This window comes from Schistocerca cancellata, chromosome 5 (assembly GCF_023864275.1).
Source record: "Schistocerca cancellata isolate TAMUIC-IGC-003103 chromosome 5, iqSchCanc2.1, whole genome shotgun sequence".
In the NCBI taxonomy this organism is placed as follows: domain Eukaryota; kingdom Metazoa; phylum Arthropoda; class Insecta; order Orthoptera; family Acrididae; genus Schistocerca; species Schistocerca cancellata.
Window position 1 is genome coordinate 613914058 of NC_064630.1, and position 144179 is coordinate 614058236.

The 144179-nt window shown below is 41.5% G+C and overlaps 1 protein-coding gene across 1 annotated transcript; it reads left to right on the forward strand.

Annotated features, from left to right (window-relative positions):
* The first annotated feature begins 26253 nt into the window (after positions 1–26253).
* LOC126188061 (alpha-tocopherol transfer protein-like) lies at positions 26254–104916 on the forward strand. Its single transcript, XM_049929504.1, has 7 exons — positions 26254–26285; positions 32108–32248; positions 33971–34130; positions 74452–74701; positions 74833–74943; positions 83504–83609; positions 103771–104916. The coding sequence occupies exons 2-7, from the start codon at positions 32110–32112 to the stop codon at positions 103920–103922; spliced, it is 918 nt and encodes a 305-aa protein (XP_049785461.1). The 5' UTR covers positions 26254–26285; positions 32108–32109; the 3' UTR covers positions 103923–104916.
* Positions 104917–144179: the final 39263 nt, after the last annotated feature.

Here is a 144179-nt window from a genome sequence, read left to right on the forward strand (position 1 = left end):
CAAACAAGGGACAAACAAAACTTGTGTCATTTTACGTCCTTCGTTCTTCTTCTGCAGTGAACTTGTTTGGTTTCGATTTATTTCAGTTGTTTACCTTGTCTATAGTAAATCAGGTCCTGTCAGTGAGCCAGACTGTGCCTTCAGCCAGTGTTTCTCGTCTATGTGAAGAATTTGCAGACATTTTTGCACTGGGCCTCGGTTGCGCTAAGAACTATAAAGCACATTTGGAACTGAAAGTCAACGCGCAACCGAAATTTTTCAGAGCGCGCAATGTTCCCCACGCATTGCGTGATGAGGTCGCAAGAACATTAGACGATTTGGAATCACAAGGTGTATTTGAACGTGTGCAGGCTTCTCTCTGGGCTTCACCCTCAGTAATTTTGCGAAAACCTTCCGGAAAATTGAGACTTTGTGTGGACTTCAAGGCAACAGTGAATCCACAACTAGTGACTGCAACTTTTCCTTTACCCCGCCCGGAAGATCTTTTTGACAAACTGTGCCCGGATAAATATTTTTCGAAGTTGGACCTAGCAGATGCGTACTTGCAAATACCGATGGACGAAGAATCCCAGCGCGTTTTGGAAGTTAACACGCATCTTGGTTTGTACCGATTCAAACGACTGCCATTCGGGTGTGCATCCGCCCCTGCATTGTTTCAGCAATATTTACAAACTGTTTGTGCGTCGGTCCCTACTGCAGCAAACTATCTGGACGATATTGTGATCTCCGGAAAGACGGAAGAAGAACATTTAGCCCATCTCAGGACATTATTTCAGGTCTTGCGACAAAATGGTCTTCGCTTGCGGAAGGACAAATGTGTGTTTTTTGCTCATGATTTGCCATATCTGGGACATATACTCAATTCACAAGCCATACATCCCAGTCCAGAGCACCTCCGTGCCATACAGGACTTGCCTTCGCCGCAGAATTTGAAGCAGCTACAGAGTGTGCTGGGTAAAATAAATTACTATCATCGCTATGTGCGCCACGCCTCTTCCATTTCAGCTCCGCTTCATCGCTTACGCCGTAAAGGTGTTCAGTTCGTCTGGACGACGGAATGCGAACGCGCCTTTCGCCAGTTGAAATCGGCGTTGCTTTCCAATACTTGCCTTACGCCATTCGATCCCCGGAAGCCCCTTTTGTTGATGGTGGATGCATCGGATTTCGGGATCGGTGCTGTGCTTGCGCACAAAGATGAATCGCACGATCGCCCTATTGCCTTTGCGTCCAAATTGCTCTCGTCTGCGCAACGAAATTATTCACAGATCGAGAAAGAAGCATTGGCTCTCGTATTTGGTGTTACAGAGTTTCATGATTTCTTGTATGGTCGTCACTTTACCATCATCACAGACCACAAACCTTTGACATCGCTTTTTCATCCGACCAAGCCTGTACCTCCACGTACAGCGCAGAAGTTCATTCGCTGGTCTATTTTCCTCTCGCGGTACCGCTACGATAACTTGTATCGGTCCACTGCTAAGCACGGTAACGCCGATGCGTTGTCCCGTTTGCCTGTTGCTGAGGATAGAGCATTCGATTCCTCCTAACTTGTTTGCATTTTCATTGATTCGGAAACCGATGACGAAGTCGAATCGTTTCCGATTGATTTTCGTCGTGTAGCTACAGCCACAGCAGCCGATCCTGTCCTTGCTACCGTTTTGCGTTTTGTTGCTACGCAATGGCCCTTGTCCAAGTCACGGATCGGGGATCCATTGGTTCGTAGATTTTTTGCTCACAAGGAGAGGCTTATTGCACGACGTGGTGTTTTGTTGTTGCGTTCAGATAATGATCAGTCCAGGGTCGTGGTAGCACGTTCGTTACAGTCCTCTGTCTTAAAGCTTCTCCACCAAGGACATTGGGGTATAGTGAGAACGAAACACCTTGCTCGTCAGCACTGTACTTGGTTCGGAATCAATGCCGCGATTACGAATATGTGCTCTTCTTGCATGGTGTGTGCCGAACAACAATCAGGCATGGCCAAAAGCCACTTCCCCTTGGCAACGCTTACACATCGATTTTGCTGGTCCATTCTGGAATGCTCGATGGTTGGTTCTGGTAGATTCATTCAGTAATTTTCCTTTTGTTGTCCGGATGTCTTCCACGACGTCTTCTGCCACCATCCAAGCGTTATCCGCTATCTTTTGCATTGAAGGTCTTCCACAGACTATTGTTTCCGACAATGACCCACAATTCATGTCCGCAGAATTTCAGTCATTCTGCAAGGCCAATGATATTCAACATCTGACGTCCGCGCCGTTTTCGCCACAGTCCAACGGTGCCGCTGAACGTTTGGTTAGGGCTTTCAAGTCACAGAAGTTGAAGTTGAAAGAGTCGCTTTCTCTGGAAGACGCGTTATTGCTCTTTTTGTCCTCGTATCGCTCTCAGCCCCGAGATGGTCGCTCGCCGGCTGAATTGCTTCATTGTCGCTCTCATCGCACCTTGATGTCTTTGCTACATCCACCGCATCAGGTTCCTCTGCAGCGGCAGACACTTGCTTTTGCCCCAAGCGACGTTGTATACTATCGCAACTATCGAGGTTAACGGCGTTGGCTCGAAGGGTGTATTCTTCGCTGCCTCGGCCGAGCGATGTATTTGGTTTTTGGGACCTCTGGTGAGGTGCGTCGGCATCTCAATCAGCTATGACTCTGTCGTCGCACGGGATCTGCCGCTGCCCGTCTGCTTTCAGCGACGGTGCCGTCCGGTCAGCGCCCTGGGGACCCATTTAATGGCTCGCCTCAGCCCCAGGTGTTACCGACGATGCCTTCCATTTTGCCCCATGGCGACGCGCCGCCGCCGCTGCCGCCGCCGCCACCTGTTCTCCCGCCGGCGACGCCCGCAGTGGACGCGTCGCTGCAACCGCCGGGCGCCTCCTTGGGTCACGCGCCGCCGATCGCTTCCCGTGACCAGTTGTCCTCCGACATGGAACTCTTGCCCGCTCCGGACCATAGGACGGCTTCGCCCGTCGGGTGCCCCGCCCCAATGGAGATCGACCCTTCGGCCCCTCCTGTCTCTCTACGGGCGCATACACCGCATGTTGGCGTGCACCCTGGACTAGGTTTTCAGGCGTTTCCTAGCTCCCCTCGGGCCGAATGGCAGGGTGCGGGTGGCACAGCCTCGCCTGTTGTTAGGCTCCCCACCTCGTCTCATACGTCAACATGGGGTCCTCCCCACGGCGGGCGGAAGCCTTATAATACAACCGTACGCCGATTTGCGGGGGAGGAATGTGGTGTCACCGCCAGACACCACACTTGCTAGGTGGTAGCCTTTAAATCGGCCGCGGACCCGCGTGTCGCCACTGTCAGTGATTGCAGACCGATCGCCGCCTCACGGCAGGTCTAGAGAGACGTTCTAGCACTGGCCCCAGTTGTACAGCCGACTTTGCTAGAGATGGTTCACTGACAAATTACGCTCTCATTTGCCGAGACGATAGTTAGCATAGCCTTCAGCTACGTCATTTGCTACGACCTGGCAAGGCGCCTTTATCATTTGCTATTTATCTTGTGATGCCTGTGCCGTCGGACCGATGTTCACCAATTGTGGATTAAAGTTAAGTATTCCAGAAGCTCCGTACTTTTTTTACTAGACTCAACTCCTTTAACTGTTCCAGACCTCACGCCAGCCTGCGTTAGCTTAAACACGTGCCTTTCGGCTTCCTCCTAGTGGCTTGGCTGTCTTGCCAAGTCACAACAATTTCTCTCAATGGAACCATGTGTGGAAGTGAAACAGGAACGATAAAAAGTTTACACAAAGAATAGAGGCTTTAGAAATGTGGAGCTACAGAAGAATGATGAAAACTGGATGCATAGATCACGTAATTAGTGTAGAGATACTGAACAGAATTAGGGAGACGAGACAACTTGACTAAAAGAAGGGATCGTTTGAAAGGACGCATTCTGAAAAATCGATGCATTATCAGTTTAGTTCAGAGGGAACAGTGGGGAATTAAAGTCGTAGAGGGACACAAAGAGACGAATACAGTAAGCTGATTCAGAAGGATGTAGATTGCAGTAGTTATTCGGAGACGAAGAGGCTCGCACATGGTAGAGTAGCATGGAGAGCTGCATCAAACGAGTTTTATGATTGCAGACCACAACAACAACGGGTTGTAATATTCGACACGTGCCGCAAGTTCCTGTATCATCAAAATTAAATATGAGCTGATTAGCGACTATGAAATTCTGTCTACCAAAGACGATCACGAAACTGCACATAGAATTTGCGTGTATACGATTTTTCAGTTATCCGTGTCTTGTCTTAAATATTTCAGTACGGAGGATAAGTAAATTATTCACACGATTATTAAATAACAGTTATGTTTCGTTTTATTCACAGAAATTCTTAGTTCAGCTTAGACTGTGTTCGGAATAGCTACATCGCGAAGATAAATTAAGGTTTTGTCTTGAAACAATTTTCCGTATACGTATTGAAACGACCCCTTTGAACATTTGTACATAACTGTGCGTAAACGGACGCACAATAATTTTAGCGCAACGCAATCTGCCTTTCAAAAATCCCTACAAAAGAATGGCCCTGACTAACATTAACCTATACGTTTCACAAATCACTTACCTCACCAAAAATCTTCCTTACTCGAACTACTGCAATACAGCGAGCGCCACTACTGCCAGCTAAATAAAAGATTCAAACTACGGAAGGCACTAACTACTGATAGGGATAGTTAGCAAATGAAAGATTTTAATAGAGAACAAACACTGTATTTACCTTAATATCATCATATATATAGCAGTTCATGACAAATTACAAAACTCCGCCATCTCTCTCCCCACATCCACCACTGCTGGCGGCTCACCTCCAACTGCGCAACGCTACGCGCTGTTCACATCCAGCTGCCGCTGCCTAACACTACAATGGCAGACAACAATGCAAACTAGCCACAGACTGCACACAGCACAGCCAGTGATTTTCATATAGAGCGCTACGTAACGTTGCCAATAAGAAAACATAAACAGCCTACTTACATAAAGAAAACATAAACAGCCTACTTACGTCCTACTTACATAAAGAAAACATAAACAGCCTACTTACAGTATTATCTAATCAATTCAGTAGACTCTGAAACACAAGTAAAGCATAAGCGAAATCTGTTGCAGAAGCGAGGTTCCTAAAATGGCGGCTGTGCATTTTATGGTTTCTAATTGTCAACGAACAGGACAAAAATGGTTATAGCAATGCTTGAATTACGAGTGGGAACTTCTGTGGAATCTATCTCACTAATCGTCTAAAATGTGGAAAACGCTTTAAGTTACTCGAAATAAAATACTACATTATACAGCCCCTAATAGTAACAGACGTTATTTGCTGGATAAGCAAGTATGTTGCCATTCTTGTTCTATACGCCTTTCATTTCATTTTTCTGCAGTTATTTAATTTCATTTCTTATATGGTCTTGATAATACCAAATATATTGTCAGTTCTTATTTTTCATTATCATTTTAGTTGCAACTTTGTTTTTCTTTCTTTGGACTTGAATACTAATTTTGGCTAACATACGTTTACATGCTTCTCTGTACATACACACGAAGGCAGCTTGAAGTAAAATCATGATGCTATTGCGTTACAATGTGTTGTTACAAAATATCAAATAATAATATTTCATATTAATTTTTCTATTCACGTTTACAGCATTTCAGCATGTGAATACGGTATATGCAGTTTGGTTTTGATAATACATACACCAACGTGATAGCTAATATTTTTCAGTTATAATGTGATTTGGTTTTAATTAAACCTGAGATCGAATTTACTAATGTGCTAATTCCCCCCTTCCCTGCCCCCCGTTCACCTCCATTTAGGAATGGTCTGAGGAAAACCTAACGAGGAGGGGGATGTTAACCTCAAACAACATTTGTTAACCATCTAAGTTCGTGCTTCTTGACAGTTAACAGTATAGATTTCACGAATTATGAATTTTGCAGTACAGTCGATTTTTTTGTGGTCCACTGAACATCAGTTATTTTCTGCATTTGTCGATGCAAATGTTCAGAGAAGGTTTAGCGTAGACGATTCTTTTGCTTTACTTGCTTTATGAAAACCAGTTATACTTGTAGTTGTTGCAGAACAGCGTTGATTGGTTTTACGTAGACACATTTCTTGATTTAGAAGTATGGCGAGCAGCTGTACTTGCAGTGCAGAATAGTGTTGATACAAAGGTTTTACTAAGTTAAGTTTCTTGCTTTATAGTTACAACGAATAGCTACATGTATGACAATTTGTTCATCAATGGAACAGTTATTCACTGCCGTAGTCAAGGGAGTAGCTCTCCCCACGAAATTGATCCTCGGTACGATCGGATAGGCAGTGTTAGACTTGCCATCCAGATGGCAGGGTTGACAATTGTACTTGAAACTGTCGGTCAAAAGTCTCAGAAATACAAATAACCCTAATACCTTACTTTAGGAAAACGCATAAATAATCAGTTGAACAACTGAGAAACGAGATATGCCAATAATAAATGAAATATCTTATCACAACTATAATCATATGGGTTGGGGAGGAGTTGCCATAGTTAGACGTTTATTTGTTAGAATCAACCACAACTTTTCTTCTGTATCGATCCGTCGATTACTTGTTTGTTATTTCCAACACATGTTCATTGTAACAGCTTTTACTGTTCATATTACCATTGCCCTTGTTTATTTTCAACGAAGTGAGTGAGTCATCAAGTATTCCTAATTTGGAGTATCATAATTTAAAATAATGTCTTAAGATGCTTCTAGCATACAGTTCGTCGTCAGCAGCACAAGTCCGCAAGTTTAATAGTTGCTTACTCGGTGATTACCCAGTCTTCATAGTCACGGCTTGTACATGGAATACAGTGTCCGTGCACCCATGGTGCACGCACATAGGCACGCAGATGTTCGCGACTTGGAAATCTGGACTGCTGTGTGAAAGTAAGTGATTCACACAATTTGTTAATCAGCTACTTAAAGCTGTCTTGCTTTCCCTTGATCACACTGTAATTTCACTTCACACACACACACACACACACACACACATACACACACACACACACACACACACACACACATGATTCTCTTATTTAATGTTTTGAATGCTCATATTGTCAGTTTGAGAATGCGAATCTGTCTGACTTACATTAGATCCTCACAATACAACACGTTGACTGCTTTCCCACACCTTTCAAGATTAGAATACCTTTGCAACTTAAGACTATTTGGTTTAAACCAAAGAACTCAAATAAATCTGCAGTAAAGAACTTCTAAAACCTCCATGGCAGCGCTGTCCCTTTGCTACTCCTCTTCTTACTTCCTTGCCCGTTATTTCAAGCTCAAGTGGTTGTTAAGTAGCAGTTTCCCAAACAGAGTGCTGGAAGTGTTATAATTCCTTGTTCCTTACAAAATTAAGTTGGGCCATACATACAAATTGTACAAGTCACAGCAAATCTAAGCGAGACCTTGAACTCCTAGACACTAGACAGAAAGTACTGTCTCTACTTAGGATACCTCAAACCAGCTAGCATAAGCCTAAAATTCACTAAATCTATGAAGTACAACATGTTTCACTTGAGGCTGTTTAAGAAGTGCAATAATTCCATAGTCCCTTTTAGAGATGAATACTAGTTATGCTGTTGTTCCTTGTGGATAAAAATCACATATTAACTTATTGTCTATATCACTTACTCTACTGTTTTGTGGTTGTCTTGTGGGCTTATGTTTTCACAAGTAGGTTTGGGAAAACTTGTCCAAGTTACAAAAAGCTAGTTTTTTCTTGTTTCCTTTGGATTTTCACCTTTCTTATCATTACCTTTATAACTATGAGAGGTTACTCTCTTCGCCTTCGATCTGTATACGTAAAAAAAAAAAAAAACAATTCCCTTGGTGGAAAAAATGTACGCAGAGCTTAGTTCACACATCTACCCTCAAATATTATATTATACTTTGCTGTCACTTACTGTCTAGCATGTACAGTACTGTTGTTTTGCACCCCTGTGTTTTATGTATGGTTTTGTCCATAAGTGATTTAAAGACCTTTATATACCTTTCCTCTGCCAACATACATGCATGACAACTGGTGTTTATATTGCATTAGGGTGTCCCAGCTATCTTGTGCACCCAAAATATCTCTGGAACAATAACAGCTATTGGAAAACGACTTTCACCGGTATCAGTGTAGGGCTGGGGCCCATGAATGTACATATTTGGAAACATTCTAAAACGAAAGCATATGTGTTTTTTAACACAAACTTATGTTTTTTTAAATGGACCTCCTATATTTTTTCTTCAGCAATCCATAGCATCACAAAGCACATACACAATGGCGTTGATTGCATCACAATATTCCCATTACATCCCGAGATATTGAGACGCGAAGTTGACGCTTGAAACACCCGACATGCGCTGCTAACGCACGTCCTGAGGCTCAGGCGTGAAGCCCATGCTGCCCGTAATCGCGATGTGATTGATATGTGTAATCACACCTCCATACTTATCAAGAGGTCCGAAACGAATAATACGGTCTGCTGCCATCAACTCTCATAAGCACATAATGGTTTCCCTCTTGCACGTTTTACGTATCTACGTACACAATATGAACCAGTACCGATCGGTGTACACCCTTCAGGTTGCTTTATTTATCCTGCACACCAAAAATAAGGTTTATCTAATGCTTTATATGACCCATTGTGCCTGTCGCGCAGGGCCTGGCTCTAACTAGTCAAGTGTCCAACGCAGTTCCCACTACTGCCACAGTTACCACTTCGCCTTGTTTATGATTTGTGACCCATGCAAACTCCTGTACTCCACCACCCTCCGAGCATCCCATTTGTTGTTGCTTTGGCGTGCAGTACACCGCTTGCCAGTGTAGTCGTGCATCAGAGTAATCTAGTGACGGCACGGAGGTAGTACACATTGTGAATAAACGTTGTGTTGTGGAACTTATACTGTACAGTATAATGTACACACATGAAGATATGCTAGAAATGCTGCTGATCTATGGAGAATTTACGTTGACGGGAAATACGTTATGAGATTGCTTGTTTGTTGATAGTACTGTTAGCGAACGTTATGATTATTAAATTAATATGTCTGTTTTCTACCCTACTCTATATACCTGTACTGTACCCTGTTGTAGGTGGACGAAATGCTGTACAGGCAGAACGACTGTACAGAAGACGATTCACTGACAAGTCATCGCCTTCGCGCCGGATGTTTGGTCGTCTCACATCTCGTCTACGTGAAACGGGAAGCTCAAATCCAATACCTCGACATCGTCCTAGAACACGCACAGATGAACGTGCTGAAGTTGCTGTGTTCGCTACAATAGCTGTGAATCCTCAAATCAGCACAAGTCAAATTGAACGTGAAGTTGGTGTGTCGAAATAAAGTGCACAGCGTATTCTTAAACGTCATAAATTTCATCCTTACCATGTTCATTTACACCAGGATCTTCATGGAAATGACTTCCGCAATAGGGTAACATTTTGTCGGTGTGCTCAGCAAAAACTTCTGACTAATCCAAATTTTTTTGCAATGTTCTCTTTACCGACGAGGCATTATTCTGCAACAAAGGAATTGTCAATATGAGGAATATGCATTATTGGTCCGCAGACAATCCAAAATGGCTCCGTCAGGTAGAGAATCAACGTCTGTGGAAAGTTAATGTTTGGTGTGGGATTATTGGAGATACCATTATCAGACCTTTCTTTATAAATGGCATACAAAATGGCAGACAGTACTCCAGATTTATACGACACAATCTTCCTGTTCTCTTGGACACCGTACCTCTGAACCGGAGAATGGTCATGTGGTATCAGCATGACGGATTCCCTGCACATAACGCCTTACGAGTACGACGACTTCTGAACCGTAAGTTCCCTGGTAGGTGTTTTGGACGAGTTGGACCAGTTAGGTGGCCTGCCCGATCTCCGGACCTTACTGGATTATTTTCTTTGGGGAGCAGAGAAGGATGCTGTTTACCAACATGAACCAACAACACCAGAGCACATGAAGCAACGCATTATTGATGCTTGTACAGCCATCAAAGAGAAAACAGTAGCACGAAGTAGGGCATCCTTCATCCGCAGAGTGATCCTATGTATGCCAGCCAATGGGCATTACTTTGAGCATGAGATGTGAACGCTATGTTTAGTACGTAATGCTGGTATCACAGTGGAAGTTTCTACAAAGGGCCATTTTACCCAGTGATTTTAGGAAACATTTGTTTGCAACAATTTGTCGTTTAACGCATTAGATAAACATAACATTTATAATTATGTGATAATAAAACTAATTGGTTAAACATGTTTACATTGATCTTCTATGTCCTACCTGAACTTCTCAAATCAAAACATTTTTACCTAAACAACGGTAAAACATTTAGTCCACTTGCTCGTTTCACTAAAACCATCAACATGAATTTTACTATTACGAGAGAACGATTAACTGTCACCTGCGCTAGATCTACACTAAAGTAAAGTTTTAACTTTGAACGGCATTACCTTTTTAGTAGCGAATTAAAGATAAACGAAGTTAACTTTGTGACTAACGTTGCGGTACACAGATATGTTACAGAACCGCATCACCCCTAGCCTATGGGATAAATAACTGCTGGAATGTTCGTCGTTAATGCAGGATGGCATCAGACCGTATTATTCGTTTCGGACCTCTTGATAAGTATGGAAGTGTGAATACGCATGTCACTCACATCGCGATTACGGGCAGCATGGGGTTCACGCCTCGATTACGGGCAGCATGGGGTTCACGCCTGAGCCTCAGGACGTGCGCTAGCAGCGCATGTCGGGTGTTTCAAGCGTCAACTTCGCGTTTTAATACCTCGGGATGTAATGGGAATATTGCGATGCAATCAACGCCATTGTGTATGTGCTTTGCGATGCTATGGATTGCTGAAGAAAAAATATGGGAGGTCCATTTAAAAAAACATAAGTTTGTCGAATGAGATTTTCACTCTGCAGTGGAGTGTGCGCTGATATGAAACTTCCTGGCAGATTAAAACTGTGTGCCCGACCGAGACTCGAACTCGGGACCTTTGCCTTTCGCGGGCAAGTGCTCCACCATCTGAGCTACCGAAGCGCGACCCACGCCCGGTACTCACAGCTTTACTTCTGCCAGTATCTCGTCTCCTACCTTCCAAACTTACCAGAAGCTCTTCTGCGAAACTTGCAGAACTAGCACTCCTGAAAGAAAGGATATAGCGGAGACATGGCTCATTCTAGAAACATCCCCCAGGCTGTGGCTAATCCATGTCTCCGCTATATCCTTTCTTTCAGGAGTGCTAGTTCTGCAAGTTTCGCAGGAGAGCTTCTGTTAAGTCTGGAAGGTAGGAGACGAGATACTGGCAGAAGTAAAGCTGTGAGTACCGGGCGTGAGTCGTGCTTCGTTAGCTCAGATGGTAGAGCACTTGCCCGCGAAAGGCAAAGGTCCCGAGTTCGAGTCTCGGTCGGGCACACAGTTTTAATCTGCCAGGAAGTAACATAAGTTTGTGTTAAAAAACACATATGCTTTAGTTTGAGAATGTTTCCAAATATGTACATGCATGGGCCCCAGTCCTACATTGATACCGGTAAAGTCGTTTTCCAATAGCTGTTGTTGTTCCAGAGATATTTTGGGTGGATAATATAGCTGGGACACCCTGTATATACAGGGTGTTTCAAAAATGACCGGTATATTTGAAACGGCAATAAAAACTAAACGAGCAGCGATAGAAATACACCGTTTGTTGCAATATGCTTGGGACAACAGTACATTTTCAGGCGGACATACTTTCGAAATTACAGTAGTTACAATTTTCAACAACAGATGGCGCTGCAAGTGATGTGAAAGATATAGAAGACAACGCAGTCTGTGGGTGCGCCATTCTGTACGTCGTCTTTCTGCTGTAAGCGTGTGCTGTTCACAACGTGCAAGTGTGCTGTAGACAACATGGTTTATTCCTTAGAACAGAGGATTTTTCTGGTGTTGGAATTCTACCGCCTAGAACACAGTGTTGTTGCAACAAGACGAAGTTTTCAACGGAGGTTTAATGTAACCAAAGGACCGAAAAGCGATACAATAAAGGATCTGTTTGAAAAATTTCAACGGACCGGGAACGTGACGGATGAACGTGCTGGAAATGTAGGGCGACCGCGTACGGCAACCACAGAGGGCAACGCGCAGCTAGTGCAGCAGGTGATCCAACAGCGGCCTCGGGTTTCCGTTCGCCGTGTTGCAGCTGCGGTCCAAATGACGCCAACGTCCACGTATCGTCTCATGCGCCAGAGTTTACACCTCTATCCATACAAAATTCAAACGCGGCAACCCCTCAGCGCCGCTACCATTGCTGCTCGAGAGACATTCGCTAACGATATAGTGCACAGGATTGATGACGGCGATATGCATGTGGGCAGCATTTGGTTTACTGACGAAGCTTATTTTTACCTGGACGGCTTCGTCAATAAACAGAACTGGCGCATATGGGGAACCGAAAAGCCCCATGTTGCAGTCCCATCGTCCCTGCATCCTCAAAAAGTACTGGTCTGGGCCGCCATTTCTTCCAAAGGAATCTTTGGCCCATTTTTCAGATCCGAAACGATTACTGCATCACGCTATCTGGACATTCTTCGTGAATTTGTGGCGGTACAAACTGCCTTAGACGACACTGCGAACACCTCGTGGTTTATGCAAGATGGTGCCCGGCCTCATCGCACGGCCGACGTCTTTAATTTCCTGAATGAATATTTCGATGATCGTGTGATTGCTTTGCGCTATCCGAAACATACAGGAGGCGGCGTGGATTGGCCTCCCTATTCGCCAGACATGAACCCCTGTGACTTCTTTCTGTGGGGACACTTGAAAGACCAGGTGTACCGCCAGAATCCAGAAACAATTGAACAGCTGAAGCAGTATATCTCATCTGCATGTGAAGCCATTCCGCCAGACACGTTGTCGAAGGTTTCGGGTAATTTCATTCAGAGACTAAGCCATATTATTGCTACGCATGGTGGATATGTGGAAAATATTGTACTATAGAGTTGCCCAGACCGCAGCGCCATCTGTTGTTGACAATTGTAACTACTGAAATTTCGAAAGTTTGTCTGCCTGAAAATGTACTGTTGTCCCAAGCATATTGCAACAAACGGTGTATTTCTATCGCTGCTCGTTTAGTTTTTATTGCCGTTTCAAATATACCGGTCATTTTTGAAACACCCTGTATATATATATATATATATATATATATATATATATATATATAATGAAGTTCAGTCTACTTTTAATGGAAGACAGCTATATACACATATACTCTACTGTGTTTTCGTCATGTTAATCGCATTTTTTTGAGATCCTTGTAAGGATACAGTCCTGTCACTTTGTCTGACACACCATAACCCAATACAAATGCGCTGATCGGGCACGCTGCTTATTAAGCAAAAGATAAGAAAAGGGGATTTGGGTCGGTTTCGTAGTAGTACTTCTCTCCTACCCCATTGCTTTGTAGCTTTCCTGGTCTCCATTCAACGCATATCTTCATTTGAGTTACTTTGATCACCTTTTCTTCTCCTGAAATGTTAAGTTTGGATGTTTTGGATAAAGAGCTGATCTATTCGTTTCTTCTAACTCTGTAAACATTAATTCACTGGTTGTGCACCCTGTAGATGTATGTGGTAAATTACTGACTTTTCCTGAAATTATCCATTTAGATTGTTCTGTGGATCAGTAACTTCTAATACGAGGAATGGAATAGAAATAATAGCATCAGATGTAATATGGTATACATTTAGGTAACGTTTGGATATTCTAAAAGCCCTTGGCGTCACTTCAAATACCTTGGCGTATTTTAGCAATATACTTGATAAGCTTTTGGTTTGTTCATAGTTTAAGTATGAAAATTGCTATACCTTTTCTACTATCTGCTCTTTTATATCGTTCATTGTAGTGAATACCAGTAGCTGAACAACTGCTCAAGGGGTCCTGTTACTTACCATTCTCACCCTGGGGCTCAGAGAATGTTTACTATGCCCTACTTCAAATTTTGTGGCAATCGCCTTGCCGCAGTCGATTCCCCGGTTCCTGTGAGATCACCGAAGTTAAGCGCTGTCGGGCATGGTCGGCACTTGGATGGGTGACCATCCAGGCCACCACGCGCTGTTGCCATTTTTCTTTGTTCACTCAGCCTCGTGATGCCAATTGAGGAGCTACTCGACCGAATAGTAGCGGCTTCGGTCAAGAACACCATCACAACGACCGAGAGAGTGGTGTGCTGACCCCACGCTCCTTCTATCCGCATCCTCCTCTGAGGATGACACGGCGGTCGAATGGTTCCGGTAGGCCACTCGTGGCCAGAAGACGGAGTGCTCTCTCTCTCTCCTACCTCAAATTTTGGTACATGTATCTGTTTCCTGCTTCCGTTAATAATGAAGTTACTTTGCCCCTTAGAAAGGTCAATTATTGAGTGCATTTCTGAGAGAAATACTAGCCTATGATGCAGTTAGCAATTAAAAATTGTACCTCTAAAAATATGAATAGTATATATCTCCTAGTGTGATGGATATGTAAACCTGCCTTTACTTTATTGGCCTTTACCCTCCGATGATTTTACAGTTACTCACTGGGAAACCTAGTACATGCATCTTCCCACCCAGTTTCTTATTGAATGTATTTCAGATCAGATTTAAGGACAGTCCCTGTGTCCAGAACCACTGCGGTTAGGAAATTACCTACATACATTTTGAGTGATGACTGTGCACTGTCACACAGCGACACATCGATTACTGCACTTTTTTGCCGACAGAATACTACTCATTCCTAATATCATTACCACGACCTTGTTGGTTCAGTTGGATACAATAACCACTGCCCCCATTCCAATCCTCGACCACTACATCAGGGTTTATTGCGGTCATTGTTCGTTTTCCTCATTCTATCAAGACGAATGGCTAATCGTGTGTGTCACATACTTAGTCTGAACTGTTCTATGCCAGTTCTGATAGCCAGATTAGTATCTGAACATTGTTCCATTGACTATCCCCATTGATGTTATCGTATCCAGGTTAGATGTGTTGCCATGAAACCTTGGTTGCATCTGTTCACGAAGCCATTGTCCCCTGTTACCGAGGTTTCTGTCCAATTGAGAAGCACGTTGAGAACAGAAACCCCACTGTGTACAACCCTGATGATTTGATTACAGTCATTAGAGAATCGAGCAAGAAGAAGCCGTTTTCAGTCGTTAAAATGAAGCAAGTAGAATTTATACATCTGAGTGAAACAAAGGAAGAAAATCACGAGATTGACACAGAGGTTGATAGATATTGAATATATTGCTTGAAATATTATAGTCGCTATCATTGTAAGTTATATTGTATGTTGAAGTTCAAATTATTGAAAACCTTGTATTCATTTAGTATGAGACAGGCCAAAGTCGAAAGTTATGTGACCCAGAGATAAAATATTTTTTATTAATGTTTCATATTGTTCACAATATAACTCTACACATATGTATACTAACGCATTGGAGAAATAAACTACTTTATCGGATACCCAAAAAAGTTGAAATATGATTTATGGATTTATTCAAAGGTTTAAAACGCTCTCCCTAAAACCTGCATTTTGTGGCTTTGGATTATATCATTCTCACCCCTTAAAATAATTCACACGAATATTCAATAACAATATATGGTTTTATTCACAGTAAAACTAACATCACCTTAGAATTAAAAGGAAGTTCAGCGTTGGCCGTAATATTGATGTTTTATAGATATCAGAATCGATTTTCGGTCACAGGGTGATCATCTTCAGTGCTGTGGTGTACAAATTAAACTCAGACACTTGTATCAAGTTATCAATAACCAAAACCGAGAAGCGATCACAATAACTGAAGCCGCTGAGTTTAATTTGTACACCACAGCACTGAACTGATCACTCTGTGATCTAAAATCGATTCTATCAATAAAACATCAATATTACGGCCAACGCTGAACTTCCTTTTAATTTAACATATATAGTCGTTGTGCACACAGCACTTCATGGAGTCGCCTATCAATAAATCACCTTAGAAAGCAATCTCTGTATCTACAGTGCAAAGATAAATTAAGGTTTCATCTTGAAATACATAAACATGATCAATCCAAAAAGCTTCGATACTCATGTGAGGCCTAAGAAAATTCTATCTCGGAAGTGAGTTACATAAAATGGCACCCGTACCTTTCATAGTTCCTAATAGCCAGCAAGTAGAGCGAAAATACTACAGCAATTTTTGATTTACCTGCAGAAACATCTCTGGAATTTAAGTCGACGAATAGTCAAAGATAGAAAATGGGTGAAAGGACTCGAAATAAAATAATATCTTTTACTACTGCCTGGGAGAGGATGGTGGGCAGATGGAGGTCAGGGACGGGGGGCACTTACCACGAGAAGAAGATGGAACAACCAACGAAATGAAGGTGACATTCTACGTGTTGGAGCGTGGAATATCAGGAGTCAGAACGTGGTATATTGACCAGAATTCTGAAAAGGGGATGCACAGACAGTCTAGAAGTGGTCAGTGAAGTGAAATAGGAAGGCGATAAGGATTTTTAGTAAGACGAATACAGGGTATGATCAGTAGCATTTGAAATGATATAACGGGAGTAGAATTCGTTGTGCGTAGGCTGGTAGAACAGAAAGGAGTTAACGTAAGCAGTCATTGATAAGGTTCTTCTCACTATAATATACTGCAGGCCCACTCCAACAACAATAGTTCACGTATAAAAGGTGGTTATAGTTGAACTTTCGTACTTGAGCCAGTATAGAAGGAAAACTATTAGCAGTATGGGTAAGGGACTTTACGGGGATGATATTCGGACTGAGCGCTACAGGATTTTCCTTGTTAGTGCTGTTATTGTAATGACTTGCCGTTAAGTGCCGGTGTTGGTACGGTGACATAGGGTTAAAAGACAAGCCTCAGGTTGCATTAAAGTTGCAGACAGTCAACATGGGCTTCTGTTTTATCAAAACAACAATCGTGCTGCTGCTGCTCTTCGGGAGTATCGGCGTATTAAAGAAATATGGAGAGGTCTTCATCCCACGTCGGGTTGAAGAACATGATTCAGAACTAACTGGCGATTTGGGAATTGCTACAGGCAGAGGCACACGGCCTACTGCGCCATAAACTGTTGAAGAAATTAACGTTGCCATGGCTGACAATGATGGACGAAATGTGCGATCTTCACGCAGTACACTGTTTTACGGAACTAAGTGTGTGATGTTACAGCTACTTTCGTTAAAAGATTGTAGATCGGTAGTAAGTATCTATATTCACTGCATTTGCATAAGAGATATTCTACACCACTGGCCATTAAAATTGCTACACCAGGAAGATGACGTGCTTCAGTCGCGAAATTTAACCGAGAGGAAGAAGATGCTGTTATATGCAAATGATTAGCTTTTTAGAGCATTCACATAAGGTTGGCGCCGGTGGCGACACCTACAACGTGCTGACATGAGGAAAGTTTCCAGCCTATTTATAATACACAAGTAGCAATCGACCAGCGTTGCCTGGTGAAACGTTGTTGTGATGCCTCTTGTAAGGAGGAAAAAAGCGTACCATCACGTTTACGACTTTGATAAAGGTCGGATTGTAGACTATCGCGATTGTGGTTTATCGTATCGCGAGATTGCTGCTCGCGGTGGTCGAGATCCAGTGACTGTTAGCAGAATATGGAATCGGTGGGTTCAGGAGGGTAGTACGGAACGCCGTGCTGGATCCCTACGGCCTCGTATCACTAGCAGTCGAGATGACAGGCATTTATCCGCATGGCTGTAACGGATCGTGCAGCCACGTCTCGATCCCTGAGTCAACAGATGGGGACGTTTGCAAGACAACAACCATCTGCACGAACAGTTCGACGGCGTTTGCAGCAGCATGGACTATCAGCTCGGAGACCGTGGCTGCAGTTACCCTTGACGCTGAATCACAGACAGGAGTGTCTGCGATGGAGTTCTCAACGACGAACCTTGATGCACGAATTGCAAAACGTCATTTTTTCGGATGAATCCAGGTTATGTTTACAGCATCATGATGGTCGTATTCGTGTTTGGCGACATCGCAGTGAACGCTGGAAGCGTGTATTCGTCTTCGCCATACTGGCGTGCCACCCGGCGTGATGGTTTTGGGGTGCCATTGGTAACACGTCTCGGTCACCTCTTGTACGCATTGACGGAACTTTTAACAGTGGACGTTATATTTCAGATGTTTTACCACCCGTGGTCCAACCCTTCATTCGATCCCTGCAAAACCCTACATTTCAGCAGTATAATGCACGACCGTATGTTGCAGGTCCTGTACGGGCCTTTCTGGATACAGAAAATGTTCGACTGCTGCCTTGGCCAGCACATTCTCCAGATCTCTCAGCAACTGAAAACGTCTGGTCAATGGTGACCGAGCAAATGGCTCGTCACAATACGCCAGTCACTACTCGTGATGAACTGTGGTATTGTGTTGAAGCTGCGTGGGCAGCTGTACCTGTACACGCCATCCAAGCTCTCTTTGACTCAATGCCCAGGCGAATCAAGGACGTTATTACGGCCAGAGGTGTTGTTATGGGTACTGATTTCTCAGGATCTATGCACCGAAATTGCCTAAAAATGTAATCACATGTCAGTTATAATATAATATATTAGTCCAATGAATTATCATCTGCATTCCTTCTTGGTGTAGCAATTTTAATGGCCAATAGTGTATTTGTCAAGCCAGTGGTAATTTTATGGAATGGCATAACGTTGTCGAACTGGCATCTGGAATGGAAAAATCAGGATGACATGAAAATCCACCGATAGATCTGCTGACGTTTGTTAAGCAAAAAAGTGAAGTTATATCATTAATTATCTGACTTGCCAAAACTGTACAACACAGGAGACAATGTCATCCAATTTGACAAAATTGTCACAAGCAGTGCACGAGCTGTGGCACGACAACAGAACAATCAAAGATCCATCGTTCGAAAAGCGCTTTGAGCAACTATGAAGTAGCATCTGTCCAAACTACACATTACTCACGAACGTTCCCCACGTGACGAAGACATTCGAGTACATTTTTCTCTTACGTTTCTTGCAAGGGTTGAAGTTGACGGCATGTGGCCTTTAAACATTTCATGGAGTGATGAAGCACACTTTATCCGTTATTCCTCTTGCGCACATCCTTCCAAATGTTCTCAGTTTCATTGTTTTACAATCACTTTTCAGGGGGACCCTCCGAGTAGCGTAAGTTTAATTATTATAAGCACCCTCTACATCCCATCTTGACTGGTAGAAGATGAATATTAAAGTACAGGAGGATATAGAAACTAGAAGAATAAATCGTTATACAAATGTAGGTGACAACTTAGTAATCATGGGGATATGGAATACGGTTGTGGGGATACGAATAGAAGAAAGGGCAAAATGTGGGCTTGGTTGTACAGCTGAAAGAGGAGTAATATTGAATTCTTCTACAAATTTTAGCTGATAATAGTAAATACACAGTTCTAAAATCACAAGAGAAGGATGAGGAAAAGTTGTGGGCACACAGAAGATTACATCTATATTAAATCCTGGCAGACAGAGATTCCGAAATCAGGTATCAGATTGTACCGCAAAACAAGGAAAGATATACTCAAATCACAATTTAGTAATTTTGAAGAATAGGATGAAGTTTCAGAGAATCGTCCGGAATATTCATTACAGAAATAAGTGGGGTACAGAACTACTGAGTATTAACGATATGCGTTTGAATTTCTTCAAGACTTTCGATACATTGGTAATGTATACCTGGCAGTTCACTGAAGATGACACATATTCAGACGGCAGTCACAGAAGCTGAACAGACAAAAGAACAAGAAAGGTAACGGCGAGAATCTTTGGATAGTAGAAGACATAATTTTCTGGTCGACGATGAAAGGTAGTACAAAACCGAAAGACGGGTATAAAGAACCCAAGGCCAAAAGCCAATAGGAAAAATTCTAAGGAATGTAAAAGAAATGGTTGTCAGAAGGACTGATTTAACATACAGAAAAATCCAAATAGATGATCTTGTGTTAGAGTGTTAGTTTATCATAGATGAAACGATTCGAAATTTATGGAATCATTGGGGAACTAGGAACCAAGCTGGTCAGTAGAACCTATGGGACATGCCACTGGCATTTCAGGAAAAAAATCATCATCACAAATCCCGGGAATAGCTATGGCATGTAAGTACGAGAACTATCACACAATCAGCGTAACAGGTCATGCATCGAAGTTGTTGACAATAGTCATGAACAGACGAATGGGAAACAAAACTGAGAATCTGGTAGATGAAAAAGTATGGCCTTTGGGAAGGTAAAGGCACCAGGGACGAAGTTCAGATTTTGCGCTTGATAATGGAAGGAAGCCCTATGAAAAATCAAGAAACCTGAACAGGAACTGTCGACCCGGAAAAAAATTAGACAGTGTGAAATGGTGCAAGATTATCGAAATTCTCAGGAAAATAGGTGTAGGTTATAGGGGAAGACACGTAATGCACGGTACGCACTACAGAAATTAAAAATGGAAGCCGGAGAACGAAGAGCTCGGATTAAAAAGGATAAACTCAGGGTTGCAGATTTTCGCCTCTACTGTTCAATCTATACATCGAAGATGCATGGAAATAAGTGAAAGGTTCTAGACTGGGATTAAAATTCTACATGAAAGAATATGAGTGACTAGATTCGCAGATAATATAGCTATCTTCAGTGGAAGCGAAGAAGATTTACATGACCTGTAGAATGAAATGCACAGTCCGTAAACGGGAGCTTCATATGAACGGTAAACCGCTTCGATTCCTACTGTAAGACAAAATTCTTATCTTCATAATTTAAAGTGAGTATCTGTGTGAGACTGTCAAGATGCACAAAAATAAATTAATTTTAATGGTGCTGCATCTCGTAAAATAAATTGATTTCACTGTGATTCCGAAATATTACGAAGTACATACTGAATATTGCGTTCATAGTGATAAGACTCTTTGCCATAATTTATAATGCATTTCTGGAATAGCTTTTATCTCTGAAAGTTCTGTACATTGTATCTCGATCCATTTTTCGACACGATAACTCACTGCCTGGAAATGCAGGTGTATCTGCGGGTACAAGACAATAAAACTTGTTTTTCCATGGTACTGACTTTGTATGTTTTAGATCTTCTAGACAGCTACTGGTCATTCGTCACCAAAGACATAAGCAAAGACAAATTTATTTAAGTCACTGATCAAAGGTATGAGCAGTGAACGTAAGGAAAACAATTATTAAACTTCCTGGCAGATTAAAACTGTGTGCCCGGCCGAGACTCGAACTCGGGACCTTTGCCTTTCGCGGGCAAGTGCTCTACCATCTGAGCTACCGAAGCACGCCCGGTACTCACAGCTTTACTTCTGCCAGTATCTCGTCTCCTACCTTCCAAACTTTACAGAAGGTCTCCTGCGAACCTTGCAGAACTAGCACTACTGAAAGAAGGATGAAATGAAATGTCGTGTGGCTAGGGCCTCCCGTCGGGTAGACCGTTCGCCTGGTGCAGGTCTTTCGATTTGACGCCACTTCGGCGACCTGCGCGTCGATGGGGATGAAATGATGATGATTAGGACAACACAACACCCTGTCCCTGAGCGGAGAAAATCTCCGACCCAGCCGGGAATCGAACCCGGGCCCTTAGGATTGACAGTCTGTCACGCTGACCACTCAGCTACCGGGGCGGACTGAAAGAAGGATGGTAGAGCACTTGCCCGCGAAAGGCAAAGGTCCCGAGTTCGAGTCTCGGTCGGGCACACAGTTTTAATCTGCCAGGAAGTTTTATATCAGCGCACACTCCGCTGCAGAGTGAAAATCTCATTCTGAAAACAATTATTATCTTTATAACATTCTGCATAACAGGCTATGTCACTGCAACGTGGCCAGCAACTATGCTAGAATTCAGTTTTACGGTTAATGAAATTGGTATCGCTGTCTGTGAGTAATGTTCCGTTGCCACTAAGGAATGGTATGTTGTTTACTTATTTTCCTGAGCTTGGTGCCACTAAGGAATGGTCACGTTGTTCGTTTATTTTCCTGAGCTTAGTCCCGACCTACAAGTTTGTGAAGATTTCTCATAATGCAGTGGAACAGCATAGCTTCGACGTAAGTTGAAAACGTAGAAGTGTTAGCGTTCGCATATGTAAAATTTTGATGGAAATAAAGTAGGTGCCAGATGTTGTTATGTTATTTCTGCACGTGTTTTCTCTCTGTACGTATGATCGAAATATCTTTGACTGACAAAAATTGCTCCTACACCTAAAAGAGAAGAAATAGGTGTAAGTGTTATTGAAAAATATATATTTGTTTTTTCTTTGTTAAAGTGTTGTCAACGGTAAATGATGAGCCGTCAGAAAAAATGGAGTAAGTCACATTGTGTTTATTTATCAAGAGAGAAAATTTAAACTTTCAAGATTACAAAAAATACTTAAAACGCTCCAACAGAGTGTAACCATCATAGGATGCTGGATTTAATGACTGTAAAGGAGATACATTTGAAAAACTTACAACTGAAATTACATGATAGAAAAGACGAAACATGCGAAAAAAGAATGTGTGTAATGGCATAACATTTTGGTAGGTTTTCGTTCCTTGTTTGTGTTGTTTGGCTTTAGATGTTTCTTTTTGTTACTCTTAGATTTTCGTTCTTTATGCGGTACAATGGAATAGAAATTCCCTGGTTCTTGACCACAAAAGTGTTGAAGTTCTTGAAGGCCAGCGTATTTTTCATAAATGCAGGAGCTCTGAAAGTATTCTCCTGGAATTAGTTATTTGCAGAAAGTTTCATATTGCAAAACCCTCGTTGTTGCCGTAAAAATTGGTCAGGTACCTAAGCTTGATGCTCAGGGTCGACGACTCCTTCTATCCGCAGAACGTTCGAAATCGATTGGTTTCCAGGCTCCATTGTAAGTACTGCTGCATATGAACAGCTTATCGTCCTTCACAATAATAGCTTCTCTGAGTGGTTTTGCGCTGAAAGAACATTTCGGTTTATAACATACATCTAAAAAGGTCGTCCAATCTAGTGTAATTTATTGTTGTACAGGAATGACTCTGTAAAGCCTTGGATTTATTCTTGCGGTTTGCAAATCATTAACCGAGTCTTCTGGTAGTTGTGCAACAGTTTTATTTTTTATCAGGCCAAAGTTTTTATTTGCATTCCACATAAGAGAGTACTGTTATTGGAAATATTATTTTGACGCTACCTAATGGCATGAACGACAAACTGAAGGTATAAGAGCGCTGCATAATTCTTATTCTGTCCTAAGCACAGAATCACAGGGTATTACAAGAACTTTTGGATAAAAGCTTTCACTCACAAAACTATGCAAAAAGCTAAAAGCTTTATTTACTTCTTTATCCTCTACACCTTTAGCGTAAGTATAAAACACTGTGTCAGTGATGTACAGCTGATGAATGTCGAAACTGTAAAACGATAAATGACGCTTGCAATAAATGTCATTCGTGCTGATATTTGACTAGGGTAGGTTCTTTGAAAGTCCACGGATATTGCTTGATTTTTTGCTATCTATTTACTTTCTTGCCTCGCTTTTAGCTTTCGTGAATAAAATCTAACAGCCTTCAGTTAGTGAACCTGGTCTCCCATACTAAGTACTTTAAATTTATTTGTAATTTCTAATCCTTTTTTTTCAGAGATTTTTTCCGAAAACTTTGCATTAAGACATTTTAATTCTGCTCGAAATTTTGTTATATGTTGAGCAGGTATCTGTACGTGGATATCCTCATGATAAACTCAATTTGTTGTTAAATATTTTCCGGTAGGTCTCATATGCAACAGGTAGTACAGGGTATTTTTCTTTATACAACTCATGGCAGGTTTTTTACTGATAGGTCGTCTGGAAGATAATTTCTGTCTGTATTTACCTTAATATAGTGGTTCTTTCTTCCCTTAACTGCATCTGTGTGATTTATAACTGCCGCCCCCTTTCCTTTGGATAGTTTCCAAGGCCGGTTAGCATGCATGCCTCTTTCGTCTTTGGAGGATAATCCTTGATCCTTCATATTCGACTGTATAGTGTGCAGTCTGCCCGTTGTTATTCCATGCAATGCAATGAAGGTCTTTTAGCAAACAGGAATTTCACTCAAGCTACCATTTCGTTTGATTCTGACAATGCATCGGAAAAAGTAATTTCTGACATTCGCATCGTAATGCCTATGCCGTCTTCGAGCAATTAATGCTACATAAATTAACCTGGTTAAATAGGAGGATTGATTAATCCAGCTACCCAAGAAACGAAAATTTTTTAACAGCTGTTACCTTTCGGAGCGTTTGATTTGTTTGAAATTCTCGAAAAATGAACATTCGTCGTCACTACCTAATTCATGAGACATCGCCCTGAGGTATTTATTCTGCCACAATTTCTTCTCTTTTTAGCTGATCGATTAACTGATGGCTTCTTACCTTCATCTTGTGATGATCCACAAATTTTAAAGATCATAAGACCACCAGACTACTATCACCAAGCTAAACGTTACGACTGTAAGAAAGCGACACAGAATAAGATACTCTACGCATCACGTCTGCAGTCTGAACTCAACTGACCTAACAGGTGTGACGTAAACTGAAGAAGCACAGCCTGAACTCGCCCCATTCTGTCCGACTGTTCGAAGATCGACTTAGAACTTTATTTGCGTCACCACTAAAAGTAAGGCTCTATGTATCTCGGTAATTCACAATGTTACTCGAAAGTCATTTTAATTGCGTTGTAGTACCGACGGCTCGCAGTGAGATTGTGCGATAAATTTACTTTTTATTAAAAAGACTTCCCAGTTTTTTCTATGGTCTCCAACTAATACTTGAGGAGTAGGACCCGTTTTGAATTAACAATGAGCTCGAAGTCTTTGGTAACAATCGTTTGTGTGAAAATATCTCATCAGCTCCGGCAATTATCATGGGAACCAACGAAAAGAATAGAATTAAGCAAAAGTGTCCAGGTCTGTATGAGAATCATCTTGCTTCGACACGCAAGCACAGGAGGTCGTTTGATTGGGGAGATAACGATAGCTACTTTATGCCCTAAGAATCCTATCGTCAGCTTGTAACTTGCAGTGTCTTTTAGTTATATACTATTCATATACACACTCAATTCTTAGCTATGGCATATTTTTTTTTTGGGGGGGGGGGGAGGGGGGAACAAATGCACAAAATACGAACACAGCTTTCAAACTCCAGGAAAGAGCCATAAGAATCATAACCAAAAATGGTAATCGAGCTCATTGGAAAGATCTGTTCAAAACACTGGGGATTTTAAATGTTCAGTGTGAATACATTTCCCAGTCACTTGTACACATCAAAAATAACGTTGGAAATTACAGCACAAACAGTTCTCTCCATGACTGTGGAACAGGAGCTGGACTCAACTTCATTTGCCAAGAAAAAATAAACATAAGACTCAAAACAGCGTTTTCTACCAAGGAATAAAACTGTTCAATAAATTACCAAAAGAGATAAAAGAAATGGCAAATATACACTTATTTAAAAAGGTAGCTAAAAAGCACAAGTTATGCAATATATTTTATACATTGAAGGATTACTTTGATAAAACAGAGTAAGGGTTTGGTAAAAACAATGTTACACAAATAGATAATAATAATGATTACAAAATATCCAACGTTCCACATAACACCTTCACACTATGTTCTTTTTCCTTCCTTTTCTTTTTCTAGAAAAACTTACCCGCAAGCTATGCATTGCACAATACTAACACCTCTCCCTCTTTCTGAGATGAACATCTCACTCACTATAGAGGGATGCTGAATCAGTTTCTAAGGATAGCAAGTGGGGAACTGTGGTACAGAAAATGGCCCAGAGATCACCAGTGTGTGTGGGTTTTGTGCGTAGAGAGTGAAGTGTTACAAAACGATGTATGTATAATGCGTGCAGTGGCTGATTGTGAGTTATGAGTGGACAGCGTCGCATTACATTATTTCATAATTTATTTGTAAAAAAATATTGTGTACCAGGAATAAATCTAACGATTGTCTCCTACTAGAAGTCTGTAAATGTATGTGTATACGAAATAGCTTATTTTAAATTGGTCTGAACTTGTAAATACTTTGACATGTCCCGTTTCTTTGCAAAAAGAGATCTACTGAAGAATAAAGCTGCTGCTGCTACAGGAGCGAAGGTGCAGCAGGTGCTGTGGACGTCCTTGACTGCTCCCAGGTTTAGGACCAGCCAGCCGTCTCTTGTGGTGTCAGTAGCAGGGCATTCGCCCCAGAATCAAGACACGCGGAGGAAGGAGCTCTCGTTGCACAGGTACTGCCCATAAGCAGTTATTCTCTACTTCACATGTCTATATGCTATTTTGTCCTGCAGAAATATATCGTAGAATATTTCCCTAATAACATGAATCCATTTCCGGAGTTCCGCTGGATTCCGTAGCACTCCGTAGGTGACGTGTTAAAAAGCTGACAGCATTACGAAACATGCTTCTGTGGAGTTTCGGAATTTTCTGTGTAGAACTGGTATTTCTGTTCTGAGCCTAAATCAGTACTTCGTAAGCTAGGCATTCATATAATTTTGTCTTTTGGATGAATAGTACGTATAGCAATAGCCTAGCTACCTTTCCTCTACCATTTAATTTCGATATGAGTGTTGAACGGATTCTTGAGAAACGAGGACGGAACGGAGATGTCTTAAGTGCCTGGTACTATTCAGAATTTTATGAGCTCATGACTATCTCGGACAGTAGTAGCACTCAGTTTGTTACTTCAAGGATGTAAAGCAGTACGGGGTGTTATTCGTAGATTTTCTTTAACAAAGGTCGTAATTGTCAGCATCGCAGTTACAATTCATGAGAGCGTCCTTCTGCAGTCCGGAACCGCGGGACTGCTACGGTCGCAGGTTCGAATCCTGCCTCGGGCATGGTTGTGTGTGATGTCCTTAGGTTAGTTAGGTTTAAGTAGTTCTAAGTTCTAGGGGACTTATGACCTAAGATGTTGAGTCCCATAGTGCTCCGAGCCATTTGAACCATTTTTTTTAGAGCGTCCTGTTATTAAGTAAGTGCAGTTTCGCTTTGAGCGGGAAGGTTACTGTTTTTCTCACTTGCCGCAGCGTCGCTTAAGTGAAATATTCCTCGTTACTGTTGTTCTGTCTCCCGAGTGAGTCGTAGCGCTTCCGCTCAGCCTTACTCTCTGTTTGTGTCCGTCCACTTGCAGCGTGGTCGACCTCTCCGCTACGTCTGCCATCGTTTCCACGTGTATTCCACGGAAAGGTGCTGTGAGCTTTACTTTCGATAAAACAACGCGACACTTGCAGCCAGGGTCTCTAGAAATCCACGACTGGCTTGTCGATGCAATTCATGTGAACTCCGATCACGCCCACACCGCTTATTTTGAAGCAGACGAGTACACATTTTACATGAAATTTATGGATCCCCTTCACGTTGAAAGATTTCTGTCGCGACATGGCCTCAAGTCTCGTTAGAGCATCGTTAGTATGGTGTCAGTCGTAGATGCTGAAATTGATGATACCAATTTACGAGTGTTCAACGTCCCGCCGGAGGTAGATGGCCGCTTTCTAAAGGACATATTGACTCCTTATAGTAAGGTGAAAAACATCCGTCTTAACCGCTGATCTACTCGACATATATTATAGTGCTATAGTGGATTCCGTTCACTGGAAATGCATGTTAAACGCAGTATTCCATCACATTTACAAATGTACCGTTACCGCGTCCGTGTTATGTATACTGGTCAAGAAGGAACCTGCTTCCTATGTAATGAAAGTGGACACGTTCGGTCTAATTGCCCGCGAGGTATTGTTCACCATGTTCTAGAGAAGTATGTGCCTAGCAAAAGTATAGGGGAGGGAAAGGATCCACCTTGGTACAACAAACATATTGGGAAGTTACTGAGAAAGTAGAAAATTTTGAACAGTCATTTTAAACGTAGTCACTGCCCCGCTGACAAACAGAAATTATGCGAAATGAAAACAGCTGTCAGAAGGACAATGAAGGATTCTTTTAATGAATTTGAAAGCAATATTTTATCTGCAGATTCTAAAAATAACCCCCAAAAATTTTGGTCGTACGTAAAATCTATGAACACTACAAATAACAACACCTTCTCTTGCTGACAGTACGGGTAATGTAAATGATGATGATAAACACAAGGCCGGAATTCTAAACCTAGCTTTCAAAAACTCGTTTACGGTAGAGGACTGCAGCACCATTCCCCCTTTTAATCATCGAACTAACGAAAGGATGGCTGACATAGTGTTCAGTGTATCTGGGATTGTAAAACAGTTAAGATCGTTAGAGGCCAGGAAGGCATCTGGCCCAGACAGTATCCCCGTAAGATTTTATGTTGACTATGCTACTGATATAGCACCACACTTATCCATCAGTGATCATTGGAACACAGGAAAGTTCCACGGGACTGGAAGAAGGTCCTGGTCATAGCAATCTATAAAAAAGGTAGAAAATTGGATGCACATAATTACCGGCCAATTTCACTGACATCTATTTGTTTTAGAATCATGGAACATATTTTGTGTTCAGGCATAATGGCCTTTCTAGACTCTGAGAAGTTCATCTGCAGAAACCAGCACGGTTTTAGGAAACAGCGGTCATGCGAGACACAGGTGGCCCTCTTTGTGCATGATATGCAGCAGGGTCTAGATACCGGCTCCCAGGATGATGCCATATTTCTCGACTTTCGAAAGGCGTTCGACTCAGTTCCGCACTGTCGCTTGCTACAAAAAGTGCGCGCTTACGGTCTGTCCAATGACATTTGCGGTTGGATAGAAAGTTTTCTAACAGACAGGGAGCAGTATGTCGTCCTCAACGGGGCAACTTCAACAGATACAAGCGTAACTTCAGGTGTGCCCCAGGGAAGCGTAATAGGTCCTTTACTTTTTACGATTTACATAAACGATCTGGTTGATGGTATTGGCAGCGGCCAGACGCTGTTTGCCGATGATGCTGTGGTCTGCAGGAAAGTAGTATCACACGAAAGTTGTGAACAAATCAATGACGATTTGCAGAAAATCAATGCGTGGTGTAATGACTGGCAGGTATCTCTCAATATTAGTAAGTGTAACCTACTGCGCATAACTAGGCGAAAATCCCCATTGTACGATTACAAAATAAATGCCCCGTCTTTGGAAGCGGTAACGTCCGTCAAGTATCTGGGTGTGACATTTCGAAATGATCTCAAATAGATTGATCAGATTACACAAGTAACGGGTAATGCAAACTCCCGATTTCGGTTTATTGGTAGAATCCTAAGCGATGCAGTACTTCGACAAAGGATAGAATATACTCTTGGAGTATTGTTCGTCTGTATGGGTTGGTTCAAATGGCTCTGAGCACTATGGGACTTAACTTCTGCGGTCATCAGTCCCCTAGAACTTAGAACTACTTAAACCTAACTAACCTAAGGACATCACACACATCCATGCCTGAGGCACGATTCAAACCTGCGACCGTAGCAGTCGCGCGGTTCCAGACTGTAGCGCCTAGAACCGCTCGGCCACTTCTGCCGGCGTCTGTATGGGACCCTTACCAGTTGGGTCTGAGTCAAGAGATAGAGAAGGTCCAAACAAGAGCGGCAAGATTTGTGACTGATACATTTAGCCATCGCGAGAGCGTTACAAATCTCATTGGAAGTTTGAATTGGGCCACACTTGCAGACAGACGGCACGCTAAACGGAAGGGGCTGCACACTTAATTCTGAAATCCGATCTACACCGAGGATCCCTCCGCGATCCGCGAGTGGAACAGTGGGGGGGGGGAATATGACTTTGGCACGAATTGTGCCCTGCACCACACACCTATTGGTGGCTAGCGGAATATATATGTAGGTGTATGATCGTATTAAGGCCGTCATTAGTGCAGTGTGGCAAATTGAGGTTAGCCGATCTTTTTCTATCCACTCCCAAAGTCGGACTTACTTCCGTTTCGGATCACAGGAAAGAAACCACCGATGTGATAATCGGGTAAATTTAACTAACGTTGGGTATTAGGTTAGGTACCTCCGCAACTGTATCAGAATCCCATTCCCCCAGGATAGAGCCTGCAACACTGACAAACAAGGGACGTCCTACTCACAATGGTTAGGATCAAGATTTGGCTGCGCCTTCTTCTACCCTAACCTCCTCCGCATCGATTTTGTCCACTGCTTTTCTCGGTGATGCGATGCCTCCCGTCCGTGATACGATGAGGGGCGAGAAAGTTACCTCAGCATCTCTCCTGCACGCGAAGTGGTTCCTTCTGAGTTGCCTAAGTGTGGAGAGGGAGCTGGGTTGCTCCCTTCCTCTTTGTGTCCCCCGTTACGGTCTGAGATACGTGCCAATGTTTTCTTGCTCCTTCGTTTTCAACCGTTTCTCTGAATTTGACGCTTACAGCAACTCCAGAGGAGAATAAAATTAGCGACGAAGTATTATCTGATAGAGTGGTGGTTCCACAGACTGATTCCACCTTGGTGACTGGACCTGCATTACATGACACTTTTCTGAGGGGAACTAAGCTGCGACTATGACCCCTCCCACACCTCCCCCTGCAGTGGCCGCCACAGCACGTAGAGGACAGCAACGGCGTATACAACTGACCGTGCGGTGACACGTAAGAAATCTAAGAAGAAAGGTTGCGATGACTGGGGTCTTTGTTCCCGATGTCTGATTCATCTGTGGATTCCGCAATGGACGTTGACGCTCAGCTGTCCACCTAAATCTGCGGTTCGTTCCTTACACCCCTGTATGGCTGTGGTCAGTGACCCAAGCCCACATGTTCCTTTCCTTAAATGTTAATCGTGTACAATCACAATTGCGATTCGATTGTCTTAAACTTCAGCCTATTCTTCATCACTACTATATTGTGATCTGTGTCTATATCTGCTCCTGGGTACGCCCCACAATCCAGTATCTGATTTCGGAATCTCTGTCTGACCATGATGCAATCTAACTGAAATCTTCCCTTATCACCCGGCTTTTTCCGACTACACCTCCTCCACTTGTGATTCTTGAACAGGGTATTCGTTATTAATTGCTGAAACTTGTTACGGAACTCAATTAATCTTTCTCCTCGCTCAATCCTTGTCCCAAGCCCATATTTTCCTCTAACCTTTTCTTTTACTCCTTCCCCTACAACTTCATTCCAGTCCCCCATGACTACTAGATTTTCATCCCCCTTTCAAAATCCTCACACACTTTCTCTATCTCTTCATCTTCAGCTTGCGACGTCGGCATAGTTGTCGGTGTTGGTTTTCCGTCGATTCTGATAAGAACAACCCTCACTGAACTGTTCACAGTAACACACTCTCTGCCCTACCTTCCAATTCATAACAAATCCTATACCCGTTACATCATTTTCTGCTGCTGTTGATATAACCCTATACTCATCTGACCAGAACTCCTTGTCTTCTTTCCACTTCACTCACTGACCCCTACTATATCTAGATTGAGCCTCTGCATTTCCCTTTCCAGATGTTCTAGTTTCCGTACCACGTTCAACCTTCTGACATTCCGCGCCCCGACTCGTAGAACGTTATCCTTTCGTTGATTATTCAATCTTTTTCTCATGGTAACCTCCCTCTTGGCAGTCCCTTCCCGCAGATCCAAATGGGGGCTATTTCGGAATCTTTTACCAATGGAGAGATCATCATGACACTTGTTCAGTTACAGGTCACACTTCCTGTGGATACACATTACGTGTCTTTAGTGCAGTGGTTTCCATTGCCTTATGACTTGTAATGGCTATAATTATAAGACTTAACGTAAAGACTGATGTAATGTTGTGCAGTATAACTTCTTAATCACCAACAGAAATATTTGCACTTATACCCATTACCCTCTGCATATTTAAAAACTTGTTCCTAGGGGATACCGTCATGCAGTATATACTACATGACGTTATTAATGAAATGTATCTATGACAGAACACACACACACTTCACTAATCTTACCACGTGAGGCTCATATTACGTGGATGGTATCTATCAAAACGTATTAAAATTATCGAAACTCCTTATCCAAATATTCATTTTATACGGAATACATTTACATTAATCTTTATGAACTGTCAACATCATTTTTAGGAGGTCATAAAGATAATGTTATGGTTCTCCTCTCTGTGGCAGGTATGGCGTTCAAGTTCCCAACAGAAGAGGAGAAGGCGCTTGTGCGGCAGCAGCTGGGGACCAGCGAGGAAGATATCCGGCAGGCACTCGCCAACATTCGCAACTGGCTGCAAGTACAGCCACACTTGCCCGATGTCATAGGTCAGCATGTCACCACCATCTCACTGTCTTCTGCCGTTATGCTTTTGATTAGCGCTCCACGAAGCTACAGAAATGTGCTACTGAACAGTGAACTTATCACTACATTGCTACCATCGCATACAAAAAGTTCTCTGTGCCTTGCTGATATTTACAAGAGGCTGGAATCTGAAGAAACAAGTAATGTTTTGTATCCCCAAAACACTGCTTTCTAACAAGCATGGGGACTGTTGTGCACCATTTGTCGAAATTGTCCGGAATACATTATTTCATTTTCAAGTTGTAGTGCCGAAATGTAACAAACCACATGTTTTCTGTAACTGGAACGTAACAATCTCCACGGGCGGCGTTTCGGTGTCATTTGACCTTTGTAAATAAGTTAAAATATGGCTCGGTTAGAAATCCCAAAATATTTGTGGCCAACCACCCTTACACCAACTAAAACTGAAATTTCGACGCGTTTTGAACATCACTTGGGGCATTATTGAAATTTGTACCTCATGCCTGTTTCGAATCTTAATTTTTGTGAGACTGTGAGTTGAAACTTCACATTTGTTGCAAGTTAAATATTAGAAATTTTGCTAAGTATTAAAAATTTTGCTTTCGAAAGCAAACAAAACGGGCAATATTTCGTAGTATTTTCATAGCAAATGTGATGCGACGCGGAAATGCAGAAACATCCATTTCTAATCAATGTTTACCGCTAATCACAGAAGAAACCTTTTTCATTTTACTGATCAGTTTTCGACTTAAGGAATGATAAGTTTGAAATAATCAACAAAACGGGAAAAATTCAACCTTTTTCCGTAACTGCAAATGAAACCCAACTTGTTTAAAGGAACTGAGAAAGACCTAGTAGAGTTAAAGATTTCAGAAAATTCACTTATCGATCGAACAGCTTAATTAATTACTGAAGCTGAAGACATAAGGTTCCTAGACAAATCTACACAAAAGTCCAAACCCTTCAACTCGGAAGAAGAGAGGAAAAAAAGATTAGAAAGAATGAAAAAATACTACGCCCTGAGAAAAGAACAACGCACAAATAAATGTCTGATCCAGCATACCCCAAAGAGGGTGAAACAAATGAAGAAGAAGAAGAAGAAGAAGAAAATTAAGAATAGATCTTTCAGCTGATTTGAGGAATTGTAGTGGCCTAAACCGTTGATTTTTGGAGGAAATTAAATTAAACCTATTTTATTACGCCGTGGGAAGCTAGCTCTGCAGTTAGGACTTGCCGCAATAACGTTGTAACTCCGAATTTTCGACGCCCGATGTCATTTTCATTAAATTATGCAATAGACAACTTTATATTTCACTGTCTTCTGAGTAAACAAAATTCAGATACCTTCTCAGTTATGTGATTGGCCCTTAGCTTTCAGTAGTAATTCTGTCAGCAAATATAATGAAACGCTCGATAAAACACCAACTGTGTTGCCAATATTTAACGTTGCGTTGTGGCTTCCCTTCAAGAGGTTGCGCTACTAATAATTTCGAATTCTTTATCTCAAGTTTCCCACCTCTCGTTGTTACTCATTGCCCACATGTGTGAACCACTTGCCTGAGGTGCGGCTTTACATCACGTCTGATGTTTTCCACAGTTAATTTGTTCATTCATAACGTGGGGTAGCAGTAGACGTGTTGGAATTGTTGTAGTGATCCATCTGAGTTCTCTGTGGAACCCGTTTACTGCTTGAGTCTCACCTTATTTGTCTCGTTTCGACACAGATGACGAGCGGCTGGAACGCCTGTACATCAGCTGTAAATGCAGGACCGAGAGAGTGAAGCAGATACTGGATGCCACTTACACGCTGAAGAACAAGTTCCCCGAATTCATGCTCAACAGAGACCCGCTAGGGGAAGACATTATCAAAGCTCTGAAATGCTGGTAAGTAGAACTCACGAGTGATATCATTCACGCTTTTATCGTTAAAACTTCAGAATGCCAAATGTTTTCGCAGAAATCTGCCTCCACTGTATGGTTCACTGATAAAATTATTAGCTTCACACAGAAATCACACGTCCAAACCAGTAAATTTTATTATTGATATTCATATTGTTTGCCACACCTTGAAAGGTCTTAACGTGTGTGAACCGTGAATTTAAACTTTCAAAATCTTTTCTTAAAGTATTTACTTTATTTACTAGCGATTCACCAAGAACATTAGCACATTTTATCACACTAGGTGAGCGTGGAAGCAGTTGCCAGGAAGTAACTGATGGAAAATAAAATTACCTTTAACAACTGTGAATTTTATTCCTAAAAGCCTTTTCAAAAACAGATTTAAAATTACAATCAGAAAGCACCATCTAAATATCAAGTTACAATTATTCAGAGGCAGAATAACAATTTTTTTCTTTGTACAGTAGGAGCCTTCGGGCTGAGAAGTTCCCGCTAACTTTCAACACGGCCGTAGTCACGACCGCTCACAACGACCTTTGAAAAACTACACTGGTGCAAATCTGCAACACACCAGATTACTTTAAACTAAAAATTTTAACAACTCACACAAACATATTAACTATGCTCCCCGTAAGAGGGATGGAAATGGCACAAACACTCACAAAAAATTATTTGCCACCAAAAGTGCAATTTGCTTTTAAAAGGGCTCTTACAGTGGAAGGGTGAGAACTTTATAAAAATGGCTATTTAAATAAAACCCATGTAATTCAGACTTATATAAAGTGTACAACATGCTCTACATTACACATATACTGCCTCGCACGATAATAGGCAAGATAAAAACATATTTCAGGAATTCGGCCTTTACCTTAATTTTATCGATTCAGTAACACCAAATCCGACAAACATGGCAGAGGCAGCTATTAACGTACGGCAGACCGACAGACAGACACTAACTGCCTAACTGTTGTGTACACAGTTTCGCGTAGTCAGCACGTACACAACTTTCCCACTAGAGCGCGCCCCGCTAAGCACAACAGCGCAGGCGCAGCGCTCGTCCGTCTCCACTCTACAAGATGGCGCTGCCATAGCGACGGACCAAATTCTGCTTCCGCCGATCCGCGTATTAATATGTAATGCAGCCAATGAGATTGCTGCTAACGTAGAACCTTTACTCCTCACGGATCACAATCGCGCAGTGATACCTAAACACACGAGGTATTATAACGAATGTACAGATCTCCGATTAGTCAGTCTGAATTTGTCTGCACCAGTCTGTACCAGTCTATAGTGAAGTTTCAGTATGCACCTAAGAAGATTATCATATTCCTGTACATAGCCATGAAGATAAATGTATAGACACTTTGTCAAGTATCAGAGATATGTGAGAATAAGATTAACGTATCAAGACCAAAGGACCTTCAGATTGTCAATTGTAAACAGCATCCAAGATCAAGTTACGTAATGTGTACGCTTTTTATTATTTTAATAAGTGTGTGTGAAAATTAATCAAGTTCTGTTTAAAATTGGTCACCGTCAATCTGCTACTCTAAGCGTGCAAGTGGCATTTCAATCGTCTGACCTAACGGCAGAAGATAAACACGCCACGATAAGACCACGAGACATATTGCTGACACTCGCCTACTTCGTTAGAGCGACAAGTCAAATAATCTGATGGTGTGTGTACCGAAGGTCTTACAGTATGCACACCACACTAACAAATGCGGACGAATTATAGGCGAGCAAGCTGGGGACGAGAGACTGACCAAGAAAACAAGTAGAATTTAACAACTAAATGACACAACATATCTCCAGTCACTTAACGTCTAATATGCGCGTCAGTGCGCGACCGACCAACCGATCGATCCAACCGCCAATGCCCATTGCCTGAGCAAACTCGAGCAGACTGGCGGCCTAACACATACTAGCACTTAGGACGACAGACAGACACTGACCGGCCCACACTTGCCCCCTCCTGCCGGCTTTAATGTTTGATCCAAACGACAGACACACTAGAACTCCGAACGATGGACAGACACTAACTGCCCCACACTGACCCGGCTGACCAACTGGCCAGACTCGCCAAGACTGACAAACTGCCCCCAGACTCACTCCGATTGACCGACACAGGCTGGAAGACTGCCCCTTGGCTCCAACTAACTTCTTGGTGAGCTTACAGCGGCCCTTAAATACACGTGAACTGCCAACCTTTTCCCCTTTCCCACCAGAGGGAGGCACCAAAGCTGCGATAGCCACAGCAGCGCCACCGCCAGAAACGGAGGTCGACTGCTTTACTCTACATGCTGCGGCGCGCTCTTCAAAACAGCAAATTTTACTACGGCTCAGTGTGATAGAACGAACGGTCGAGTCCGCAGACCATACCGTTTTATTTTACGTCATGCGTAGTTAATCATTGGGGGAAGTGGCAACAAAACGACTATTCGCGCTGGTGTGTAGAATATATGAGTCTGGCGATATACCATCTGACTTTCGGAAAAGCATCATCCACACAATTCCGAAGACGGCAAGAGCTGACAAGTGCGAGAATTATCACACAATCAGCTTAACAGGTCATGCATCGAAGCTGCTTACAAGAATAATATACAGAAGAATGGAAAAGAAAATTGAGAAAGCGCTAGGTGACGATCAGTTTGGCTTTAGGAAAAGTAAAGGGACGGGAGAGGCGATTCTGACGTTACGGCTAATAATGGAAGCAAGGCTAAAGAAAAATCAAGGCACTTTCATAGGATTTGTCGAGCTGGAAAAAGCGTTCGACAATATAAAATGGTGCAAGCTGTTCGAGATTCTGAAAAAAGTAGGGGTAAGCTATAGGGAGAGGCGGGTCATATACAATATGTACAACAACCAAGAGGGAATAATAAGAGTGGACGATCAAGAACGAAGTGCTCGTATTAAGAAGGGTGTAAGACGAGGCTGTAGCATTTCGCCCCTACTCTTCAATCTGTACATCGAGGAAGCAATGATGGAAATAAAAGAAAGGTTCAGGAGTGGAATTAAAATACAAGGTGAAAGGATATCAATGATACGATTCGCTGATGACATTGCTAACCTGAGTGAAAGTGAAGAAGAATTACACGATCTGCCAAACGGAATGAACAGTCTAATGAGTACAAAGCATGGTTTGAGAGTAAATCTGAGAAAGACGAAGGTAATGAGAAGTAGTAGAGATGAGAACAGCGAGAAACTTAACATCAGGATTGATGGTCACGAAGTCAATGAAGTTAAGGAATTCTTCTACCTAGGCAGTAAAATAACCAATGACGGACGGAGCAAGGAGGACATCAAAAGCAGACTCGCTATGGCAAAAAAGGCATTTCTGGCCAAGACAAGTCTACTAATATCAAATACCGGCCTTATTTTGAGGAAGAAATTTCTGAGGATGCACGTCTGGAGTACAGCATTGTATGGTAGTGAAACATGGACTGTGGGAAAACCGGAACAGAAGAGAATCGAAGCATTTGAGATGTGGTGCTATAGACGAATTTTGAAAATTGGGTGGACTGATAAGGTAAGGAATGAGGAGGTTCTACGCAGAAACGGAGAGGAACGGAATATGTGGAAAACACTGATAAGGAGAAGGGACAGGATGATTGGACATCTGCTAAGACATGAGGGAATGACTTCCATGGTACTAGAGGGAGCTGTAGAGGGCAAAAACTGTAGAGGAAGACAGAGGTTGGAATACGTCAAGAAAATAATTGAGGACGTAGGTTGCAAGTGCTGCTCTGAGATGAAAAAGGTTAGCACAGGAAAGGAATTCGTGGCGGGCCGCATCAAACCAGTCTGTAGACTGATGACAAAAAAAAAGTTGATTACTGACGGTGGAAATCTAAAACAGGGTTAAATGCCTTTCTACACTTCAGAATTAATGGCCATGTTTTCCTTATGTCTGTGGTAATTGCAAAGTTACAGTATCTATTTCATCCAGACTTTTTGGGCATTAACACGGTAACGCTTTCTCGTATTCAAAGATTCATTAGTATATATTTCAAGTGTTTTTCAAATTACACTTTATTTTTAACTGTACAACCATCACAAAAGGATAAAGAGTGTACATGTGTGTACAAATGTACTAGTAAAAATTGTTTCTACTGTGCCGCTAGACTGCTAATGCCTTCAGCTACCGATGGTTGGCACATGAGAATCTTAGTTGGTCAGCCTTAGATTCTAATACAGATAGGAAAACTTGTGGTGGAACAGGGTACTTGACCTTCACCTGGGATTTTGAGGTGCAAAAAAATTTTACTAAGCCGTTATATTGGTTCAGACCACTATATTATAATATCAGCTTCCAAAACATTGCACCATACCACTATTTAATCACCTAACGTCGTATTATTATTGAAAAATTTGAGAAATGTTTGTTTTCTCCGTTATGCCACATTGGTGGGGCAAAAAGGGGAATAATATTTCACATACAAAAAATGGACGTTAATGAAAATCCTAGAAAATTATACATATTTCACATTCGTAAATTAGTTGTAAACGGAATATAAATTAGAAACGTTATTACCTCAAATGAAGTGTATTCGTGGATAGCCCCTTCCACGCTGTTGACCCACATATATTAATTTGGAGCCAAATGCAGCATTCATTGGCATCTTCTAATACAGCGCTATCATTGGGCAAATTCGGCTGCTTTATTTTTGAGGATGTTTTGGAGTTTGGACCATTTCTCTCAGTGATTTTCAATCCAGTTGTAGTTTTATGTTTTTGGCATAATTTTATACTTATACATGTCTCATTCGACTAATTCAAGGTGACTTTATGCAGACTTGGGACTATGTGGTTAGGTTTCCTTTTCTGTTTTTTCTTCCTCTGTGTTAATTGACTCCGTGTTGTAAGGAGAAGAGATCAAAGTAGCTGTTTTTCATCTGTTTTTTGAGATACATTTGATTTTCTATGCTACTTATGGATTTGGTGATATGTACTCGGGACTGGAAACATGGGAACTACACTTTGGACACGTCGCTACTTTACAAGGAGGCATCTTCGGTGAGTGTGGTGTAAGAGTTGTCCTCTGTGATGTAGATTGCAGTCCTGCTGTGCAGTTTGTTTGTCAATATCAGGTGTTATTGATGATAGGAAATCTTCAGTTCTAAAGACATTCTGGTCAACAAATTACATTACTGGTTTTCGAAAGCCATTAACAGCATGTAACATCGTTGAGAACTGCAAATATGCATTGCCATGCAAGGATTTGAGCTCGGCCCTTTACTAATTGTATCCCTGTAATATCTGCTAAAGGGTTTCGTGTAGGCTACATGCAATGCATGTAGGCCACGAGAGGTGCATGGTAGCAAACACAAAAGTATAAACCCATTATGCCTTGTTAGATAGATCAGTTCCAAAATTTTGTATGAGCTGAATGTCTGTCTAGAACGATATGAACTCGATATTTGTTTACTCACCCCTGTGAAAGATACAAAGTTTGCACCATTCTCCAAAGACACTCTGATCATCCAGCCTGATTCGCAAACCTCTGATATTGCACCAGCTACGAGAGCAGTTCGAAACTAATGTCTCATCCGTTTCCCGGGGAAGGTTAACAGTGGAATGACGTATATACCAGATGCGGAAAGCAAATTTCCACTGTCACAATATCTTCTCTTTCAGGAAAGGTGAGAGTTCCTACTTGATTTTAGAGTTTACTGGTATTCTCATCTCATCACATTTATATATTGTGTCCCCAGTAAGCCTGTATTCATCGACAACATTACCGAGCTAGTCAAACAATTTATTAACTGCTGTTTTATTAAAGCCCATAGCTCGAGCCACTGAAGCAGCTTGCGGCTTCCGTAAACTGTTTGAGGCCCCCTAAAAAGTCATCTTGCTCACTCTACTCCTGGTTTTCTATAGTTGGTAAATGGATACAGCAAATTGTTACCATCAGCTATTTCGTAGGCTAATTCTCAGTGTTCACTAGTTGATAACCCCAATAATACAGCTTCCATTTCAGTCAAATATCGGATTGATTCGCCCCCTAGCTGTTCAGTAAACACGTAATTAAAATGACTCACTGGTTTTTTAACACGTCAGTCTTTGTTTCCACTTTTTTTCCTTGACATGACGCTCTAAAGTGTTTGGAGAGAGATGAACTGAGCTGCCGCTTTCTTATAACTCACTCTTCCAGTTCGTACAGCTTCTACAGCCTCTTGCGTGGATATGGTAGATCAAATTTACCTGTTATTTTTTCTTTTACAGACTCGCAGCATCCAGTAGAGAAAACTGGAAGTCTTGAGTGTACAAAATCTAAAAAACGAAGAAAGACTTAACTCAGATTATGGGTAGCAGTGGGGCGTAATGGGGCATTACCTCATTCTGCCTACCCCATTCCGCTACAAGACCACACTTTCCAATTACGTAACATTCATTGACTAACATGAAAGATAAATAACATTTAAAAGACGAGAAAATCAAGCAAAGAATGCAATCAAGATAGCGGTAACGGTTTAGGTTAACTGCTAAAACATACAGACTGACAGGTATTCAACTATGAGGGTCACTCCAAAAGAAATGCACACTATTTTCGTAAAAATTAAGTTTTCATTCTGAATGTGTGAAAGTTTTACAGTGTGCAGATACACCCTTCCTCCTTTTTTTCAAACTTAGTTCAACCTGTTCCCGTGAATGGCGCCGTCACTGCATGTCTTGAAGATGGCTGCTACACTTGACGTTCGCAGAGGCAACGTGCTGTCATAGAATTCCTGTGCTGTGAAAACGAGACAGTGTGAAACATCAAGAGGTTGTAAAAGGTGTATGGAGCTGCTGCTGTCGTTCGCACTACAGTTAGTCGGTGGCCAAGCAGGTTACTTGCTGAGAGCTGGCATGGCAATATTGTGGATTGTACTCGCAGCGGCAGGCTTCGTACTGCACACACTCCAGACAATATGTAGAGAGTTAACGAATTGGCGACTGCTGACAGACGCATCATAGTGAACGAATTGTCAAGCTACCTTGGGATAGGGGAAAGAAGTGTTTGCTGAATACTGAAAGTGTTGGTGTTAAAAAGATTTGTGCCAGGTGGGTTCCCAGGAGCTTGACAGTGGCTCACAAAGAAACAAGAAAAACGGTATGAAGCGAACTTTTGAAACAATATGAGAATGGTGAAGATAAATTTCTTGGAAGAATTGTGACAGGTGAAGAAACATAGCTTCATCATTTTTCACCAGAGACGAAGAGGCAATCACTGGAGTGGCATCACGCAAGAAAAAAAAATTCAAAACCACACCTTCTGCTGGAAAAGTTATGGCTACGGTGTTTTACGATTCCGAGGGACTCTAGCTTGTGGACATCATGCCAAGTGGAACCACCATAAATTCTGATGCATGTTTGACGACACTGAAGAAACTTTAAGCTCGACTGACTCGTGTTCGACCACACTGGCAAAAGCAGGATGATTTGCTGTTGCACGACAATGCACAGCCACATGTCAGTCAAAAAACCATGGAAGCTATCACAAAACTCGGATGGACAACACTGAAACACCTGCCTTACAGTCCTGACCTGGCTGCATGTGGCTATCATCGCTTTGGGAAACTGAAATACTCTCTTCGTGAATCAAGGCTTAGAGATGATGACTTCCTTGTGCACGCTGCCAAACAGAGGATCCAACCGGTTTGTCCAAAATTTTACCATGTGGGTATACAGGCGCTGGTTCCAAGATGGCGTAAGGCAGTTGAGAGAGATGGAAATTATGTGGAGAAATGAAAATATTGTTTCTAAAGGATGTATCTACACACTGTAAAACTTTCAAACATGTAGAATAATAGATGGATTAAAAAAAATAGTGTGAATTTCATTTGGAGTGACCCTCGTATAATGAAAAAATGAACGTATATTAGTTACAAACTACGGCATGAACACGTTATTCAACAAGTAACGTCACTACAGAGATTTGGATTTAGGTTATGACATGTTCGATATACCTGTCAGCATTGTCGTTGATGTGGCGCAGACGAATAACGAAATTCTCTATGACCCGCTTAAGTGTCGATGCCGTCGATGGCCCCCTGAATGACTGTTTTCAGCTCATCAATGGTTTTGGGATTATTGTTGTACGCCTTGAATTTAATGCAGACCCACAAAAGAGAGTCGCATGTGTTCAGATCCGAAGAATATGGTGGCCAATCGAGGCCCATGCCAGAGTGCTCCTCCAGGACATAAACACTTCCAGGGATCGAGCTCTGTCTTGCATGAACTCCATCTTGCCGATATCAGGGTCATTTTGGATAATAGAGCTGAAATCATCTTAAAAGACCCTCACGTACCGTTCGGTAGTCACCGTGCCATCAAAGGAATATCGCACCGATTATTCTGTCACAGCATATTGCACACCACACAGGCACCCGTTGAGAGTGACGAGATTTCTTGACCGTAAAATGCGGATTCTCAGTCCCCGAAATTTTGCTTAATGACGAACCCACCCACATGAAAGTGGGCTCCGTCCGCTAAACCAAACCATACAGCGCATAGTAATTCCAATCATGTGCAGTTTGAACGCTCTTACGCAAACTGTAGTAGTAGCAGTAGTTTTATTCATCCATAGATTTCTTCTTACAAGGATACGGGATATGTCAAAGTATTTACAAGTTTAGTCATCATCATCATCATCATCATCATCATTTAAGACTGATTATGCCTTTCAGCGTTCAGTCTGGAGCATAGCCCCGTTATAAAATTCCCCCATGATCCCCTATCCAGTGCTAACATTGGTGCCTCTTCTGATGTTAAACCTATTACTTCAAAATCATTCTTAACCGAATACAGGTACCTTCTCCTTGGTCTGCCCCGACTCCTCCTACCCTCTACTGCTGAACCCATGACTCTCTAGGGTAACGTGCTTCTCCCATGCGTGTAACATGACCCCACCATCTGAGCCTGTTCGCCGTGACTGCTACATCTATAGAGTTCATTCCCAGTTTTTCTTTGATTTCCTCATTGTGGACACCCTCCTGCCATTGTTCCCATTTACTAGTACCTGCAATCATCCTAGCTACTTTCATATCCGTAACCTCAACCTTGTTGATAAGGTAACCTGAATCCACCCAGCTTTCGCTCCCATACAACAAAGTTGGTCGAAAGATTGAACGGTGTACAGATAACCTAGTCTTGGTACTGACTTCCTTCTTGCAGGAGAGAGTAGATCGTAGCTGAGCGCTCACTGCATTAGCTTTGCTACACCTCGCTTCCAGTTCTTTCACTATGTTGCCATCCTGTGAGAATATGCATCCTAAGTACTTGAAACCGTCCACCTGTTCTAACTTTGTTCCTCCTATTTGGCACTCAATCCGTTTATATTTCTTTCCCACTGACATTACTATCGTTTTGGAGATGCTAATCTTCATACCATAGTCCTTACATTTCTGATCTAGCTCTGAAATATTACTTTGCAAACTTTCAATCGAATTTGCCATCACAACTAAGTCATCCGCATATGCAAGACTGCTTATTTTGTGTTCACATATCTTAATCTCACCCAGCCAGGCTATTGCTTTCAACATATGGTCCATAAATAATATGAACAACAGTGGAGACAGGTTGCAGCCTTGTCTTACTCCTGAAACTACTCTGAACCATGAACTCAATTTACTGTCAACTGTAACTGCTGCATGATTATCCATGTATAGACCTTTAATTGCTTGCAAAAGTTTGTCTCCTATTCCATAATTTCGTAGAACAGACAATAACTTCATCCTAGGAACCCGGTCATATGCTTTTTCTAGATCTATAAAGCATAGATACAATTCCCTGTTCCACTCATAACACTTCTCCACTTTCCCACTGACATTACTATCGTTTTGGAGATGCTAATCTTCATACCATAGTCCTTACATTTCTGATCTAGCTCTGAAATATTACTTTGCAAACTTTCAATCGAATTTGCCATCACAACTAAGTCATCCGCATATGCAAGACTGTTTATTTTGTGTTCACATATCTTAATCTCACCCAGCCAGTCTATTGCTTTCAACATATGATCCATAAATAATATGAACAACAGTGGAGACAGGTTGCAGCCTTGTCTTACTCCTGAAACTACTCTGAACCATGAACTCAATTTACTGTCAACTGTAACTGCTGCATGATTATCCATGTATAGACCTTTAATTGCTTGCAAAAGTTTGTCTCCTATTCCATAATTTCGTAGAACAGACAATAACTTCATCCTAGGAACCCGGTCATATGCTTTTTCGAGATCTATAAAGCATAGATACAATTCCCTGTTCCACTCATAACACTTCTCCATTATTTGCCGTAATCTAAAGATCTGGTCCTGACAACCTCTAAGAGGCCTAAACCCACACTGATTTTCATCCAATTGGTCCTCAACTAGTACTCGCACTTTCCTTTCAACAATATCTGAGAAGATTTTACCCACAACGCTGATTAAAGAGATACCTCTGTAGTTGTTACAATCTTTTTTGTTTCCATGTTTAAAGACTGGTGTGATTACTGCTTTTGTCCAGTCTGATGGAACCTGTCCCGACTCTCAGGCCATTTCAATTATCCTGTGTAGCCATTTAAGACCGATTACTACTTTTGTCCAGTCTGATGGAACCTGTCCCGACTCCCAGGCCATTTCAATTATCCTGTGTAGCCATTTAAGACCTGACATTCCACTGTATTTGATGAGTTCCCACTTAATTTCATCCACCCCAGCTGCTTTATTGCACTGCAATCTACTGACCATTTTCTCCACTTCCTCAAATGTGATCCTACTTCCATCATTATTTCTATCCCATTGTACCTCGAAATCTGAAACATTACTGATCGTATTTTCACCTACATTGAGCAAATCTTTAAAATATTCCCTCCCTCTGCCCAAGGTATCCACAGGATTCACCAGCAGTTTTCCTGACCTGTCCAAAACACTTGTCATTTCCTTCTTACCTCCCTTTCGAAGACTGCTAATTACGCTCCAGAATGGTTTTCTAGCAACTTGACCCATAGTCTCCAATCTGTTTCCAAAGTCTTCCCAAGATTTCTTCTTGGTTGCTGTAATTATCTGTTTGGCTTTGTTTCTTTCTTCAACATAACTTTCTCTGTCTACCTGAGTTCTAGTATGTAGCCATTTTTGATACGCCTTCTTTTTCCTTTTACAGGCTGCCTTGACTGTGTCATTCCACCAAGCTGTTTGCTTCATCCTACTTTTACATACTACTGTTCCTAGACATTCTTTAGCCACTTCTAGTACTGCGTCCCTGTACCTTGTCCATTCATTTTCCAATGACTGTAATTGACTACATTCAACTAACTGGTACCTTTCTGAGATCGCTGTCATGTACTTGTGCCTGATTTCCTTATCCTGAAGTTTCTCCACTCTTATCCTCCTACATATGGACCTGACCTCCTGCACTTTCGGCCTCACAATCCCAATTTCACTGCAGATTAAATAATGATCAGTGTCATCAAAGAATCCCCTGAATACACGTGTGTCCCTTACAGCCTTCCTGAATTCCTGATCTGTTATTGTATAGCCAATGACAGATCTGGTTCCCCTGCCTTCCCAAGTATACCGGTGAATGTTCTTATGTTTAAAAAAGGAGTTTGTGATTACTAAGCCCATACTGGCACAGAAATCCAAGAGTTGTTTCCCATTCCTGTTGGCCTCCATATCCTCTCCCAATTTACCCATAACCTTTTCAATACCCTTCTGTTCGATTTCCAATGCTGGCATTAAAATCACCCATGAGCAGAACACTGTCCTTGTCCTTTACTCTAACAACTACATCACCGAGTGCCTCATAAAAACTATCCATCTTATCTTGATCTGTCCCTTCACAATGCGAATATACTGACACAATCCTAATTTTCTTGCTAGTTTAGACCAATTTAAAATAAGTGAATTCGTATACACATAGATTTACAAACTTCAAGTGACGGACAATGGTTAGATTTACTCCTGATATGCAAAACATTTTTTACAAATAACTTATTAAGTAATGTAACGCCACATTGTTCACTTGTATCTCACTAACACTTCACTCACTACACACACACACACTTCACTCACTCACTACACACACACACACACACACACACACACACACACTGGTGATCTCTGGGCCATTTTCTCTACTACAACTTCCTATTTGCTATCCTGAAAAACTGAGACAACATCCCTCTATAATGAGTGAGATGTTGAGCTCAGAAAGTGGTGTTCGTATTGTACAATGAATAGCTTGGGGTAAGTCTTTCTAGAAGAGGAAAAAAAGAAAAAAACATAGTGTGAATGTTGAATGTTTTAATATCATTATTTATTTGTATAACATTTTTTTTGCCAAATCCCTACTCTGTTTTATCTAATTAATCCTTCAATGCATAAAATGTATTGCACAACAGGTACTTATTAGCCGTCTTTTTAAATAAGAGTAGTTTTGTAATTTCTTTAATGTTTTTTCATTATTTATTGTACAGTTTTATTCCTTGGTAGAAAATGCTGTTTTGAGTTTTATATTTATTTTTTCTCGGCAAATGTAAGTTGAGTCTAGCTCTTGTTTGATGGTCAAAATGGTTCAAATGGCTCTGAGCACTATGGGACTCAACTGCTGAGGTCATTAGTCCCCTAGAACTTAGAACTAGTTAAACCTAACTAACCTAACGACATCACAAACATCCATGCCCGAGGCAGGATTCGAACCTGCGACCGTAGCGGTCTTGCGGTTCCAGACTGCAGCGCCTTTAACCGCATGGCCACTTCGGCCGGCTTCGATGGTCATGGACAGAACTATTTGTACAGTAATTACCAATGTTAATTTTGATGTTTGCAACTGGCCAGTAAATGTATTCACATGGAGCAGTTAATTCCCAGTGTTTTCAACAGATCTTTACAATGAGTTCGACTACCAGTTTTGGTTATGATTCTTATGGCTCTTTTCTGGAGTTAGAAAACTGAGTTTATATTTTGTGCATTTGTTCCCCAAAAAAGAATGTCATAGCTAAGAAGTGAGTGTATATATGAATAGTATGTAACTAAAAGACACTGCATGTTACATACTCATGATAGTATTCGAAGGGCACAACATATTGATGACATTCTGTTTGCAAGTACCTTTGTGTGTTCACACCACTTCAACTGAGAATCAGTATTTGTTACTAAAAATTTGTATTTGTTACATAGTTTATACAGGTGCCACCTACATTTAATTTAACATTGTAATTTTCTCTCTTCAAACTGAAATTCATGCACTGGTTTTCTTTATGTTCAATGTCACTTTACTGCTTATTGAACAGTTGTAAACTTCCTTGAGAGCTTCATCTCATGTCTATGCAAAGAGTTCTCTGGTTTTCTCAGTCACTATAATATTGCTGTCATTAGGGAAAAGTATTTTTTCACCTTCAGTAACGCTACTGGGAAAATCATTGATGTTCATCATTAATAGTATTGTTCCTGGTATGCTACCTTGCAGAACCCCTATATTAATGTATTTTGGTCCTGATAAGTGTGTTACCAAATGTTTAGATCTATTTGAAGTATGTGTTATGTCTACTCTTCGTACCCTATCTGCTAGGTATGATCGAAACCAATCATTAGCTACCCCTCTTATTCCCAATGCTTCTAATTTATTTAATAGAATCTTGTGGTTAACCGTATCAATGGCCTTAGAAAGATCCAAAAATATGCCTGCGACACACTCATCTTTGCCAAGAGCATCGCTTACAACCTTTGTGAATTCCACTATGGCTGACTCCTTATTTTTGCCACTTCAGAAACCAAACTGTGAATCACTTCAAAGATTCTATTTATTCAGGTAATTCATTAATCTGTCTTTCATAATTGCTTCTATTGTTTTTGAGAATGGTGACAGCAGGGAAATGGGCCAGTAATTCTATGTCTTCTGCATTATCGTTTTTAAGAAGAGGTACTACTTTTGGCGGTTTTAACTGCTCTGGAAAGGTCCCTGATGTGAGGCATTCATTTATTATATTTGTTAAGGGGCCTTGTATAATCTCTATTCATTGTTTCAGTACACATATTTGTACTTCATCTAATCCTACTGACTTTTTATTTTTTAGGTTTGGAACAGTTTTATTGACTTCATTCTCTTGGAAGTAACATCATTGTATTTAGTGCAACATTACTTACAGGTGTTATATTATTTGTTTTGGGGAATTTTTGCTGCGACTTCTCTGTAATACTTGAAAAATACTCATTTACATCGTTTGCTATATGTTGTGGATCATTTATTACGTTATCCCCCTCCCTTAGCGGTATGTTATTCTGGGTTTGTTTGCCTCTCCCTGTTTCCTGCTTTGCTTCTATTCTCTGCATTATATAGTACTTTGTCATTAATTGACTTTTTTGCAGCAGTCAGCACCTACCTACAGATCTTTTTGTATCTATGATAAAAATATAAGAATTATGGATCATTGCAACTCTTTTCCATGGAACTGAGGTATTTAAGGGTTTGGGGGGGGGGGGGGGGGCTTCTTATACCTGTTGTTATCCATGTGTTTCTGTGCGATGTTGATTCAGACATGAATACTTTTGGAAACGCCTTTCCAAAGTTCAATATAAATAATGCGGAGAATTTCATATTCGCATTGGTTTCCTTATACACTACATCCCAGCTTTGTTTTGCTAGTTCCTTTGAAAAATCTTCTATTTTGGTTTCTGATAGATGTAGTTTGTAGGCTTGCAGTTTAGGGAATAATTCCAGGCCTGATTTTACTGTTATTATTTGACAGATATTGTCTGATAGTACGTGATCTTATACAGCTACGTCACATTTTTCCCTGTCCATATTTGTGGCCACATGTTCAGTTACTGATGCAGTCATTGTAGTAACACTTGTTGCACTATTGACCAACAGGGACATGCCAAAACTTTGAAGGATATTTATGAGGATACTGCTGGATTCGTTTATGATATTAGTGTTGATGTTAATGTCCCCACACATAATTATGTTGACCTTTGTACTTGAGACTTTATCTAGAAATTCCGTTAATTTTTTGAAAAAAGTGTCCACACTACCACTGGGAGATCTATACACACATAAAATGATTAATTTCTTAGCGATATCAAGCCCTGTTAATTCAATAGCAGATATTTCAAAGTGTTTATCTTCACTTGCTGTCCTGATGTCCTGTCTTGATTTGAAATGTGTTCCTTTTCTGATCTAAATGCATGATCCTCCACCCCTTGAAGCAGTTCTGCAGTAAGAGTTTGCCCTTTCATAAGACGATAACACTACATGTTGAATTTCTGTCTCTCTACACCAGTGCTCAGTAACACAAACTATTATGCAGTTCAAAGTTTGGAGCTCAGTTTCTAATAGTGACATTTTATTTTATATTCCTTGCATGTGTTGATGAAGGATTGTTAAATCTGCGAAATTCCCCGTGTTACTTTTTCCAATTGTTTGTTATTCTGTGTGACATCTGGTACATGTGGTATTTGGAAAGTTAAAATCTGTCTTGTGAGTGACTGTTTCAGTATTTTTTAATGTGTTGGAGATATTCATTAGGCAGAGGAACATTTTGTCCTGATTGATTCTAAAAAAAGACTAACTATTCCAACCTATGACAACAGGTATTTGACCATGTGTGGCCTGAGATCCACCCTCTATACTTTCATGACTCAGCTGTACACTCTTTGACATAAAACTCGACCGGCGGCCGGCCGCTTCAGAGGCTAAGTCCGCGCCGATCGCGACATGGGACAAAAAAACTGGCCAACTCGCTAATTCTCTAAGTCCGGTTATCTGTACAATCTGGCAACACTGTAGTCTGCGGCACTTCCTGGAGGAAAACTTGTCCCAAGATAGAGAGACTCTAGGCTGATTATGCCTGTGGTCTAGCGGTAGCGTGCGTTGTTTCTGTTCATAATGTCAGTGGATCGAGAGCAGCTGGCATAAAATATTTCTATAGCCTCTTCTGTCTGAATGCTGAAGACGTTAATGTAATGGTAGCGGAGATTCAATCTATTTCGCTTTGTGACACACCGATATCAAAATTTTATCTAGTAACGATTTTGCGGCAGATTTCCTGCAGACTGTCCTCCTCTGGACGCCGTATGCGGCAAAGCTCCGGGATCCATTTGCTGGCTACTGGCAGCGGCCGTGGCGACAGCAGCGGCGCTGCACTCCCCCGTTCTTTATCGAAAGCGCCTGCTACCGCTCATCGCTTTTGATGATTTAAAACGCTTTATTATTAAATGTTGCTCCACAGAAAATTTCTACAATTTCCATTCACGCTCAAAAGCAACGGAGACAGACGCCCTGACTAGTAGGCGGGTAATCGGCAAGAGCTGAGTATGGCCCGAAATTAATTTTATAGACTGGGACGAAATTAAACCACCTCACTACATTCGATGAATTTATAAATGCTTCATACTTCGTTTCTTTTCCTTTCAAACTTAATTATTTGTGCAACTTTTGGTCAATGTTTGGATGTTTTCGTCAAGCCAGAGTGAGCGTCTGTGGTGTAAAGTGTATTATAGTTCTTGTTTCATTCCTTATGGTAAGTCTATGCGATAAACTGTGTGAATACCTTGCAATGCATGCTCTGTAGCAGTGCAGGCACACTGCACATTTGGAGTTCCATGTAGTTCATGAAGTATTTATTGTTGATCGGAAGTGATAGTTAAGGTCATCAGATTTAAACCAGAAAAATTTGTCGTTTTGAAGGTTTCAGAGAACGGAAAGGAATTGCTAACGCCGGTGTTAGAAAACGTCTACAGTTAAATGCTATTGCAAAAATTTAGAAGATGGGAACTATATTAATGAACATGTGCACTTCATAAACAACCTTCTGACATGTTAGACCTATATGACGAACAAAGCTCAAATTTATATCGTTGACAGTCGGTTTGAATCTTTTCAGGACCTATTTTACAGTGAAGCACCTTGGAATTTGCAAAGCAGAAATCCATGATATTAACTTAATTTACTAAGTCGAAATCGGACGAAGATTGATGTTTAAAGGCATTCTTCAGATTTCGCATAAGAAATTTTTACTAGCAGTTTGCAACTCCATTAATTAAAATGGAAAATAAAAGGTTGTAGTCAGCGGCTTCTACCGTGATTCGAACTTATAGTACAAGCACTGCAACGCACAAGGGAACCTCTGAGCTAACGACACACTGGCGGCCAGAGGCGGACTATAGTCACTGCGATGTTGCCTGAGCCTCAAAACACAACCTTAAACACACAAACAGAGGAGGTGGAGATTACTGTTTTAACGTCCCGTCGACAACGATGTCATTAGAGACGGAGCACAAGCTCGGATTAGGGAAGGATGGGGAAGGAAATCGGCCGTGCCCTTCCTAAGGAACCATCCCGGCATTTGCCTGAAGCGATTTAGGGAAATCATTGAAAACCTAAAGCAGGATGGCCGGGCGCGGGATTGCACCGTCGTCCTCCCGAAAGCACACACAAACAGGTGTTACTTATGTGAAGAACGCCGTTCTTGGAGTCCAGAAATTAAATATACTTTCTAATTGTGTCATCTTGCAGTGGATTATATCGTACGAGTCTTCGATGTGGAAAACGAATGTCAAGTGAATTTAGCGAGGTAACGCCGACCTACACCCGGAAGTAAATGCTCTATCAGAGTGTTGACAAATACTTGCTACGACGCTGCCATTTCTCGGCTCTCTGACGAGGCAGCTCTTCAGCGAAATGCTTGCCGTGATTCTCCGATACGGTTCTTCAGAGTGGAGACGCGCGCGCACATTTGGTTTTTATGCGGCGTTCTCCCCTGATGGTTTCTGACGTCGCCTTGTGGGCTATGAATACATATGAGACATTCAATTATCATTAATCCAGAATGATACAAGTTTCAGCTTCCGGCGTGGAAGAAGGCTGTTGACGCCGACATTATATCATTTCAACGTAGAGAAAGCAAAACGGATCATTCAATGTTTCTCATTCAACATAAAGCATGTGAGATAAATTTCCGTAACGTTCATAATCATCTAAAAATACAAACGAAGTAAAAATACACCGGAAGCTTATTCGAATTGAATATAATGTAAGATACCAAACGCATTGCACTTCGATGTCGAATTTGTCCACTTGCAATCGTTTGCAGCATGCACATAGAATGTCATGATTACCACGAGAATGAAGAAATATGTTGGTAAGGATGGAAGCAAGAAGAGACGCAGTGAACAAATATTCTATTCCTCATGGCATTCATTTCATTTGACACGTAAGAAGAGGTAAAGCGGGAATTTACTTTCGTTAACACGAAAGATATGCCGCACATATTGATAACGAGGAAGTCTGCGTCTTCATACGTTTCCTCCTTGAAATCTGTATGCTCTATTATATATTAAGTAGCCCGATCATTGTTTCAGTAATGTTACCCTCTTGTTTGACCCCGTAACGATGAACAGATTCCAAATGCATGTCTCTGCGTGAAAGTAGCTTTTCGAACCCTTCCTGGGTTGTTTTTTGTGTTTTATTGCTTGGAATTCCTGAAGCAGACCACTGTGCCTTCCCCCCTCGTGGGTTAGGTCTCAAAACTAAACCGCTTTGTATCCAATGACATAATTTATTCATACAGCATCAGCATAAGACTCTTGCGAGTGAGAGAATGACAATAACAATCGTAACAAGAACAAGCAAATAATGAATGATGTTTATTCCAACGCAGAACGAGAATGGCTTTAAATATAAAAATCTATATCTATATCCATGTCTATTGATTTATGAGTTGGCACAATACAAATATATTCTTAGCATTTAGTTACTGAATTTAGTTCTGGATGTTTGCAGAGAAAAGGAAAAGTCGGTACTTCTCGCTAGTGTAATATGTGAACCAGCAACTACCCTTTCCTTAGAACACGACTCAAGCAGGTCCTCAAGTAGGCACTGCTGCATTCTGTTCCCTGACATTGCTCTGATGTTTATTCAGATAGTTCCGATTATGAAATACAAAACGTATTACAGGTTAGTTCCTAGGATAGTAACATTAAATTTGCGTTGTAGACGGCACATGAACGTGACAACTATCCATATTACTCATCAATATAAAAAGACAATATTTTGGGAATTCAACAGGATTACTCAAAATGAATTCTGAAATTGGGTGACTGACCGCACAGGTGCTAAACGTCGTCAAGAGTATACGATGTCCTAATCGCATTAGGAATATGAAGATCGTCGTCGACAGCTCGCAACTTTCACATTGCTATCTCCACCCTACTCCAGACAGCTCTCGGTGGAGTAGCACTACGTTGCCGATGTTATGGAAAACCTTCAAACCGACAACAGACCACATATTGAAAAATACAAGCGAATTCTCTTGCAGCGTAAGCTTACTGTAACTAATCTAAAAATTATTGGAGAGGAACATTGTCCTACTCAAAAAAAGTAAAATGTTACACACTGTTGACGTCAAACGGACATTATCTATGTCCTGTCTTGTGTCCTACTCATCTATAATATCAAGTGTACTATGAAAATGATTACATATAATGGATTATAAGCTAATGCATTGATACCAGATGGTGGGGGCCGGCCGATGTGGCCGTGCGGTTCTAGGCGCTTCAGTCTGGAACCGCGTGACCGCTACGGTCGCAGGTTCGAATCCTGCCTCGGGCATGGATGTGTGTGATGTCCTTAGGTTAGTTAGGTTTAAGTAGTTCTAAGTTCTAGGGGACTGATGACCTTAGAAGTTGTCCCATAGTGCTCAGAGCCATTTGAACCATTTGAACTATTTAACACAAAGTGACTTTAAAAATTTAAGTTATTCACGAGCAGCTAGTTGAGAATATGTATGAACATTAAATGACACGACGAACCGTCTTGTTCTGCATATGGATTCAAACCCAGCTCATGCAGACTAAGCAAAGATTTCGTGACTGACGGAAACTAACAGTCATTCCTGATTAGGCATACAGAGAGTGATATACCTCGATTTTAGACAGTATCAGTTAGCAAATATCAACTTTAAATTGCATAACGCAAACATTTTTAACAGACGCGAATTCCTACCCAACATCTATTGTCCCTGTTAACAAACTACGAGAGATGTTAAATATTGCTTCTTCACAAGTAACTTACTTGAAATGCCGTGAGGTAAAGTTATGTGTTGGACACGGATTCTTACCCGGAACCTAATCGGATTGCAATCGAAGCACAGTCAAATGTGACATATCGGAATTTCGCGGCAGTAACTATATGTTTTAACTGAAATGACGAGACGAACATTAATTTTTTCCTTCCCAGGACTCCAACCCGGCACCTATCGCTGTTATATTCTAGAGAAAACTAACGTTAAATATGGGTTTGTTGCACCAGCAGTGACATGTGAGCATGTTTGAGCTGAAATAATATGACGAAGAGTTCAGCGCTCACTGGGAATAGAGCCCCACACATATCGTTGTTGACTACACACAAAGAGACGTCAGCTACCGAAGTTTTCTCCACCAGCTGCTCAGAATAGCATCTTGAACTTACAGTCATCTCGCAAATAGTTCTGTGTCTCACTGGGAGTTAAAAACGTCGGATATCGTTAGAAGGGATCAAATTCCGCGTTAAGGGCGGTCTGAGTTGCATTCCCAGTTCAGAACCAATTTTATCGACATAAAGAAGCTCAAATAAAAGATGGAATAAGTGTCCTGTGACCATACATAGCGTTTGTGTCGTCACTTGAAATAAATAACTAGTATAAGAAAGGTTACTGGTGATAGAGTTTCTACATGTCGCCACTCCAGACTTTATTGTGATTCAACCTACCGTCTAATTGGTAAAGAAGGAATATCACCTTTAATGTGAATTTTCAGACCACGCAGCCATTATATCTCCTTCACTTGGTGTAGCCAGGAGAGAATGGAATCTTTCTCTCCCTATCTAAAATCATTGACGGAAGTGGGAATCGAGCCCAGACCATAGGTATAACAACCTATCATCCGTCCAACAGACCACGAAATCCTCTTCTCTGCGAGTCATTTTTCTATCGTAACGCAGTTGCCCCACGCTGGATGAGAATTCTGACACACAGGCTCCCTGTAGTAATTTGCAGCATGTTCAGTAAATTCATTCACTTGGTTGACCGAATCACCATGAACTAGCTGCCTCGGCTACCCAGTGCATACATTCGACTATTTTGTAATCACAGAAATAAAATCACGTTACTGCCACCCACACAAAAGCCAACATTGTAGGATGCAGAAGTTTAAATAGGAAGTGTTCCTTTCCACTTGAGCTATTCTATTGCGCTATCTGTTACTAGAAAACGTCGTTCAGTCCAAAAGAAAAGCACTACTTGAAACAGGTCATGTCGACCAAATCATGTGGAAGAACTAACAGCAACGTATATCGGAAGGCAGTAAGATCTCTTGCCTTTTGGTTTGTCAGTACTCGATAGCCATTTCTAGGCGAAAGTAAATGAAGAAAGGCAGTGCGTTTTTGTTACCAAGTAACGTCTTCGTCAATTACTTTAGTTTTAATGTAATCTACGAGTAATTGCTGGTGTTTGATATTAACATGAAAAGGATTCCGTAGACAGGGAAAGAACCTGTTCTTAGGAAACTACTTACATAGTGACCAAAAGGCACTAAATGATGTTCAAGCACTTGTGTTACAGCAGCAGTATGAATAAAATGATATTAATAATAACAGTAATAATCGAATTATCCGGCAACTTCACCCTTCACAGTGGATTTTCTCGAACTAAGAAATTTGCTGAATTTGTGAAAAATCAAAATGGCTTCACATCCAGCCTATGATGCCTAGAAGAGTCTTTACATCCTGCTGACATGAGAATAGCATAATCTCTGCGTCAGAAGCTTGCTTCTACTTGACCATTTAATAGACTCGCATTTTTTCCACCGTTACTAATTTTGTAAGCTAAGCACATCATCCGTTACAGCACACTCCTGGGGCTGGGTAATGTGGCCACAATGGTCTGGTGGAATGAGCTATCACAGGTGCAATGCGTGGGTTCAGGCATTTACTTTTAAGATGCACAAACAGATTTATTTTACCTCTGGTAACCTCAAGAGAAAGACGTTATAATCCAGAATCCGCATTAAACATCACGTTCCTTCATTACCAACTGGGCAGAGCCGGTTTACGTTGGGAAATGACACAGCAGAAGTCATGGTAAAAAGAAATACAGTCGCCAGTAAGCTTACTTACATTAGAAAATTTTATTTTATTTGATGAACCGATAGCCATTTAAAGGGACACGGCTCTTATTTTACTTGTACTTGATTGAACTAGAGACGTTTAAAAATTTGGTGCTGGACTGTGATTCGAATTCGTATCTCCTCTTTCGAGGATCTGAATCTCTCGGAACAGTATAGTTCAGTCATTTCGTTCCTTTTCCCAAGACTGCAATCTTCTCTAGGTCTCCTCCAAAGGTAAGTATGTGGGTCTGAAACCTGATCCAGTACAAAAATATTCATAATTTCATTTCTAGCTTTATCAAGTGCACACCCACCTGCTAGTGAAAATTAACGCGCAATTTCAATGTCTGTTCATGTGTTGCCAACAATCGCAACAGGTGTCGTTATTTATGGTCAAACACGCACACATCTTACTGTTCATGACTAAGCAACTGATACTTAAGCTATATTCGTGGATGCACGGTAGGTGTGCAGTTCGATTGTCGCTTAGGCACAAAAGTTTGTATCCTTATTTTAGATTCAGACACCTAGCGGCTCGTAAGAAAAACCGATACGTAACATTTGATTTTTCTTAGTTAACAATCGGATTACGTGTTGGGTTCGTATCTCCGTCACAGAACTTCACATCATGCACTTCATCTTTAAATGCATGCACACTTTGTTACTTCAGAATGGAGGTATATCAGACATCTTTCGTGGTTAGATAACAGGGATGAAAGGGTCTTGATAGGAGTCACGGTTTATTACAAAAATTGTCGTCTTTTATTTTCAAGTTTAGATTTGGTTACTGGTATTGGCAAAACTTTCGGTAATTCATGACTCTTCATGGCTAATCATCAATATGATGTGATTAGATTAGATTAGATTACATTAGATTAACTCTTGTTCCATAGATCATGAATACGACATTTCGTAATGATGTGGAACGTGTCATTTTAATGAAAGATTTCATTAAATACCATGATTCAATTTCTTTACAACAATTTTTTACACTCTCTCTCATTGCTATTTATTTCTCTCTCTCTCTCTCTCTCTCTCTTTCACACACACACACACACACACACACACACACACACACACATTCTTTTTTATTTTTATTTGTATGTTGTGCTCGTTTATCGGCGAGGCACGAAAACGCCTGTGAATGACTTTCTTAGTTTTGAGTGCACTTACGAAAGAAATATAAAAACAACAATGAGAGTTACTGATTTATGATGCTCAGTTTGCAGTCAGTTCTGAGTATTATTAGTAACTACGCTCCAGTCCCTAAACCTAGTTACAGAAAGCGAATCAGACGCATTACGTATTCCAGGCCGTAGCAGCCGCGACTTGGAGACACCAGCTATGGTCACTTCCCAGACCGCTGTAGGATCACATCGGTTCGTCTTCTTCCTGCTGGTACTGTAACTGAGATTTGGCAACAAGGCAACGTATGTTTGGCAACTCTGTGATCGACGAGTTACTTCCTGGTGTGCACGGAATTAAGCCCCAAAGTTCACTTGATTTTACCTGTCATTTCCATTGAATAATCTGAGTTATTATAGCTTGAAGGGTAACAAAAGATTGAAAATTTACGGTTTTCAGCCCAGGAAAGTCGTTGCAGGTGGAAGTCGCAACTAATCTCGACCTTTAAATAGCGGTTTACGAGTTCTAGTTACTATTGCCGTCGTAATAGGAAGTTGAGACCCATACCTCCTCGCCAGCTCTGTGATAACGTGCTGACCTGTGAAACAGCGTCTGTTACGGTTCGCAGTTCCAGTCTCACTGACTGAAACGTTTCTATCCCTTCTGTGAAAGAGCTACAAGCAGTCAGATCAAACATCAATAAGGAAATCGCAAGAAAATGCTTTCAGCTCATAGTGCAATGTTGAAAAACTTACAATGCTGCACAACAGGTAACGCCTGTTTCCGCTGCTGACAAGCGAATTTTGGGTTCCTAGGAATACGTAACTATATTTATGAAATGCCACATTTGCATACCTCTTGAGTATGACACAGCATACCAATTAAACACAGACCCAATCAAAATCTAAGTGAGTAGTATTTTACTAATTCGTGTCGATAGAGGCATGCTTGTGTACAGATACTTTCGTCGTAAGGTTACCATGGTTAGTTTTATTTCATTTCTTATAATACAGTGCACAATTTTCGTAAGGTTTCCTTTAGTGTTGTTAAAACAATAGTAAAAGAAATTAATCATCAATGATATATGCGAATTCTCTGATGTTACCTATGACAGTCTGACAATGCACATGCAGTTTATTGATTACATGCATGTAGAAAATTTGTTCTGAGTTAAAGCTGTCAATCAAAGTTTGAAGAAGAATAAAATATCACTACCACACGACGGCTAATGTAGAAAATACTTTTCTGACATATTATGGCACTACGCGCTCTCCCTGCACATCTTCGAGATGCATCTGCTGCCTGCTGTCTATTAAACCTGAATAGAACAAAATGTCACAGTAGTTAGTCCTTTTTGCACATGCGACTACTTTGGGTTGAGAAGTGAAGGGAATTATGTTCAAAGTTCCATTAGATTGATAACTTCAGCAGAGAGCAGAATTGCGTTTTAAAAAATGTAGCACTGAATGTATTCGAACTCGTGACATCTTATCTATGCTACAAGCTGACACGTAGCTACAACAGCTCCAGAGCTCGGCAACTATTCCTCCAGAACTTTTGGATTCCACAGCACTGTGAGATTATGCATATGACCAGGTCTTGACTTCTGAGAGACAAACAGTTACAGCTTTTCTTTTGGACTGAACGACGTTTTCTAGTAACAGATAGCGCAATAGAATAGCTCAAGTGGAAAGGAACACTTCCTATTTAAACTTCTGCATCCTACAATGTTGGCTTTTGTGTGGGTGGCAGTAACGTGATTTTATTTCTGTGATTACAAAATAGTCGAATGTATGCACTGGGTAGCCGAGGCAGCTAGTTCATGGTGATTCGGTCAACCAAGTGAATGAATTTACTGAACATGCTGCAAATTACTACAGGGAGCCTGTGTGTCAGAATTCTCATCCAGCGTGGGGCAACTGCGTTACGATAGAAAAATGACTCGCAGAGAAGAGGATTTCGTGGTCTGTTGGACGGATGATAGGTTGTTATACCTATGGTCTGGGCTCGATTCCCACTTCCGTCAATGATTTTAGATAGGGAGAGACAGATTCCATTCTCTCCTGGCTACACCAAGTGAAGGAGATATAATAGCTGCGTGGTCTGAAAATTCACATTAAAGGTGATATTCCTTCTTTACCAATTAGACGGTAGGTTGAATCACAATAAAGTCTGGAGTGGCGACATGTAGAAACTCTATCACCAGTAACCTTTCTTATACTAGTTATTTATTTCAAGTGACGACACAAACGCTATGTATGGTCACAGGACACTTATTCCATCTTTTATTTGAGCTTCTTTATGTCGATAAAATTGGTTCTGAACTGGGAATGCAACTCAGACCGCCCTTAACGCGGAATTTGATCCCTTCGTGGCAATACAGCTCGGCTACAATTTGTTGTTTGTTCAAAACTGCAGATTCCTCAACACCTTCACATATTATGCGTGAATGGGATCGAATCCTGGCCCGGCACTAAATATTTTATTATGTATTATCAAGCTCTAGCATGAGAACACCTATCTGCTGGTGGATAATAATTTTGATTTTTAATGTATTTTCATTCGCTGTCAACACTAACGATATCCGACGTTTTTAACTCCCAGTGAGACACAGAACTATTTGCGAGATGACTGTAAGTACAAGATGCTATTCTGAGCAGCTGGTGGAGAAAACTTCGGTAGCTGACGTCTCTTCGTGTGTAGTCAACAACGATATGTGTGGGGCTCTATTCCCAGTGAGCGCTGAACTCTTCGTCATATTATTTCAGTTCAAACATGCTCACATGTCACTGCTGGTGCAACAAACCCATATTTAACGTTAGTTTTCTCTAGAATATAACAGCGATAGGTGCCGGGTTGGAGTCCTGGGAAGGAAAAAATTAATGTTCGTCTCGTCATTTCAGTTAAAACATATAGTTACTGCCGCGAAATTCCGATATGTCACATTTGACTGTGCTTCGATAGCAATCCGATTAGGTTCCGGGTTCGAATCCGTGTGCAACACACAGCTTTACCTCACGGCATTTCAAGTAAGTTACTTGTGAAGAAGCAATATTTAACATCTCTCGTAGTTTGTTAACAGGGGCAATAGATGCTGGGTAGGAATTCGCGTCTGTTAAAAATGTTTGCGTTATGCAATTTAAAGTTGATATTTGCTAACTGATACTGTCTAAAATCGAGGTATATCACTCTCTGTATGCCTAATCAGGAATGACTGTTAGTTTCCGTCAGTCACGAAATCTTTGCTTAGTCTGCATGAGCTGGGTTTGAATCCATATGCCGAACAAGACGGTTCGTCGTGTCATTTAATGTTCATACATATTCTCAACTAGCTGCTCGTGAATAACTTAAATTTTTAATGTCATTTTGTGTTAAATAGTTCAAATGGGTCAAATGGCTCTGAGCACTATGGGACTTAACTTCTAAGGTCATCGGTCCCCTAGAACTTAGAACTACTTAAACCTAACTAACCTAAGGACATCACACACATCCATGCACGAGGCAGGATTCGAACCTGCGACCATAGCGGTCACGCGGTTCCAGACAGAAGCGCCTAGAACCGCACGGCCACATCGGCCGGCCCCCACCATCTGGTATCAATGCATTACCTTATAATCCATTATATATAATCATTTTCATAGTACACTTGATATTATAGATGAGTAGGACACAAGACAGGACATACACTCCTGGAAATTGAAATAAGAACACCGTGAATTCATTGTCCCAGGAAGGGGAAACTTTATTGACACATTCCTGGGGTCAGATACATCACATGATCACACTGACAGAACCACAGGCACATAGACACAGGCAACAGAGCATGCACAATGTCGGCACTAGTACAGTGTATATCCACCTTTCGCAGCAATGCAGGCTGCTATTCTCCCATGGAGACGATCGTAGAGATGCTGGATGTAGTCCTGTGGAACGGCTTGCCATGCCATTTCCACCTGGCGCCTCAGTTGGACCAGCGTTCGTGCTGGACGTGCAGACCGCGTGAGACGACGCTTCATCCAGTCCCAAACATGCTCAATGGGGGACAGATCCGGAGATCTTGCTGGCCAGGGTAGTTGACTTACACCTTCTAGAGCACGTTGGGTGGCATGGGATACATGCGGACGTGCATTGTCCTGTTGGAACAGCAAGTTCCCCTTCCGGTCTAGGAATGGTAGAACGATGGGTTCGATGACGGTTTCGATGTACCGTGCACTATTCAGTGTCCCCTCGACGATCACCAGTGGTGTACGGCCAGTGTAGGAGATCGCTCCCCACACCATGATGCCGGGTGTTGGCCTTGTGTGCCTCGGTCGTATGCAGTCCTGATTGTGGCGCTCACCTGCATGGCGCCAAACACGCATACGACCATCATTGGCACCAAGGCAGAAGCGACTCTCATCGCTGAAGACGACACGTCTCCATTCGTCCCTCCATTCACGCCTGTCGCGACACCACTGGAGGCGAGCTGCACGATGTTGGGGCGTGAGCGGAAGACGGCCTAACGATGTGCGGGACCGTAGCCCAGCTTCATGGAGACGGTTGCGAATGGTCCTTGCCGATACCTCAGGAGCAACAGTGTCCCTAATTTGCTGGGAAGTGGCGGTGCGGTCCCCTACGGCACTGCGTAGGATCCTACGGTCTTGGCGTGCATCCGTGCGTCGCTGCGGTTCGGTCCCAGGTCGACGGGCACGTGCACCTTCCGCCGACCACTGGCGACAACATCGATGTACTGTGGAGACCTCACGCCCCACGTGTTGCGCAATTCGGCGGTACGTCCACCCGGCCTCCCGCATGCCCACTATACGCCCTCGCTCAAAGTCCGTCAACTGCACACACGGTTCACGTCCACGCTGTCGCGGCATGCTACCAGTGTTAAAGACTGCGATGGAGCTCCGTATGCCACGGCAAACTGGCTGACACTGACGGCGGCGGTGCACAAATGCTGCGCAGCTAGCGCCATTCGACGGCCAACACCGCGGTTCCTGGTGTGTCCGCTGTGCCGTGCGTGTGATCATTGCTTGTACAGCCCTCTCGCAGTGTCCGGAGCAAGTATGGTGGGTCTGACACACCGGTGTCAATGTGTTCTTTTTTCCATTTCCAGGAGTGTAGGTAATGTCCGTTTGACGTCAACAGTGTGTAACATTTTACTTTTTTTGAATAGGACAATGTTCCTCTCCAATAATTTTTAGATTAGTTACAATAAGCTTACGCTGAAAGAGAATTCGCTTGTATCTTTCAATATGTGGTCTGTTGTCGGTTTGAAGGCCTTCCATAACATCGGCAACGTAGTGCAACTCCACCGAGAGCTGTCTGGAGTAGGGTGGAGATAGCAATGTGAAAGTTGCGAGCTGTCGAAGACGATCTTCATATTCCTAATGCGATTAGGACATCGTATACTCTCGACGACGTTTAGCACCTGTGCGGTCAGTCACCCAATTTCAGAATTCATTTTGAGTAATCCTGCTGAATTCCCAAAATATTGTCTTTTTATATTGATGAGTAATATGGATAGTCGTCACGTTCATGTGCCGTCTACAACGCAAATTTAATGTTACTATCCTAGGAACTAACCTGTAATACGTTTTGTATTTCATAATCGGAACTATCTGAATAAACATCAGAGCAATGTCAGGGAACAGAATGCAGCAGTGCCTACTTGAGGACCTGCTTGAGTCGTGTTCTAAGGAAAGGGTAGTTGCTGGTTCACATATTACACTAGCGAGAAGTACCGACTTTTCCTTTTCTCTGCAAACATCCAGAACTAAATTCAGTAACTAAATGCTAAGAATATATTTGTATTGTGCCAACTCAGAGATCAATAGATATGGATATAGATATAGATTTTTATATTTAAAGCCATTCTCGTTCTGCGTTGGAATAAACATCATTCATTATTTGCTTGTTCTTGTTACGATTGTTATTGTCATTCTCTCACTCGCAAGAGTCTTATGCTGATGCTGTATGAATAAATTATGCCATTGGATACAAAGCGGTTTAGTTTTGAGACCTAACCCACGAGGGGGGAAGGCACAGTGGTCTGCTTCAGGAATTCCAAGCAATAAAACATAAAAAACAACCCAGGAAGGGTTCGAACAGCTACTTTCACGCAGAGACACGCATTTGGAATCTGTTCATCGTTACGGGGTCAAACAAGAGGGTAACATTACTGAAACAATGATCGGGCTACTTAGTATATAATAGAGCATACAGATTTCAAGGAGGAAACGTATGAAGACGCAGACTTCCTCGTTATCAATATGTGCGGCATATCTTTCGTGTTAACGAAAGTAAATTCCCGCTTTACCTCTTCTTACGTGTCAAATGAAATGAATGCCATGAGGAATAGAATATTTGTTGACTGCGTCTCTTCTTGCTTCCATCCTTACCAACATATTCCTTCATTCTCGTGGTAATCATGACATTCTATGTGCATGCTGCAAACGATTGCAAGTGGACAAATTCGACATCGAAGTGCAATGCGTTTGGTATCTTACATTATATTCAATTCGAATAAGCTTCCGGTGTATTTTTACTTCGTTTGTATTTTTAGATGATTATGAACGTTACGGAAATTTATCTCACATGCTTTATGTTGAATGAGAAACATTGAATGATCCGTTTTGCTTTCCCTACGTTGAAATGATATAATGTCGGCGTCAACAGCCTTCTTCCACGCCGGAAGCTGAAACTTGTATCATTCTGGATTAATGATAATTGAATGTCTCATATGTATACATAGCCCACAAGGCGACGTCAGAAACCATCGGGGGAGAACGCCGCATAAAAACCAAACGCGCGCGCGCGTCTCCACTCTGAAGAACCGTATCGGAGAATCACGGCGAGAATTTCGCTGAAGAGCTGCCTCGTCAGAGAGCCGAGAAATGGCAGCGTCGTAGCAAGTATTTGTCAACACTCTGATAGAGCATTTACTTCCGGGTGTAGGTCGGCGTTACCTCGCTAAATTCACTTGACATTCGTTTTCCACATCGAAGACTCGTACGATATAATCCACTGCAAGATGACACAATTAGAAAGTATATTTAATTTCTGGACTCCAAGAACGGCGTTCTTCACATAAGTAACACCTGTTTGTGTGTGCTTTCGGGAGGACGACGGTGCAATCCCGCGCCCGGCCATCCTGCTTTAGGTTTTCAATGATTTCCCTAAATCGCTTCAGGCAAATGCCGGGATGGTTCCTTAGGAAGGGCACGGCCGATTTCCTTCCCCATCCTTCCCTAGTCCGAGCTTGTGCTCCGTCTCTAATGACATCGTTGTCGACGGGACGTTAAAACAGTAATCTCCACCTCCTCTGTTTGTGTGTTTAAGGTTGTGTTTTGAGGCTCAGGCAACATCGCAGTGACTATAGTCCGCCTCTGGCCGCCAGTGTGTCGTTAGCTCAGAGGTTCCCTTGTGCGTTGCAGTGCTTGTACTATAAGTTCGAATCACGGTAGAAGCCGCTGACTACAACCTTTTATTTTCCATTTTAATTAATGGAGTTGCAAACTGCTAGTAAAAATTTCTTATGCGAAATCTGAAGAATGCCTTTAAACATCAATCTTCGTCCGATTTCGACTTAGTAAATTAAGTTAATATCATGGATTTCTGCTTTGCAAATTCCAAGGTGCTTCACTGTAAAATAGGTCCTGAAAAGATTCAAACCGACTGTCAACGATATAAATTTGAGCTTTGTTCGTCATATAGGTCTAACATGTCAGAAGGTTGTTTATGAAGTGCACATGTTCATTAATATAGTTCCCATCTTCTAAATTTTTGCAATAGCATTTAACTGTAGACGTTTTCTAACACCGGCGTTAGCAATTCCTTTCCGTTCTCTGAAACCTTCAAAACGACAAATTTTTCTGGTTTAAATCTGATGACCTTAACTATCACTTCCGATCAACAATAAATACTTCATGAACTACATGGAACTCCAAATGTGCAGTGTGCCTGCACTGCTACAGAGCATGCATTGCAAGGTATTCACACAGTTTATCGCATAGACTTACCATAAGGAATGAAACAAGAACTATAATACACTTTACACCACAGACGCTCACTCTGGCTTGACGAAAACATCCAAACATTGACCAAAAGTTGCACAAATAATTAAGTTTGAAAGGAAAAGAAACGAAGTATGAAGCATTTATAAATTCATCGAATGTAGTGAGGTGGTTTAATTTCGTCCCAGTCTATAAAATTAATTTCGGGCCATACTCAGCTCTTGCCGATTACCCGCCTACTAGTCAGGGCGTCTGTCTCCGTTGCTTTTGAGCGTGAATGGAAATTGTAGAAATTTTCTGTGGAGCAACATTTAATAATAAAGCGTTTTAAATCATCAAAAGCGATGAGCGGTAGCAGGCGCTTTCGATAAAGAACGGGGGAGTGCAGCGCCGCTGCTGTCGCCACGGCCGCTGCGAGTAGCCAGCAAATGGATCCCGGAGCTTTGCCGCATACGGCGTCCAGAGGAGGACAGTCTGCAGGTAATCTGCCGCAAAATCGTTACTAGATAAAATTTTGATATCGGTGTGTCACAAAGTGAAATAGATTGAATCTGCGCTACCATTACATTAACGTCTTCAGCATTCAGACAGAAGAGGCTATAAAAATATTTTATGCCAGCTGCTCTCGATCCACTGACATTATGAACAGAAACAACGCACCCTACCGCTTTTTTTTCTGTAACTTATAGGGTTGAGAATTGATTGAAACTCCAACCGTTTTTTTTTTTTTTTTAGCAGTCGCGCTGCTCCGGACTGAGCGCCTAGAACCGTTTTTTTTTTTACAGACGCTCTACCCATCTTTTTTTTTTTTTTGGGAACAGGAAGGCAGGATAAACAAACAATCTTTATTCGTGCAATTGTGCTGTCCTAGGGATAAGAAAAGTATCGAGACAGCAAAAACAATTTGGAAACCATAAAATGAACGCAAAGGCCGCCCTCTTTTTTTTTCTTTTTTTTTTTTGTAACAGGAATAAAGTAAATGACAATCCTAGTCACGGGCGGGAGTGAAAATGAAGTTATCATCTGCATCACAATCCCTGCAGCACGCGGTGTCGCATCATAAACCTGGCAGAAAGCCATATAATCTTGACCATTTCTGCCAGTGTGGGCGGTATTTATTTCTCCTGCGTCAACCATTCGAAGGACCATTATCTGAGGCGGTTTCGGTGTTTACCATCGTTGTGTGTGGTTTTTTTCCGCGTTAACATAATGCAGTCATAACTGGCGCCAACAGGTAGGGGCCAGTTTTCTTCTCAGTGTGCTATATGCCAATATAATTGAACCGCGCAGTACTGTCTCTAGTCGTTCTGCTGCAGGAGTCTTCCCAGTTCTGGGACACCCCAGCTGTTGGGTGGATTGTGAAAAACACTTCCTAAAAAATTGGAAAAGTAAGTCCTGTATTTCGTATGACGCCGTATGAGCTCGTGTTGATCTTGTAAATACATCCAATAATCCATCACGGACTTAATATCGTACGAATACAAATATTTCGTCGCATGTCCAGCGATCCAATTCACCGCATACGTCTTTTGTTTGGGAAAATAGGTCTTGTCCGGTAGAAAAAGTACATCCGATGTGATTTCCGTGTAGTTAGTGAGCCGAAGGAAGGCCAGTATTCGACGCGTCAGCATCCAGACGTCCCTCGCTGCGCCACACACTAAATCATATTCTTCCGTTGCTAACAGTCCACAGTTTGTGCAAAGAGGAGAATCGACCATATGAATTGTATGTAATCGACTCCTGGTCACAAGTTTACGGTTTATAAGAATATACCACATCGATCTCGCTGCTGTTGACAGTAATGGAGTATGCACTGCACACCAAATGTGGTTCCACGTTCTCGACGGGTATTTGAATTCCATTATGTTGCGGCCATGGTGATCCATCAAGCATCTATAGATCTCCCGAGTCGTGGGTAGTCTCGTCGAAGGTACTTTCAGACGAACATAACTGTAATCAACAAGAACTGAGGCAATGTGTGCAAGAGAAGGCGAAATATTGCCCACCGCAATAGGGGGTTCGTACGAAGGCGGAACAAGTACTTCTATCAGAGCTGCCGTTATGGTATGCTTTCTTTGTTGCCAATTTCGTATCATCGCTCGCATGTAAAGCGCCAGAGCTTTGTTTCGCACGTTTGTGAGGTTGAGGCCACCGTTCCGGAACTGTAGCGTTAATGTATCATATTTGATCTTAAATAACATCCCAGTACTAACATAGTAACCAAAGGCAGCCATGAGGCGGTCTGCGATACCCTTCGGTATTGGTAGGATCTGCGCTAAATGGGGCAGTCGTGACGCTATGTGAACGTTTGTGTATGCCACACGTTGGATCATGTCAAAGGCTCTCAGTGAGTTGTTCCTTATCGTCAGACGAACATTCTGCAGAAGCCGCCGAGAACTCGCCGCCGCTGACCGCCGTACTGAACGGGTAAATGTAATGCCCAGACATCTCAGCGATTCCACCGTCTGAAAAGGTCCCGGTACGTCTTCTAGACCCCGTCCAATATGCATAATTTTGGATTTCGTCATGTTAACGACACTGCCTGCCGCCGTCCCGTAAGAGTCTAGATGTTCAACAGCCTGACGCACTTCATGTCCTGATCTGACAAGAAGGATCAGGTCGTCCGCATATGCGCGACAAACGAAAGAGTTCTCATTAAGCGCTATCCCAGTAAGTGAGCGCCTCATAACACACATCAGCGGCTCAAGCGCTATCGCAAACAGCATCATGGAGAGTGGGCACCCTTGTCGGACTGAGCTGTTAATAGGAATCGAGCCCGCTTCCCGACCGTTTACAATCACCTTCGATGTAGCCCCTCGTATTAGCCTCATAACGATGGAGATGACAACAGGTGGAATCGCCATTCGGCTCATGACTGACGCCAAGAATTCATGGTTTATCCTGTCGAACGCACGATCGAAGTCCACAGATATCATCGCTGCTCGCATTTTACACGTTTCCGCTAGGGCGATAACGTCACGGTATTCACTTAACGCCGAGGAGATGTTGCTTCGCACCCCTAGGCAAGCCTGATCAGGGGATATTGTCTTGGATATCGCCAGCTTGAGACGAGACGCTAGTAGTCGTGCAAAGATTTTATAGTCGGTGTTTAGCATAGTGAGAGGCCGATATTGATTAACACTGAGACTCCCCGCCATCTTCGGGATGGGAAGAAGAAAGCCCGTCACAAAATCCGACGGTAGGCGCATGTCCGGACGCATCGCCTCATTGTACATCGACACCAACTGTGGAATCATCATGTCCACGAATTCTCGATAAAACTCTAGCGTAATCCCATCTGGCCCTGGTGATTTATTGGCCTCTCCTTTTGTGAGTGCCACTTTTATATCGTCTTCTGTGAGTGGCTCCATAAGCGCTGCCTTATCCGTCTCTGTCAGTGTCGTTTGCAGATGTTGCAGTATCTCTTCCCCCACCAGACGGTCCGTCGGTGTACCGGCATAGAGGCGGCGGAAGTGCTCTAAAAATTCATTTGCAATGTCCTGTTGTGTTGTCAGTTGACGGCCATCTAAACCGTGGAGCACTGTTACCAATGTCCGGCGGTAACGTTGATGTTCCCGCGACACATGGTACATCGAGGTACGTTCCCCAGTGATGGTGTCGAGACATCTTGCCCGTATTGGGATGCCATCCAGTCGTCGTCGCGTGATCGATAGGATTTGTGCCTTGACACGATGAACTGCCGCATGATGTTCTGCCGACGGCAACTGGAAGGACAGCTCACGAAGCATTGTGTAATAATAATCAAGAGTGTCTCTTTGCCATCTCGTCTTATCGCGACCATACTGTATGAGAGCTCTTCTTATTGCCGGCTTAGTACACTCGAGCCACCATTGAAGCACGGAGGTATATGTTGGTAGACGGCGTTGACATGTGGCCCATACCTCCTCGACTCTCTGACGACATTCGGGGTCCGCCAAAAGTGACGAATTGAGCTTCCATGTCCCGCGGCTTCTCCACACACTTTGCCTAGGGAGTGATATGGTACAAATGTAAGCCAGATGATCAGTAAATGCCGCAGGCCATCGTTCCGCGTCGACCACCTTATCCTGTAGGCCAACCGAAACATATATGCGATCGAGTCTGCTCGCCGAGTGACTGGTATAAAAAGTATATCCCTCACGGTTCCTATGAATCATGTCCCAGGTGTCGCGTAACTCCAGATCCCGGTAGAGCACATGCAATTCACGACAGGTATTGTAATGTGGAGTCTGGTCTTTTTGGGCTAAAACACAATTGAAGTCACCACCTATAATGAAATGATCGAATCTGCCGGTAAATAAGGGCACAATCTTTTCCGAATAATATCTCGCACGCGCCCGTCTGTTGTCTGTGCCGGAAGGGGCATAAACATTGAGAATGCGAATTCCATTAACAGTTATCGCCAGTCCTCGTGCCGAAGGTAGATAAGCCAGGTCTCGAACCGGTATCCCGTCCCGGACCAATATTGCCGTTCCAGTGCGGCGAGGTGTAGGAGATATATCCATGGACTTCCTGGAACTCAGGAATGTAAATTTCCTGCACCATCAGTATATCCACATCCGACGCGTATATCATGTCCCTAAACAACTGCTGTTTCACGGGCGATCTAATGGTATTTACATTCACTGTCCCTATTCTGTATGCCTGGGGTCGAGTAGCCGTCATCTCCACATGATGTTAAAATGACAAAGTTTCACCGTGTCGATAGTCCCTTTGCACATCCGCAGAGGGTCGCCCGACGGACGTGTCCCTGTGACATTAGGTTTCTTGAGATGCGGACGGATGCGAGTCCCCACCAGTAGAATGGCCCGCATCGGTGATTTCGTCGTCCTGCTCATACCAGCTGATATTATTGGGCTGCTCCAAATTTTCCTGTGCGGCAGTGATGTGTGACATCTGCTGTTCTTTCGCAGCTTGAGACTCCACCGCAGAAGGGGTAGCAGGCCCCTGAGCGGATGCGTCTTCTGAGCGACATGACATCTTTTCACTGTCCGAATTCATATGGTCTGCGACATCCGAAGCTTGTGGTTCCAAGTCAGACAGGTCCATAGTGTTAGACTCATCTGGGCTCCCAAGAAGAGAAGGGAGCGTCTCCGCAGAGTTTAGTCGGCGCTTCTTGCGGCGCTTTGGCGAGCGTTGTTTGCGGGCCCTAACCTCGGCCTCTGGTGTTGGCGAATCTTGCATCACCTGCGCTCTCGCCGCCGCCACAACGCCCTGGGGCCGTTCCACTTCAGCTTCCATGACTGTGGTGATGCTGTCATCCTCTTTCTGCACCACCTGTAATGTCTGGGATTGGAGGTTGGTCTGAGCCATTCCTTCTTCAGTGGGGTCCGAAGGCGCCTCAATCAACTGCGGCGTCGGTTCGATAGTGCGCTCCGATCTCGGCGTCACCTCCCCGCGAAGCGCCGCCACGTAAGTCATCGGCAGTGACGTTGGTGTAGTCGTATTCTGGAGGTCTCCACTGGGGAGTTGCACGAGTCTCCTCTGCATACACGCAGATCGAAGATGTCCTTCACCACCACACCCGGAGCATGTCCGGGGCTGTCCATCATAGATGACAATAGCTCGACAGCCACCAATGTTGATGTACGATGGCACATGTTTCGTGAGCGCAATTCGCACCTGTCGGACACCATTGAGCACTGGATACGTGCTAAAACTTGCCCAACGTTCGGCCGTATGACTGATAACTCTGCCATATGGCTGGAGCGCTTCAGTGACCAAGGATTCTGGTACCTCGAAAGGCAGCTCGAAGACTCGAATCGTACGCACGCCCAGGCCAGAATGAGCGACTAAAACTTCGCCAATATGACCATCGGAGTGTCGGAACTGAAATCCTCGTTTGGCGGCTTCAATGATCCTGTCGCATGCTGCGTCGTCAATCATCTTTACGTAAAGAGTGCTGCTCACGATTGATAAATGAATTCCAATAATCTCCGTGTAATTAAGTTGCACTTCGTCCCTCAAGAAACGTTCGATTTCGAAAGCCTTCGGTCATGCGTACTCGTTACAGAACGTGAACTGTATCGTGGTTTTTCGGAAATTGTGTGCCATTGCGTTCGATTCAAACAATAACACACGCGAGTGACGACGGTGTAAACACCGCTTCTTCCGCGAACGTTCGCAGCCGGGACGTAAACAAGTCCGAGCTGCTCCGCGGCTAAAGGCGGACTGTGCTAGACCAAAGGCGTAATCAGCCTAGAGTCTCTCTATCTTGGGACAAGTTTTCCTCCAGGAAGTGCCGCAGTCTACAGTGTTGCCAGATTGTGCAGATAACCGGACTTAGAGAATTAGCGAGTTGGCCAGTTTTTTTGTCCCATGTCGCGATCGGCGCGGACTTAGCCTCTGAAGCGGCCGGCCGCCGGTCGAGTTTTATGTCAAAGAGTGTACCTATTTTCTCTTCCCAGTCCTGTTTAGGTGTAGGCCATGCCCATTAAAACCCCATCTGCTGGTAGTCCCGATGGGCACCAGAGAAATATGAGCAAAGTTAACTGCCCTCAGAGCCATCCCTAACCCCACAGAGATTCGCCTCACAGCTCCATCTGGTTGTGGCCCATCATGACGCCAGAACAACTGAACAATGTGTACGTTAGTGCCGTGAGTCATGGAAGCTATCTAGTCCAGGTCACCACTTATGTCATATGCCCCATCCCTGTCCAAACTGTTTCCTGCCCCACCCACTATCACTATACGGTCCTCATTTGTAAAGACCTTACATAAAGCCCCTAAGTACTCTATCACATGACATAGCCCCACATTTTGCTTAAAGATACTGGTGGCCTGGTACGCTGCCCCTAAACTTTCCTGTGACTGAGGGCCTACACCTCGCCCATGGCTACTAACAGGCAGCAACACTTTCTTCTTCCTAACACTTTGTACGCTCCTAGGCTTCTTGGCCTTCGCTGAAGTTTGCGGCACATTTTCTGCTCCTCGTTCTATCTGAGGCTCTTCTCCACTTACATCTGGCAATGGTAGAAACCTGTTTTTGGTGTTGATGATAAAACTGTAAGATGGCGTTCTCTTTCTTCCTATCGTCCTACCAGCTGCCAGTTCTCAACCACTCTCCTTCCCGCTATCCTCGTTGTTCCTTATGAGTTCCTTCCTTGCTTCATCCAACTGTGCCTGGAGGGCACAGATTTTCCTTCCCCAATCAAAATGTTCCTACTGCATACTCTGCAGTTCCAGGAGAGAGCCTCTTCTGTTCTCCCAACATTCTCCTCACTGCATTACCCCAGTGAAAATATTTCTTACAAGATTGGCAACAAATCCCTCTGCTCACTACCCTATAACAGCTCCCACATTTCTCTCTCTTCGTCAGTTTCAAAAGAATAATTAAGTTAAAACAATGTTTTAAATTTGTCAAGGACGCTAGATTGGCAGTATGTAAACAAAAAACGGCACAAGGGTTTTATGTGCGGTTGTTGTTTTTGTACTGATCAGGGGATACAATGACAGAAGAACGAATCAGTAATTACTTTGGTTTTAGAGAATTTACGTGTCAAGCGTGTTTGGTCACTTAAATAAGTTCTTTTAGCGGGCGAAGAAAATGCCTGCGATCTCACTCAGCGACCATCTGTTCAGAATTTATGACGATTTTATTTCATATAGTCCAATAACTGTCAGCCTGTATGTTTGGTTACTTGTGACAGACCTGACTATTGCAGAAACATTGCAGAAACATGTAGGAAAAAAGCAGCATCTGTACAAGAAATAACTCAGCACGTAATGACGTTGATGCGTTCTTAAATACTGCGTCTCTACCTCTCGAAATAGTTATAATTATATCCGATAGCTGGCGGTACAGAAAAGGCAAAGAACACTGTTACGCCGTTATGCCTTAGTACCTTGTTCTTCTACATGTTAAAGACATAATACGCCAGGGCAAATTGTACTTAGCTCCATGGGTTTCGATCATTTTAAGGATTTACGCTTGTTCTTATTTTATATGTTATTGTAATATCTAGTTTTAGAATTCGTTGGCCACCATCTGAAAGAAAAAAATTAACATTTTAATTAATTGATTTCAACGTAGTAAAAGCAAGTCTTGTCCAGACGAAGACACTATGACAGAATGTAGAAAAATGGGACTGTTTTCGGACGTCTAACATCTCGAAAGATGAACTTTGAAAAATAATTTTCTTTTTTTAAAAAAGTCTAATACGTTGATGATCATCTGCATGCAATCGTAAATTTCATCAATGTTCATCACATCACATGAAGGTGGTATTTTGTTCCATAAAAAAGACAAAACACGTTATCGGGTATAAGTGTTGGACAATTTAGCTTTTCTTCGGTATCAGTATATTGCATGTAGAATATCCATCGCTTATCTTTACTGACATCTGTAGCCACTATGCTATTTTTTCAGCATTTTTGGGAAAAATTTTAATGTCTTTATCTTTCCATCTGAGTCACAAGAGGTACAGAACTCAGATAATAACCACGTTTTTATTTAATTCAGTGGAGATAACAAGTAGCAAATCTACTGCATCATCACAGTAGATAGGACGCAGAAGTGGGTTTTTGTTGCCCATTATTGAACTTAAGAAATTTTATTCCTTTGTCGAGATCGTCGTCATAATCGGTGCATTCGTGTAAATTTGTTCCAAAGTGACATTCCTTCCTGCTACGGTACTCTAACTGCAAGAATCCATAATGCTTTGCTTGCACAAAATCTTGGTGTTGCTGAACACTTGAAAATGATACATGGAAGTCTTACATATACTGCTGTGAGGTCACCTCACACAAACTCTTCTGCACCATAGCCGTGATCCCCGTCGCTGATTCCCTGCTCTGCCTATTATAGTATATTTCGTGTTTAGATTTTGGTTCCTGATTTAGGTTCTGCCAACTGGCACGAAGCTTTTGGTGTAGGTCATAAATAGGAAACTAAGACATTTCAGCATAAACGTATTAGGTTGTGAACATTGAAAAACACGATTTTAATTAATCGTTTCAGCTGCCTTCGCTAGTCGACGATTGATCTGAGACAACATCCGGTCAACATGTTAGCTGTACTATACTATTTTATGCAAGCATGAACAGTTTCTTACGTGTGATTTCCTTCCACTTCCAGTAAAGTTCCGACGATGCCTCGTCTCACACCGCAGTTTCACCGTGTTGGAGTCCTCGGTGGCATCGATCCTGACCCTTCGGATCTGAATCCTGTGCACGTAGCAAAGGCGTGTCTCATGATCATTAACTTCATTCTGTCATTTGACTACTCCGTTGGTTACATCCTCCTAATCGATCTGAAGGACATGACTGCTGGACACTTGAGCAAGCTGACGATTCGCGACCTTCGGGCTCTGGAATTGATTACCAGGGTAGGTATTTAATTAGCAACATTTTAGGATGCCTTAAATGCCAAAAACAAACCATGAAAATTTTTATTTTAATATTTTTTTCGTTACATCTTGTCCGTATCGTATACATCGATGACTGTTTTCTTTTACAGACAGCTTACGCTAAGAGGATCAAAGCCTTACATTTTCTAAACGCGCCGAAGATAGTGAACACAGTGCTGTCCATAGTGAAACTAGCTCTTCCCGAGAAACTGCAGAAGAGGGTGAGCTAATCGACCACTTGATAGTTCACAGTTAAGAGTCCTCAGCAGATTTAAGTCATAGTGTCTACACAAAATATCCACTAACATCTTTCATTTTCATTTCATAAATTACATTCCATAAAAATTTTGTATATTTTGCTTGATAGAGCCAATGCTATATGAACTTCCCTCATTACTGTTACCATTTTCTCCTTTTCTTCCTACATTCACTGTCGTAGACACCGTAAGTGATGAAATTGTCCAATCCTTTATATACTCACACTTACTATTGCTCGTCCGTCTCTGCTACTCAGTAAAAAATTTCTGACTGTGCATGTTGTATTCAAGAACCTTAACCCATTTAGTTTTACTGAGGTGTTCCAAAAGGCATCTCCGGAACGATATGTAGTGTAAGTCGGTGAAAATTATGCAAAGGCTGAGGGAACGCACCTGAGCCACTGTCCCATACTATTAGGAATTCGAGTTATGTTTCACACATACGATATTATAAAGATAGCCTCCAGTGAAAACCAAATGGATTCTTGTTGCCAGCATCCATCATTTGTTAGTCGATGTTTAAACTATTCCTTTAGACATTTTAAAGACAGCTACAGTTTCTAAATAAACTGTAACACATGTTAAAACGGAAATGATGTAGTCTGCAATCTGCCCTCTGCAGGGATATATCCTGCCGAGTAACCGCCCATGTACCACTGCTCTAACATCGTATCGAGCGCCTATTCTAATCTTAGTAGACCGCAATCTCGCAAAGGCCTCTGCTGTTTGTGGTGCGGGCGGTAGACTCACGCTAGAACTACCATTTGCTGAAGTGATGAATTTTTCATATTCTTGGCTTGGTTGAGCGGAACTTAACAACCACTTTAAAACAACTAAAAACCACAAACTGTACAGTCATATGAGTGGATATAACAAGTGAATAGGTTCTTCACAAAAGTACTTTTCGAATCTCGTTTAAAACCTTTACTCATCACATTTGTAGTAACACAAATGAGATTAATCCTATACTCGAGATCTTTTACGCAGTAGGTGTAATCGAGTCACTGGGGAGTAGTTCGCAGCTCATGGTCTGGTGGCTAACGTTGCTGCCTCTGGACCACCGGGTCTAGGGTTCGATTACTGGCCGGGTCGGGGATCTTCTCCGCCCAGGGACTGGGCGTTGCCCTCACCATTTCATTCGGGAAACGTCGCGAGTCTTTTCCATAACTAAGCAACTATATGAGGACTGGAGTGTAACTTCGCTCTACTAGTACGACCTTCTAATTCGTTAACTGTCCGGCGGCGTCGACTGCACGCACTGCAAAACAGCTCCCGTATAGCCTGCGGTTGATCACGTGCTGCCCTTCACCTAGCACCGTTGACCGTGCGTGCTCGGATGCCACTGAACTTGCCTTTCCAAGGCTCTCACTCAATACGGCGCCGCAGGCGTTGTGTGGAACACTAGATTCACGTAGCTTCAATGAGTAATGTGGTAATTAGTGAGATGGGAAGGTGGAGAATCCCTCGATATCTGTTAGAGACCGCTCTCCAGTCCACCGGCATGCGTTGAGTGGTGACTGTACGACTAATTCCACATTAGCCTCTATTAACCTACCATCTAGTTTGTTCTCCATCTCTTCGTCAGAAACGAAGTACAGGAACTATTAAAACATGAAAAGACTGAGAAAAAAATTACGCTACTGACAGTCACCAATATCAGTTGTAAATGACGATATGAAGGAGCGCCCGACACACAGAATAAATTACAGTTCCAGGAAAGGCGATTTCTCATCATTTGCGGGTTCCAAATGCCAGATTAGTGTCAGGAAACAGAGCCATATAAACGGATTCTCTTACAATGTCAGCCGGCCGCGGTGGTCTAGCGGTTCTGGCGCTGCAGTCTGGAGCCGCGGGACTGCTACGGTCGCAGGTTCGAATCCTGCCTCGAGCATGGGTGTGTGTGATGTCCTTAGGTTAGTTAGGTTTAAGTAGTTCTAAGTTCTAGGGGACTTATGACCTAAGATGTTGAGTCCCATAGTGCTCAGAGCCATTTGAACCATTTTTCTTACAATGTCAAATGGAGTACCTAGTTTGACATTGACGCAATCATCCTGAGCAATAATTGCTGGGCCGTTGTTCTAAACTAGAATTAGCTCTCTTGTACAAGTTTCCTGTCGCAAGAGGAATGTAAGAGTTAGGATGTGCCCGATATTTGTGAGAATGACCGGTCTGCATGTTGAAAAAGTCACAGTAACGACTGATAAAGGGTGTTACAAAAAGGTGCGGCCAAACTTTCAGGAAACATTCCCCATACACGAATAAAGATAAGGTGTTATGTGGACATGTGTCCGGAAACGCTTAATTTCCATGTTAGAGCTCATTTTAGTTTCTTCCACCTACGCTCAATTGAGCACGTTATCATGATTGCATACGGGATACTCTGCCTGTGCTGCTAGAACATGTGCCTTTACAAGTACGACACAACATGTGGTTCATGCACGATGGAGCTCCTGCACATTTGAGTCGAAGTGTTCGTACGCTTCTCAACAACAGATTCGGTGACCGATGGGTTGGTAGAGGAGGACCAATTCCATGGTCTCCACGCTCTCCTGACCTCAACTCTCTTGACTTTCATTTATGGGGGCATTTGAAAGCTCTTATCTACGCAGCCCCGGTACCAAATGTAGAGACTCTTCGTGCTCGTATTGTGGACGGCTGTGATACAATACGCCATTCTCCAGGGTTGCATCAGCGCATCAGGGATTCCATGCGACGGAGGGTGGATGCATGTATCCTCGCTAACGGAGGACATTTTGAACATTTCCTGTAACAAAGTGTTTGAAGTCACGCTGGTACGTTCTGTTGCTGGGTGGTTCCATTCCATGATTAATGTGATTTGAAGAGAAGTAATAAAATGAGCTCTAACATGGAAAGTAAGCGTTTCCGGACACATGTCCGCATAACATATTTTCTTTCTTTGCGTGTGAGGAATGTTTCCTAAAAGTTTGGCCGTACCTTTTTGTAACACCCTGTATGTATAGGGTGGTCAGAAAATGTGTGAAACGCTTGTAGTGATGTTACAGGGCAGGTAGTACTGAGACATAAATGTTAAGAAAGAAATTCGATACGTTGCTCCGTTTCCGAGTTATTTAGCACTGAAGTTAGCCAATCAGGTCGTCGCGCACTCACATTCAAGCGGCCTGCCAGGGGCGGTGTTAGCTGGAACTTGAATTTACCCCCGCGATGATCTGATTGGCTAACTTCAGTGCCAAATAACTCGGAAACGGAGCAACGTATCGAATTTCTCTCTTAACATGTCTCAGTACTACCTGCCCTGTAACATCCCTACAAGCATTTCACACATTTTCTGACCACTCTCTCTCTCTCTCTCTCTCTCTCTCTCTCTCTCTCTCTATATATATATATATATATATATATATATATATATATATATATTCATGTAACGTTATCTTCGTTCTGAACAATTGACAGACCCGTACAGACTGCTGTTGGCTATGAGTGACAATACGTTGTAAGCGAATGCCACGTGCTATTCAACAGATCCGTGTTTTTTCTTACACGCACACTGAGGTACGTGTATTCGCATCGACCAACCACACCAACCTGCTTATTAAATTATTTACATACAGCTCGTGGTGTACTGCAACATTTCTTTATCAAATTTTCGCAATTTGTTTCATTTGTATTCAATGAATTTACGTTTTATGGTCACACTTAGTTTCAACTCTCGCTACGGTACCAATATTATGTCAGTTTCTGTTACGTGGCACATTGCAGATAGATCTACAGATGCAATAAAATTTTTCAGTTGAATTTTAACAGACCTAAATCTTTCAAACCGATTCCTAAGATTAAAACCTTCAGCTACCTATGTCGTGTAAGTTTTAGAATCAAGTCTTCGGTCTCATAGCTTCTGTAGACGAGACCACAATAAAATGGAGTTGATGGTCTAAATTGGCTAACTGAATGTGTAAATCGTAATAATGAACGCGTTTATTTACACAAATGGTTCTTTTCTAGTTACGATCTAATACTTCATCTTAAAGTTTCCATTTTCTCCGTCTCCGTCATTCCCCTTCCTCCATCAGCATCCAAGAATTAAAATACAATACGTATCTTAATGTACACTACATTCAAAACTTTACTCGCCTTAACACGAATTTTACTTATTTGAAAATTCTGGACACATTTCTCTGCACCTATTTTTCTTTATTATCGTTGATTGAGTATTAATACTGGTACAAAAATCCTTTACCAAATGAAGACTTTCGACAGAACACGACTTGTTTTGATTCTTTTCCTTTATTCTTCTTCCATCAAACAGGGTCTAATAACCCTCCAGGCTTAAATGGAGATCTTGAAAAAATTCCAAGTCACCCATACTTCACGTTTAAATATTCTTTAGATTTGTATTAATAACATTACTATTAATCATGTTATGTCTAACTAACCCTTTACCTTCTGTACCTTGAGAGCAGTGTGCATAGGAATATACCTTGGCTGATCTTTCAGTCTAGTGAAAGATTTTGAAGTCACATGAAGGATGCGCGCTAATGACCTCCATAAGCCGCTTCAGGCATTTTCCACTGTTTTTTTTTTTATGAAGGATGAGGTTCAGCATTTGTAAAAGCTTAGAGGTCTACAAACTGTATAACGTATTAAATCGATATGGAAGATACTGTAAATTCTTCAGTTACTAAATTCTCTATGTTTTTAAAAATATACAGAATTCTGTAACTGAAAAATTAACAGTAATTTTATGAACAGCTATAACATGTGGGCGGTTAAGCCATACTTCATTGGTCGGGCAACATCCTGTACCTCGAAACGGGAAAATCTTCTACCACAGTACATGTAATATTTGCAAATGAACTACTTTTTTAACGTGTTCACAGTTTTAGCTGTCTAGCTAATCGAAATTTGTGTTGTAAGAGGCGACCTAATATTTCCGTTTGAGAGCGTTGGTGGAGCGTAAATGTTTATGCAGTCCAAGTCCGGTGCGGATATGCACTGATCAGACAGAACTTATGATTATCGATCTATTATCGACGTAAACCCCTCCAGGCGATTGCAGCGTCACCTGGCGAGAAATTACTGTTAGTAGGACACACGCACGGTGCATTTAGTATCAGTGAGCGTGCTGCCCGTGTGTAGAATGAGGCAGGCGCGCGATCCATTTTGATGTGACTGGAGGCGAATTCTGATGGCCCGAAAGCGTGGCACTACAATTTCAGAACCTGTACGGCTTATCAGATGTTCGAGGAGTGCTGTGTTGAGCGTTTTCAACACGTGGTGGAACCAAGTTGAAATGACGTCCAGACGTCGTGGGGTTGGACAGACTGGTAAAAAAGGAAAAGCGGCGGATTGTGGCGGAATTAGCATCCGATTTTAATGCTGAACGCACAGTTCACCGAACACTCCTAACGCCTCTGCAGTCGATGACCCCCGCATGTTCCAATGTTAACACAACGACATCCTCAGCTACGATTTAAATGGGCACGTGACCATCGGCACAGGACGTTGGCGCACTGGCAGAGAGTTGCATGTTCTGATGAAACCCGATACCTTCTTCAACCATGCCCGTGGGAGAGCGCGAATCCGTCGTCCTCCCGGGGAACAGCTCCTTGACCTCCGTACTGCGGGAAGGAGACAAGCTGGCAATGGCTCTGTTATGCTCTGGGGAACATTCAAGTGGACTGCTATTGGTCCAGTGGAACTTGTACACGACACCATGAGGGCCAAGGACTATCGTACTCTGGTTGCAGACCACGTACACTCGTTCATGACACCCATGTATCCCAACGGCAGTCGCGTTGTTCAACAAGACAACGCGGCATGTCACAAGGCCAGGAGTGTGATGGAGTGGTTCGACGAACACAGTCCAGAGTTCCAATTGATGTGCCGGCCCCACAACTGTCCAGATCAGGGCCCGATCGAACATACCTCGGATGTGATTGTACATGGGGTCGGAGCTCATCTCCGCGCTCCACGGGATTTACGAGAATGAGGCGACATGTGTAGATAGACCCACCGAGGACTCGTTGCTTCCATACTACGACACGCAGCCGCGGTTATCAGTGCCAAAGGCGGAGATACAGGCTGTTAGGTGGTCAAAATGGTCTGGCTGATAAGTGTATAAGTTCTGATTTGTTGTTGTTGTTGTGGTCTTTAGTCCAGAGACTGGTCTGATGCAGCTCTCCATGCTACTCTATCCTGTGCAAACTTCTTCATCTCCCAGTACCTACTCCAACCTACATCCTTCTGAATCTGCGTAGTGTATATACCTCTTGGTCTCCCTCTACGATTTTTACAATCCACGCTGCCCTCCAATAATAAATTGGTGATTCCTTGATGCCTCACAATATGTCCTACCAACCGATCTCTTCTTCTAGCCAAGTTTTGCCACAAATTTCTCTTCTCCCCAATTCTGTTCAATACTTTCTCATTAGTTATATGATCTACCCATCTAATCTTCAGCATTCTTCTGTTGCACCACATTTCGAAAACTTCTCTTCTTGTCCAAACTATTTATCGTCCATGTTTTACTTCCATACATAGCTACACTCCATACAAATACTTTCAGAAACGAATTCCTGACAGTTAAATCTATATTCGATGTTAACAAATTTCTCTTCTTCAGAAACGCTTTCTAAGCCATTGCCAGTCTACATTTTATATCCTCTCTACTTCGACCATCATCAGTTATTTTTCTCCCCAAATAGGAAAACTCCTTTACTACTTTAAGTGTACCATTTCCTAATCTAATTCCCTAAGTATCGCCCGACTTAATTCGACTACAATCCATTATCCTCCTTTTGCTTTTGTTGATGTTCATCTTATATCCTCCTTTCAAGACGCGGTCCATTCCTTTCAACTGCTCTTCCAGGTCCTTTGCTGTCTCTGACAGCATTACAATGTCATCGGGGAACCTCAAAGTTTTTATTTCTTCTCCATGGATTTTAATGCCTAATCCGAATTTTTCTTTTGTTTCCTTTACTGCTTGCTCAATATACAGATTGAATAACATCGGGGATAGACTAAAACCCTGTCTCTCTCCCTTCCCAACCACTGCTTTGCTTTCATGCCCCTCGACTCTTATAACTGCCATCTGGTTTCTGTACAAATTGTAAATAGCCTTTCGCTCCCTGTATTTTACCCCTGCCACCTTCAGAATTTGAAAGAGAGTATTCCAGTCTACATTGTCAAAAGCTTTCTCTGTGTCTACAAATGCTAGAGACGTAGGATTGCCTTTCCTTAATCTATCTTCTAAGATAAGTCGTAGGGTCAATGTTGCTTCACGTGTTCCAGTATTTCTACGGATTCCATACTGATCTTCCCCGAGGTCGGCTTCTACCAGTTTTTCCATTCGTCTGTAAAGAATTCGCGTTAGTATTTTGCAGACGTGACTTATTAAACTAATAATTCGGTAATTTTCACGTTTGTCAACACCTGCTTTCCTTGTGATTGGAATTATTATATTCTTCTTGACGTATGAGGGTATTTCGCCTGTCTCATTCATCTTGCTCACCAGGTGGTAGAGTTTTGTCAGGACTGGCTCTCCCAAGGTTGTCAGTAGTTCTAATGGAATGTTGTCTACTCCCGGGGCCTTGTCTCCACTTAGGCCTTTCAGTGCTCTGTCAAACTCTTCACGCAGTATCAAATGTCCCATCTCATCTGCATCTATGTCCTCTTCCATTTCCATAATACTGTACATCGCCCTTGTATAGACCCTCTATATACTCCTTCCACCTTTCTGCTTTCCCTTCTTTGCTTAGAACTGGCTTTCCATCTGAGCTCTTGATATTTATACAAGTGGTTCTCTTTTCTCCAAAGGTCTCTTTAATTTTCCTGTAGGCAGTATCTATCTTACCCCTAGTGAGATAATCCTCTACATCCTTACATTTGTCCTCTAGCCATCCCTGCTTAGCCATTTAGCACTTCCTGTCGTTCTCATTTTTGAGACGTTTGTATTCCTTTTTGCCAGCTTCATTTACAGAATTTTTTATTTTCTCCTTTCATCAATTAAATTCAGTGACTCTTCTGTTATCCAAAGATTTCTATTGTCCGTCATCTTTTTGCCTACTTCATCCTCTGCTGCCTTCTCTACTTCTTCCCTCAAAGCTACCCATTCTTCTTCTACTGTATTTCTTTCCCCCATTCCTGTCAAATGTTCCCTTATGCTCTCCCTGTAACTCTGTACAACTTCTGGTTTAGTCAGTTTATCCAGGTCCCCCCTCCTTAAATTCCCACATTTCGCAGTTTCTTTTAAAAATCAATGGAATGTTTATTCCTGTGTACGTAACCATGTTGTACCTTGGAACATGTTTTCTAATTTGAAAAACTCTTACTTTTCAGAACAATTTATTTAAGTTCAGAAAAAGATTACAGCACACTTAAAATGATTGTCGTCATTTTAAAATATAGAAGAAATATATATCAAATTTATATTACAGAAATGAATAGTGCCGAATGTCTGACAAAGTGTTCCAAGGTAGAACACTCTTTCCTATATAAAATACACATGTACTACATTTGTTATAAAGTGTCAAACCTCTGTTTTCAGATAATGGTCCACGAACGTGGGTCACAGACATTATTCGAACATTTACCTAAATACGTGGTTCCCGACGAAATGGGTGGTACTGCTGGTCCAGTGGCAGATATAATGGGTAAGTAGTGGTTCAATAAGTCGTTTTCATTAGGTGCAGCTACTCTACGATTAAATAATAGGCTTTAAAAGTAAACTTATGTTGATCAACAACTACAAAATTAGTCAAAAGCTCTACGTTTTTCTTCCAAACTACTAAAATTCTGCAGTGAATACCAAATTCCACAAATAACGCTTCAGCTACTTACCGGCATATTATTTCTGATTTCATGAAGTTCTCAAAAGGAGTTCATATGTATCGTGTGTCCCAGAAGTATTAAATTGCATACGTTCATAAGGCATAAAAAACGACATATACACTACTGGCCATTAAAATTGCTACACCAAGAACAAATGCAGATGATAAATGGTTTTCTTTGGGCAAATATATTATAGTAGAACTGACATGTGATTACATTTTCACGCAATTTGGGTGCATAGATCTTAAGAAATCAGTACCCAGAACAACCACCTCTGGCCGTTAGAACGGCCTTTATACGCCTGTGCATTGAGTCAAACAGAGCTTGGATGGCGTGTGCAGGTACAGCTGCCCATGCAGTTTCAACACGATACCACAGTTCATCAAGAGTAGTGACTGGCGTATTGTGACGAGCCAGCTGCTCGGCCACCATTGACCAGACATTTTCAATTGGTGAGAGATGTGGAGAACGTGCTGGTCACGGCAGAAGTCGAACATTTTCTGTATCAAGAAGGCTCGTACAAGACCTGAAACATGCAGTCGTGCATTATCCTGCTTGAAATATAGGGTTTCGCTAGGATCGAATGAAGGGTGGAGCCAACGGTCGTAACACATCTGAAATGTAGCGTCCACTGTTCAAAGTGTCGTCACTGCGAACAAGAGGTGACCGAGACGTGTAACCAATGGCACTCCATACCATCACGCCGGGTGATACGCCAGTATGGCGATGACGAATACACGCCTCCAAATGTGCGTGCACCACAATGTCAGCAAAAACGGATGCGACCATCATGATGCTGTAAACAGATCTTGGATTCATGCGAAATAATGACGTTTTGTCATTCGTGCACCCAGGTTCGTTTTTGAGTACACCACCGCAGGAGCTCCTGTCTTTGATGCAGCGTCAAGGGTAACCGCAGCCATGGTCTCCGAGCTGATACTCCATGCTGCTGCAAACGTCGTCGAACTGTTCGTGCAGATGCTTGTTGTCTTGCAAACGTCCCCATCTGTTGACTCAGGGATCGAGACGTGGCTGCACGGTCCGTTACACCCATGCCTGTCAACTCGACTGCTAGTGATACGAGGCCGTTGGGATCGGGCACGGCGTTCCGTATTACCCTCCTGAACCCACCGATTCCATATTCTGCTAACAGTCATTGGATATTGACGAACGCGTGCAGCAATGTGGCGATACGATAAACCGTAATCGCGATAGGCTACAATCCGACCTTCATCAAAGTCGGAAACGTGATAGTACGCATTTCTCCTCCTTACACGCGGCATCACAACAACGTTTCACCAGGCAACGCAGGTCAGCTGCTGTTTGTGTATGAGAAATCGGTTGGAAACTTTTCTCGTGTCAGCACGTTGTAGGTGTCGCCACCGGTACCAACCTTGTGTGAATGCTCTGAAAAGCAAATCATTTGCATGTCACAGCATCTTCTTCCTGTCGGTTAAATTTCGCGTCTGTAGCACGTCATCTTTGTGTTGTAGCAATCTTAATGGCCAGTAGTGTACATTAATACCTTTTATTTTGAATTGCAAGTTATGTATCAAGGTTTTGTGTCGAAAAATGGTTACTGTTACTATGTTACAGGGCCCAGTGACGTACAGCGGACCCGGGCACCATTTGCAAACGACACTCACTTAAGCCAGGAGAAAGCCCACTGTGTCCTCTGGTGTAGCGTGATACAGTCACCATTCCGGAGAAAATTCCAGGCTGCACATCATAGACAGCCATCTCCTTTTAAAAGCATCTAGATGTGCTATATGAAGTTCAATGAAACAGGTGCGCACATAATTCACATGGTGAGGGACGCCGTCGTGAGAAGTGCCAACAAGTAAGTCCGCAGAGTCTCGCGTGATCTGCAGGTTCCATAGACATCCCTGCACCCCACCATAGATGAACATCATCTCTATGCAGACAAAGTCCAGGTCATGTAGTCCCTCTGACCAACGGATTGCAGTACTCGTTACGACTTTGTTGTTACCATGACGGCTGAGGTTGGGGAACGTGATGACTGTATGAAGCGTGTCCTTTTCTCCGATGAGGACAGTTTTTGGTGACTGTGTTCCCTGATAACAGAGGATAAATTGCGCTTTCTCCTGGTTTGAGTATATGTTGTTAACAAATGGTGTCTGATTCCGCTGTTGTTACGTCACTGGGCCCTGTAACAAACAAAGTAGCGGTAAGTACATGTGCACGAAAACCTAAGATTGTCACATGCCATTTAAGATAAAATACGATTGCCTATGTGTCATGTATCATGTATTATGAATGTTTGTAATCAGGGAAACACTTCCAGGATACTCAACTGGTTTCTGCATTGTTACTGGAAGTTTAAAACTATGACGATTCGTAACTGCATTACAACCAATAGGGAATTGATAAATGGGCCTCATCCGGCCATAAGCAAATTATAACTGCTGATAAAGCATTTAAGGAAACTAGCGTTCTTTTTTTACGCTGTTTGCGCGGTTCTTGAGTATATGTTACAACAACGCAGTACATAATTTACGAATGGCACTTACAGATGTACAATGTGTCCACATAAAATCTTTCCGGTTTCCAAATGTAATAACAAAACTGTGAGCATAGATACCGTTTGGATCTTCTTCGGAGGTGTAGTCATTTCTGGTCATAATTTAGCATTTGAAACAAAGCAAAGTAAATAATTTAGGAAAAAATCTCAGAAGCTTTTCTACAACAAATAGAACACTTCTACAAGGGTATCTTCTGTGACCCGTCAAATGTCTAGACGAGACTCTGTCTCATCCAATTTACACAGTAGCAGTCCGAGGTGACGGTTCTAGTACGTCCACCGATTCTTTTGTGGAGATCGCCAACGTCTCGTACAGGCGAGGCATACACAGTGTCTTTCACAGAACCCCACACGGAGGAAACCAGACGGGTCTATGTTCGAATATCGCGGTTGACACTTGGTTACTTCCTCTCGTTCTATCCACGGCAGTGGAAATATCGGACCAGGAAGCTACGAACGTGTTAACTCCATTGCGTAGGTGCAACATTGTGTTGGAGGATCACATTTGGCTGTAGGGGAAGAAGCTGAGGGACAGCAAATTGCTCGAGCATGCCCAGAGAAAGGATTCCAGTCAGTTTATGCTGTCTTTCAGCAGCAGTCACCACACTTTCACTTTTCGCTGTAACTGACACGTTTTCGGAAACTGTGGGTGTTGCCGAACCCAGTTGCGAAAGTTGTGACGATTAACCTTCCCGCAGTTGTGGATGGTTGCTTCGTTAGAGAAAAGGACAGTGTCTAGGTAGTAGCGGCTTTGCCCTGTCGGGTCCAACATCTCAATACCAAGTACGTGGCGGAGCTTTTGGCTGATGCGGTTCAGCAGTCTGAGGTTTGTAAGTACGTTGGCGAAGTCGTTCCAACAGCATCTTATGAACTCTTGAGCAACGGATATTTAACTCTCGTTATAATTGGCAAAAGGACTTGGATGGGATTCTTTGGAAGCTCTCTGTTCTCCTCTAAAATTTCATCAGATCTGCGTTTTCTACAGGAAACTAACTGTCCGTTTACATTACCAGTGGCTTCTCATATGAAGCCTTAATCCTCTTAACATCTGGTGGCCTCCTTTATTAAATCAGGTCGGAAATTTCTTGTGACAGCAATGCGTGATTTTTTTTTTTTTTTTGCATAACACACCACGTGTCGGTCTTCAGGTGTGATCATTTCTTGTAATTATTTACCAACTGAAGCAAAAGAAAGGAGAAGTCTAGAAAAAATGTACAAAATTCTTACTAACCTCAAATGCCTACTTTTCATCAATTCTTTAAAAGTACATTGGAAATCAGGGAGGTCTCAGTGGACACCATATCCATTGCCAAATGAGTAAGGAATTATTTTTCTCCCCTGTTGACTGACGTGGATCTCTAAAGTTCGAATTTCGAATTCTTTCAGAATAAAGCACAAGAAGCCAGTAATAACCTACACAATGGGCAATAGTACCCTGGGCCACGCACTTCACATTGGTTTGCAGGGTATGGATGTAGAAAATCAGATTAGGTGCCTTGAGACCACCTCACATTAATGTGGATAGGTAAAGCCACGTGAAAGTGTGAAAGGGGACAGGAAAATTCTCTACTGCAATAAAAAAATGTGTACTACAAAAACAAAATAAATGTTATAATGTTCGAAATAGTGATACAATAACAGTAGGCCCACATCAAGAATATAGCTCTTCAGTTCAGCTGATGCACACATTTCACCAAGGAAATATTCAATGAAAGCCGTTAAATGTTTGTACTGAATGCTACAAAATCTTTCCTATGCTTTTTACGAGAAAGAGTGAGAAAGATATTATAAGCAACTTCAACTCACATATGGAAAATGTATAACTTGATGTGTCACCTATGTATGCATGTGAACGTAAACAACCTGCAAACGAATAGTGAAGTCCAGAAGCATATCGTGAAATACGCAGTACGAGAAATTACTTTGAATTAACATTAGACTTGATATACGACTGAATATCATGGTGAACGCGCGTAGTGGGCAGTAGTCATACACAACTGTAGCGAAAAGCTTGCTGAAGCATGAAAACGCAACTATCTTCGTGTAGAATATCTAAACTGCACGAAAGCAGGCCCCAGAATCAAGTGCGTAACTTCCTCCCTTCATAGCACGTTGGTCCAACCCGGTATGGACCCTGTAACCTCGCTGGCTCGTGTCGGTCAATGGTCCCGAACTAGCAGAGATATGACATACAAAGTGATGCAGAGACCTCTAACGGTGCTGTGACGATTATCAAAGAATGTTATACTTTGCAGTGAGTTTCCTTGCATAGAGGATACGACATTTATTCCGTTTACGTCCTTTCCAGAAAGCGGCAAGCAATGTTCCTTCTTCATTTTCTAGTAGAACATATTCCTGCCAATATTTCATGATTTCTGCTCTAAATTATGTAACTTTAGCTTCCTTTAACACGATCAAATTAGCTACATGAATACACACGAAAGAAATACCCACATAAAATCGTGAAAATTGTATGACGTTAACAAATACATACAAGAGTATGTATCATAATAATGTTAGTATCTGAAAATTTTTGACGCAGCGAAATACACTCCTGGAAAATGAAATAAGAACACCGTGAATTCATTGTCCCAGGAAGGGGAAACTTTATTGACACATTCCTGGGGTCAGATACATCACATGATCACACTGACAGAACCACAGGCACATAGCCACAGGCAACAGAGCATGCACAATGTCGGCACTAGTACAGTGTATATCCACCTTTCGCAGCAATGCAGGCTGCTATTCTCCCATGGAGACGATCGTAGAGATGCTGGATGTAGTCCTGTGGAACGGCTTGCCATGCCATTTCCACCTGGCGCCTCAGTTGGACCAGCGTTCGTGCTGCACGTGCAGACCGCGTGAGACGACGCTTCATCCAGTCCCAAACATGCTCAATGGGGGACAGATCCGGAGATCTTGCTGGCCAGGGTAGTTGACTTACACCTTCTAGAGCACGTTGGGTGGCACGGGCTACATGCGGACGTGCATTGTCCAGTTGGAACAGCAAGTTCCCTTGCCGGTCTAGGAATGGTAGAACGACGGGTTCGATGACGGTTTGGATGTACCGTGCACTATTCAGTGTCCCCTCGACGATCACCAGTGGTGTACGGCCAGTGTAGGAGATCGCTCCCCCACCATGATGCCGGGTGTTGGCCCTGTGTGCCTCGGTCGTATGCAGTCCTGATTGTGGCGCTCACCTACACGGCGCCAAACACGCATACGACCATCATTGGCACCAAGGCAGAAGCGACTCTCATCGCTGAAGATGACACGTCTCCATTCGTCCCTCCATTCACGCCTGTCGCGACACCACTGGAGGCGGGCTGCACGATGTTGGGGCGTGAGCGGAAGACGGCCTAACGGTGTGCGGGACCGTAGCCCAGCTTCATGGAGACGGTTGCGAATGGTCCTCGCTGATACCCCAGGAGCAACAGTGTCCCTAATTTGCTGGGAAGTGGCGGTGCGGTCCCCTACGGCACTGCGTAGGATCCTACGGTCTTGGCGTGCATGCGTGCGTCGCTGCGGTCCGGTCCCAGGTCGACGGGCACGTGCACCTTCCGCCGACCACTGGCGACAACATCGATGTACTGTGGAGACCTCACGCCCCACGTGTTGAGCAATTCGGCGGTACGTCCACCCGGCCTCCCGCATGCCCACTATAGGCCCTCGCTCAAAGTCCGTCAACTGCACATACGGTTCACGTCCACGCTGTCGCGGCATGCTACCAGTGTTAAAGACTGCGATGGAGCTCCGTATGCCACGGCAAACTGGCTGACACTGACGGCGGCGGTGCACAAATGCTGCGCAGCTAGCGCCATTCGACGGCCAACACCGCGGTTCCTGGTGTGTCCGCTGTGCCGTGCGTGTGATCATTGCTTGTACAGCCCTCTCGCAGTGTCCGGAGCAAGTATGGTGGGTCTGACACACCGGTGTCAATGTGTTCTTTTTTTCATTTCCAGGAGTGTAAAATGACATCTTATTCTTAAAATTATTTTCAAGACACAAATTATATTTTAGAATAAAAAGAGGTATAACTACATCTTATTCATACTGAAATGAATAATAGTACGTTGCCTGATGTATGTTCTGTAAATAAAACGACATTTATGTTTGTTTGGAACTTTTTTCCTACAGAAGGAGAGGTCCATGCACATTAGTAGGACTTTGGGGTGTGAGTTATAGGAGTATCTCAAAATTTTCTAGTGAACGAAAAAGAGTGACATTTGGGTGAGCTGTTAATAGATTGATCCATAACACTCGGCAAGTTGGGGAAGATGTTGGCTGACTAGGACGAGGTAATCCCCAATACAATAAGGATGGCAGACAACCTTCTGATTACGTCACAGAGGCTCTGGATTTCTCTGATTTCCATCATTCGCTGAACCATACTGTCCATTTGACGCATCGTACTGTGATCACTGATGACCCACCTCCCTATGCCGCACCTCCACCGTGAGTGATATTGGCATCGGGCGAGCCAGTACGTCATCTTGTGTAGACTACCAGATTCCTCTATCAGTCACAGAAGCGTTGCCGTTCCACGAGAACATGTCAGGTGTCACGTGTTGACTGTTGCCGATTTATGCCACAAATCTGTACGTCAGCCTCCCTAAAGCCATTAGATTAAAATATATTTTGATCCTTCTGTAGTATGTTGCTAACGTATACCGTTTTCTCAGCGGTCGCTAATGCCCAACTAATTAAAAACCTTTCATACCTCACAGATGAAAACTGTGAGCCAGACCAAGACTCGAACTTGGGACCTTTGTCTTTCACATGCAAGTGCTCTACCGACAGAGCTATCAAAGCATGAAATCCCCAAGAATTCTACTTCTGCCAGTACCTCATCTCCGGCCTTCCAAACTTCACAGAAGCTTTCCAGCGAAAGTTGCAACCCTAGCACTACTGGAAGAAAGGGTATTGCGGTGGTTTAGCTGGAGCCTGGGGGACATTTCCAGAATAAAATTTTCACTCTTTAGCAGAGTGTGCGATGGTATGAAAGTTCCTGGAAGATTAAAACTGTGTGCAGGACCCAGCAATGTAGGAGATGTACTGGCGGAAGTAAAGCTACGGGGTGAATCGTGAGCGGCGCTGAGGGTAGCCCATTACATTCCTCCTTAGCGCATCAGGTGAGTATGTTCTGCCTGTTTCCCCTTCTACCGCAGGTCTGCGAGTGCTTCCGCGTGTTTGTCTTCTATATCGTTGGAGTCCTTATGTTTGTCATATAGTTATTTCTCTCTCAGCGTCTCGTGTTTATGACTCACTTTTGCCGCGGCGTTGTCTTGCGCCGTGACATTCTCCATGTCTCCCAGCAACATTTCACGTACAGGTACCGTCAATTATATTTTTGACAAGCCCACGTGGCCTGTACAGCCAACTTCGTTAGATATTCGCAATTGGCTAGCAGATACTATCAACCTAACTTCAGAACAGGTTCACACGGCTTACTTCGATTCTGAATCGTATATGTCTCAGGTCAAGTTTCCACGCCTTCTTCTGTCTGCGGCTTGGATAAGAAGTCTCTTTCAGTCATCGCAATGCTTCAAATAGTGTGGTTATTTTGGTGAACTCGGAGGTGCAATATACGAATGTTAATTTTTACGACAGTTTTCTCAAGGCGGAACTCTGGTCTGCCCTACATTGTTTACAAATTTTTAGTGGTGTTCTGTCCGTGGACATGGTGGTCAAACGGAGACAAGACGGAAACCAGAACGGAGTATCCCAGTGTGTTGAAATCGGGTATATACAATATACACAGGGCAAGAAGGGACCTGTTCTATATGTAATGCGAGTTTGCATATCCACACAAACTACCCACGTCGCGTGACCGTCATAAAATCAACTTATGAACATCGTGAAAGGCTCACTTCAGCGGACTGGTTCCGCAAGTGGAATTCATTGCGCTTAACCTAGGTTGTGAGGGGCAACCGATCCATTGCTTAATCTAGCTAGCGCATTTCTGCCGCTAACCGCGCGTTGGGTCTTTGCCACTGTAGCTTCAGCGCCGCCGCCATCTCCGTTCTAGGCCAACGTAAACGGACGTTAGATGGTGAGAAGTCCGACGATTCCTCTTCCTTGCTCCACTCTACTGAAAATATTCCATTGGAGGAGACTTCCAGAGTTCAGATCGGATGATAACAAGTCAGCTGCTGTTCAAGTTTCGAAAACGTTCAGTAAGACCTGGTGGTAGTCAAGGGAAGGCAGGATTCGGTTACGATTGTGGACGGGGCCGTAATCAGTTGCTATTGGTTGCTTTTTACAATTGCACACAATTTATTTTAAACCAGTAATTCCAGACTCAACAATAAATAAAAGAACTACACTTATTTAATGAAGGAGTAAAGGCAGTGTAAAAAATAGTGCTTTTAGTGAGTTACTATTTAGCAAATCACCATTAAATACAGACACAATAGAAAATGTTTTAAAAGCAAGACGTCCATAGACGTAAGAGATACCTAACTCCTCGAAACTTTTGTTATTACCTCGTCCATATTTGGCGATGTTCGCTGTCTCTTAGTACAATTTCATTTAGCCAGCGCGCATCCAGTGCTAATCTAAAGCCTTCGTCACGCTTAGGCGCAACAATAAGAGGATTGTTACATTCACTAGCTGCTTTCTCGCTGATACCCCATACCAAAATATGCAGAATTCCTTTTTTAACCGCTTGCTTTCTTGAAACATGTATCTGATAAGGTTTCTTGAAAAATACCTGCCCAGGCTTTACATTCAAACGGTTTTCATACCTCCTAACTTCACCAGGAGTATTCGTAAATACATTATGATGAGTGGTTAATACTTCCCTTAATTATGCTCTTTGTTTATCATAAATTTGATTTGTTGATTGCTCCTTTGCCTCTATCTCTTCTAGGATATAGTTTTCCTCCGGATTAGCATGTTGCACATTATTACTGAATTAACTATCTTTCTGCAAGTATCCTTTATTCCTCATTAGCCTAATAGGCAGTTCCTTGGCTTCATAATTACTGTCTAAAAATTTCCTATTAAAGGCTCTTTTATCACCTGAGAATCAGGTAAGGTTTAAACTAATTTGTTCTGATCAAAATCAATCCTCCCTTTATATTTTGTTAAGAAATCTGTGCCTATATTACCTCAACACTTAAACTCAGCACGATTAAACAAGGATGATCTATTATCATGTCACCGATATCAATTGGTATCAGAGCTTCGTGCTGTACTGGTCTAGATACTTTCCCAGTGGTGCCTATTGCTTTCAAACCACTCATTTTCATGACAATTAACTCTTATTTCGAATAGAATCAAAAAATGCTTGGGACAAAGTCCTTACTTCACCGCCACTGTCAGGAAGATAACGCACTATTAATCTTGAGACATTAGTTTTTATACTTGGGTAAGTTATTCTAGTCTGAACAGGTTCCTCATAAACTTTTTCTAATAAATCCTTTTCAGTTTGTATCCAGTTAAAGTAGTATTATTCAGTTCCAAATATATTCACACTTAGATTCATGGGGTCATCAATCTCTATATGCTTAGCTGCCTTTTGCAACCCGTCCACCAACTGTTAATCAAAGCACTTGATGACTTCCTCTACTTCCGTTTGCTACATATCAGCTAAACTATTCTCTATCTCTGAGCAACTGCGTCCTTGCAGAACGTGATATCTATAACACTGTCTTCGGCTTTTACCGTTTGTGGCAAGTCAATACAGCTAACAGGTTCCTTGACCTCATTATTATTGCTACCCCATCATCCATCAATTACTCGGCTTCGAAACCTTGCCAAACTGACTTTACTTCTATACCACAACTTTAGCCGTCAGACTTCCATTATCGTTGAAGATGTAAGCCTTCATTTCATCTTCGTCCCTATTAGATTCAAACCCGTTAATTTCTTCGTCCCTATTACCTATAGCACTTTCTTTCTCTTGCTTGACCAATATTTCTAAAGTGTCCAAAATGCTGTCAACTATATTATCAAAGTGCTTTGGCACATCACTGGTACAGTATGTTCCTATTTTATAATCCCTGTTATCTGTTTGCGCGCTTTGACTGACTGCGTCTGTGTTTTTGTTACTAGCTGTGTTACTGTTTCCGCCTTGTAAGCCCCAAATTCCTCATAGACGGGATTTAGTTTCCCACACGCGGTCTGTTGTGTTCATTTAATGTAGCATCAGATAGGGTAGCGGTCTGGTTTCCGTCTTGTCTCAAGGACACTTTATTTACATTTTCTGCTTTCTTCATAATAATAGTTGCGAAAGCGTGGTGGCTGTCTGCCCACTCTTCCTCTACCATGGCCTTTATTACGATAATTAGACCTTGTATTCTGAACCTCCATATTTTCAACATTCCCGTTCCCACTGTCATTATTTCTGTTGTTTACACGATCGTGATAAGAACTCTTATTCTTTAACACCTGCTCCTCAGCAGCAGATACTCTTTCTACTTGCTCTACACATTCAGTGAACTTAGCCACACTATCCCCAGGTGCAGAAATGATTGTCTTCTGCCAATACAAAGCCAGTTTACCTTCAAGTCCCGTGACTAACCCTTTCCGGGTTTATATTTTGAGTCAGATGTGACAGCCGTGAAATCCAATCTCTAGAGAATTCTTTTACTGACTCACGTCGTGAAGCAAACTTTTTACCATTCCAAAACTCTCTCAAAACATCGTTTTGTTTGTTGAGTGGCCAATACTCGTAAAGAAATGCAGGTTTAAATTCAGAAAGAGTTTTGCGTCTTATCATTACGTCATCTAACTACCGCAAAGCATATCCTGGCAAATAACTTCTTATGAAAGATATTTTCTCTCGCTCTGACCATACATTAGGCAAAACACGTTCAAAATCGTTCCCGAACTCTAATGGGTGAATTTGCTTGTCTGGATCAAAACGTAAAAATTAACGACAGGCGATGAAATTGTTGTCAACTGACCCAAAATGCTGACCAGTAGTATTACAGGAACTGCGAGAGGTTACTCTATTTTTGGTGTTAGTAATACTAGTATTTAGTTCTTCAACTTCTAATTTTACTGCTTCCACGTAATTAGAAAATCTTTTCTCAACATCTTCACAAAATTTCACAGCCGGATTTTACTTCCTTAATATCTTTCTGACAAGAATTTGCTATAATAGTTACTTCTTCAAATCGATGAGAGTAAAGTTTGGATTCATTGCCTACTCTTTCTGAAAACCTCCCTTCCAAATGTTCATCTGCGTCTTTGAATTGTTTGCGAATTTCGCCAATTTCAGTTTTGAAAGTACTATGGAAGTTATTTAGTTGTTGCCCTACTTTGACTTGCTGATCGTGGTGGTTAGCATCCCTTTTATGATTTGAACTATTCAGTTTTGAGGTCGATTAATCCTTTAATGCTTTATTACTAGATTCTATCTTACTACTTAACTGCTTTCTGTGGGATTCCACCTTACTTTTAAGTTCTTTATTACTATCCCTGAGTTCTTTATGATGCGATTCAAGTTTAGTGAACAGTAATTGCATCCAATGTGATGCCTCTATATAGCCACTGATGATTTTCACTGTTTTTAAAGGAGTTTCTAGCATTCGCAGACTTGTTTGAATTTCAGACATATTGAGCTCAATTTCATGATCTGATAACTTCATTAATTCTACCTTTCCCTTTTTGACCTCAACTGCAATTACCTCGTCATCAGAAAATGCTACTGACTTTGCAGCACCATTGAAATTCAATTTACATTCTACTTTTGACAAATCACACTCCGATTATCAGTTTATTACATAGACGGTATCATCGTCATTAATTTCAGACTTTGATTCTGAGGATACGTCGTCAGAGACTGATTCCAGCTTAATTTTACATTATTTTCATCAATATTTTCCACTTTTAGTAGCCTATTAGCAGCAACTAACAACTTATATCGAACTTAATTGCTGGACCTTGACGAATAATGCCAGCGTGGTGTACCAGCAAACGTGAAGCGACGCGTTGCAGCGGCAGCAGCTGTGCCGTTGAGGATAGCGTCGAGTCTCACCTACAGTGGTAGCTTCTGGGGGGCTGGGCACCAATGAGCGAGCGCAGTAACAGGTGGTTCACAGATCCTCGCGGCTCCGTGATGATGCACCGTCCCCTTGTAACCTCAGCCCCGGTGGTAGCCCCGATCTAGTGTCGTGTTCTCCCTTCCTTCCGTCACGATCAAGTTTACTGTGGCTAACATTCGCAGCTTAGTTTCCCCACTTGCGAGCAAATCTTAGCACTGTTGTCGCACTGGTTTCTGTCCATTTCACTTCGGCATCCTGTTAGTGCCTACCGAGTTCGACGTTTTATACCGACCACTTTCACTGTTTAATTTTCCGGTCGATGAACCATATGTGGGGCGGCGGCGCCGTCTGTTTACGAGAGCCTAAAAACTATTTTTGTGGTCAGCCAGAAAGCGATGGAGAAAATAATGACAACAGTTTCCAGTGTGAAAGTCCACATTCTTCGATCACGCGGGGTACCCAAGCGGTCTGAGGCGACTTGTCATGGTCCGCACGGTTCCCCTGCCGGAGGTTCGAGTGCTCCCTCCGGCTTAGGTGTGTGTTCTTAGCGTAAGTTAGTTGAAGTTAAATTAAGCTGTGTGTAAGTTCAGCGACCAATGACCTCAGCAGTTAGGTCCCATAAAACCTCAACACGAATATCCAGTTTTCCACATTCTTCTTTTGTTCACTGAAAGAAATGTTTCTACTCTCTATATACTCATCAGAATCAGGAACTATGGATATAAACGAATCTTTAGAATTCTAATTGATCGATATATTTGATAAACTTTCACACACACATCATAGTGGTATTCCTGATAATAATAACAATGATGTCACTATCAGAAACAGCACTATGAGCAATTCAGAGGCAACCTTTGCGGTAAGTCCCCATTAAATGGTCCTTCGTCCTGACTTCTGATACTCAAAGTTAATTGCTCGCCACAAAAGTGGAAAATAATGTCACCACATGCCACGCGGTTTTGTTACCAGTTACTTCTGTGAAATCTAAGGCATCCAGGATGGTGTACAGTCCTCGCGAATTCACTTCCTATTTCTACCAAAAACAATGGTTAAGTTGCAGCCTGGCTGTGATGTCACCCGAGGCAGCACGTAAGGCGGCGTTTCAATGACACGGACCGTATGTTAGCTGGGTGCGAAGTGAAGTCCGTTCACTGCCTCATCTTCTTCTTTTGCTTGTACACTTGTCCCACAATTTTCGCAGGGTCGGCTTGTTGGATCAGGCATGGTTAATTGAAAGGGGTGCCTGGATGCCCTTTCTGCCACTGTCCTGTACCCCTTGGGATGGAATCAGTGTACCCCAGTTGTCTGCGTCTAGTGTAACCATGGAATAGTGCGAACGTGTTTTACACGTCTGCAAGTTGTGTAAGTGAGGCGGGACGTGGGAACCAGCCTGGTATTCACCTAGCAACATGTGGAAAACCGCCTAAAAACCACATCCAGGCTTGCTGGCACACCGGCCCACGTCGTTAATCCGCTGGGCGGATTCGATCCGATGCCAGCGTGCCTACTCAAGTCCAGGAATCAGCGCAATAGCGCTCTCCGCAAACCTGTGGGTAAGTCCATTCACTGCATCTAAGGCGGTATTTATACATGTGCGCATCAGACGACCGAAGGGAACACCTACTGTCATCCACTCTATCCGCAACTAGCAGCATGTAAATGGCCGCTTTGTCGGACGCACATAATTTTATAACACATTTGAATCTTCGTAATTTAAGTATGAATTATGTAGGATTTAATCACAGAGAAAGTTTTAACTCGCCTGCATTTAAACATTGCTGGCTAGAATTTTTAGAATGGAACCGACACAGTAGAACATGGCCTCTGAACTACATCTTCAAAAGAGTCTGTACAGATTGTTATTTAAATCAAAGTCTTGAAACTTGTTATACCTTCATTATTTGATAGATGTAATCAAGCGCTTTCGTCAGAACTGTCTATCATTAATATAACTGATACTTAATCTACTATAAATTATGACGTCGTTGTTCCAAATTTAGTTTTCAGGAAATTTCTTGAAAACTATTAGAGGTAGCTCAATGGCGTCATTTAGTTAAGATTTACATATGAAATTGAGCTTCATACCAATTTTCATTTTCCTAAGTCTAATATTTAGCTCCTTCAGTTTTTCTTAAAAAATTGCTCTAATGAAGCTAAGACTTGTATTAGTTAATTTTGACACACATTTGCACATTCTGATCGATTTTTAGCTGTGTAGCTTTATTATTTAGCGACACTTATTTTTTTCTTAAAACGATGAATTTAGGGGAAGTTATTCATCTGATGCCTCTGAGATTTGACGATTTAAACGTTAATATACTGATGCATATGTTGACAAAGCTTAGTAAAGCTTCTTCAATTTTTAATTTCATTCTTAAATTATGGCGGAATTCTTCGTATGCTACGCACAGGCGAGTTATGATGACGTGGTGTTAGTAGCAGTGAACTGGGCTAAGTCACGGCACACCCGCTCGTCTCTGTATCTCTCACAATGATACAGCGCTTGTTTCGCCACAGGGTGTTTAATAGCCTTTTGTCGATATTCCGAGAGCACATTCTATCTGTTCATCAACGTTGTGTGCCTTGGCTCACGATCGTGATTTCTGTACCTAGTCGAATGTCGAAACATCATCTGGGTGACTGCAGCGACTTGTTTCTGGAGCCGTACTTTTTATTAAATAAGGCATTTGACCAGGTCAGACACAGATTCTTGATGCAGGTGATAAAGGCATCAGATCTCAATCACACTGCTGATCAGGTACTGTCCAACCTATTCACTGGTATTCAAGCATGTGTTGCCGTGAATGGACTTCTCATTTCCCAGATCCCCAACCCACAAGACTTACCGCAAGCGAGCCCCCTCTCCATGTCGTTTCTTGTCCTGGCAGTAGAACTTATAACTTATCCTTCGCGTTACTGTTGACCAGTTATGTGGCTGGAAAATATTAGGAGAAATCTTCTTGGTACGAGCGTACACGGATGATGTTATGGTGTTGCTACGTCATATCGATGACATATTCTTGCTCGAGGTCTTATTGGATTCCTTTTGTTCTCTCGCTAGAGCCCGCACAAATGAACGGAAATGAACCCTGCTACCATTGCGGGCTTCCATTAAGTTGTAATTCCCTGTCTAACGGTGGTTGTTCGCCACAAATCTTTGTGGTTTACCGTGGATCGCTGCGCAATGAAAATGGCGTCACTTAATTAGTAGGATTAGCAGGAGATGACGAATCGAATTCAAGGGGCAGTTGGCGAACACGAAAACCGTTCCCTCAGACTGCTTAACAAGTACGGACCTTACATCCCTAAACTTTCAGTAAAGTGTAGTATGTTGCACAAATATTCCCACTCCGCACTATGATAGCACGCAAATTGGTGCAATTACCCGATCTTTTCCTTTGGACAAGTCATATTTTTCGACTTCGGTATGAAGTGGTTGCGAGGCCCTGTGCGCCTAGAGAGTTGGAATTTCCCAGTATCAAAGTGTAGCCTTCAATATTGATTATACGGAGTGATGTTTTCACTTCGACTCGTCAAGGGAAGGCAGGATTCGGTTACTATTGTCGACGGGGCCACAATAAGTTACTATTGGTTACCTTTTACAATTACATTTTATTTTAAACCAGTAATTCCAGACGAAACGGTAAATAAAAATACCACACGTTATTTATAAATGAGAACTCCACAATGTAAATAATAGTGTTTTCAGTGAGTTACAATTTAGCAAATCACCATTAAATACAGATACTACAGATAATGTTTTAGAACCAAGCCACAGTTGTCTGGGCAGAAGGCCTTACGCGCCGGGAATGCCAATAAATTAACAATTGTTTAAAACTCGCTGCAACGTACAAATTACAGGTGCTGAAATATTAAAGGCAAGTCGCCACAAACACAGCAGACGGCATCAGACGCCAGAAATGGCAGTAAATGAGGTTCTAAAGGCGTACTGCGTAAATACTGATACCAATTTAGAATTTGAAGGCAAGCGACCACGATAACAGCTTGTAACCTCCCCCTCACTTATCGACCTTAATGACAGTGAAAAATTAAACCGCGTGTACCTAATGGGAATTTGGGAAAAGCAATCGTCACCGAAGTTAATATGTCGGTAAAGAGGGAGGAAAGGGTTGCATCTAAATGAAAGGAAAAATGCAAATGAAATTGGTGGAAATTAATTTTGCGAAAAGGGTAAAATTAATAAAGAAAGTAAATGTGCGGTCGTCACGTTAACAATTAATTGGCGTTAATTAGATATTTGAGATTTGGGGGAAATTACGGTCGCCAGTCCTATGGGCAATTACTATAGTAACTTAAAAAGAAAGGTTATTACACATATAATTAGCACTAGAGGCGTGGCAACTGTAGGTTGACACGTGTAGTGTGAAAACTGAAAGTTTGTCAGAAGTAATAAATTTCGCTACACTCTGACTTAATTTAGCAAAAGAATTAATAAAACCGGAAAATTGAAAGTTAATTTAGTGACTGAAATTAATAGTGAGCTTTGTTTCTGAAGCACATCGAAATTGAGTAAAATACGGTTAGTCTTGGGCTACCTCAACAAACATTTCAATAGCTACTTGAATCTACGCAATTTAGAAATAAGAGATTTAACTTTGAACTTGAATTAAATGATTCTGAACAATTAACAATGGCAAAATTTAGTACGTACCAAGCTGAGCTGCAGTCACAGGTAAGCTAAAATATGGTAACAAAACTCACACTCTTAATTTGTGCTTGTGTAATCTAAATATTGTAGCCAGCTATGTACACTTTAACTGAACTTTGAAATTAAAGCAGTGAAATGGTGTGATATTACTTTAATGCTCGCGTTTGAATTTCAACGACACTCGGGTTCATTTCGGAAAAGGAAGGGACCCTGCTTGTTAATGCAATAGGGACATTGAGCAACAAAGGTTCATTCTAAGTTGCTGTAATTTGGTGAGACATATTGGACAGTTTCAAAAGCTGAGGTCTGACATACCGTTCTAAAACTTTACGTGCTACCAGTCTTCCTTGTTGGTTGATTGAAGGTTTGAAGTCGTCGATCGAGGAGGTGGCGACAGTCACTCATTGTCGGCCGTCGCTGTTGCAGAAGCTGTGATACAGACAGTAGTCCGCATGGAAGATACCATTGCTGTAGTGTAGGACGTCAGACATGACGGGATGGAGAATTCCCTTCTCTTCAGCGCGCATCGTTCTCTTTTATAGGTAACAAAATCTTCCCACTACACTTGTTGTCTACAACGAAATACCATATTTTTAATTTGTTGCCAACAGAAAATTAAATGAAATAAATTAAAAGTTTCCAAGAAAAACGTCATAACATCAAGGTAAAACACATCCACGTGAGACACTTCGGTGTTCAATTTCCATCCAGGTCCGATGCAAAATGTCCGTATAAATGCAGGCAATCAGTTCCACAGTTCGAATGCGTAGGTTCTGAAGGTCGTGCATTGCAATGGCAAATACCCAGTCCTCCAAAGATCTTCAGAGAAGAATGGTGCGGTGTCAGGAGGGTGAGGAGACCAGCATCCTGAAAATGTTCAATTTAGAGCTATCCGAACGTTTAACGACGACTAAGATGTGGCACCATCTCGCTGAAACCAAAGGTTTGCTTCCACGGCTTCAGTCTAGGGAAAAACAAACATCTCCGCCATGTCTAGGTACGTCGTCTCTCTGATAATATCCTGAGCAAAGAAATACGGTCCATTTACCTTGTCGCACGTGAAACCACACCAAACGTTCACTTTCGAACCATCTCGCACATTTTCCGAGATACTGTATGGATTCTGTGAGTCCCAAAGGCGAACATTATGCCTGTACACGATTCCATAGACATGGAAACTGGTCCCATCCGAAAACATTACACTTGACAGCAAAGTAGGATTCCGGTCGATTCGGTTAAGTATTTTACATGCAACTCGATATCACTCTTGCTTGTGATAGGGCTTTATGGGCTGCAGAATCTGCAACTAGTATGAATACAAACGCAACAGCTTTTTGCGGATCTTATAGTTGCACGTGGCATCTGAAGCTGCCATGGAGAATGACGGATTAATTTGTGTGGCCTTCGTTTTAATGCTTGTTGACATTCTCCCTTTGTTATTATTCCAGATACTTATTATGGCATCCTTTTGTTCTTTTGGGTTCTCGAGCTGCTTTCTCGTAAAGTAAACTGCCTTTGTACCATATGAATGGATTTAAACTCTGCGTACAAAAGCATAGTTCGTGCGTACTACTGCACTAACGAGATTTCCACTTAGATGGACAACAATTACACAATGAAAATGGGTTAAACCTTGACTAAACTTAGGCAGCAACTTTACGTCCTTTTGCACCCAACGGTCAAGTCATACCTAGAAAAAAAGTTTTATTTTCAATCCACCTCAAGAAGTAGCCCATTTAGTTGTTGAAAGCCTGTGTTTTGTGGTAAGGGTAACCATTGTATCCCACAGACTGTAATATGTGTGCGATTCACGTAAACGACATGCAAAGTTCTATTTCATAAGAAGACCTCTTTTCCTATGTACTATTTAAGAAATTACCTAAATGTGATTGGCAGGACGGTGTTTCCAACCGCTGTCCTTTAGAAAGGATTCCGTTATTTTGACAACAACACAGATTTGCATCTTAATGTAATGTGCTGTGGTAATTATGGTTTCCACACATGTTCTAAGCTATTAGTGGTTCAAGAAACGTCATACTCTTCCTAGAATAAGAATGATTTCGGATATTGGCATATTGAAGTGTGTGTCTCTTGCGAGCCCTTTACAACCTTTACGAAGTGCTTGTATTTCAACTGCACTTTTCCAATTTCGAGGCATAAAACTAATAAAAATAATGAAACAGCATTACTATCTCAAGTCACTTATCTGTGATCACCACAATCCCTCTCAAGAGAAGAGAAAAAATATGTCCAAACAGTAAAGTTTTATCGAAAGAGAAGTTTGCGACGCAATAAAGCAGCAAGTTGAACCGTATGATATTACTGATCGTACTTGTCGAATGGAACCTGGAGATCAATGGATGCCGACCGGCCGCCGTGTCATCTTTTTCCAAGTGGCGTCAGGCGGATTTAGTAAGAAAGGTCGTGTGTTCAACACAGCGTCTCCCTGCCGTTGTCCATTTTCCAGACTTCGGAACCGATATTTTTCATTCAAGTGGCTACTCAAATGCCATCAGGAGGCTAAGAGTACCCCGTCGCACTCTTCCCACCGAGGAAAAACCCTTATCAGTACCGCGATTCTAACCCAGCTTCTCCGCATGAGATTCGTCAATACTGACAACTCTGCTGAGGACGCCGACATTGCTGATTAAATTTGCTCACAAAAGAAAAATGTAATCACATATATCTGAGTATAATGTACGTTATTATCTAGCATTTGAGCATAAGTTACTAAAATAATGCAGAAATAAAAATTATTTCTTTATTTTCAGACTCTGTCTATGCTGAGTTGGTTAAGCACAGAGAATGGTTTCTGGAAGAGGACAAATACGTCGCGGACGAGAGCAAGAGACCTAAGGACAACGGCTACAGCTACGAACTGTTTGGTGTAGACGGATCCTTCAAAAAGCTGCAATTGGACTGACCACATCAAAGGCAGAAAGCGTAGTACCACTGTGATGTGCATGTCGTATCTTGTTTTCAAGCACTGTTGGGATTTCTTCTCCACATCAGATGTGCGTTTTTCACTGTTGTAATAACGTAGCTGATGGTTCAAAATTTCCGCTCAGGCAATACAAAATTGAAATATAGAACCATAATGAATCTACAGCAGAAAAAGAGTTATGTTTATTGATGGGGAACTAGACTTATTAGGTTGAAGGATAAATCTTATGGGTGATTAGGCGGCGCCATGTTCCTCTTCAAACAGTTCCGTCAGATCCGAGGATATCTCCTTGGTTATTCGTCACACACATTGTTTATATTTTCATACATGGGTTAAGTAGAACTTTCGTTGTGCAGTACCCTGATATTCCAATTACAACGTGGTTACAGACGGTTAAGGTAATTAAAATCGTTATCAATAGTTACCAAAGAGTGAATTTAATAATTCTGACTTGCTGGAAACCTCACAGTCTCATGTGAAAAAGCGGATCAAAGCGCGACTAGTAATTCAAACATCGCTATACTGTTCTATGTTATACCAAAACCTTAGATCAATTTGGAAGCAAGATATTTTGGTATTACCACACAAAATATTTAACAACACACATCTTACGAATTACTAAATATTTATTACCTTACCAAAACGTCAATTTCTCGCAGCTCACCACAAGCTGATATAGCCAAGATGCAGCAAATATTTCAGAATCCCACTTAACTGGCACTCAGTCGTAAATCTGCAAAGCTATTTTTATAAAGAAAACCCTTTTATCAAAAATAATCTGGTACTGTAATATTGTAACCAGACTGATTTACTATGTAGTGAGATCCTGAAACCGGTGTTTAAGATTAGATTTTATATTGTTCTCTTGTGTGTGTGTGTGTGTGTGTGTGTGTTAGTGTGTGCACGGTACTGATAGCAAGACACCTCTGAAAATACTGCCACAACACCAAAAGGACTTTGTAAGAAGGGAAGAGACTGGGGGTGAACCCTATAAATAGAAACTTTGTTTAAAACCTGCAATATTAAATAAAAGTAATCCTGAATGCCACTTTGTGTCACTTTGCACTCGGAACCACCCACTGTCCCCCTCCTGTGTTTGTGTTGTGCGTGTGTGCGTGTACAGTGTATTTTAAGGTAACTTCGTATCTTTCACTGTAGAAAAGCAAGTTCTGGTGGGATAGGTTAGAAAATGGCGGAAGTCACGCGAGGTCATAAGCGGCTGAAGTCGCTGCTACCTGTTCTTCTCCTACAGAACTGAAGTAGTAGGAATATGTTTTACACTGAGGAATGAACTGAAATGATGAGTTTATGTTTCTATGAATTCCGTTCTGGAATTCCTTAGATGTTTTTGAATGTATTTACAGTTTCTGCAATGTTCCAGAGCTTTCCGTAAGCGCGTATTTGATAAATCATAATTCACAGGAATTGGTACAACTAATCTATCTACACCAAACTCTACTAGCAACAGAACTATGAAGTCCACATTGCAGAGTAGTGTCAATATCCACCTTTAGTTTTGTTTGATTAATTTCAAATCCTGTCCGGAAAACCATATTAAAAAGTTGTATTGATAGTAGCCGTGAACAAAGAAATTCGTAGAGCAGCAAAATTTTGATCAACATCAACATACTCGAGTATGAGCTCATTGAAACAACAACGAATTGTAGTACACATAATTGTTTTATTAAGCACAGTTCATGTTAGAAGCTGTATCGTCAAACAATTGTATTCGAGCTTTTGAAAATAAGTTGTTGATACAAGGTTCAATATTTAAAATTGCAACCTCAGGAAACCTGGATTTATCGCTCATATTATTGATCCACCTATGCTTACGTAACTATGAAAGCAGGAGAAATAATCTCGGAAAATATTACTTTCCTTTCTATTTGTTGTTTAGTTTTTGGATCCCTATCTAATAGTGTTGGCCAATGGCCTTGCCGCAGTGGTTAACACCGGGCCCCGTCATATCACCGAAGTTAAGCGCTGTCCGGCTAGGCTAGCACTTGAATAGGTGACCATCCGATGTGCCGAGCGCTGTTGGCAAACTGGGTGCCCTCAGCCCTTGTGAGGCAAACTGAGGAACTACTTGATTGAGAAGTAGCAGCTTCGGTCTCATAAACTGCCATACGGCCGGGAGAGCGGTGTGCTGACCACAAGCCCATCCATATCCGCATCCAGTGACGCCTGTGGGCTGGGGACGACACGGCAGCCGGTCGGTTCTGTTGGGCCTTCCAAGGCCTTTGTAGAGGAAGAGAGGAGAGTTTTGAATACAATAGTGTTAAATGATCGTGTGAAAATGATTAAATTATTTTATGTAATTATCTAAATGTTAGATATAAGACAAGGTAAGTATTGTATTGTTTACATATTCTCATATCCTACTTTTTTGAATGATATTTTCGCTTTGCAAGAGAGGTTGTTTTTATCTGATGAGCTGATATATTGGATCTGCAAATTTTCCAATTGTACTGAATATTAGTCGATGTTTTGCGATCGTGGCCGAGCATGGCTTTTCTCGTAAGTGTGTTTCAAATGTCTGCGAGCTATAATCATCTTCAGGTGAGCATTGTTGTACTCCTCTGCTATTTAAAGTCCCTCCACTCCTCGCAGCCCTTCTCTTCCTAATCCTACCAATAGCCAAAAACATCGCAGGGCAAACCATATACAGGGTGAGTCACCTAACGTTACCGCTGGACATATTTCGTAAACCATATCAAATACTGACGAACCGATTCCATAGACCGAATGTGAGGAGAGGGCTAGTGTAATTGTTTAATACAAACCATACAAAAATGCACGGAAGTATGTTTTTTAACACAAACCTACGTTTTTTAAAATGAAACCACGTTAGTTTTGTTAGCACATCTGAACATACAAACAAATACGTAATCAGTGCCGTTTGTTGCATTGTAAAATGTTAATTACATCCGGAGATATTGTAACCTAAAGTTGACGCTTGAAACCTCCGATGGGCGTTTCATAGGTCGTGGAGGACGCATAAATTGGCCAGCCCGTTCTCCTGATCTTACACCTCTGGACTTCTTTCTGTGGGGTACGTTAAAGGAGAATGTGTAACGTGATGTGCCTACAACCCCAGAGGATATGAAACAACGTATTGTGGCAGCCTGCGGCGACATTACACCAGATGTACTGCGGCGTATACGACATTCATTACGCCAGAGATTGCAATTGTGTGCAGCAAATGATGGCCACCACATTGAACATCTATTGGCCTGACATGTCGGGACACACTCTATTCCACTCCGTAATTGAAAACGGAAACCACGTGTGTACGTGTACCTCACCCCTCATGGTAATGTACATGGGCGTCAGTGAAAAAGACCAATAAAAAGGTGTTAGCATGTGGACGTCATGTGCTGTTCCAGTCTCTTCTGTACCTAAGGTCCATCACCGGTCCCTTTGGATCCCTACGTAATTCGGTGCTCTCCGATACACACGATCCAACAGCGGAGGAGTGGTACTCAAGCGTCAACTTTAGGTTACAATATCTCCGGATGTAATTAACATTTTACAATGCAACAAACGGCACTGATTACGTATTTGTTTATATGTTCAGATGTGCTAACAAAACTAACGGGGTTCCATTTAAAAAAACGTAGGTTTGTGTTAAAAAACATACTTCCGTGCATTTTTTTATGGTTTGTATTAACCAGTTACACTAGCCCCTCTCCTCACGTTCTGTCTGTGGAATCTATTCGTCAGTATTTGATGTGGTTTACGAAATATATCCAGCGGTAATGTTAGGTGACTCACCCTGTATAACTGCGTTGTGTGTCGGTGACTGAGCAGCGCCTTAAGCAGTGGGAGTGCGAAACAAAGGTGTACGATGGGTTGCCGCCCGCCGTGGTGTTCGGCGCATTCCAGCGACCACTATGAGAACAGATTGTGGAAGTGACGATATTTCTACATATACATCTACATGGATACTCTGCAAATCACATTTAAGTGCCTGGCAGAGGGTTTATCGAACCACCTTCACAATTCTTTATTATTCCAATCTCGTATAGCGCGCGGAAAGAACGAACACCTATCTCTTTCGGTACGAGGTCTGACTTCCCTTATTTGTGATCCTTCCTTCCTATGCAGGTCACTGTCAACGAAATATTTTCGCATTCGGAGGAGAAAGTTGGCGATTGGAATTTCGTGAGAAGGTTCCGTCGCAACGAAAAACGCCTTTCTTTTAACGATTTCCAGCCCAAATGCTGTATCATTTCCGTGACACTCTCTCCCACGTTTCGCTATAATACAAAACCTGCTGCCTTTCTTTGAACTTTTTCGATGTACTCCGTCAATACTACCTGGTAAGAACCCCACACCGCGCAGCAGTATTCTAAAAGAGGACGGACAAGCGTAGTGTAGGCAGTCTCCTTAGTAGGTCTGTTACATTTTCTAAGTGTCCTGCCAAATGAAACGCAGTCTTTGGTGAGCCTTCCCCACTACGTTTTCTATGTGTTCCTTCCAATTTAAGTTGTTCGTAACTGTAATACGTAGGTATTTAGCTGGATTTACGGCTTTTAGAGTAGACTGATTTATCGTGTAACCGAAGATTAACGAGTTCCTTTTGGCGCTCATGTGGATAACCTTACAGTTTTCGTTGTTAAGGGTCAACTGCCACTTTTCACACCATTCAGATATTTTTTCTAAATCGTTTTGCAGTTTGTTTTGATCTTCTGATGACTTTATTAGTCGATAATAGACAACGTCATCTGCAAACAACTGAAGGCAGCTGCTCACATTATCTCCCAAATCGTTTATATAGATAAGGAACAGCAGAGGACCTATAACACTGCCTTGGGGAACGCCAGAATCACTTCTGTTTTACTCGTGTAGTATCCACATGGCGGCCGGTATCGTGCTTAATAGGATAACATATACATACAACGAATCTTTATCAGTATAGTCCCAAAACATTTTTCTGAAATTTTTGTTTTTCATATTTCTGAATCTTGTAGAGGTACACTGCGAATTAATAGTAGACTTGGTAGTAAGCAAAATGTTAGTGCAGTTATGGTGCCTGTCGGAAAGCTATTCCTCGATAAATTGTAGTCTGACATATAACCCAGTAAGGGATTTTATAGACAACTGCTCTAGCAAGGAAACATCCCTCACTGGCTACCATTGCTAATGTGCGAAAAATCACGTTAATTCTGACTTTGCAGATGGTTCTGATTTAGAGGAAACGTCGATTCCATAAAACCTATGTACAAGAACAAATTAATGTCCTCTGACATCTGATATTGATTGACAGTGTCCTCTTAATCTGAATGATGGTATGTCCATTTCCCTTGTATGTGGGTTTTAAGTGGGTTCACTCGAAATTCAAACCGTCCCACGTAGCAATAGTATGAAGTCTACACACCTGACGGGTGATAACAATTGCAATACTGTCAATCAGTATGAATTCCGTTACGATCAACCGAATGTTCCAGATAACATCCTTGTGCCCAAACAGAACCTCCGGTAGCGCAAAAAAAAAAAAAAAAGTAATTCTTACAAATGGAGTGAATATTCTGTAGGAATGCATTTCTTTTCTCTTATAAATGGGGCCACATTTTGAAATTATCGTCATCATACCTCCAAAATAGAATTTTTAAGGGCTGCTGTTGTAGTGCCCTCTCCTTAAAATCATCCTTACAAATGCTTGTGAACAAGGAAGGAACAGCACTTCCCATAATGAAATTTTCAGTACGAAAACAGAGATACCGAATGAAACCTTGTTAGACATAGAAGGTGGTCACTAAAAAGAGCTTACCGGCATAAAGCAATAATTCATTTTCAGTGAAGTTAAAATCCTCTGGATTGTTAGGTCGCATCACATTTCTCCTGTGCCTTGATCTCCTTTAGAATCTTGCGATGTTCACTGTCGTTATTTCTAATCAGTGCTTATGGTTCTGTAAGTGGGGACCTTGTAGAAAATGCCACATTATCAAAGTAGTTGGTGCTGATAAAGTGGAATGACGCAGTTAAGTTAAAAAGTCGCATCAACTGGTAATGGTGAGTACATTTTTGGTACCTATAGTTCCCACAAGGAAGTACGATATCCCGCTACATCGTATGTGGGATCAGCAATGATGAAAATATTGACTGTAACGGTATGCTGTGTTCACGAAATTTAGGAAGATCGTTCGGTGGCTCAATTATTTCGATATAGTACCCCGTGATCAAGTATTACCCAGTTCAGGAAAATGACATATAACGACTAGGTCACATTAACTAACATAATTTATCATTTTGACAACAAACATGTACCTTTCAAAGAGAAAAACAGGGAAGAACATTCGAAGTTGATTTTAAATGTAAAATTTACACCCTTGAAACGCGTTCTAGATGGTGAACAACACAGTTAGTGAATTATAATAAGACCCTTTTAATTACCTCAAACACGATGCAGGATTACAAGACTTTAACAATATTGGCAACTAAAAGATTTAAAAAAAAAATTAAAAAAATTTAAATAAACCTGTAAAATAATTAAAGTGAGCTATAGGAAATGTCAGACCTGGCCCAACGACTCACCATGATTTTGTTCACTGCTACATCTCCGCAGACATTCTGCGAGCCGCTATGAATATCTGAAAAGCTCTGATTTCCCGCCTAAAATCTCAATGATGATTCTCAGCTTGGAAAGCACCTCCGTTACAGAGGCCATTTTGAATGTTACTACGTATAGCGCCGTTACCAATCTGAACTTCAAGTAACTATAGGATGTGAATTGGTAATATTGGTAATATTGCATAGCTATTTCCGCATTTTTTCAACCTATACTGGCTGAGAAAGATAAGTGTTGCGTTACTTATTGAACGCGTCTCGTATTAAAATGTCGATGGAGATATTCATTGTTGAAAACCTAATTCGCCGTCATTTATTTCTGTTAGTTACATATGCAGACACGTCATTTCCTCCATCTATTCTGAGTGTAAACGGCGGGATACTCGGCAGGAAAGGAGGGGCTCCACTACATAGGAGATTCAAGTTTCACGTTTCCGCATTTGCAGGTACTTCCCAAGTCAGTGGACAATGCGACTGCCTATTAGTACCAAGAGGCATACTCGGCATGCAAGCAGCGCATTAATTAATGGAGTCAGCTGATAAACATTTTTTCCTAAATGTGAGGTGTCCGTGTCTTCGGAAACATCGACGTCATTTCAAATTTCGGTAATTTCCAAATATAATTGCCTATCGAAGTCCCTGGGTCCAAACGATACATATCGAACGTGCAATCATAAATCGATCATGCGAATCTGATGGCGGGCGTTGTGATCAATTATTTGTTAGCGTCACTTTTAACTTCTTCCCGTCATTCCAATAGTTGCTCTAAATTACATACCTCCGCGAATTATTTGTGAGTTGCTAGGGAAACCCGGACGTTTTAAGACGTTAGCGAGTGGGATATCTGGTGTTCTTGACGTTTCTTCGGCGGATTCTCTGACATGGAAAAATCTAATTTCATGTTTATCCAGCGCAGAAGATTGTTAGGCTTTTTGTAGCAAATATGAAGTACTACCGGACGGGAAAAGAAGGGAATGTGTAGACTGTGGTGGTGCGAGTGTGTAAAACTTCGTAAAAACAGTTTCGATACTGAACCGCGTTACAATTTCATTGCGGACGGTGCGGTGAACGAACGAGTATCAGGAAGAACACATCGTTCGACTCTTTCAAATTATTCATCCAGACCACCGTAATGGACTTTCACATGACGACAACACCGACGAAGAGTAAGGTAAGTCGTCTCCCTGGCAATTACAAGTATTTTTGTAACGCTCTTCTTTTGTAACGCTCTTCTTTTAGTTGCTGTAGCGATCACCGTAAACATACTCATAACGCTCGCCACCAGAATAACATGATCGATTTACGATCGCACTTTCGATATGTATCGTTTGGACCCCACGACTTCGATAGGCAATCATTCCTGGAAATTACCCAAATTTCATTAGTTGCTGAATATTTATAACTATAGTATAGGTAAGGAAATTCGCCCTCAACTGAAACCCATTTGTGTGTCTAAGTTTGCTAAGAAAAAGCACCTTTAAGAAAAGGAAGTGGTTTAAAAGGTCAGTGCACCCGTCGGCACAACGTATGAAGACAAGCAGTCGGGGGCAAGGAGAAAGTGCGGCGTCGAGAGGCTGAAACCTCGAGGTTGGAAAGACGATAGAGGAGCCTCGTCAGTGTCCCACTGCTCCAATGCGGGGCCAGCGTCGGAAGCGTTGAACGTGGCTGTGGGTACGACGGATAACAAGAAAGTGATGTAGAAATACTGATAAGCTTCTGAAAGAAACTGAGACGACAGGACAAGAATGACGACTGCCTTGAAAAATTACTAAAGATGTTTTAGTTTTAAAAGATGCTAAACAGAGTAAACTAATATGGTGTGGTCCTTGGTAAGAGTTTATGATAACGGTTGATGTCAAAAAACAATAAATTGAGAATAATAAGAGATAACTCAAAAAGTAAGAATTGTAAATTCGTTATTTCGTTGAATCACGTACATATGAAATTAGTTTAAGAAAATATCAACACATGATGAGCTCACCATTATCTTAAAGATAACCCAGAGCAGATTTTAATCGTTTGTAACAAAAGAATTCTTCCGAGATAAAGAACCGGTAAGACCGTCGATCAGGGTTAAAAGACTGTATGCAGCAGATTTTTCCCAATAACATGTCTACAGCAGTCGTACGACATCATACGAAAAGATATAAAAATCAGTTGCACATATAAACATTAGAGTTAACTTATAAAGGTGCGTAAACAGTTTCGTGAAGTAATGTAGCATTGTATCTGACTTCACACGTCGTGATTGGAACAGACAAATGAGGTGTGAACAGTCATACCAAAGAACGGTCATATTTCAAAAGATTACGAACATCACCTTAGCAATTTAATCTTCCGTCAACAATATAAATGAAAATCCACCACGAATCTCTCACGCCTCCCTTTCTAATTAACGATAATGTACCCTGGACCTGCACGCATCCTAAATTTTAGCGTTTACCTCAAATACATTGATGGAAATGGTAAGAGTTACACCATAATCGACTTATACCCCAGAACGTACATATACGTGTGACATTATCATTAATACTTTGGCCATATGCCAGACGGCCGGGCATATGCACCTTGTGACCGGCTATCAAGCTTTCAAAAACGTCAGATCACTTGCAAGAGGGAGTTGGGACCCACATATCGACAAATTGCACAGAAAGCTGCGTGTAGTGCAACGGCTGAAGACGGACGCCGGATGATAATAGCATGGCAGAACAGTAAGCACTGGTCGTTCCATAAGATGATAGATTGGTTGTTCGACTGTCTGTGTATAACACACGGGATACAGCAACTGATATCGGGGTTGAGGTTCAGGCAGAGTGTCAGCACGAACCGTCCCAAGCAGTTTATTGGAAGCTGGATTGTGATCCCGACTTCAACTGGGTAGGTTACCGGTCACGCCGTACAACAGAAAATGATACATGTGTGGCTGGAGCCAGAGTGAGTTGGGATACTGAGTGGTATTCTGTGCTGTTCCGTGATGAGTCTCACCTGAGCATCTGGCAATCTCATCGATTCAGTTGCGTCGGTAGATAACCAGATGAATGGTCATTCGAAGCAGTGTTTCTAAGAGTACGTTCATCCCCAACACTGGCTATCTCTCACTTGATTTTTCTATCGTCAAATCAGGTTACTCGTTTACTTATGGGACCTGTAGGTCACACTCAGAATAAGAATTGTGACGTACGTTACACCACATGAGTAAGTGTTGCACGTATTTCCCAAATACGCTCATATGGATGTAGATTAGCCAGAAACTTGCGAGTTTAAACTTGATAATTTTTTTATTTTTCTGCAACTAAGAGATATAGGAACTGAAATGTATAAAGGACATTAAGCGCGGATTAAAAGTGCTGCCGCTGTGAGTTCCTAGTTAGAAATTAGATTTTAGGCAATAATTATTCACTTGGGGATCAACGACTGATCTTTCCCTCCAATATTATTACCCATTTTGGAATGGAGAACTCACATGAATACTAATTTGCAGTGACTTGTAGCTAAATTTCTTACAGATATCGTTTTACTTTACATCAATTTTCATTGAATGTACTTTGATAAGATCATGAGGTTTTGTCGGCAACTCTTGAATGATATGTTCACAAACCATGCATGACTTTTGATTAAATTTTTAATTTATACACATCAACAAAAGTGTTGCATCATCCCGATATAAACTGCAGGTGTGTTGCTGCTGTGACTGTTCCTGTACCGATCTGTTGGTCATCCCTAATGGGTTTTTTTTTCAATAAGCACTACCTACGGGTAGAACACCGCAGTCTAGTGAACTGAACATTTCGTTTGAAACTAAAACATCAGTAGCGACGCCGTAGTGTCGCCTGTTCAACAGTAAAGTGACCATTCATTATGCCACGACGGACAATCGCGATTAATGGTCGGTTCTGCGTCATCACGTCACGCGCACGAGTTGCTCAGCGTATGCACCGGAGTCAACGACACGTGGTACGAACATGGAATCGATTTTGGTTGACAGGTAGTGTTGAGGACGTACCCCACACAGGCCGTCCACGTTCGACAGGTGGACAGGATGATCGACATGTAAGACTTTTGAGTCAAAGGAACTATGGGCTGAGTCCTCCATCACTGAATTCGTCGTTAGAATTAGCTACATTATGTCATGTATAGCATGTGACGTCCCCTCTCCGCCGCGTGCTGGTGTTGCCGACGCCGTGGAGCTGTTACTGCTACAGCTCGGTCGGTGGAGTCGAGACGCGATGCGCAATGATGGGTGTCTCCGTCGGTTAACGAGAGACAAGATCTGAAAAAGCTATTAAGAAATCGTTTGTCGCGTAATGATTAAAGTTTGATTACGAGTCCGCACAGTTTCCATATTAATGGGAACTGTGCACTCTGATTGTCTCTTATGGTTTGAAGTTGAATTATTATGTGCCCGGTTAACAATTTAGTGCAGTAATTGATGAATATTCCCTCATGCGCATCCTCCACAGCACCAAAAGCGAGGAAAACGTTCAATTGCAGATCGTATTGGTCTTTGTTTGTTCGTTGCTAACAAGGGAACCTCCCCATCACACCCCCCTCAGATTTAGTTATAAGTTGGCACAGAAGATAGGCCTTGAAAAACTGAACACAGATCAATCGAGCAAACATGAAGAAGTTGTGTGAAACTATGAAAAAATTAGCAAAATATACAAACTGAGTAGTCCGTGCGCAAGATAGGCAATATCAAGGAATATGTGAGCTGAGGAGCGCGGTGGTCCCGTGGTTGGCGTGAGCAGCTGCGGAACGAGAGGTTCTTGGGTCAAGCCTTCCCTCTAGTGAAAATTTTAGTTTTTTATTTTCGGTTTACATGACAAACTCTTATGTTTTCATCACTTTTTTGGGAGTGATTATCACATCCACAAGAAAACCTAAATCGGGCAAGGTAGAAGATTCTTTTTACCCATTCGCCAAGTGTACAAGTTAGGTGGGTCGACAACATATTCCTGTCATCTGACGCACATGCCGTCACCAGCGTCGTATAGAATATATCAGACGTGTTTTCCTGTGGAGGAATCGGTTGACCTATGATCTTGCGATGAAATGTTTTCGGTTCCCATTGGAGAGGTACGTCCTTTCGTCTACTAATCGCACGGTTTTGCGGTGCGGTCGCAAAACACAGACACTAAACTTATTACAGTGAACAGAGACGTCAATGAACGAACGGACAGATCATAACTTTGCAAAAATAAAGAAAGTAAACTTTTCACTCTAGGGAAGACTTTTCGTTCCGCAGCTGCTCACGCTACCCACGGGACCACGGCGCTCCTGAGTTCCCACTATCCTTGATGTTGCCTATCTTGCACATGGGCTATTCAGTTTGTATATTTTGCTTATTTTTTCATAGTTCCACACAACTTCTTCCTGTTTTCTCGATTGATCTGTGTTCAGTTTTTCAAGGCATATCCACTGTGCCAACTTATAACTGAATCTGAGGGGGGTGCGATGGGGAGGTTCCCTTGTAAGTAAAATTGTTTGTTCTATATGACGAGATATCGACAGATACTCTTTAACAATGTCTTATTTATCTTGCGTCGTAATATTATGCATGTCCAAACCTTACTTGTCACAACTAACAGTCCACGAAATTACTTCCATGTTAAATAGTCACTGTTCATTAACTTTTGATGAGCAGTTACCAAATATTCATAAAATGATGGAGGCGACACGCTGAATTTCCACTTTTGATGAACAGTTTTATTGTTCCTTTTTGCTAAATACTCTATAAAAATCACGCCACACGCTCACACGGTTAATTAGCGTCGGCAGTTCTGTTAGTTTCAAGTATCGTGAAAATTACGACAGCTTTAACCCTCGGCGTAATTGTCTCTTCTTCATGTATTCGTGTCAATGTCTCCTAGTCGAGACTGAAAGTGTATTATAATCTTTTGAATCTTTGTCCATTCCTTTCTATAAGTTCACTTACATGAATGCCGACTCCAATACTGCCTACTTCCGTTAATAAAGTCCAACAACTCGGTATACACAGTCAGCATACTATCTCGGTACAAGTCTCTAGTCTGAATATCAGTTCACAAAATCCGTGCGTCTACGTCACGCAACAAAGACTCTTGAAAGTAAAACAATCTCGTCGCGCTCCGTTCGCTCAACTACGGCAAAAACTGCTCTCGTAAGACTTAATAGCACGATAGCTACCAAGCGACTTACCTTTTCCGCGAATGAGTATTGTAGACGCATTGAATTTCTTCGTTGCCTGTACAACTCTCTGCCACATAAAAGTTTTCTCTGACCGACATTTCTTTGGACTTAACTTTCATGGTATTAATTTGCAATTATTACTTAGATGTTTCGCAAATAATTAAAGATGACCTTTCTTTCTTCTACCTTTCTACCAAAACACACTCTGTAATGCTTAATGTTGGTGTTTATCAAGAATTTCTTGGGTTACATCATCGGGAAAGTTGTCGTACCTGTCAGGATTACTTTTCCCTACTTTACATCATGATGGTCTTTCCTAATTGGGTTTTGGGGTTCATTAGGGTGTTACACGCATCAGACTGTTAGGAGATGATTGCATGACGGCGTCGGTGGCAAGCGCCACTATGTTCTCCGTTACACATGGGCAAGAAACAATGCAGAAAGGGCGCCCAAGGATGAGTGTTGGGTGTTGCTCACGGCCGAAACTCGGATTTGCTTATACCCTAATAATGGAAGACAATGTGTTTGTAGAGAACGCGGTAGCATCGGAAACATCCAACACTGTGGCCCACATGTTCGACAAGAAGGTGGTTGAGCGATGTTCTCGGGTGGCGTTACGCGGGGACACATTTCACTTCTACTGGTTTTTTAGGACGATCTCTCTTCTCTAAGATACAGGGACGAGATTCTGCAGCCAACAGTGGGACCTTGTCGCTAACATTTTGGTCACAATTTCATCTCGATGGTTGATGACCTGCGTGAACGTTGTGTTGTTCCAGTGAACACATTCCATCACCAGATTGGAGTGGCTTGCCTGTTCCTCGAACATGAACCCAACTGAACATGTGTGGGTTCGACGGAAACTATCATCGACGGTATGCCGCTACGGACACTAGCCTGCATCTCAGCAAGGGTTCACCCCTCCCCTACCAACTATCTCGATTTTGACGTGACACGAAGATTTGTTTTATTAATTTAATGACCTGGACACATTAAAAATAAATATATATATATATATATGCATACTTCTGAGCCAATTTTTTTCCCTGTGCGATGAATTTCGAAATAGACACCTCATACAAAAGTTTTCTAGCTGTGTGTACTCCTCCCACAAAAAATGTTTTAACCTAGGATACTATTAATTGAATTAAGAAGACAAAATGATTTATCTTGCCCTTTCGTCCATACAGACGTCTATTACAGTAAGAATGTATACGTATACTTTTGCACAAACTCATTCGATTAGAACATCGTCCTCTTTTCTATTCGATCACTCTTCATTATTCTACCCATTGAGACATCATAAAAGTGCCTTGAAAGCAATATATGGGCGTAAAGCTTCATTGCCTGTCTTGCGCAGATCATGTTATGGTGTTTTAGTTAGCTGACACCACTTCTACGTGAATAGACTTCGGTACATAACTTTTTCCCCTTCTATTCTTGTACAGCAAATCTCGAATGCACTGATTTATTTGGGAGACACCTGTCTCTACTTCATTCTTACGGTTACAGTTAACTTTCTCAGTCATTACGTAAATTAAGATGACAGAGATAAAGTAGTGTATAAATTTTGTACTGAGTTTATATTTAACGTCTACTTTTCACTTTCGTTTTTGCTCTGGAATAATACTGTGGCCCTGATTTTGACATTTTATTGTCACTGTCTGTGTAAACCATGCCACATAAAATGTCAGAATTGACATTCTAAAGGTTGTTAGCTGACATAGCAGTGGCATTTGCCATCTACTACAACAAAAAGTGTTTTCTTCAGATACTGGAGTTATGAAATCATTGACATTTCCAGTGCAGTTGATAATTGCTTGATGGAGGCTGCTTTAAAAGTGACGAAATATTATTTGCTAAAAGTGAAACCTTTCACTTGTTTACATTGACAAAGTAGAAAAAAGATGTTTAAATGTGTGTGAAACATTATGGGACTTAACTGTTAAGGTCATCAGTCCTTAAGCTTACACACTACTTAACCTAAATTATCTGAAGACAAACACACACACCCATGCCCGAGGGAGGACTCGAACCTCCTCCGGGACCAGCCGCACAGTCCATGACTACAGCGCCTCAGACCGCTCGGCTAACCCCCGCCTCGACAAATTAGATTATACAGCTCAATGAGAAATACCTGAACACTCTCACTGTGCCACTACTACTTCACGTTTAATCATTTGGCTATATTTAATGATTTTAGAGAAGAGATTTTAGTATACTTAACAATATTGTGTAACTGGATAAACACATTTTCATAGTTGGAACTCGCTCTGTTGGCGTACACTTTGAGCCACGTGATATAGTCACCTTTATAATCTCAGGAAACGGTTACAGGAAGTAATAGTACATTGAAGATAGCGACCTTCAAAAGACCGTTTTTATGTGCAACATTTTTATCTAGCAATCTATACATCTTAATTTCATCCCACAACGCATAAAAAACTTTGTATTACTGCAGCATATGCCAGCGTGTTTCTTTCTTCTTTTTGTTATTTTCAACTTCTAGAAACTAAATCATTGTGTATAATTAGCACAGAACTGTTGAGCTGTTGTTTGTCGTAAAGTGTTACACTGCAGAATTCAGATTTAAACTGAGCGCTTTCTCGAGCTATTTTTTTGAATTAGTTCTACGGCAAAAATCTAGGAAAATTTGGCGTGTCTAAATTCCATAAGCGGATCCCAGTTTTGCGTAGAGGTTTCCATGAATTTGTCCGGCGCTGAAACTGAGGTCAACACACTTATATGAATGCTAAATGCATTCAAATACTCCATTACATCAGTATTTAACAGTCACACAGAGTCATAAAAGAGTGACAGGACAATAAGCTCCCCCAGTATCGAAATGAAATTGAAACTAAACAAAGCAAGCAAGGAAACGGAACACAGCGGAATTGTTATTAGATTTTGCTATGTATGCCCTGTGACACAAACCTCTCTGTTAGCTCATATCAATTTATCTCAAATGCAATGCTTGATCAAGTGTACAGGGATCGCGTTTGTACAAAGCGTAAAAGACGGAAAACACAGAAGTCCCCGTCTTGCATAATACTGAAACATAGTCATAATCCTACTTTTTATTACTATATTTCTGGATAAAACAAACTTTTCAAACGACGTCATTGGGTCAGGAAAGTCCACTCATATGAAACTAAGATTGTTCTTTTTTCATATAAGATATAGTACGTGATCAAAAGTATTGGGACACCTATCAGTGGACAGTAATATTGTGTATGTCATCCTTTGCCCCTTTCTGATGGCTTGTACTAGGTCAGGGACACTTTCAGTGAGGTGTCTCGAGGTGGAGGGAAGGCAGTCCGTTCTTCCCATAGATCTGAAACAAGAAAGATAGTTATCTTGGACTCTGGGATCTGGAGCAAAGTCGACGTTCCAACTCATCCCAAACGTGTTCCACTGTCTTTAGGTCGGCACTTTATGCAGGGCAGCCAATATGGTGAAGGTCATTGTCCAAAAACCACTACCTCATAGATTGTGGTTTAATACAGGATGCACTGTCATGCTGACACAAACATTCTACGTCTCCGAACTGTTCCGCTATTGCGGGCTCTACACAGAGCTGTAAAGTGTGTTCATACCTCCACATTTACCGTCTCCTTAAGGGCAGGTTCTCATTCAAATGAGCAAACAATTGGCAAAGTCTGTATTCCTTCTTTTTTTTCTCCCTCCTTCTCTCTCTCTCTCTCTCTCTCACTCTCTCTCTCTCTCTCTCTCTCTCTCTCGACAATCAAAAGACATGCGGAGGATCTGTTTGGGGATTATGATTGAGCGTACTCTTAAATTTAGATTTTTAATAAAGAGTAGAATGACGGTCATAGTTGCTATTTGATTAAGGCCAACGAGTCTGAAGTACGCAAACTGTGTGTAGTGTAGCGCTTCAGTATTTATCTGAAATCAAAAATGGATAACACCAGTCGATACTACATTAAATTTATGGGAACTTGTACCTAACCACAATGAAATAAACTTAAATTTAAAGATATAGTGTTAACTGGAATTTGGAATTCAGATTGTGGGGTTTCACTCTTTACGGCTTTACAAAAAATAGTTAATCGTAACAAATTTCGTTTACTATAGCTATGAACTTCCTAGAATAGTGTTTACTTTCCGTGGATCATAGGTAGAAGTTAACAAGTTGAACCCTTTTTATTTTATGCTGCACGCGGTTTTGAAACGTCGTTTCGCGAGGAAAACCTGTTTAAAGCTTAGGTAAGACATTTTTATGTCTTATTAGCTCAGTCTGCATAAAAACTACATGTTATTACATATTTTTATGTCGCTGAACACAAATATGAAGTTGGAGTGTATAAATTGAAAATGGTATGTCCAAGCTGTCGGCAAAAATTATTTTTGTGCAGTTTCAACCAAAATTGACATACAATGGTTTTCGCGATTGATGAACACGAATTTGAAGTTATATTTTCAAAATTAAAAATGGTTAATCCAAAATGCCGTACCAACAATTGTGTTTTGACCGATTTTGACCAAAGTTCGAAAGAAAGAAAATGTTTTCATTACTTACGTATAGTCAGCAATTCCAGGATCGTATATCAATCATTCCCCTAACTCCAATTGTTCCTGGGGAGCAATCCCCTCGTTTCTCTTGGCGAGAAAAGCCGACCTGGCAGAGTTGGATAAGCTGCGTTCGGCAGCCGGCAAAAGTTGTTCGTCAGCTTTTTCGGCGAATATGTTTCGGTGGAACCCTACAGAAATTCCCAGCGTGTTAATTTTTTTCACCAATGAACAGTACCCTTTGTTGAATAGGCTTGCAGCTATGTAATTGACACATTCAACAGTTTGAGAGGAATAATGCGAATGCTTTCGGGACGAGTCTCCAAACACACGAGCTGAAACATTCGTTGCAGTTTTTGGCGTTCCCTCTAGTGTATCATTGTAGCAAATCGTCTGTGAAACAGACTGTACACATGCATAGTGCAATATAAATCATTCTGTGAACGTGCGTCACGGCACGACAAGTTTTCTGCCTGAGCCAGGCGTCTCCGGCTGAGAGGGCCTCACGGCGGCAGTGACACTGCTTCGAAAGATGGGTTGTAGAAATTTTCTAACACACAGATTCAGGAACCTTTTCGTAGCAATATTCTAAACTCATATACCTTTCAAATAATTCAATAAAAATCGAATTTTCGACGATTTTGAACGAGAACCTGGCCTTAAGCGCACTAAGGGGACCACATTCTAACCACGAGCAACACCCCCGTACCGTAGTGCAGCCACTGTTGTCAGTACACATGACGGCTCGTAATGCTCTCCAGGCATTCGAGAAACCCAGACGTCTCCACGGATTGCCAAACTGTACGGCGTGACTCAGCACTCCAAACCTATAGTTTCCAGTGGCGTCGCTCTTCACACCACCTCAGGCGTCGCTTAGGTTATGAGGACCGGCTCCATAAATGTATCGTGTTGCTTTCAACCCTGTATGTACAGGTAGTGTGCTAGCTGGGTTGGTGGTAGCACTTTAAACACCACGAGCTTCTTCTGCTGATTTCATTCGATTTTTTACTTTAGGATATTATCAACGGGGGAGATGACCATGAGAAAGAGAACGGTAACGTTCTACGAGTCGGCGGCACGGAATGTCAGAAGCTTGAATGTGGTAGGCAAACTAGAAAATACAGAAAGGCAAGTGCTCAGGCTCAGTATAGATGTAGTCGGTGGCAGTGAAGTGTAATAGAATGAAGACAAGGCCTTATGGTCAGACGAGTGTAGGACTATAACAACAGCAGCAGAAAACGTTGTAACGGAAGTAGGATTCGTTACAATACGAAGTTAGGGCACAGGCTGAGTTACTGTGAAGATTTCAATGACTGTGTTGATCTGATCAGACACGGCAGCAAACCAACACCGACAAAAATAATTCAAATATAAATGTCGACGTTCCGCCGAGTAGATACAGAGATAGAGGAGGTGGATGAGAATACTGAACGGGTAATTCATTACGTGAAGAGAGATAAAAATTAATAGTCATGGGGGATTGAAATGCAGTTGCAGCAGAAGGAGCAGAAGAAAGAGTTACAAGAGAATATGGGCTTGGTAGTAGGAACAAGAGAACAAAGTCTAACTGATTTCTGAAATAAGTTGCTGCTAGTAATAGCGAACGCTCCGTCCAAGAATCACAAGAGGAAAACGTATACTGGGATATAACTGGGACGTACTGGAAGATTACAGCTAGATTATACCAGGGTCAGGCAGAGATTCCGAAATCAGATATTGGATTTTAAGGTGTACACAGGAGCAAATACAGACTAAAATCACATGTCAGTACTACTACTATCCTTAGTACTACTATCCTTAGTGAAAGTGAAGAAGAATTGTAGGATCTGTTGAATCGAGTAAACATCTACTGAGTACAGAATAAGGAAGAAGATAAATCGAAGAAAGTCGAAAGTAATGAGAAGTAGCAGAGACGAGAGAAGTGAGAAACATAACATCAGATTTGCGGATAACGAAGGAGACAAAGTTAAGGAGTTTTGCTGCCTTAGCAGGTAAGGCCGCATCCTCCACTGAGGATAACACGGCGGTCGGATGTTTCCGGTGGGCCACTCGTGGCCTGACGACGGAGTGCTGCTGTAAGCAGGTAAGTATGCCACAATTCATAGAACAAGAAGGCCATAGAAAGCACGCTAGCGCCAACAAAGAAGACGTTCCTGGCCAACTGAAGTCTACTAATATCTTAATTTGAGGAAGAAATTTCTGAGGACATACGTTCGCAGCACACCGCTGTAAGGTAGGGAGATATGGACTTTGGGATAAACGGAATAGAAGAGAATCGAAGCATTTGAGATATGGTGCTACAGAGGAATATTGAAAATCAGTTGGACTGATAAAGTAACAAATGAAGTTTTCCGCAGAATCGGCGGGGAAAGGAATGTGTGGAAAAAACTGACAGGAGGGAGCGGCGGGTTGATCGGAAATCTGTTACATCATGGAACGACTTCACGTTACTAGAGGAAACTTTAGCTTAAAAGCTATAGAGGAGGAAAGATACTGGAATACATCTAGCAAATAATTAACTAGGACGTACTCGTATGTTGGAAGTGTGTAAAGTTGGCGCAGGAGGGAATTCGTGGCAGGCCGTGTCAAACTAGTCAGAAGAAACATAAGTAAATAAATAAAAATGGAATTTTAAAAAGCTGACAACCAGTACTATCCGCATCCTTTAATCCGTCTCTTGTGACATCTAGTGGTCAATTCCACATTAAATAAGGATGTGCTGGTACTTTTGCCAGGTAGTGTATTTTGTAAACAGCAGCTTCAGATAATAAGTAGATCCCTTCTTTCTATTTCACGTACTGGCGTTCGACTAAATATTCCATAGTCAGGTCATAACCAAGATACTGTCAAGCGAAGTATATTCTCAAATATATGACTCATCTCAAGATTTTTTTCCTTTAGCAGAACAGACTGTGCTGTACTGGATTGGAAAGGTTCAACAGAAACGAAATGGAAATCGTATGAGCCCCAAGCACATGTATTACAACTGTTACGTTCTCAATATGTGTAAACGCTCGATGAGATTGGATCAGCAGGATTATCATATTGTTCAATGATTGTATGTCCGTCTTCATGACTTAACGAAAGGCGAGCAAATTAGTACTTCCAGGTGCATGCTGAATTCTCACACATTTATTGAGCATGCAACATCATCTAGATATCTTACACTATCACAACGAATCAGCTTGAAATGGAATGAGCATTCGAAATCATTTGTATGGAAGTTAAAATAGAACATCTTTTTGAAAATTTCTGGCATGTCTGTTTCCCTAAAGGAAACCACATCCAAAACGTGATGTGACCTATTCTTGAATACACATTAGCTCTTCCATACCAAGTATGTCGGATAGCAGACAGCAAAAGACCTCGTAACATTCGGCATGCGCGTAATAAAAAATTTCACCTTAGATGTTCAGGAAAACGGACTGGGACTCTTTTATCAGGTAAAACTAGAAAACACGTATTTGACTCAAAATGCTGCTTCGATCGCATATTTCGTGTAGTGATCATGATAATAACCATGTATATACACACGTATTTGTCCCTCACTCCTTTAGCGAATACAACTTGACAGAGTGCAGCTCATACCAGTACGAAATACTCTTCACCAAACGTTGCCAAGTGACTTGGGGAGTGTACAGGAGGAAGATTAACAGATGCTTCGCCAATATGTTCCAGACTTTACAATCTATGGAATACCATCGACCCTTACTTTATGAAACTTACGGACTCAAAATTGTGGCAGATAAAATGTTACGTAAGATCCAACGATACAACAAACAGCTTGTCCTTTCACTGATTATCCTTCAGCGAACACCTTTTCCCCATATCTTAAACTGTCTGTGAAATAATAGGAGTCTCCATACTAAATGAAATAGACTTATCGCAAAGAAAGTAGTGAAATTTTAGAGTTTGTGTTATTATTGTGGTGAACTTGAGTTAGTCCACACATGCAAAACGAGATTCCTAGGTAGATATGTGGTAAAATCCTTTATTCCAACAATACACAAAATGAAAGGATTCACAAACAGTGTCCACAGGGTCGCAATGTAATTGTAAATGATACGCCACAAAATAGCGGTTCCATGATTTAATATTTAGATAAGGAGTAATAGTCTTCAATGTGATTAGTTTGTTGGCAAAGAAGAGGAAGACTTGTCGTTTTAAGAAGTGTGGTCGCACATCTACCGCTATTTGGTGCATTTATGGGTCCGGTCAGATGACTATCACTGATGATAATTTATTGGCCAGTTCGCAATACCCAAATGCAATGGCTTAATGAAGAGCCAAAGAAACTAGTACCACCTGCCTAATATCGTATAGGGTCCCCGCGAGCACGCACAAGTGCCGCAACACGACGTGGCATGGACTCGACTAATGGCTGAAGTAGTGCTGGAGAGAACTAACACCATGTATCATGTAGGGCTGTCCATAAATCGGTAAGAGTAGGAGCTGGTGGAAATCTCTTCTGAACATTACGTCGTAAGCCGTCTCAGACACGCTCAATAGCGTTCATGTCTGGACAGTTTGGTGGTCAGAGGAAATCTTTAAACTCTGTAAAGTGTTCCTGGAGACACACTGTAGCAATTCTGGACGTGTGGGGTATCGCATTGTCCTGCTGGGATTGCTCAAGTCCGCCGGGACGCACGATGGATGCAGGTAATGAGACAAGATCCTTACGTACGTGTCACCTGACAGAATCGTATATAGAAGTATCAGGGGTCTCATATCACTGCAACTGCACAAGCGCCACACCATTACTAAACCTCCACCAGCTTCAACAGTCCTCTGCTGACATGCAGAGTCTGTGGTTTTATGAGGTTAGCACCATACCGGTACACGTCCATCCGCTCGATACGATTGGAAACGAGACTCATTCGACCAAGCAAAACGTTTCCAGATCAACAGTCCAGCTTTGGTGTTGACGGGGCCAGCGGAGGCGTAAAGCTCTGTGTCATGCAGGCATCAAGGGTACATGAGTGAATCTTTGCCTCCGAAAGCCCATATCGATGATGCCTCGTTGAATGGTTCGCACGCTGACACTTGTTGATGTCCCAGCATTGTAATCTGCAGCAATCTGCAGGCGGGTCGCAGTTCTGTCACGTTGAACGATTCTCTTCAGTCGTCGTTGGTCCCGTTCTTGAAGGATCTTTTTCCGGCCGCTACGTTGTCGGAGATTTGATGTTTTAGGCCCACCGGATTCCTGACGTTCATGACACAATCGTGAAATGATTGTGAGGGAAAATCCCCGCTCCATCGCTACCGCGGAGATGCGGTGTCCCATCGCTCGTACACCGATTATAATACCATGTCCTAACTCACTTAAATCTTGATAACCTGCCATTATAGCAGCAGTAAACGATCTAATAACTGCGCCAGACATTTGTTGTCTTACATAGGCATTGCCGACCGCAGCGCAATATTCTGCCTGGTTACATTTCTTCGTATTTGAATACGCCTACCTATATCAGTTTCTTTGGCGCTTTGGTGTATTTGTGTAGTTTACTTGCGTCTACATTTTTATTAGAAGCCAGCATTAACCTACTGTGCAGGTAGCGCCTCTAGCAGTGATATAAGCGCCGCCTGTGGCGAAGGAGCGTATAACGATGGGAGTGATCCACAGGCAGTGGCTCGTGTGTGCGACTGGTTTCACTATTGACAGTTGGGATTCCTGTGTGCGACAATGATATTTTTCCGACAGAGTAAATATTTGTAGTACAGTATCATATTGTGGTAAAACATGGACTTTGGGGAAACCGGAAAGGTAGACAATCGATTGTTTAGAAGAGGAGCCTATTTCTGGAAAAGTATTGTGAACTTTCTTATTGTCAATGAAGCACATTTTTGATTTTATTCCTACTTCTGGTGTAAAAATGTTTTAGTGAATGCTACAAAATGTATTTTCAAACAATAAATGCTATTTTTTCCAGTTCTTCATCACTGAGAACTAATAAAAACGCATTAGGTCCAAAATAGCAGACATCAAAAGGCAGATTGTTCAACAGAGACAAAAACAAAACCACATTTTGTCCATCACTGAAGTGCTCATGGCTTGAAAGTATAAAAAGCAATTTCCTTGTATTAAACATATTTTGTTCAACAGCCCTACCTGAATATGTGGTGTAAAATTTGTAAAAGTTAATCGAATGTTTTCTCAGTATACTATTTCGCTTCATCTGAAAGATTTACTTTTTCAGACATAATGCGTTTTGAAAAGTACCTCCTCAATTTTTTATATTAATAATATGAATTACTTTCATCTTTTAAATAAAGGAGATACAAAAGTTTCTTTCTCTTAAATTTACTAATTTTTAATGGATATACTTAACATTTCTCATCAAATGAATAAACAGTAATAGATACATTAATTCCAGTCTTCATGTTTGGAAAATTATCAACCACTACAGGAAATACTACATCTTCAAGTTTCTGATCAAATTCAGACAAACATTTTTATATTTTATATCTGTTACTGAATTTTTATCTATGGTATATAATGCTGATTTTATAGCTCATAGAAAGCCTTTTTGCTCATTTTTCTCACTAAGACATGTTTTTTCTGATTTTTATTTGATTTGGTAATTCAGTATAAGATGAATCTCTCAACAGAACATATGTATTAATTCCTAGCTGCAATCCACTAACTCTATTTGTTTCCTATCTTGATTGATGTGGTTGAAAATAGCCCATACTCGGTAAAAATTTTTGTTTATTAATCATAAAATTTTAATTAAAACTGTTTCATTTGTGATCCTATAGTTTTGTGTCTGGAAATTAATTTCCAAAGTATTTCTGTTATTCTGCATTTGGTACTCAATAAAAGTTTAAAAATTACCTTCAATGCACAATGGATTCATATTCTTTCTTGTACAATTTTCGTAGTTTTCGATTTTACTCCAGTCAAGAAATGATTAAAATCGATTGACTTCATATTATTTTTGAAATTTATACACTGTAGTCTCTTTGCAAATGCTATATCAAACAGCTAATCATGAACTGTTCTTCTATCTCCTAGTTTCTCAATTAAATCAATATAAAAAATTATTGTTAGTTCTGTTTCTGTTTCATAAACTCATTGGTAAAAAATGGAAATATCTCTTTCAATCGTTTAGTTACTTTCAAAAATTCCATCATCCTTCCAATTTTATAATGAGGTACTTGTTTCCAAACACTTCTACCACATGTTAGATGATGTCTAGTAATAAATCGAACTAGATCAACCTTATTTAATTTACTATAATCTCAAATTATTTCTTTCACAATAATCCTGTAGTACAGCAACCATAAATTTCTCCATTTGGGCTTCCTGTTCACAGAACTTAAAATTTATTAGATCTGTAAAAAATAATATTAAAAATTTCGACTAGCAAGTATCTTTACTTAACAGCTATTTAAATATTAAGTACAAGATAAACCTCTTTTCTTATTTTCACATATTGCAAAGCACATTTTTTACATGTATTAATATGTTTATGTTTATTTGAGGAATTGACATAGAAAGAATGTAAATTTTTAATCACTGGACAAGTTTTACATTTTTTGTATTTGTATCACTTTCTTGTTTTTATCGTTATTCATCGATAATAATATTTTCGAATGTTCTTCTCTCGGAATTCACTGTAAATGATTTATGTAATAATATTTAGAAATATTTTTTCCACAGCCACAAGGAATTCGTTTACTGTTGTAATTTTTACCTGAAATTTATTTACTTATTGTCTACACATTACTCTTTGTCCATCTTCTATATATTTCTGGAAAGTAAAATTATCAGTCGACTTTTCAGAGTTACAATATTTAAAAAATTTTGATTTGAGGCTAGACTGCTCTGGTTGTTACGAAACATGCTCCATTTTACTGAAACACTTTTACAAGGAAAATAAAAACTTTAATAAAACATTTTCTCTTAAATGAGAACGAATATAGATATTTACATCTTTTCAGCAACAAAAATGTTCAAATGTGTGTGATATCTTATGGGACTTAACTGTTAAGGTCGTCACTCCCTAAGCTTACACACTACTTAACCTAAATTATCCTAAGGACAGACATACACACCCATGTCTGAGGGAGGACTCAAACCTCCACCGGGACCAGCCGGACAGTCCATGACTGCAGCGCCTTAGACCACTAAGCTAATCCCACATGGCTTTTGGCAACAAGTTTAGATATGATAAAAGCAAGTTGTTATGATTATTGATGAAAAGTATAACCCAGTTTTATGCAAATCAAATCTCATCTTTTAGGATATGATGGTCCTAGAAATGCAGTTAACGCATATTGTAAAGCTTACGAAAATTTCAGTAGGTCTGAAATAGTCCTACTTATATATACACAAAATTCAACAAAATATGTCGATGCACCTAGCCAATGTTCTTTGCTGAAAGTATCAAAGCTTGGCTTTATGAAGAAGTTTTACAGGCAATTAAAAAACTTGGAGAATACAAAATTAAGAAAGAAATAAAACTGATGCATTAGCCCATTAAGTACCAGTGTCCTATTTTGAGGACAGAGCACATATTCGTTTATAAATACACAATAAATTATTAATTACTGTTCTACGTCATTTGTTGATGCTTTTTATAACAAATGTATGCTTAGAGGAAATTAAAAGCAATAAATCCTACAATTCATTGATTGTTGAATACTAAGGCACATTTTTCGTTATTACAGGTATTTACTTTATCGGCAATTTAGTAATATTTGAAATATGTGGCAAAGATCTTTTTGCGATTATTTGCAGTCAACAATGTGTCTTTTGAACTACATGCATTGTTAGCTCAATTGTAGTTATTTTCATTACTTTCCACTGTTATAAAATTTGGTGTACTTGAAATAGGACACTGGGACTTGGTGTTATCATTTCAGTTATTTGTATTGCTGCACGTTCCAATATGAAGCTCTGTAACTGCAACTTTTTAAAAAGTGGTAATTTTACCAGATTTTGTTGCTGAGGTAAGTGACGACCCCTCTTTTATATATAAATTGCAGGATATGAAGTTACTTTGAAACTTACAGTGTATTATGTAAGTGTATTTATGAATATCTTACCCATTAGTAAATAATACAGTTCCAGATGGCCAGTTTATCCGAGGCAAGCCTATTAGATTTGGCTATAAGTTGTGGTCTCTTTGTGGAGCAAGTGGCTACTGTTTCAAATTTGATTTACACTGTGGAAAGGATCCAGAAGATACTGCAAGGGATGACCTACTATTGGGATCAAGAGTAGACCTAAACATGTTTGACTGCATTGAAAAACCCGAGAATCATTGTGTGTACTTTGGCAATTTCCTCACTAGTAGAGAACTTCTGATTCACCTGAGAAATTTGGGTTTTCGAGCAACTGGGACTGTCAGAGAGAATCGAGTCGGTGACTGTCCACTACTGAGCAGCAACGAACTGAAGAAGACAGTTCGAGGAAACTATGACTACCAGTTCGACAGGAATGGTGAAGTCTTATTTGTTCGATGGCATGACAACAGATGCGTTACAATTGATACAAATTTTGACCAAGTTGAACCTTTGGGAGCAGGTACGTGGTACAGTAGACAAGCAAGTAAGAAGACCAGTGAAACAACCTGTCGTTTGGAAATCGTATAACGCGTAAATAAGAGGTGTGACCACTATGACTGGTTAGTTGGAAAAACTGTGACGGTAATTAGAGGGAAAAATGGTACTGGGTCCTATTACACGTTTGCTGGAAATGGCCCTCGTAAATGCCTGACTCTTATACAGACTAGTACATGGGAAAAATGCACAGGATTTACTGGATTTCAGACGTGCTATTACAGTTACAGACCTAAAATTGGACACTGGAAGACCGAATATTGGACGTCAAATGGAATATCCATCAAGTCAGTTGAGAATGATACCAGACATCAGGTTTGATGCAATTGGTCATATGATTGACAAAAGAAGCACGTAAAGAAGATGTGTAAGGGCTAAATGCAACGGGAAACCAAAAACATATTGTGTTAAATGCCGTGTAACACTGTGTGTGAAGTGGATTGTACCAGTTCACAAGAAATAAACAGTTGAGACTAGAATACAGTTTTGTATGCTATACAATACTGTTAGATCCCAGTGTCCTATTTTGAGGACGGCCATAATATCAAAATGTATAAATGTTCTTTGGCTATTTTTGAACTAATTGTGGTTCATACACTATCTACATTATAATTAAAGAATAAAAAATTCAATTTAAAAAAAATTAATTTGGGACTTAATGGGTTAAGACCAAATAACTCACTTAGAAAATTTAAATAAAATCGAGAGACGATCACATTCGAAATTTAAAGGGTAACTGAGTCATAGAAAGTTAACATGAAGGAAACGTGCAAATAAATATTTTAGTACCTAGTACCTAGTATTATGACTATTGATGTGATCCACAAGTGGTTGTCTTCTAAGTTTAGAATATCCTGTAGTCCCTAATTATCCTGCTGCATCTTTTAATTCGTTTATATTTAATTCCAAGCCATATGTTTGTGACTACTACAGCTCCATCTATCACAAAGCGAAACAAGTGGTCCAACTAAAACATTCATATATCCTTATGTACTACACAAATATCTAATAAATAATGGGGGGTTCCTATTTAAAAAAAAAAAGGCAGTTGATATCCATTTGACCTAAGGCAGCGCCATCTAGCTGTCCAACCATAGAGCCATCTGGTTTCAGTCTTCAAGCTAGACGAGTTTCGTTCTTTGTAGTTTTTTCGTTTGATGCTTATTTCGTGAGATATTTGGCATGGTCATTATCAATGGACCACCTTGTATACACTTTATTTCGTTTTTACTGACCAATACTCATTTAGATAAGCTTTCACGAATTCCTCATAAGTAGGGCAATTATCTATTACTTCACTCTCACATAAGGTTGCATCACCTTGACTATGGGTAGTGACAAACTGTGTTTTCTGTTTATCGTTCCATGACTTTGGTAGTATACCACAGAAGCTTTTGATAAAAATGACAGGGTGTGGCATTTTGCGATCAGGTGTTAAACTCTGGAATTGTCTGCGTCTTAGTAAACTCTCTTCCACAAGTATGTTAGAAAGAGAACTGGCCGCGCCCTGTTCACAAGCTACGTGAACGAGTTGCGGACTGGGCATTGTTGCCGAACAGCTGTTTGGTGTTGCTGCTCGAGATGTCACAATCTGCGTCTCTGGCAACTTATTAGCACGTAAATGAGCCACGCCAGCTGCATTTTTTATCGCTGCCGGCTCCCTTTTTAATGTGTGTACTTCATTTGTAAGTGTCTGTTTCCATTTAGAAACTTGGTCGGTGTTTTCACCTAACATTTTTGCCATGGACAGAGCTTCGTTTGTCGCTTTCTTTTCGGTTACAGGCAGTTCATTCCGTAAATATTTTTGAAATTCGTCGTCTCTCATGTTCAAACAGCTTACAAAGTCAAGAGTATATCTCTACATAATCTTGGCTTCTATAGATTTCTGTTGTTCGATAGCTAGTGCCTGTACCTGTGTAGCTCTTTGCTGCACACAACTCTCTAATGTACTTTGTGCTACATCAACTTGAGTGACCTGCTTGGTTACATTATTGACAGCTTCGTGCAAGTGCTTGTATGTTTTTCGAATTTAGTCAAATTCAACACTAATACTTTTGAAGTTAGTTTCAGTTTTACTGAATTTTGTATCAAATTCGTCAGGAATTTGTGTGGAGACAGTTTCTTGTATTTGATGTGAAATGGAGTTTAAAGTTTCGTTTACTAATGTTGTTATATTATTTTGAAATTTAGTGGCCGCAGTTTGAAGTTTTATATTTAAACTGGCGATCACATTTTCACGTTTTGTGTCCAAACTACCACTCATACTGGTTTTGGATCCTATGGCTGCCGTTTGCAGTTTTGCATCTAAACTGTCTGTTACTTTCTTCTGAACTTCTATCAAGTGTGCATTTTGTTCATGAGCTGGGCGATCTAAACCTTGCATCTGTTCTCTATAAAAATGTGAACAGTTCCGCGAAATTAGTAGGTACTGATTCACTCTGGGTGGGTTCTTCAGTACGTTAAGCCGTAGGTGCATTTCCACCCGTCGACAATTCATTACTTTGAGTTTCGTGACCCGCCATATTTTGCTCGTCACTGCCTACGTCTGATTCTACTCCACGCGGTGTAGCCATTTTAATGTTTCTACCAACTTTGCCCATGAATCTAAAAAATTACCTCACTGAATTTAATAAAATTGACCGTTAATTCTCCTCAATTTACACAAGGCAAATGTTATTTAATAGGAATTACTGTTATGTATAGCGAGTTACTATAAAACCATCTAGCGACGACTCTCAGTCGCTCTAGAAAGCGGCCATCTTGCTGACATAACGTTTTGCAAAATTCATAAAAACATTTGAAAGCAATTATGAGCAACGTTTTTTTAGAATTTAACACTCCCTAGCTCACTTTTGCACACCAAGACAAAGGACGACTTTAACGTCCTTACCTCCTTTCTTACTGCGCTTCAGCGACGTCTCGATTCGAGGTTTTTTCTTTTAAGGATCGCACTGCACGTCTCGTATTACCCATTTCGTTGAAATTGTCTCGTATCGCTACAGTGGTTTTTCATGTAACAGAAATATACAAATTGTTTTTAGATGCCAAATTTAAATTAATACACATACATACTAGTATACATACATATATGTCCTGTACTAAGGGAGCTATTTTTAGTGGTGGTGGTTTTTTTATTTTTTATTATTATTATTTTGTTTTGAAATTATTATTTATATTTTAAATATTGAAATTTTGGAATTTAATTACCACCATATTTTTTAGTTTGGTTTCTCAACTGGGATTGTCTGTTGGCGAGTATAATTTTTCGATGTGATTTACGCCTAAAAGCTATCGGACTTGGTTTAGCAGAAGGTGAAATTTTGGATGTAGGTTTTATTTTCAAAGCAAACCAAACGTATTACTCTGATTGGGGCCGTTAATACGCGGTCATTCACCAACAGACATCCCCACGCAAAGTAAACCTTATTTACTTATAAAATTCATGAAAAAAAGCTATGGTTATTCTTAATTATAAACGTAATGAAATTAAATTATTATTATTGTTACTCAAAACGGGCACAAATAACAGAATCTCTACTTAACTGCGACTATAGCGGACAATGGCTGATCAAGAAGAGAGAGAACAACAGATTGTCGGTCCAGTTCATTTAACATTACATAGATCAATAAATCACAGTGAGGTTTTATTGTAATCACAGTGTCTATTAAGCAAGTCGTCGCAAAATCCGCTAACACTTTGGGAACATTACAGCTGGATATGCATTCCTCTGCTCTTGGGACAGTACTTTTTTTCTCGTGGCACTTAGCTGCACAGGTACAGGCGGGATTGCACAATATAGTCAATGGGTTAGTGCCTCGTGGGATTTTGCAGTAGTTTCCCATCCCAGTTTCTTGTTAAGTCTCAGTTATTATTCAAACTTCTTCGTCCTTTTCCCACCAAGTCGATCTGAAAATATGGCAGTTTCAGTTGGATGAGCCACTTCACAACTGGAAACTGCATCAGCTTCCATCCTGATCCACTTGCAGGACACTACAACATCACTTTAACTACACAGTAACACAAACATCTGTGTATGAGGAGCTATTGAGAGCATTATGATTCATTTTTATAACTCCCATTTGTGATACGCTTGCTATTTAGAATTTACAAATCTGTACTAGTACAGAACCATAAAGTATAACAAGATTAATTACTATTGTTTCACCTCGGTCTTGTTTGTTCTGAACATGTGTGTATAATCGTCATTGTTTTATTATTCGATGTGACTGACTGCATATATGAGCTTTTCTAGATGTTATGCATTGCTTCGATATGAAATACTATGTACTTATTTTTCAATATGTTTTACTGCACATTTTTTCTGGAAAAAAATTCTCTTGTGCGCATGTAATGTGGTAGGCCATGGTTGAAACAGAGAGACTGGTTTCATGCTGTAAACTCATCAGTTTGAGTCGAGTAACTTCCTGCAAATTGGGTCGTGTGGGCATGTTAACGGCAAACCATCTAAGTGCATTGTCCAAGTGTTGAACATTAGAGAACTAACTAATAAGAATGCACAGTTTTGCAGTAGTCGGTGTTCCCTTTATCGTTCTATGCTTCCCCAAATTAAGTATTACACCAGTATTGATGTGTGTAGTGAGGTAGTTTGTAAAAAGGTGTATTTGTGGATTCTCAGGATGTTTACCTTGCGACTTCGTTGAAAACTGTCAGCTGTAGCATGATACTCATCACATGATGAAAGTCAGAAAAAAATAATATTACCCGTTCCCAGTGAAAATGTCCTTGACGAAGATATGTGACTCATAGCATAACTTCATCGGCATTAATTATATTCGGAACAAGGAGAGTTTTTTTAGGTGGACAGTTTTCTCTGAAACTGTCCCCCAACACATTTTAGAATATTTTATGCTCATTTTCCATGATAAAATAGTCGATTCGTGATGGTGCACATAAGAAATGGAATCTAGAGACAGTACTTTCAGTGACTTTTGTTTTTATTGCTTTTTGCCCACTTTTCTTCTTTGACAGAGTGAAGGGACTACCCAGTTGGAAGCCTACAGGCTGGCTAGTGGAGGATGAGAATCCTTTTAAGACGACTTGGCTAATATAAAAGTGTTCCATATGTGAGGAGAATTTGCAGCCACTGGTAAACGTACCTTCGCAGAAGTCTTTTAGCAACATATGAGATCTGTAGCCAGGTGTCGGTCTCAGAGGAACGTGTGATTTTTCGATACGACGCCTTGAAGTAACGTGCGGTTTAAACTTTCAGAATCCAGGGTTCTGGATAATTCTTCCTATTATTTTATGTAGAGCACGGGGGTATGTGTCCAATGTCTTACAGTTTCGTTTAGTTTCCAAATTGTGCCATGCAGTGGGATCGATTTTCTGCCTTGCCCCACACCTCAGAGCATTATTGGTTGAAAATAGCAAAAACACTCAACAGTGGGAGATTGTGTAACATCCTCACCTGCGTCTTCTTGGACGAATCTCGTGATCTTTGCCATTACTAGCCGGCTAGTTCGTGCTCTGACGAAAAACAGCCAAGTTGTAGCGCGTCCGAAGAGAGATACTTCTCACAAGACGACAGAATAAAGTACTTCCTATTAGGAGATAGTAGATTAAAGAGTTGTTGCTGGGAGAATGATGAGGCGGACCTTGTGGTTTCAAAGAAAGCTGTTTCCACTTGACTACTGTGAACAGTGCGTGTGTGAGTGTGTGTGTGTGTGTGTGTGTGTGTGTGTGTGTGTGTTTGTGTGTGTGTGTGTGTGTGTGTGTGTGTGAGAGAGAGAGAGAGAGAGAGAGAGAGAGAGAGAGAAAGATGAACTCATGGCCTCCAGCCGCTGCCTTCTGCGTAACGATAAGAGTACGGTAAGATACCATCGGCTGTTCCCCACGATTTTATTGCACTCTTTGAGGAGCCAATTATTCCGTTTCAATACTTCACAGCCAGCTAGTTTGCTTTCAGTATGCGCTTTGGTGATCTCACTGGAGTGTAATACTATTTTTTCATTTTCTTCTGTAATTTACAAACCCCGTTTACATTCACTGATCCTGTTCGAGTGTTATCTGCATAACTTTTGGATTTGTCGTGACCATCTATCTTTTGCTAGTGTTACAGTTCACCATTAGAAACCCTTTCTTCAAGTACTCAATGTTCAATTGTTCATATCTGTGGGTAACTCATGTATTTTACTTAAGAATAATATATCTCATTGTTACGGGGATTACATGTTTCTGTTATAGATTACCCCACCTTTTATTAACGTGACCCTGTGCCTGGTGTTATATCCATACTGTCATGTTTTATTGGTCCACCATTATTAGTTTTCATTCAACAAAATATTTCCAATGTGTGACATTATTTCCGTTAATTAACTTGCATAGCCGTATGGGGTGCTTACCTTAACTGTAGGTCATCAGAGATCGGAATTCAGTACTACAGGGTACGCCAAGCAGCACGCCCGACACCCTATCACGTGATAGCACTAGCTTCTAGGTTACAACATGAAAGATACAACAGATCGAAAACTTCTGTCGTCTGTAGGTTCAATCTTAGACTCATCTGAAACAGTATTTTATAACTGTGCAGTGAGGATTATGAGGACAACAAGAATATGTCTCGTTTGCTATCTTCTAAGCCTAGAACATATTAAACGTCACTTATGGAGAATATTTAGTTCCTGATATATTCTTATTAGAAGAAACAGAGTCGTTGCAGGATAAGATAAATATACACGAGTGGATGCTATACCATTGATTCAGCAGATCAAGAAAGGTCTGGAGAGAGCCGAGATAAATTCTTTAAAACTTAGAAATGTTATGCCGGTATTACACGACACACCCGTCATATGCATGATTGTACCAGTCCCCAAGGATAGACATTCGGAACCACAGGCTTATTTACGTCGGTTACATTGTTCACTGTGAAAGTCGATATTCCTGTAAAGCTGATATTTACTAATTTTGAAAATTCGGTGAAGCTCTACTGTGCTGCTGTAATTAAGTCACTTTGTGACTCTACAGAATAATGGACTACAGTGTGAATTTTATGTCATTCTTGTACAATGTTTACGTTTCACAGCGTTTTGGGCAGGGAAGGTGCAATTCTCTATGCACCATTCGCCGTGGCAGAGTCCGCCTTAGTCCTTAGGACAATGGCAGAACGACCATGTAATGCCAGAAGTAGGAATTCGGTTTGACATTAGTTTGGTAGAAGGGGCGAAGGCAGGACCATATACTTCCTGTTAATGAAGAAGGTGAGGCTCGAAGATCCACAGGAATTTAGAAACTTCGTCACCATGGATATGCTTTGTTGTACGTACATGACGAGATTCGCGCAAGTGACACAGTAATGAGGGAAGGTATTTCACAATAGGGCAACCGCAAAGACGATAAATAGCTTTGTAAGACCTCAATGGTCGCGGCCGGCATAGCTGCTTCGACTCTTGTGGTTGTGCTCTCAACCTGTACTTCCTGGAATGCTGAAATAACACAAAATATGCAATCAAACCAATCACATGAGATGCTTTCATCAAGTAAAGTCATACGTACACAAATCGAAAGCAAAGCTATCTGCACATTTACGTAAAACATATAAAATTAGAATTAAACATTTTTAGACATACTTTATTATGGTACAGTGTATCGCTAGATCATGTAGACACTTGTCCTTACTGTAAGCCTCAGTAAGCATGCTTATACTTCCTTAGTTTGATTTCATTTGTGGTAATTCTTTTCCTTTAGTTCTATGACGAAGGAATAACAATCGCCAACACAATGTACGTTGCAAAACACTTTTACTAAATAACTGTAGTACATATAAACGAAGCATGAATATTCGAGAGAGAAACAGCGAAAAGAATTATGTATCAAAGATCGGCTATCAAAGAGTCCACAATTCAAAATCGAAGATGATTATCTTGAGGTCGTTAGTAGCCACAGAGAGGAACGGCTAGTACTTTGTGAAAGGAAGAAGTATTTTGTGTGAATGGTTGTTCGGTAAATTGTCGAGAAAAGTGCTACAGGAATATTGTCACGGGAAAGCGAGGGACTGATATTCTCTTAGAGGTTGTGTCACCGTTACGAAGAGGTTGTCGGAGATGGTGTAATGTCGTGATGCGATTATGAGCCAATTAATTTTTCTATAGAGCCTTAAGTTTCTAAATTATTCAGTGGAGAAGAATGCTTCATAAGAGGCATTAGGAGATCAGCAAAAGAAAAGAACGATCTAAATACTGTCGACGCACGAGATTATCAAATATCAAGAGACGAAAGAAAGCATCAGAAAAATTACAATGTTTGGTCTGTTAAAGAAGCGTGGGTGGAGCGGAAGTATACAGGAGACAAAGGCTGGTGAAGTTATTTGTTATTTACCCGTCAGAAGAAAAGTGCCGGTGCACTGCGGCCACAGAAATATCTGATTTCACATCTTTATTTTCAAATCAAAATAAAAAGCCTGCTAGTAGACATCTATACGAACGCTATAGATTTGCAAAGAAGATTTTAACTCGATTACTTCAGACATTCTGCAGACAAAACGTTAAACTTAGTGAGCAGTTTTGAGCAGTGGAAATATTCGTGTGTTACAGCAAAACCTAGTCTATTGCTCACAGCTAGTTATATCCCAGTTCTGTTTAAACCATGGAAGTACTCGTATAACGAAGGGTGATGGCGCTGCAGACTTAGTCTTCTACTAAATATCTGCGCTGTCCACTCAACAGTTGTTTTAAGTAGTAAATGTTACAGCACGTTCGTGAATAACACAGGGTCACAAATGTATTTTATGATTTTTTCCTTTTATTAAATGCGTATTTAACCAGTAATTTATTTTTATGTATTTCATTAACGGTACAGAGTAACCCACCACCTTGAAATGTAAGGTGGGTCGGATGCTTCTAACTCTTAAAGCAAAGGCTTCTCATTGTTACAGTCTTATTGATATACAGTTGTTAATGCTTTATTTTAAATAATATATAAAGATTTCTCTAAGGTTACAGAGAATTGAATGGTTAAAAACTGTTAAAGTTATTTCATATAATTTGTTTCTGCCTAGTTGAAGAGAATATAATTTATATAATGCAAATGTCAAAGAAAAACAAAGGAAAAGAAAATGTAATACAATGAGTGTGGTTTAAATAATTTGCATTATGTAGAGGGAGGTGATATACTATATTTGGATGTGTAATATAGTCTGAGTAACATGTTGGTTGATAGTAGCCTATTCTACCTATTTCAGGTGAGAAGGTCTCGGTAGAACCTCGAGTTATTCTCATCTGAAATGGTTTGTGCTTAAGTATGTTTACTGTGTCTAAGTGTATTGGTATATTACTGGGAGTGTTGCAAGTCAGGACAATACATGCTATTCAGCAGCTGTTTGTTTTTCCCATTGTTTGTAGTTGTGGTATATTCTATGTGATACCTCAGATACATACACCTGGTGTTATACAGATTAAGTACTAATTGAGCATTTCATCCATGGAATACATGAATTTTAGCTTTACGCGAGAAATACACTTACGTTTGTAAATTTGTTACTAGAAACAGAATGTAGTTCATTGCTAATTGAATTCATTATTCCTCAAATAACTCAATACGTTACATTTTTAGTTTTATACATAATTTATACAGAAAATACATTTGATATATAAAACTCATTGATTGTAGCTTTGAATAGAGAAGAAAATATACTTCTGTCTACACTTACCAAGACGGGCAATACATTACTGCTTGTGTGCAGTATACTTTAAACACTATGCAGTATGTCGTTGGGAAGGAAAAGCCTCAGAATAAAAGTTCTTCGAGCCTTCTCCTCCCAAGCGACGTTATCTTATTACTACAGTCTTAATAAGTGGTGTCGATGTTTGTTTGTTTTATGATTGTTACTGCGTGTTGCGTTGTTTGTCACTGTGTTGTGGCATGCAGTGACATGCGTTGTTGGTTTGGTCATGTTCATTTATTGTTTCTTCCTCGGTTTCGCAATCTGTGGTCTTACTTGTGTCCTCCCATGTGGTTTTTTGTGTTGTTTGTGCTTGTCTACACCTCCTTCCACATGGGTCTTGGCGCTTGTATTCTTCATGCTGATTATTCGATACAATGTCGGCTGCGTTATTGTGTTCCAATCATCGGGAGTACGTATTATTCCGGCGATGTATTGTCGTTCAGTATAGGTCTCGCTTGTGTTAGCGTGTTGCATAGCAGTGTGACATGTTCTGGTGTTCCAGTTCCTCTGCAAAAGCCTACTTCAACGTTAGTTAGTCCCATGGGGTTTAAGTGTACCGGATACGGCCTGTGGCCTGTGAGGAAATGGACCTTCCCCCGGCCTGGAAGGACGTGTTTCAGTTGTAATCTTTCGCGTGCGTCAGGAAAGAATGAGTGCACTCGTCGATCCTTGTCGGATGCGCCCCACTCTCTCTGCCATGTTGAATCCGACATTGTTCCAGTCACTTGTGTTTTGTTAATAATTTTGGTTCCCGTAATTTCGGTGACTTTATCGAGCAGGTCCCCCATAAGCCAGTAAAGTGCAGCTCCATAAATTATTGTTATGTATATAGGGCAGGTCCCTATCACAACGCAAGGTGCCTCTGGCGATGTCGTGTTGATGGCTCCGCTCATTCTCAGGAATAAACTACGCTGACCTCGTCTTGCAATTGTCTTGTTAGTCTGTATGTTCAGTGTGTGAGCCCAAGCACTTGTGGCGAAGCATGTGACGGATTCAAATATCGCAATTTGGTTGGTCCTTATCGTCTTAATAGGTAATTTGTAGCGAGCTGTGTTGAGTCTTGCTAGTTTGTGCATAATTTAGGAGGCTTTATCAATTGTCAATTTTGTTATGATGGTTGAAATGCTTTTCTTCGTCGAGATGTAGTCCTAGATAACGTGTGGCTTGCTCCCTCTGTATGCTTTTGTTGTCTAATTTTAGAATTTGGTTTCTCTGTATTGTCCCTCTGATCAGTAAATATACAGTTGCGTTGGGAGCAATTTTTTATTTATTTTCTTTGCACCAACTGTTAATTTTCTGAAGCAGTGCTGCTCACGAGTTGGCCGACACCACTACAAGCAGGTCATCTGCTTGCGCCACCACACCTCTTACCCTGTCGTCACTGTCCAGGGTGTTCAGCAAAGGCTCGATTCCGATATCCCAGAAAATTGGTCCGCAGATCGAGCCCTGTGGACATCCCTATGGTATTCTCTTGACAGCCTTTTGTCTACCAGCCTTCCACTCAGCCATTCTGCCTCTGCAGTGGTCGAGGAGGCTATTGTAGTCGGAAGCTGACATCCTCTTTTTCCTTTAAGCTGGCGAGAGGGACGGCCACCAAAAGTTGTCAAAAGCCACGGCTATGACGATGATAATTATACATAAGATTTACAAAATTGTTAAGGCTTTCGTGGCCACTTGTTGACAAACTGCGTATTGGCTTCTGTCTCGGGTCCTTCGGCCGACGTTCATCTAATGATTTTTCTGACGTTTCGCCAGCACGAGTGGCTGGCATTGTCAAAGCTTCACTACCGGCAATGGAGGGTGAAGCTTTGACAATGCCAGCCACTCGTGCTGGCGAAACGTCAGAAAAATCATTAGCTGATACATAAGATTTGTTTGAGTACAAAAACCTTTTACTGTTAATTTGTGTATCATTGTCGAAAAAGCTATTCAATCTTTTAATAACAGAATGCCCATCTAATATTGAAGAAAGAGTAATAATATTGTCTGTGGCTGTGCCACTGTTACCCTGCACCCTGGTTCGAAAAACGCGGTCTGCATCAGATCATATGAGTTAGGATACCTTCCAACATATTTTTCCTTGCGCAAAAAAATTGTTCAAATGGCTCTGAGAGCTATGACACTTAACTGCTGAGGTCATCACTCCCCTAGAACTAAGAACTACTTAAACCTAACTAACCTAAGGATAGCACACACATCCATGCCCGAGGCAGTATTGGAAACTGCGACCGTAGCGGTCGCGCGGTTCCAGACTGTAGCGTCTAGAACTGCTCGGCCACTCTGGCCGGCTTTCCTTGCACAGTCACTTACAAAATTAATACTGAAGTCACCACATGTATTAGGTTATTGGTACTTCATATAAACTGAACTAAGAACACTCTAGATTGAGCAGAGATACTCTGAAGTCAGAGTTCGGGTGCCTATAAACAACAATTAGATGTTTAGTTTCACTAAAGTCATCTCCCCTGCACAACGTTCAAATATCTGTTCAGCGCAGTGCCGAGATACGTCTACGGGCTCAAATGGAATACTGTTTTTCACGTACATGTCCACTCCCCCACTCCGCAAAGCACCCCCTGAAAAACAGCCAGCTGATCTGTATCCCTGTAAAGGAAGCTTCTGAATTGTCAAATTGTGTAAGTGTTGCTCCGATATACCAGTAATGTCAGAGTGAACACCTACAAGCATTTCATTAACTTTATCTCTAATACCTCTTATATTTTGATAAAATATGCTAATTCCTTCTTTGCTTGGGTAACTGACCTCCTCTGAAGGGGATTCATTTGTTAGAGGGATGTCATTTGAGCAGGGATAACTATCAGTTGACTTCAATCTGATAAAGTTGCAGCTCTAACACCAACTACTATAGGAACATTTCCACGAGTGATCCCACCACCAGCCACTACAATGTCACCTGCCTTTTCTTCCCATACTACTGAGGTGCAAGCCACGCCTAGTGACACCCTATCTATTTATAGACTTACGTGGCACCTCTGCATGTGAGCCAAGCCCTCCGCCATCAGTGCCTTCCCCAGCCTCATGTTAACATGGTGATGAGCAGCATTAAGATGAGGCCGATTATGACGTTCAAACAGTTGCACGAAGTGCACATCAGTGCCACCAATTTGAGCAGTTATCTTCACCAGGTCATGACCTACATCATATTCCCCGTCGCCATCAAGACTATTCCATGATGCACCCACAGTCACTACGTAACCCTCTTTCGTAAAATTCCTACATAACTACCCTATGTTAACAGTCACCTGAGCCAATCCTGCTCTAGGCTTCACGAAGCTGGTGAACTGCTACTCACTCCCTAACATTTCCTGAAACCGTTGCCCCGCACCTCTGCCATCCCAACTACCTAGAGGCAGAACTTTCTCTTTCATGTTGCAGTTTGCAACTGCCTTAGGCTCCCTTATTTCTGAGAACTGCTGCATGTTTGATACACCTACAGCCGCAACAGGCTCCTCTCTTTTCATCTCTGACAGTTCGTCAAATCTAGTGGTTATACACAAAGTACAACTGTCTGAGTATCTCCACCTCCTAGCTGCCTTCTTACCAACTGGCAGTTTCCATTACCCCGCGTCCTTCACTCTCCTCAACCTACCTAGTTACTCCTTTGCTGCTTGTTACTGAACCTGAAGGACACGGATTTACGCTCCTGCTCCTCTGTCACCTCATTTCTGGTACAAATTCTGCATTTCCAGAATAGGATCTA

What these genes read in the sequence shown, in the direction of transcription:
- LOC126188061 (XM_049929504.1), top strand. Translation starts at nt 32,110, where the DNA reads ATGGCGTTCAAGTTCCCAACAGAAGAGGAGAAGGCGCTTGTGCGGCAG. An exon ending in CTCTGGAATTGATTACCAGG is followed by an intron (nt 74,702 to 74,832) that starts GTAGGTATTTAA and finishes TTTCTTTTACAG; the next exon opens with ACAGCTTACGCTAAGAGGAT. An exon ending in TCCAGTGGCAGATATAATGG is followed by an intron (nt 83,610 to 103,770) that starts GTAAGTAGTGGT and finishes CTTTATTTTCAG; the next exon opens with ACTCTGTCTATGCTGAGTTG.